Source organism: Delphinus delphis, chromosome 8, assembly GCF_949987515.2.
Source record: "Delphinus delphis chromosome 8, mDelDel1.2, whole genome shotgun sequence".
Classification (NCBI taxonomy): domain Eukaryota; kingdom Metazoa; phylum Chordata; class Mammalia; order Artiodactyla; family Delphinidae; genus Delphinus; species Delphinus delphis.
Window position 1 is genome coordinate 64380301 of NC_082690.1, and position 136151 is coordinate 64516451.

A 136151-nucleotide genomic window follows, 5' to 3' on the forward strand; every position below is an offset into this window, starting at 1 on the left:
AGTTCTCTGGATGCCCCAGTCTTCTTTCTCCACCTCATCCTTTCTGATCTACTCAGCCCTTTCCCAGGCCACAGCAGTCCAGGAGAACAAATGGAGTCATGCACAGCATCAATATGATGGTTTCCTTGGATCATGTCTCCAGTGGTTACAGCAGGACACACAGAAGTTCTTCTGAGCATACCCTGGGAATGTCTCATGTGAGCCCTCTCCTTTACCATGTGCATTGCCAGGGTGCTCCCTCCTACTCCTACTCAAGCCCCCTTTAGTAAGATTTTCTGCCCCCTGCTACTTGTAAAGCCACATAAGTATACTTGCTGGCTCCCACCATGGTAACAACAATGTATGAGGCCAGAATTACATCTTTCTGTTCTTAGAGATGCTGGTATCAGCAATAGCTGACAAGTTACTGGAGACTGTAAAATAACAAAGCAACACAAGGTTTAGTACCAAAGCAGGGAGAATTTTTAAAGTTTCTTTCAGAAGGGTGCTAAATCAGTATTCTTGGTTTCCCAGTGTCTTATATCTTACAATACCTAAGGGAAATAGTTCCTCCATTCTGACTGCTAAGATTTTCAAATAAATGAAAAACTATACTACTTGTATTCATCTTTATTTTTACCAATATAGTATTTTTTTTTTTTTTGGCCGCATCACACGGAACTTCCCCGACCAGGGATCAGACCTGTGTGCCCTGCAGTGGAAGCACGGAGTCTTAACCACTGAACCACCAGGGAAGTCCCCAGTATAGTGCATTTAAAGATATCAAATGGTACTTCACAGTTGACCCTACCCCAGCACTCTACATTCTGAATTTCTGCTCCCCAGAGACAACTTCTTTCTTATCTTTTAAGATAAATCTCTTCTGGGATTTTCTCCCTATTTCTTAATAGCATGCTTATACTCTAGTTCTTGATTTTTCAGTCTGGGCTATTATCTTACTTCTTGCTATAGGAAATAAGCTATGTACTTACACTCCAATGTCCTCTCATAAACACATGTATTATTTCTCCATCCTCCATCCCTCAATATATCTATATCATCTTACTTAGGTAAATCACTATTCCTTACATTATTATAACTGTGTATGTATTTATTCACGGTTGAATAAATTAGCATAATATGATTTCATTTCCTTTTTTTGACCGAAGTTAGCCATTGCCTCTTTTTCCATGTTTCTTAGCATTCAAGTATCTATAATTAATTTATCCCAAACTCTCAATACTTTCAAACACATCAGGTAGCCTATCAGTTTAGTTATTTTTTTTTTAAATTGAAGACAACCCTCCAGGGCTTCATCATCCTCCTTCATTCTGGACTAGTTATTCTTTGAGCCCACTACACAGGTTTTGCCCTAGAATAATTGAATAATTTTATCATTTCTTCCCCATTTCTACCTCTTTTTGTTTTTCTGAAAGGCTTCTATCTTCCAACTCTTCTTTTGAATTTTCACATTTCTGTTATCCTGTTTTAAATTTACTACTTTCTTGACTGCCCTGCCCCCTTTTAAATAGCAATCTGTTCCATCTGGGAATACAGCATCTTATTTCTCTGATGATATTTCTAATGTTATGAGTTTTTCAGTCTTTGTTCCGTGGCTGTGTTTTGTTTTTTTTTTTTCTGTTAGAAGCTTTTTTTATGGCCACACCATGAAGCTTGCAGGATCTTAGTTCCCCGACCAGGGATTGAACCCAGGCCACGGCAGTGAAAACACAGAGTCCTAACCACTGGACAGCCAGGGAATTCTCAGAAGCTTTCCTTAAATGTCTGGAGATCCTTGGCTATCTATTCACATGTAAGAGTTAGGCATTAGAAAACTGACTGGAAGCTCTGTGTACATAGACAGGGCTTGTGATTAGTAGAACACACTGCGGTATTTTTCAAACTTCTGGTTGCAAACCCATTAGTGGTTTGTGAAATCAATTTAATCACTTGCTACGAACTTTTTTTCCCAAAAGACAGAATAGAAAATACTATGTCAGAATATATCACACATAAAAAGGAAATTGTTTTGTGAAACTTTGGTTTCATATACACACACATACACACATATACATCATATGTACATATTATGTACTGGGTCAAGTCCATAAAATGGGGATTTCTTATTGTGGGTGTTTTCTCGAAGAAGTTTGAAAAAAATACCACTTAGGGCACTCAAGATCAACTGCCAAGATGCATAGTTTCTTTCTCTTGGAAGGAGAGGTAAGTTTCTCTAGAGAAAAATTCTCTAGACTCCTACCTGCTGGTCTGGTAGCCAATGTTCAATCAAGCATTTGTTGAGCACTTACTACATGCTAAACACTCTTCTAGGTACTTGGTATACAGCAGGGTGTAAAACAGATAAAACTTTCTGCCCTCCTGAAACTAACATTCTAGTCGGGGAGACAATAAACACAGTAAGTTATACAATATTTTGGTTTTGTGCTATGGTAACACAGCAACAGAAGGGAAAGCTGAATTCATGCATAGAGATGCTGGTAAGAGGTTAGATGTGGTAGGAGTGGTGAATGTTCTGATTATTTCATGAATGAAGTAGAAAGCAAGGCCATCATCTGGCAGTATTAGAAGGCAGTATTAGAGACTTGAGAAGAAAAGAGAAGGTGTGAAATAACTTAGGAACACAGCCCAGCAAACTAGAGCCTGTGGCCAAATCCTGTTTTTGTACAGTCTGCTAGGTAACGATAATTTTTATACTTTTAAATGGTTGTGGAAAAAAACCTAAAGATGAATACTAAATTGCGACACATAAAAATTACATAAAATTCAAATTTTATGAGTTGTATGGCAATATGTAAGGCAATGCTTATATATTGCCTTTGGCTACTTTTTTGTTACAATGGCAGAGTATAGTAGTCGTGAAAGAGACTGTATGACCTGAAAAGCCTAAAATACTTACTATCCGGCCCTTTGCAGAAAAAGGTTGCAGACCCCTGATCTAGAATAAAAAGGTGAATGACTAGGGAAATATGATTGTTGGGCAGTGTTAAGGGCCTGGGAGTTATGGACATGAGTTTAAAATGAGACCAGTCAGCATGGTTGCTGCATAGGGGTAGGCAAAGAGCTGGCTCTGACTGGAATTGTGGTTTTGCAAAGTGAGTGTGACAAAAAGAGAAGGTAAACTGAGTTAAAAGTATATGCAAGTGAATCATTATATCCATTGACCCAGGGATTTAAGTTGCTTATGAAGAGAGGAGAGAAACTCAGGTTAGGGACAATGAAAGGTGATAATCAAGGGAGTGTTGCAATCAAGTTGCTAGCAGATATCTGGAAGACAGAGCTGGTGGTCAGACAGTCAGATACATGAGCCTGAGATCATGAAACGGTTATAGGTTTTGGTAATAACAAGATCTAAGGTATGACCATTGGAGTAAATGGCAGGGAAAGGTAAAGGATAAAATCAGTGGAAGACTGTTTATTCAAGGAACCAATATGTCAGGGAGTTGAAAGGATCATCCATTTATGTAATTAAATTACGAAGAATTAAATCTGGAGTAGTGTTGTGGGGAGTGAAATGAGCCAAGAGCTAAACTTATTGAAAACTGAGGCGGAATGACCCAGGGGCTTGTAGATTTTGTAGATGATAGCAACAATGAAGGGACAGAATTGATACAATTTGATGGCATGAGGCTCAAAGCTGGGGGGTTTTAAGGGAAAGCAGAGGGAGAAATGTCTGCAAGAAGTAATAAGAAGCAAGGAGACCATCTACCCCATCTCTAGGACCAGTAATAGAACTGTGGGAGAAAAAACCACCTTGAGAGAGCTGCAGTGAAAGCACTGTCCTAAGAGAACAGCCACATTTCAGGGTTCTGGGATCCAAGTCAGCTTAAGAGGTATCTGACGCTTCAGAATGCTGAACCTTAAGTCCCCATTTTCAGTAGGATGCCTCCTCTCAGCTACCAGTTGTTCCTGGTGGCTCCAACTAGTTCAGTTTCTCCAGGGGATAAACAAATTAACAAATGAATGACTAAGGGGTGAGGATCTCAGGTCTAATTTACTTTATAGTCTTTCGAGTAATCATCTTGTTTTTAGTGGCTAATGGAGTCTTTGGTGATGTGTATTTTACCACCATGAAACAGAGCAAATTAAAATTATTATGAGATGTATAAGTCAAATATGAGTTATACAGTATGGTTTGTTAATTTAGGTCTACTTCAGTATTCGTGCCCCTTATTTGATTATCAACGTAGGCTGATGCTGAGCTTCCCACCCATTTTCCCTTCCCTTTAATTGTCACTCTTTTCAAGTCCTGGCCTTCCTCCTAGCCTTTACCTGCTGATACTGAGCCTTTATATCTGAAATTCTACTCTCCATGGGGCATACCAGTTGGATTCTCCTCTCTGGCTACCCTTCCTCAGACCTTAGGACAGACCCCCTTCATACAGCCCTGTGACTGAACTGATCTTTATGAAATCTATTCACTTTAATGTACTTTCTATTCTCCAACCGGTTCCTATCTACCACAGAGAAACTGTTATGAACTCAGACACGTGGGGGATAGTTTCTGTAGAACCTTCAAAACAGAGTAGTTGACTCCTCATATGGGCAGCCCAGAAACAATGAAATTCTCATGTCCTTACCCATTTTCAAAATAAGTAAGATGAGAACCACTATAGCAGCCCCCCAAGTACAAGGGCATCCAGTATATCCAAGGAGTTCAGAATTTCACAACAGAATCCCAAGATATCCCATATTAGTTTGCCAAATGATGAAAGCAAAGTTAAATTCCCGTTATCCAGGCTCACAGCACAGGAGATTAATATGTCTCCACTCCCTTTGTCCTCGAAGTCTCTCCTCTGGCAAACACAAGTATCTCTACTAGATCAGCCACACCCCATCTCCCCAGCTTATTTCTCCTGTTCAAGGGTTTGAGTACGTCAGCACTGGAGTATGTGGGTCCCCTGAAGAGTTAGGTTTTCTGTATTAGTTACACGCTGGAAGGCTACTCTGCCTCCAGTAAAAACAATGCCAGGATTGAATTCCCCTCTCTGATTTTGGTGGCTGGGGTTTGCTGGTTAGGGGCATAGGTCCAGGAAAGAGTGTGATAAAGGTGCTGAAAAGAAAGAACAGGGCTTGTAGTCATCAGGCTGCTAGAACCTTGGGACAAGTCACTACCTAAAAGCAGGTAAAGACCCAGCTTTTTCTCCATTCTGGTCAGGCATCTGGCAGCCCCAGTCTTCTGAAACATACCACAACCCTTGAATAAAAAGGTCTCTGAGAAAATAGATGTCACAATGCCCACATGCTTGACACCATGTGAGAAACAGCTGCCAGTAGGTCACTGACCAGACAAGCAAGCATAAAATAAGATAGTAGCATAGTTTAGGATGCACTGATAATGGAAGGAAGAAGTAGCGGCTAACAGAGGAGTCCAAGCTATAACACACAGACTAGTACGTCTCTGCTTTCTGATTTCTTGAGAACAGTAGCCTGCAACTCTTCAAAGCTGCATAAAAAGCTCATAATTTCAGTCCAAATTAATGAGTCTATGTTTGTAGTGATGGCAATGAGTCAAAAATAAACTACATTTGATTCACAATCCCATTTAATAAATATGTCCTAGAATCAAAGAATTTTGGCATTAGAAATGACTTTGGAAGTCTCCTTATCTAACCTTCCACCCAATGCAGAAATCTCTCTCCAATACTGCTAGGAAATGATCTCCCACCTTTCACTCCCAGTGAAAGAGAATTTAGAGACAGTCCATTTAATTGTGCTAAGCAACTGTGTCTTGATACTACTCTGAGCCTTAGCTTTTCCTTCTGCAAAATTGTGAACACTACTACCTTCTTTGTATTAATTAGTATAGTCCCTGGATTAAAGTAGATGCTTCCCTCCAACTGAGTCAGGATATGCCTCTCTGCAACCTCCACCTATTGGAAATGCTTGCTTTCTGGTGCCAGAAAGAACACTTTCCACATGACAACTCTGAAGACCATAATGAGGTTACCATTGCCCTTTTCTGGATGCTCCACAGATTATATACACATCCCTGTCTTACAAATGACATCTCCTACACACAGAGTCCTTGATACTTCTACATAGAGAATGCGCAATCAACTAAACACCAATATCATCTTCACAGGAATTTCTGTTAGTCCAAGTTCTCCCCCACTATGCAAGTGCAATAGATTTTTTAAAAATGGAAGTCAGAATATATTTTTTAAACTCTGTTAAAACAATTTTGTTGGCTTCATTCTATTAAGGTGATTATGAATCTTGATTCTGTTGCTCATTGCTTGTTTGTTTTTGTTTTTTTTTCTGTACGCGGGCCTCTCACCGTTGTGGCCTCTCCCGTTGCGGGGCACAGGCTCCAGACGCACAGGCTCAGCGGCCATGGCTCACGGGCCCAGCCGCTCCGCGGCATGTGGGATCTTCCCAGACTGGGGCACGAACCCGCATCCCCCGCATCGGCAGGCGGACTCTCAACCACTACGCCATCAGGGAAGCTCTGTTGCTCATTGTTTAAGAGTCAGATTGGTTAAGTCTTTTTACATTTATTATATTTAGAATAAATGGACAAAAGCAAGACAGAAAACCTTTTGAGGTGGAATGATAATATCATCTGAGTAGTGGTAGAAACATAATTCTAGATTGTGATAACCACTGTCATAGGTATAGAATGTTTCTTGTTGACTAATAACTACACTGTTTAAATACTAAAAATATTAACACTTAAAAGGTAAGTTTCTATCATCTGTAAAATGCAGTTATTTGCAACATCATTTAGACCTTAACTTTAACTATATATTAAGGTTCATTCAACCCTTCCCCTTCCCAAACCTCTTATTTGTTTGAACCAAATAAATATTTCCTTTCTAAATAAATAAATATATTTATAAAAAGTAAATTCGTAAACAAAATTTCTAGAAGTAAATGTTCTCTCACACACTGGGGATCCACCATAAAAGATTGTTCTCACAAACAGTTAAATCTTTGAGGGACTACCATAAGCCAACCACTTTACACAGGTTATCTCATTTGATACTGTGAAGTAAGTACTATTATCACTTCTGTTTTGTAGATTACAAAGCCAAGCTCACAGAGGTTCACTAATTTGCCCAAGGACATACAGCCAGTAAGAGGGAGCAAAAGGGCTAGTAGCAATGGAGGAAATGAGGACCACAAAGCCTTGTGTTCAGAAGATCCTTTAAGAGAAACACAGATGCAGCTGGGCTATGCCTGTGCTCCGCCATCTTCCAGGGGACCTGACACAAAGATTTTGTCAGACAAGCACACAGAGGGGAAGATTTCACTTTATTGTTACATTAATCTCACAAATAAACTCAACACAGTCACGAACACTGAGCAGATAAAGTGCCAATGCAGAGGCCTGGCAACAGAAGGAGGGAGGAATCCAGTTCGTCTCCTCCATGTGCCCAGCCTGGAAAGATATTTCTATTATACAAGAGTAAGGGCAGCTGACATACCAAGCAACCCATCTATAGACACTTTGAGCTAAGGAATAGAAAATCTTAACAGGTGGGGTCTGTGCAGGGCAAGGAAATAGAAAAGTCAGAAAACATTTTTTCCTCAAATAAGTCAGGCACAGAAATACCAAACGACAAAGACAATATTTTTCAAACTCCCTGTATTTTATTTGGACATCTAATAAGGAATGAGAGGGATACAGTTCTACAGGGTTACTTCTTACTACCACCTGTCTTCAGAACGGTGACCTGAGTAGACACTCTCTTCCCACACCCTCAATCAGAGGTACCAGAGAGAATTTTCTAGGATTCTGGGAAGAAATGACCTTCCCTGCTTAGCTAGCCAGCCTCAGAAAAGTGGACCAGTGCTTCCTCATGAATATCAAGGAGATATGGGCTATCAGAGTAATCAACCTGGAAGCATTTAAAGAAAATTAATGAAGCTCAAGACTTCCTATAATTATCTTTAGACAACTTTAGGTACCTCTATCAAGCCTGAGGTTTAAAGCACAATTATTCGGTTAGTGAATTCAAATGGTCTGACTGCATGGAGTGAGATTATGATACCATAAGCTCAGATCACCCCAACTGTCTCTATTCCAAAACTGGGATGTCACTGACTGATTTTCAGAGGCCAGAAAGATCACTAAAGGCCACCTGATCAACCCCCTGATGCTATATAATCCTGAACTCCAAGGGTCAAAATCAGTGGCATCTTTCTAGCACCTGAGAATTCCTGGCCTCACTTGGTCCACAGGGAATCTAAATAAGGATAAACCAGGCCAAGGAACTTCTAACATGCCTCACTTGTGGCCAAGAATCAAGGCTCAGAGTGGAACTTTCAACTAGGGAAAAGGTGAAGTATTTCAACTCAGTCCTAGGATGAGAAGCAGGCCAAAGTGGTTCCATGATAGGTAAGGGAGCAGAGTGGAGAGGCCTCAATGGAAAGGTGCAGGTGCCCCCATGTAAGAAAATGGGGGTAGTTTGAGGGGGCACTGAAGGCTGGTAACATGGGATCACCTCTGCTGAGCTTCAGATGTGGCCTCTCCTACTGTGGCTGTGCTTAGTTTTCCATCTTGCTTTCTCTGTAGAGGCTGATAAGAAGGGCCTGGGGGCGACGCAGTGACAACTGGCTACAGTATGGCTGCCTAGCTGTTCAAATGGGGGTCACGTCACCAAGTTCCTAGTCTTTAGGGAGCTTCTGAAAAGCTGAAAACAGAGTTCCAAAAAACTGTTTGATAAAGACAGTAGCTTAACGCTAGACAAGATTGTTGGTGGGATCTGGCAAAGTTTGAAGTAGGATCATTAAATACTCGAGGAACTGCTGCTATGAACCAAGGGTAGACTTGGGAATCTCTTAAAGGGACACCCACAGCTGGCTATTTTTCTGACTTCTCTGAGCACATCTCTGACCAAACTGAAGGGGAGATTCCATTACAGGTATCTATGTGCCCAACTGACACCCCAACAGAAAGGCTTCAAGAAACCCCATGACCTTTTTGAGAGGGGTCAGGAAATACTGAGGAGTCAGAAAAAATTGTTGTGAACTCTTGGGCAGGCTCCTGCCCTGCCTCTTTCCTTATTCCAGGACAGAACTGAAGAGCTTCCCAACCATCAATTCCCTGCCAGGAAGTTTCATTCCTCGCCCCCATCCCAGAAATGTTTCCCTAGGTAGGCTTTCCCACCAACTGATTCTATCCTTCTATTTTGGACCTGCTCTGGGTTTTTTCATCTCCTTTCCCCACTCCTGTTCCCAGCTACTTGAGTCTGATGCAGACAAATAACAGGCTAGACAGAAACACTGACTGGATCTTGGGGTTATCAACACCTGACAATGATGCCCAGATTATTTACTGAAGCCTTCAATTCCATCTCAGAGAGTGGTTAATGTTTTTCTGTCTGTGAGTCCTTCCTCCTCCTACCCTCCAAGACGTTCAAGGTGAGAAGCCACCTCATTCATCTTTATACCCATGGCTTTTAGGCACCAAGATAAGCACCTAAATGTGACAGTCTGGGTCAGGGGACTTCTAGTGGGCTTAGCACACAGGAGGGAGGGCTTCCCAGATCCTCTGGCATCCATCCCCAAAGCATAGCCTTCCCCTACCCTGCCTTTTTACAAATCCTCACCTCTTCATCCTCCTCTCGAGGCTTGACGCAACAAATGAGAATGAACATGGCCTTGGCCTTGGCTTGTCAGCTCTGAATTCTAGGTCCCCTCTGCCACCAACTCAGTATATGAGCTTAGACAATTCAATTGACTCTCCAGACCTTTAAATGAAAGGGTTGGACTAGATGATTTCTCTGGGCTCTTTCAGATTAATTCATACTTGAGAAATCAATGAAAGAATTAGAAGAAATTCGAATTCTGAGCCATAGGTACCCTGTATCTCTTTGAAATAGCTGAAAGGAGGTAAAGGTCAGATTCCTGTTCATTATACACTTTAACTACAGGAAAAGAAGCAAGTGTATCTATGGAGAAATAGAACCTAGCAGCCCCTATACTTGACTAATAAAAGCAATTTCCTTGAAGAAGCAGAGAAATAGGCCACAAGTGGGACCTGGCAGTGTCAAAAAGGTCTATAAATTAAGTGATCAAAGGAGTAAAAAACAACGGCTATAACCAGACAAGATCTCTAAGCACAGACTAAAGTCTAGAGAGGTCTGGGTGGGAAGGACCCCCTGGAGCTTCTATTAGAGGGGAGGACTTGGTCCAAAGCAAGTTGCTACTGCATTTGGTTCAAACCCAGTTTTCTTAATCTGTCAACCTGGTATGTGTGCACACGTGCAGACATGCTGCAGGCTGTAGTTATGCTTCTGAAGTGCTGAAATGAGAAAGAAATAAAAGAAATGATACCAAATTCAAAGAAGTTAGACTGAACGCAAGTACAATTTTAGTTTAAAAGCTACTCATCTTCCCCACCACTCTATGCAGTATCATCACTGCTCATTCTGAAATGTGGGCTATAGTTTTGTGGGATTGTGAACTCTGGGGGTGAGGAGGGGTATACTTGTGGAATGATTGATGGTCAAAAGCAGGATACAACCCAATATCCTGTGTGAGAACCCCTCCAGTTAATGACCAATGGATTTTACTTGACCACACCCATTTGGGCACTCACTTGTCTTCATTCAAGGAAACTGTCTCCTCAAAAGGGATTTCTTGCTTGTCTGTCTTCCCCATGATCAGCCGGTGCTTATCCAAGTTTATGATGCACTGAAAACAAAGAAGAATCACTGGTTACCCTCAATGATCCCACTATGGGGTCTCCATGTAAGAGGACCCTTGCCTCAGAGAAGAAGTACCAATGGGAATATAGAATCAATCCTACCTTCAGGGATCGGAGAGTCTGGAGACCAAGGGACAAGTTTTTCTCATTGTCCTCTAATAAAAAAAATTAAGATTTAACCATTTTCATGTTGGTTTAGAAGTCAGCCTTATCACCATTAGGTTCTATGCAACCTGACCTCCCTTCCTTCCTTCCTTCCATCCATCCAATAAACATCTGTTGAGCATTTATTATATTAAGTAATTTTCCCAAATCATTATAGTTAAAAAGTGATAGAGTCAAGATTCAAACTGAAGTCTTTTTAACTCGAAAGGACAAAGGCCTTTGGACAAAAATCAGGAACTTAGAGTACTCTCTAGAATAGAGTACATGAGGGAAAGTATAGGAGTTGGTGGGAAATTATGAAGGGATTTATGGCAAAGGAGTAAGAGGATCTTGCCCTCTACCTCCAACTAGCCCACAGAAAGCTCTCAGGGGCACACAGAAATGTTTGTTTTCTTACCCCTTGAATTTTTTTATTCTCTGAGTGATTCTCAATATGTCTTGAATGTAGCTCAAGGCCCATCTGGTACTTCAGAAGGCAAAAACTGGGACAAGATTTATAGTACAAAAAAGTGGAAACCTGGGATTTTGAAGAAGTCAATATTTACAGGCATAAAATCCCATGAGGGTTTGGTGGAAGGAGGGAGAGGGTTTAACTTAGGGGTCCATAGGTCCAGTCCCCCATTCTACTCACCAACCACGGCTGCTGGGCAGTCCAGATGGAGGGAGCCCAGAGTGATCACTAGGTGCTCAATCTGGCCCACTACTTTCAGATGTCGGGGTAGAGAAAGCTTCTCTCCTTCATGCTTGTGAGATCTGACATGCTCCTTGAGTCTGCACCAGAGAGGAAATAACAGAATCCCCTTGGCAGAAGTTTCTGGTGGAATCTGGCAATGCCTACCTTCTGACACACAGCTGGAATTTTCCAGAGATTTCCTGGGTTAATTTACCAAAAAAAAATGCTAGTCTACAATTCTTGTTTCAGCACTTTATCCTAAACATGCCAGGAGATATAAAAAACTAAAGATTCAGCTCCTATTCTCAAAAAGCTATGTCACTATCTGCACTGGTGGAATATGAGAGTTGACACACTCAGAGAATCCTTTTCTGCATCTCAACATCCCCACCTATGTGCAAGGCAATTTAGTTAACATATCCTTTTATCCATCTGTGGGTAACAGATCTCAGAGAGGGCAGGTAAATCCTAATTTTAGAAGATGCTTTGTTCAGTGTCTAATTTTCTCTTTGTCTATTTCAGTCTATCCTCATCATTTAGTCTGAGGCCATAAGGATGGTGGAGGCAGGTACTTATTTGTTAAGTGCATTGATAGTGGCATCAGCAAGGCATATTGCGGAGAAAGTCCTAATTAATTTAACTTGTCTGTCTAGGGGAGGAAGGAAAGAACAGCACCAAGGTTTCACACAGTTATGTAAGCTGATTGGAACAGCTAGCACCGAGCTATTATGAGTTGGTGGATAAATACTTAATTACGGACTTTCTGTGCCAAAACTTCTGCTTTACTCCATTTCCTCTCTTTTGGTGTTATAGCCCATCCAAAAGAAAAATAATTGCAATTTTACAGATGGTTATTAATTCCTCTGGAATCATGGCAGTCTTCTGCCTAATTATGCACCAGGACATTATTAGTCTTTCTGGAAACATCATGTTGCACTACAGCTCATCTCTTCACCCCATAAAAATGCTCAGGATTCTTCTCATAGGAGCACTTGTGTCCTTGGACTCCACCCCCACCCCACCCCGTCCACCGCCCTAAACAGCAATGCACAAAACCCATAGAGCCAGCTTCAAAGAGTCACAGTTGTGGTGAGGGGTGAGGAGAAGGTAGAAATGAGAAGGAACAGAACATGTGGCAGAGGTCACTGATTATACAAATCAAGACTTGTGCAAGCCCTGCCTAATAGGGATATTTTGAAAGTAGCTTAAAATGGGCCATTACATCTACCCTAGTGATTGTTTCAATACAGAGATTTAGGCTGGGGAATGCTCTGTTGTACTTAGGGCTAGAGAAGTGGAAAAGGATATTGGGTTGATCCTCCCAATCCTGGGCTAGACCTCAGGGCCCATCTGGTACTTTGGAGGAAAGAGAAGGAAGAAGAAAGGAAATAAAAGTACAGATTGAGTGAAAAGGAGGAAAGATACAAAATGGCTTTCTCTGACTAAAAAAGAGGGAGAACCCAATTCCAGCTGTTAGAGAACTAAAGATATTCAATATATGAGGTGTCTGCCTCACACCCAGGCCCCAGCAGGGGCAGCAGTAAGAGCTGATTTTACCTGTTATTTGCAGAGAGGAAAGGTACTCATCACCCCTGTGATGGTTCAGGCCCAACAGCAATAGCAGCTCTATTCCACGGTCTGACTGATACTTCTTGGGACAGGCAGTGTGGCCTCCAGAAGGACCCCAAGTAAGCTAAGGCCAACCACATCCCTGATTTTACTTCTCTCGGGTACACCACCAGGGCAGATCCTTCTAACTTGTTGTCTGGGCAGGGCACAAATCAGGATCAGGGCATGGCACGCAATGAGCCAAGGATTTCATACTTTCTCATTCCGGAGCCCAAAGGTCTTTGCTCAAAACTTAATTGGTGGGAGTTAATGGAAAGCCTGGACTTCAAAATAAATTCAAGCAAAGAGTGTATTAGCATCTGACTTCCAGCACAAGTGACTACTTACCCCAGTCTGTCCACACAGGCTGAAGAGATGAGATTATATTGACAGCCTGTGTCAACCAAGGCTTTCACATCCTTTCCAGCACACTGTAGAGAGGAAACATACTGTTCAATAGGAGCCAGAGAAGCAAAAGGGAAGGGAGATCCAAAGAGCAAGCAGCAGGTGTCATATGAAAGGCAGGGTTGGGGAGCATCCTCACAATTATGGGTTGGTAGTGTCCCATCTTTATCCATTGCTGAGTCTCCTTTGAGGGGTTCTTTTTCCTGCGGAAGCTAGAGCTTACAGAGGATCCCAAAGGACTTTGGGTATTTCATTCTATACACCAAGTGGCTCTTAATTGTGTGTGTGTGTGTGTGTGTGTGTGTGTGTGTGTGTGTGTGTGTGTGTATCACATACTCCTTTGCAAATCTGACGAAACATTTAGTCCTTTTCCCCATAACGATGCACATGCATACAAATTACTGCATATATTTCCAGTGTTGCATTGAGTGCCCCCCTTAAAACTCATTTATGAATTCCATGATAAGACCCACATTCTATACAATTTGGAGGAGAGGTCCCCATTATTGGGATAATGGGCCCAAATCCTGTTCTCCAGAAAACGTGGAAAAGCTATTCTCAGAACATTACCTGGCAAGAAACCAAAATCATGTCATCAACCTCAGACTTCTTTAGCCCCTCAGACTTGGCATGATTGAGTTTGTTGGTCTTGGAGGCCCAAGGGACACGACTGCTTCGGAGCTTTGACAGGTTGGTTTCCATGAGGCGCCTCTGCAGAATGTTATGAGGTTGCTTGAGGAACAGAAAGCAGAGGCTTCTTAATGACAGGTCATTTCCCCCCTTCTCTCATTGTCCCCCAGGTGCTGCAGAAATAATGAAGGAGCTGCCCATAACTGAGCTCTACCTTTGCTTCTTATTTATCCTTCCTTCAAGTAGGGACTTCATGGGTATTATCAGAGCAGGAACTATAAACCAATTTGCAGTAGGCAACCCTGAGTGAATGAAAGAGCAATGTGGGACCCTGGGAAGCGTGGACAGGGCTAATAGTCCATGGCTAAAGAGAACTAAGGGACCCTTGTGATTTGTACTACGTGGGCTTGCTGCTTTCCCTTACCTTACAAGGCCATTTCAGGAGGAAAGTGGCCATAGTCTATGTGGAATAAATGTATCTTTCCAGGGGACTTATAGAAAGGGCAGCTAATTCTCACAGGCCAAAGAAACCTTCTTAGCGCTGGTTTTCAGGAGTTCTGTGTACTTCTGTTTCAAGTCTCACTCCCTCACAGTATTATCCTTTGGACCCAAATACATGTGCCTTGATGACGTGGCTCTCCTGTGGGCTGAGTTATCCATGGGTGGATGAGGTAGGAAGACAGGGATTCATACCTGCTGAATAACCCTCTTAGAAGACACACTTTAGAACCTGGCAGAACCCAGAGGAATCATCCTTACTGTTATTCTCTGGACCTCAAGGAGCATAAGGCTCCTCCTGCCATGTGCTTGTCATCCATTCCCGCTCTCTTCAATGGGCCAAAAGTGGAGTGTAAAAGGGACAGAAACTGACCAAGAAGCAGGGGACTTAATTAGACCTTATATCTGTGCCAGGATACCTAAGGTTAGGAAGAAGAATGAGGAATATGAAATCAAGTCTGCTCTTTAATAGAGCTTAGGAGAGTTACTAGGGCAGATATATCTGTGCTCTACTGTTTCTACTCAAAGTGGCCTCCAGAAGGTGTAAGCCACCTCCTAAAGTCATTTGACCTGAGAAATTTCTATACAAAAGCATATTATTCCTAGTTTACAATAATATTGAAAATCCCTCAAAGGATGGAGTCTAACCCCAAGTTTCCATGTGACACATACTAGATGGCATTCCAATTCTAGGGGGGGAAGAGAGTTACTCCTAGAAGCCCAGAGCCTAGAACCTTCCCCAGGAAGTGGGTAGAAGTGCAGGAGGTCTTCATTTCCACCATATTACAGATTTCTGAGGAAGAATGGAGTCAGAGCCATGACTCGCTGGTGAGGCGAAGAAATGGATTCCCAAAATACACTGACTCTTGGCAAGGCATATTTTAAATTAGTATTCTTGGTAAAAGGAGAGAGAGGGGCATTTAAAAGAAAATGAGAGCTTCTTAATTTGACAAGGAGCTGGAGGAAGTGCTAACTCTGATTTCCTGATTGGACCCTGGGAGAATGCTTTGCTCCTCAAAAGAAACAGAAATTCTTCATTCTTATCTCTCTCACTAATAAGTCTAGATTCATACTAAAGCAGGTGTTTGTTTCTGTCAGGTCCATGCTTAGCATGACCAACTCAGATAAGCTGGATTTGTAGAACTGAAGACTGGAAGGGACTTCAAAGTCCATCTAAACAAAGCCCTCATAACCTAAAGTTCGAGGCTTTCCTTCTACAGTGGTCTTGCCCAACACCACTTTACCTGGTTATTCTGAATCTTGAGAGGAGTCTAATCATCACTGGACAGATCAGGCAAACGAGGAAGGTTCTGAAATCGTTTTCCTTGAAGTCATCTCTCTTTGAATTTTCCTACTCTACCCTTTCTCCACAGGCTATACACATACTCAAAGTTCTCACACACTGGGAAGAAAACACCTCCACAAACCCTCAGACCCTGCCTCCTCAGTGCCACGTCCTAACCACAACCCTGCCTTAAACGGTCTTAAAAAAAGGTCGAAATCACTAGTCAATTTCCTGATATCCTATATTTTCTTCACTGAAATCACTTCTGATCCCACAACACCAATAACGATCTCCTAATTTCCAAATCTGACAGACATATTTCAGCCTTCATTTTACTTGACTTCTCTAGGGTGTTTGGCCCTGCTGACTATTCCTTTATTTAGTAACCCAAAAAAGGTTCAAACGTAATACATCTTCAATATAAAATATTCAAATGTCACTGAAGTATATACAATTAAAAAGGGAAAGCCTCGGGCTTCCCTGGTGGCGCAGTGGTTGAGAGTCCACCTGCCGATGCAGGGGACACGGGTTCGTGCCCCAGTACGGGAAGATCCCACACACCGCGGAGCAGCTGGGCCCGTGAGCCATGGCCGCTGAGCCTGCACATCCGGAGCCTGTGCTCCGCAACGGGAGAGGCCACAACAGTGAGAGGCCCGCGTACCGCAAAAAAAAAAAAAGGGAAAGCCTCTGCAACCCTTCAAACCTTCTCAGTTCTACTCCCTACAAAGAACAACCATTAAATTTAGAAGTACATCCTTTCAAAAATTTTAATACATCTACAAACATAAATAAAAACAGGATCATACTATAACACTCTTCTAAATTTTTAATTTTTGTTTAATATATGAAAGGCATTTTTCTATGTCAGTACATACAATTCTTTTCATTCACTTTTATAACTACAAGTCTTCATAGTATAGTTCAGGAGTTGAAAATTCACAGCCAATTAACTCATATGAACCTCAGAGATGCTCTTCTGTAGCCATTTAATTATGCCCTTATGTTTGTTTGTTTAAAATTTTTTTTTTTGGCCGCACCACATGGCATATGGGCTCTTAGTTCCCTGACCAAGGATCAAACCTGCACCCTCTGCACCGGAAGTGTGGAGTCTTAACCACTGGACCACCAGGGAAGTCCCTGCCCTCATGTTTTAAATGACAATGTAACTGCACATTTACCTTTGCTCCCAACGAAAATTTCACTAAAATCATAGTCAAGGAACAAGAAAGGCCTAAAACTATAAGAACAAAGAGAATAGTAAAGTAAGCAACAACAATAACAAAAGAAGAGATTTTGACAAAATTTTGGAATCTAAATAGCAGACGAAAAACTGGTAACTGACCTAGACTAGAGAAAGCTAAGTGCTTCACACCATTTTACTTCATGGAACACTGGAGTGGCAGAGACTGCCAGTTACTAATTAAAATCCATGATCTCCTCTTCTTTCTGGAAAGATACCTAGATTATGTTTCCCAGCCTTCCTTGTAGTTAGGCAAGGCCATATGACTGAGTTTGGCAAACAGAATGTGAGTAGAAGTGACACATACCACTTCTAGGCCTGGCCTGTAAACCTCTCCTGTGTACACTCCTCCATATTCTTTTCCTCTTCTGACGGGCTGGAATGGAGATGACCCTTAGGGTAACCTACCTGGAGGTAACGTGTTGAAGACAGAAGAGCCACTCACTGTCAGCCTGGGTCACTAAATGACTACATGGAAGAGGGCTGTCTTGTTGACCTTCCCACTAGAACTCTTACCTAAGAAAAAATAAACTATTATATTTGAACTAGTTTATACTTGGGGGTCTAGCTGTAAAAGCAGTTTTCCTACTTAAACTAAAACCCTGGAAAAGCTGAGGAATTAGAGGTATTAGAACCTCTACAATTGGAGGGTATGATTAGGGTTGGAAAGAGATTAGTATAAAGCCTGCATAAGACTCCTATGCATAAGACTCCTTCCCAGTTGATCCAGACAACTGGGAAGAATGCCAAAACTTTATTCTTTTTGTAAGAGTAAATCAAAAGACTCTGGCTGGTTGACAGTTTGGCTAGGCTTAGGACAGATTCCTTCAACAGCTAAGAATGAGAGTGGAGTGCCATACTATACCAGAACTGAAGAATATGAGTTGAAGGGCTCACATGGAGCCTTGCATAATGAAAGATACAAGACCCAAACCAAGATTTCACATCATTAAGAATCTTTGGAATATCATGGATGACAAAGATTCCAAAAGTTTCCAAAGAGAAAAAGATGATTTCAAATACAAAGGATTAGGAACCAGAATTACATAGGACTATTCAGTGGTAATAATGGAAGCTAAAAGACAATGGAATAATACTTTTAACAAATCTGACAGCACATAATTTCTAAACCTAGCCAAGCTATCAATTAAGACTCAGGAAAGTTATTTCCCAAGAATCCTTAAGCAGCTTCTGAAGGATATACTCCACCAAAGCGAGGGAAACCAACAAACAAAGAAAAAAGCATAGGATCCAAGAAATAGAGTATACAATAGAGAAGAGAAACAAGAGAAATTCTGAAAACGGTGTTGAAGAAAAAGTCCAGGATATTGGTTGTGTAGTGGGCCGTGAGAGCAACCAGTCCAAAATGAAATGCGAGGATAGAGCACTCCAGGAAGGATGTCTCCAAGAAAAAAAAAAAAAACACCTGCTAGATCATCTGCAGTTTTAAGGTACTTGGAGGAGATTTAAATTTTAGATAGAAAATTAAACAAAGGGAAAAAACTAGGCAATTATTAATTTTGATAAAAATAAATATTTGTATGAGAAAGAAACATAATTATGGTATAGTATTTGACTCAGCTGTGAATAATATGAATATAGTCATAATAATGTAAGCAGTAAATGCTGATTTGACCCAAGATAGCTATTTAATTGTTACTAATATATTACAATATTAATATAGTAGGAGAGGGGACATGATGGGAAGGTATAAGAGAATTAAGGAACAGTTTAAATTTTTTTTAAGTTTTAAATTATATACATGTGCTTTTTGATAAAAAGTAAATTTTAAAAATATACCCTATACATTAAGAAAGCATACAGCCACAAGAAAAGCCAACTTATGATGGCTTAAATGGAGGTGTATTTTTTTCTCACATAACAAGAAGACTGGAGGTAGGCAGCTGCTGGCATTAATTCAGCAGCTTAACAATTTCAGGGCTACTGTTTCTGTAATTCTCTTGGATATTCCCTCATGGTCATATGATGGGTGCCCCAGCTCCAGGCATTACATCCACATCTAAGGAAGGAGGAAGGAACTCTGTGCCATCTATCCTTTTTATCAGGAAAGCAAAAGCTTTCCCAGAAGTTCCCTCAGCAGTCTTCTGCCTATATCTTCTTGGTCAGAATTCCCACAGCCACTTCTAACTGCAAGGGGGTCTGGGTGTATTTAGCTTCTGCGTAGAGGAGTCAGGTAGATAGAAAAGGGCTGAAAATGGGTGATGATTTAGCCAACTAACAGTGTTTGCCAAATCATGCAAAAACTGAAGTGTGTGTACATGTGTGCACACACACATACACGCACACACCAACAATGTAACTTAGGCAGATGTAATGTCAGGTTACCCTATAACCAACCACCTTAGCACCTATTTTTTTTACATCTGCCCTACTTTCTGCATTTTTTTTTTTTTTTGCGGTACGCGGGCCTCTCACTGTTGTGGCCTCTCCCATTGCGGAGCGCAGGCTCCGGACGCGCAGGCTCCGGACGCGCAGGCTCAGCAGCCATGGCTCACGGGCCCAGCCACTCCGCGGCATGTGGGATCTTCCCGCACCGGGGCACGAACCCGTGTCCCCTGCAACGGCAGGCGGCCTCTCAACCACTGCGCCACCGGGGAAGCCCCGCTTTCTGCATTTTAAAATAGCACATCATCTATAGACCTATGAGTCTGTGGTACAAACATACTTCAGTTTATTTAACTACTAATGGACATGTAGATTATTTCTACATGTTTGCCATTAGAAACAATGTTTCAATAAACTCAACATTCCATTTTTTTGAAACTCTCCTCCACTGGCTTCTAAAACCACTTTTCTGTCTATTCTGCATCTGTCTCATTTATTGGCTCCTTTGCCTCTGCTCATTTCCTAAATGTTAGTGTTCCTTGTTGCTCTATCTTAGGTCCCTTTCTCACTCTACAAAACCTTTTAGGGCAATCTTATCTGCTTTCATTGTATAAATTAGTACCCTTATGATGATGACTCCATCTCATGCCCAGCCCTCACTTCTGAGTTTCAGACCCATAGAACCAACTGCCTCTTTGAACTTCTCCACTTAGACACCCCACAGGCACTTTCAAACTTAACTTGTCCCACTGATCTTTCCCACAAAACTTGTACTTTCTCCAGTATTCTCCGTCTTGGTGAGTGAAATTCTGCCTCTTTAACACCTTGTAGTTTCCTCTCCATTTCTGCTGTTATTGCTAAGTTCAAATAATCTCCTAAAACATTATGTTCATGGTCTCCTTCCCCTACAGTGGCTCCCTTGCCAGCTGTATCAAACACAAAATACTCAATTTAGCATTTAAGATCTTCCACTAATTCATCCTCCTTGCCAGTCTTATCTTTAATCCTCCATGAAGGCGTTCTACTTTAGCAAAAGGACCACTTATCACATACTACCTTGGGCAAATCACTAATCTCTCTAAGCATTACTTTTCTCTCAGTCTCACCTTCTTCATCAGTAATAAAAGAGGTTTGAGCTCCAAAGTCCTGTTCTATTTTAACATTCTGGATTATTCCCTTTACACCAATCTGGTAAAATGGCATCACTACACGCCCATCCATTCTTGATTCTTTTCTTTTCCTAAACTTCCATCCCAAGTATAGATAGTCCCCAATGTACAATGGTTCAACTTATGATTTTTCGACTTTGTGACGGTGCTAAAGTAATACACATTCAGTAAAAACTGTACTTCGAATTCTGATCCTTTCCCAGGCTGGTGATACGCAGCACAACACTCTCTCATGATGCTGGCAGAGGCAGCAAGCTGCAGCTCCCAGTTAGCCTCATGATCATGAGGGCAAACGACTGATACACTTACAACTATTCTGTACTCATACAACCATTCTGTTTTTTCACTTTCTATATGGTATTCAATAAATTAGATGAGATATTCAACACTTTATTATAAAATAGGCTTTGTGTCAGATGATTTTGCTCAACTGCAGGGTAATGTTAAGTGTTCTGAGCACTTTTAAGGTAGGCTAGGCTGAAATACGATGTTCAGTAGGTTAGGTATATTAAATGCATTTTCAACTTAACAATATTTTCACCTTACAGTGTGTTTATCAGGATGTAACTCCGTCATAGGTCGAGGAAGATCTGTACTGTTGCTACTTCCTCCAAAACTTTTCTGGTATCGATCTACTTCTCCTCATCTTTACTACTTCCAATCTAATACAAGCCACCATCATCTCTTATCTGTGCTACAACAGCCTCCTAACTTGTCTTCCACCTCTTCCTTCACCCTTCTCCAAATCATTCTCTACACAGCAGCCAGAGTAAGCTTTTAAAAATGTAAGTGAGATAATACATTCCCTTACTCAAAAGCCCTTCAGTGGGGCTTCCCTGGTGGCACTGTGGTTCAGAGTCCGCCTGCCGATGCAGTCCGCCTGTGCTCTGCAACGGGAAAGGCCACAACAGTGAGAGGCCCACGTACCACAAAAAAAAAAAAAAAAAAAAAGCCCTTCAATGGCTTCTCATTGTTCTTCAGACAAAATTCAAACTTCCTACCACGGTCTAGGGCTCTGTGCCATCTGGTCCCTGTCTATCTTTCCAACCTCCACATACATACCATATACACACCACTCTACCCTTTATTCATCCACACCTCCTTGCTCAAAAACTCTTTCCCATTCTAATGCCCTTGCACCTGCCATTCCCTCTGCCTGAAATGTTTTCCTCTAATATTTCAAATAGGTAGCTTGATCTCATCTTTCAATTCTCAGCTCAAACATCACTTCCTCCAAAACATCTTCTCTGACCATACTATTTAAAGTAGGCACTCCACTTCTTTAGTTACTAACATATCCCACTATTCCTTTCAGAGTAATTATAAGTCCAGAATTATTTTGCTTTTCTAGTTGTTTATTATTTCACTCCCCCACTAGAGTGTTAATTTCACAAGGGCAAGGACCTTCATTGTCTTGATCACAGCTATATCCCAGCTCTTAGCATAATACCAAATGAATAAATCTCTACCCTTTACTTCTTCAAAAAGCCTTTCTTGATTAATATCATCCAGTTCTTTCCTTCAGAATCCCTTCAGTACTCATAAATTACATAGTTTGTACTACTTGCATTCCCATTCCTTGACTGTTGCTTTGTAAATATGCTTAAGTGGTTTGTTTTTGTTTATTGAAATATTGCCTTTCCAAGGGCTATCTTCTACTTTCCAGGTGTACTTCAAGATACACAGTATTAGTTAGATAGGTGCTGCAGGTACTCTGGTGGCCTTTTGGACATAGCTATGTCATCTTCCTGACATGGATCCTGCTTTATGCTTTAGCTCAACAAGGCAACACTAAGCAGTCACAGGTTCTCTACTGTTCCTGCAGTGTGGCTGCTAAACCCTAACCAGCATTTAGGCATCTAAATCCTAAGCAGGCAAACTCAAATGTGCTGCCTTTATCACCATCGGGAGCTTCTGAAAGAAATGGGCACAGTGGGCAATGCTGTATTCCAGGTAGACAGAGCTGAGGTTCCTCAATCTAGGAGCCAGTCTGATTAAATATCTCTTCTAACCAGGCTATAAAGTGGGAAGAAAAGTGAGGTGAGAGGAAACAGGCTATACTGCAGGATACCACAGAATCATGATTTGAGCAAGAACTTCTAAGGCCACCTTTTCAATCCCTTTACCTACGCTGTACTGAATCCAGACAGAATCAAACTAATGGATTTCTGTGGTCCACAGAATGGGTCAGACTGGAAAATAGGAGAAATTATAGAAGTCTGCTTTCTTTGTAGCATTTACTCTCAGAGGAGAAACCCAAGGTTTCTAGCTTCCAATAGAACTACAACTAGAACCACTTAGAAATAGGGGTCAGCAAATATGGCCCACAGTCCAAACCCAGCCTGCTGCCCATTTCTGTAAATAAAGTTTCATAAGAACACAATCAGCCCCATTTGTATTGCCTATGGCTGTTTTGCATTACAACAGCACAATTGAGTAGTTGAGACAGAGACTGGCCTGCAAAGCCAAAAACAATTAACTATCTGATCCGTTACAGAAAAAGTTTGCCAACCCTTGACTTAGAGTATTGTTTAAACTATATATGCTTTGGGGTCAGACAGAGCTCAGTTCAAGTTAGTAACCACCTTGCAGAGCTTTTGAGGATGAAATGAGATGGTTTGTACGAAGCATTTAATACCATGTCAGGTATAAAGTAAGCACTTAAATTTTAATAATTATATGTATGTGTACATATGTATTTTAAATTCTCATGCTCGGCTTAAAATTGAAGCTGATTACCATTCACTTTTTTTTTCTTAAAAGGGCATGAAATCATCTTACTCCACTTTTGTCCTCATGTACAGTTTGTAGACAGACATGGGCTCCTGACTGACTCTCACTTCAAGCCCAATATACATGTCTCTGTCTGGTCTTGGAAGTCTAAAAGGGCACTAATATCTGTGCCTTCTCTTCTTTATTTACTAGCTGAATATACAACACGTGACCCTTTCATCACCATAGGATCATAGACAGATTGTCCTTAGGTTTACTGCTGCTCAAAAGCACATGGAATCTACCTAAGGCAGTCTTGTCACACTGCCCCAGGACTTCTGTGTTCTCTCTGCCTTTACCTTATGACCCAATAGACATGTTATTTCAAAGAGAACAGCCTTATTCCTGATTGTTACCTGCTGGTGTGAGATGGTGGCTTCTCAACCGCCCATGGCAGACTGCATTTTTGTTACAAAGGACTCACACAACTGCAGGGACTTCAACCAGATAACCTGTAAAGTTCTTCTTACTCTGAGGTTCTATAGGGCACACTCGAAGCAGCCCCCTCTCCATATAATCTCATAGTCAGTTGACTCACCAGGGAATGATGAAACTCTAGTCAGATGTTGGTCACCATCACTATTGTCACACCAGACCAGAGTAATCACTGCTTCCACTGAACTCCTCTAGCGCTTATTGACTATAATATCTTGACAACTACCATAGGCTTCCTGGTGGTATTATTTACATTTTCATGGAACTATCTATTCAACATCTACAATTGAATAGCTAATAGACATCCCAAACTTAACTTCTTCAAGAATCAAATTCCTGATTTTTTTTTTTTTTTTTTTTTTTTTTGCGGTACGTGGGCCTCTCACTGTTGTGGCCTCTCCTGTTGCGAAGCACAGGCTCCGGACGCGCAGGCTCCGTGGCCATGGCTCACAGGCCCAGCCACTCCGCGGCATGGGGGATCTTCCCGGACCGGGGCACGAACCCATGTCCCCTGCATCGGCAGGCAGACTCTCAACCACTGTGCCACCAGGGAGGCCCCCTGATTCTTATTCCCTATCCCTAACCCACTCCTCTTGTATTCTTAGCCATCTCAGTAAATGAGAAACTTTATTCTTCCAATTGCTAGATCAAAAACCTTGAGGTCATTCTTGGCTACTCTTTCTTTCAGATCTTTAATCCAATCTCTCAACTAAACTTGTCAGCTCTGTCTTCAAAATAACCTGAGAGTCTGATCTTTTCTTGTCCCCTTAACTGCTAGCACACTGCTCTGAGCCACCATCATCTTTCACCTGGATTACTATCTAACAGCTCCTAACCAGTCTCCCTGCTTCTACTTTTGCCCTCTATAGTGAAATCCACACAGTAGTCTACTTTGTGAAATAAGTCATGTCGTGTCACCCCTCTGCATAAAATTTTCCACCAGTTTCCCATATCAGATTAAAAGTCAAATATCTGTACAATGATCTATAAGGCCCTAAGTAGTTTGGCCTCCCACCATCTCTCTGATGTTATCTCCTATCGCCCTCCTGTTGCTTACTTTGCTCTGGCCACAATGGCCTTCTTACAGTTTTTTAATCACATCAAGCACACTGACAATTCAGGCCTTTGCACTTGCTGTTCCTTCTGCCTAGAACATTCTTCTCCAAGATATTTTGCTCTCTCATTTCCTTCAATATCTCGTATAATGTAATGTTATCAGACAGGCCTTCCCTGACCACCCTAGATAAAATAACAGGGCTCTACTCCATCCTACCCTGGCCATTATACTCCCTATTCCCTTATCCTGGTTTATTTTCTCCATAGCACTGATTACACCCTGATATATTATATATTTACTTGATTTATTTTCTGCCTTCTCCCCCCCACCACAAGAACGTAAGTTTTATGAGGGCAGGAACTCCGTTTTGGTTCACTACTATATCTTCAATACCTAGATCATGCCTGACATGTAATAAGTGTTCAATAAATATTTGGGGAATAAATTAATTAATCAGTCCTATCCTTCCCCCTAATCTATAAACTCATTGTACAGGTAAACTTTGCTGTCTTCTTCTTTGTGATCCTAGCACCTAGCATTGTGTCCTGAACATAGCAAGTGTTCAAAGAATGTTTGCTGTAATTAGGATTCGATCATGGCTCTGGAAATCTTCAGTTTGCACTAGATCCTGATGTTATACTGGTATTTCATGCTCCTCTTCTAAGACTCCCAAGTTCTCTGGTCCAAAATCTATAGCATTATGGATGTCTTGTGGCATTATGAATAACTTATCTACAGGATACCACCCAGGGCTGCCCTCATTGACAGAAATTCTGATCAGGTAGATCAGATACTAGGAGTACAGGGCTAGTCATTTCATGGTCAGTTGGCTTTGCTGTGTTACACCATCCTTCCCCCAGCCTTCTCCTAATTCTAGTGAGTTTTGCTAAAGCATTTGGCTAGAAGCAGAATCAATCATAAATAGGAAAGCAAAACTGTCTTTCTATTGCTGAATAAGTAAGGATATAGCCTGATGGTCAGTAATATTATCATATAGGAAAGACAGCATAATATCCCATGATATGACTGTTTTTAAAAATTAAAAAGTCCTTACCTCAATGAGAAGAACATTTATGAACCTGGTAGCTAAAACAAAAGAAATTAGAATACGCAAAACTCCAAGAGTGATTTTTTTCTCTACCCTCATCAACTTAAAAAATAATAATAAATGAAATAAAATATTACTCATATCTCTGATTTTGATTCTTAATCTAATACACAAAAAAGAGCACAAGATAAAAGGACAAACAAAATAAGACAGCCAGACATAAGAAATAAAATTAATTTCCACAGTAGACTTTGTAGCAGCCAACTACTCACAAACAGGAAAAGGGCAAAGGCACCTCCCTAGGGTCAAGAGAACAAGAACACATTTCACTGCCCATGGATGCTCTTTGCCAATCCAAAAAAAGTTGGCAGGCTGGATTCAAATAGTGAATGTTATAGAAACAGCATGGTAAAAGGTAGATGATTCAGAAAACTCAGCAGTATGATTCTAATATAGGTCACTAGTATGAGGAAAACAACCCACAATCTTCTCACTGGCACAAACCCCAGAATCAATGAAAACTAATTTGTCCTTTCCCCGCTATCTCCCTCTGATGCCATCCCTTCCCTTTTCTTGTCCCTCTTTTATTGAGTTTGTACTATAGATTTATACAGTCAATTTTTGTATCCTCAAAAATTTCACTTTGGTGAGAGAACACTGAGTCAGCACTGGTCTATACTACCAGATCTATCCATATATATATCCATATATATGAAGTGATATAGTACTTCTAAGGTTATTTCTAAGATTATCCTGATCCAGCAGCATAAGTTCCAAGAAAGCTTAAGCATGCCACGTCACCCCAGTACTCAGAGCTCTCCTAGCCCTACCTCAGTCTGCCTTGGCATCTGTGACCTGTTCTAGCTCTTCTGTGCAATCACTTGCACATTACAGGTGTGAGAACAGTGAGAGAGGGACATCAACTCATGGCAGTGGGGGGAGGCAGGGGAGAGAAATTGTGAACCGTGGTTCAGGGTCTCACAATAAACTGCTGTGTGTCACATCCACAGCAATAACCTGCTTCTTGAGGAAGCTTCTTCCTTCCAGCCTAGTGCCTATGTTCTATGCTATCAGCTCCTGTGTGGCTCAACTAAGACAGACTGGAGTCAGAAAAGCAGATGGAGTTCTTCCTACACAGGATGAAGCAGTATAAAGAATGCTAGGCAGAAGAATGGAGAGGCAGTTCCTCAGGGCTAGGAAACTCCTTGACATCCCAGGACAACCAAATGTCAATCATATCTTAAATCCAGCATGAAGGGGAAAAAAATGCCACATTGTACTTATTTTCCTATTACTGTTTATTGGCTGAGGCTTCCAGGAACTAGGATTATTGTGACAGGAACTAGGATTATTGTGGTCTGAAGGTAAGAAGACTTGAACCTGATTTGCTAAATGAATCTAGACTGTAGTAAAGTGAAAGGAGGGAAGAAAGACAGTTATCGCTTTTCTAGGAATACATTTCAGTCACTCACCACTCTGAGTTAGCATGAATCAGATTAACTATCCTGTGGCTTGTGCAGGTAAAATACCTTCTAAAAAACAGAGCAAGATAATTGAGTAGACATCCCCTGTACAATAAATAACTAAAAATAATTCTCTATCACAATGGGGGAGGGCAAATCTGATCTTGGGATCTATGTGCCATTAGAGTTGATTAAAACAAGAAGAAGAAGAAGTAGATTCAGCAGCTCTGCCCTCCATACCCATCTTGTGGTGGGAAATGGCAATTTCAGTGGCCCAGGCTGACACCCCGCTTCCCTGACAAATTAAACATTCCAAAAGCTCAAAAAAATACTGGAAAAATTAAACAGAGCATCTACTTCATTTAAGACATTTAAGTAATGCTTCATAAATTATTGCCTAGATGAATAAAGTGATTGTGAAATTCAAGAAAACAAGTTAAACTACAAGAAAATTCCAGATAAAACTACAAAGCTAAACATCAATTTGGTCCAGTGACTTAAAATATAAGAGTCAGATACAGTTCTTTAAACTAGTAACCCTTAGGCCCCCATAGGATCCCTCCTATAGATAGAGAACAGTACGGTCTTTGAACTCAGACCTCCAGTCCTGGAGTTTCTCCTTCTTAATGCCAAGAACAACCCTGCTAGAAAAAAAGACTGCGCCAGCCCCAGCTCCAGCTCCACACATCAGCCGGTGGAGCAGCTGGGGCAGCCTGGCCTCCTCCCTCTATCCACTCTTTGGGGGTGGAGTAGCAGGAGAGGAAGATGATGAAGAGAGGTTTGGGGCTCAGGAAACCTTCAAGGTCCACACTGTTTCTCTCCCCGCCCCCCGCCCTCCTGTTGGAAGGTCAAAGGTAGGTGAGACCAAAATCAAACGGAGAAGTAGATTTTGCATAGAGGGGAAATGGATTCAACAAAAGTCAAGTGTATCTGGATGTGGTGACTGCCCAGAAAGCCCCCTTCCCACTTCGTTCTCTCCTTCTCACACCACTTAGGAGTCACCTCTGTCTGGGTCACGGGCCCGGCCAAGCAGCCTGGGAGGCAGCGGGAGCTACCCTGGCTGCGAGGCTCAAGCCCCAAGCAATCAAACTCGGTACTGCGAAAAATGGGAGGGAAAGGGGACCTGAGGGCAAGAAGGCAGGGCTGGGTCTCTTCTGCTCCAGAGGAGAGACACGAAGGGAGGAAGCTGCGCTGAAGGGAGGGCGAGCTGGAAAAGCTACGACGGAATCCCGAGAGAAACTAAAGCAGGGGAATGCTGGATGGAGAGGAATCCGAAACAGAGCAATAGCGAGACAGCCGACAGCGGCCGGCGGCCGGCGGGGGCCCGGCCGCTGACTCAGTGAAAGCTGCAAAGGGCGGACCCCGGGAGACCTCACAGCGCGATGGTGACTGGCCGCCGCGCGCGGGGACCCCGAGGCGGGCGCGGCCGCGGGGGCTCACCGTGTCCTTGGACGAGCCCAGCTTCTTGAGGCCGTCCAAGGGCAGCAGGTCGGCCGAGTCCTTGTGGATGAACTGCACGGCCTGCTTCATCCGGCGCTGCTGCCGCAGCGACGCCCCCTCCCGCCTGTCCGTCTCCTTGCGGCCGCCCTCGGTGAGGAGTCCTGAGTAAAACATCGCTGAGGCGCCCGCGGCCCAGCGTCCCGGTCGCTCCCGGAGCCCCGGCAGCCCTCAGCCTCGAGCTTCTCCAGCGCCGCGAGAACCGCGCGCCGCCCTTTTTATAGCCGAGCGTGACGTCACTGGGAGCAGCCAGTGTACACGCGGGGGGCGGGGCCGCCCCAGCCTGCGCGCTGCTTCCCAGAGTCCCGGGCCGCTGCCCACACCCGCACCACCCCACTGGGGCACGGGGCGGGAGAGGAGGAGTGGCGCTGGCGAGACTGACTCTGAGCGCCAAGGTCTACCGCGGCAGCTTTACCCAACCGGTCCCTCGCGTTGTGGGTGCCCCGCATCCCCTGGACCGAGATGAAGTGTGGGGAGGCCAACGCAGGAGCGGCCTCTCCCACGGCAGCCGCCGCCACCTCCTGGTCCCCGCTCACCTGTCCACGCCGTGGCCGACCCCGGGATCACCGACAGCCGGGCCATGCCCCGAGTCCTGTCTCCTGCGCCGCTGCTCGGCTTCACCAGTTCCCACTTTCGCGCCCCTCCTGGAGCCCTAGCGCCCAAAGCCCCGGCTCCCGAGGACCGGCGGCGCACTCCGAAGTTGGATTGCTAGGGATTTCTCCAACTTCAGATCGGTCCCCACCCACCAGGCCCACGTGATTGGGGAGGGGGCAGCCCCTGCGGGCCGGCCGGAATCTGCCTTCCGGGGACCCTCCCTCCTCCCTGCTCCCTCTGCCCGCGGGCCCAGGACCCGCACATCCGAGCCAGGGAAGCAGAGCTTGGTGGATGCCTGCGGGTCACCCTGGGGCTGAGGAGTGGCAAGGGTCCCCGCCTCCGCACGACTGCACACGAGTGCGAGCCCTACACCTGCTCTTCGGAACACCCGGCAGAAAAGCACGTTTTTCTCAGCCAACACTCGGGCTCTCTCCAGCATGACTCCGGGAGCAACTGGAACCCGGTTTTCTTTGTGAATCTGTCATACTCTCAAGCCATTCCAATCGGGCCTTCAGGCATCCTGGGTCCTGGCCTCGACGTTGTGACTTAGTACAAACCACGTTTTCCACTCTAGAAACTAACACCACTGCACTCTCCCACCCCATTTCACAGGAGCAGGCATGAAATAGAAAGATCTGCTCCCTGAAGAGAACCAACAAAAGTAAGAATAACGACATTTACTGAGCCTTTACCATGCACCAGGCACCAGAATAAATACTTAAAATGCAGTCTTTCATTGAATCATGGCAATAACTTATGAGATAGTATCATTATTCCCATTTTACAGGCGAATGCCTGAGACCTCCTAACTGGTCTCCTGAATGTGCCTTGGTTCCCTTCCAATCCATTGTTCCCTGCTGCCAGAATAATCTTTTCAAACTACAAATGTGATCATCTCACCTCCCTGCTTAGAGCACCACAAAAGTCTTCCTATTGCTCTCAAAAGACCCATATTCTTGCATGGTCTGCCCCACACCTGCATCTCCACTCTGTACTTCAGCCTCATGAGCTTTCTTTCCTCCAGTTCCTTGGAGAAGCCATTCTCCCTCCAAATGGCTGACCTTTGAATATCCTGTTCCCTCTGTGTGGAATGTCCCCTCCAAACCTGTGTAGTAAACAGACCTCAATTCCACTGTCATGTCTTTAGGAAAGCCTTCTCTAACCTCCCAGAGGGAGTGAGTTCTTCCTAATTATAAACTACGCATCTCTCCTGGATGTTCCACTTTTTTTGGTGGTAGTGGTGGGGGCGTTATTGGTTGTTTGGTTAATATTTATTTCCTTAATTAACTGTAAGCTCCAAGAAGGCAACTGAGTCCATTTTTTGCTTACCATTGAATCCCTAGCTCACAGAAGGCACTCAGTAAATACTAGTATAAGTACAGCAAGAAGTTAAGGTCTTATCTGAGGAAAGCAAGAGGTAGAGCTGGGATTTTAACCTCAGACTGTCTGCCCCCAGAACCTGTGCTGGACTTCCCAGACCTAGAAGGGCTGGGTTTGACCTTGCTTCTTTCCCTCAGTTCCTGCCTTCAGCACTTGTCCTAGATTCAGAGCTCACATATTCCTGTGGGGAGATAAATCCAGAAGGTCAGAAGGCTGCTCACCTGGCTTCAAGGAAGCCCCAGGGATTCCTTGTCCCCCAGCACACATTGAGCGCGCAGCCACCTGGAGGGGGGCAAAGGGGGGTGGGGGTGGGATTGCAGCTCACCTTCCAGTTCCCTGGCACACTTCCAGCAGTGAACAACAGTGGCTGCCCTGGGCCCTTCTGTCCTGTCGCCTGGATCCCTGCCTAGTCACTCCTCCAGGCCTGAGTCGCCCAGGGAATGGTAAAAGACAGCCTTGCCTTGTCTCTCTAGGATAGGTGCCTCTGAGCTCAGCAAAACATCAGGACAGGTCCAAAAGTGAGGGCCCCTGGGGCTCCGGCCAGGACAGCTACTTTCCTCTGAGAGGAAGCCAGGCAGGCAGATTCCAACTCCCCATCCGCAGGCAGCTCAGCTCAGTCTTGCAGCCTTTTTGTTGGGGATGGCCCGACAGAAGAAAGGGGCTTCTTTCATAGTGAGATTCCCCCGACACCCCTACCCAGAAAACCAGGAGCTGAATGTCTCTGATTGAACTGGAATTTGTCCATATCAAGTGTTATGGGAAAATAAATAGAGCCTTGGCTGGAGCTGAGAGTCTTTTTGTGAATGCAGAGCTCTTTGTTATAGTGGGATTTGTGTTCTGCAATTGGATCTATGGCCCCAACACCTACTGGTCCCCTCATCTCTCAGAGATCTTCCTCAGCCAGACTGATACCATCACTGCTCTTAAGCATGGGGCAAGGTATGAGGCCAACCCCACTCCCTGTAAACACCCTATGAGTTTCTGCAGACTGCAGACCTCTGGGCAGTTTATCCCGTTTGACCAAATGACTTTGAGCAAGTCACTTCCTACCTCTAAGCCTCAGTTTCCACATCTGTAAAATGGATGCAGCAAGATTGCTTATAAAATTGGGCTTTGTAAACTCTGGAAGGCTGTACCAAGGAAAGGTCATTATTAATTCTCCATATAGCCAACCTCCCCTGCCCCACTGACCCATCTAGAAAAAACTATAATATAGTTGTGAAAAGCACAGGTTTTGGAGTTTGATACACTAGGTTTGAATCCCTGCTCTTCTACTTACTAGCTATGCAACTAGTAAGCTACTAAGTTACTTTGCCACTCTGAGTTTTAGCTCCTCATCTAGAAAATGATGCTAGTAATGTATCTACCTCTCAGGGCTGCTGTGAAGATTAAATGAAATAATAATACACATAGCACATTGTGGCATGTAGTAAGGGCTCAGCAGAAGGTAGCTACCGTAATTACCTGGGACAGTCTCAGGATTGCTGAGCCTCAGAATGGGCCCTGGCCTATGCTTCCTCCAAGCCTCCCTACAGACCTGAGCATCTCACCCCCTCCTTGGAACCAAGGCCTCCTGGGGTAGCAGCTGGCCTCCTCTCTTCCTCTCTGTGGTGTCTCTGGATTCTGAATTTACCATGTGAAGTAAATTCTGCTTTAAATTCTGTTTTAAATTCTGTTCTAAAATCCTAACATCCTGCCTTGGCTGTTATAGAGGGTATGTCCTGGAAAATTATGCTAGATAAGCTGATGCTGCTTCAGTTAGGATTTTATTCATGTTGTTCTTATTATAAGTCACAGGAAACCCAGTTGAAAATTTCCTAAGCAAAAATGAAAACTTTTTCCTCCTGAAACTAACACAATATTGTAAATCAACTATACCTCAATTTTTTTTAAGAAAAGGAAAACTGTCCCCTTAATTTAAAAGTGCAGGGGTTTCAGGCATGGCTGAATCCAGGGGCTCAAACAACATTAACACTGTCTTTCAACTCTGAGCTGATGCCACTGTAGGCCGGCTCTTCTAGTGTGATGGCTGTCAGCAGCTCCAGGCTTATAATCTGTTCACCTAGAAACTCTCTTTTGGGTCTTCAGGTAACAGGGAGACCTTTGAGAATGGTCTACAGGATGAGTGCTGGGGGTGAGAGTCCAGAAAAGTAGATGAGAAGATCAGAGGAGAAAGAGGAAATAGTCAAGGAACTTTCATCCCCCTGCCCTTGCTACCCATGCATATTTTGCTCTGACTTTGCCCTTGGGCACACACTGGAAGTAATGGCCACTGCCCGGCTCACCCTTCACTCACCATCTCCATCCTTGTAGTTGCAGAGTCCCCTTCTTCCTCTGGTGCCCTTAGTACCACTCCAAATCCCTCTGGCAGGAAGATTCTTCAAACAGCTGTCCCCTGCAGGTGTTGTATGTCTACCAGGATCTCTGGCTACACGTTGCCCCCAAGTTGACACCCAGCCCTGAAGACTGTCGACTTTGGCAGGTTAACGCAAAGACAAGCGTTACTTCTGTCTTCTTCCTTCAGGGTAATTGCCAGTGTCACCATAGCCTCATAAAACAAGACTGATGGCAGCCCCGCTGGTGTTTTCCAAAGTTGGCTGGGTCTTTTGGATCCATTCCTGTCAGCAGTGATTTTGTTTCATTTCCTGGCATGAGAACAGGATGTAATCTCAAATAAGATAGCAAAAGAGGACAGAAAAGTGGGGGGGAAATCTCAGTATCTCAAAAGCGAGAATGTCTGGTGGAAAGAGGCTTGGCACTGAATCCCGGCTCTGCTCCTTGCTTGCTGTGGGACCATGGCCAAGTTTCTGCAGATCTCTGAGCCTCAGTTTATCCATCTGGCCAGGCTCTGTGTGGTTTAAATAGGATAACATGTAAAGCAAAGGGCCTGGCACAAAGTGAGCCCTCGATAAATAAGAGCCCTGTTCCTCTTTCCTTCCTCTGTCCAACATAGGTAGAGAACCTGGAGAAAGGGCGAGAACAGAGGCCAGGGGAGAGCTCTACCGTCTGGAAACAGACCTGTGAAGATGGCAAGCTTCTGAGAATGCGGCACAGCCTTGGCTTGGCAGGCTGGCTCCAAATCCCTTTCTGTCACACCCAGCCAGAGGTAAGAGGGCTTGCAGGGCAGCTCAGCGCACCTGGTTACCTCTGTCTACCTCAGGAGCACAGAGGCCTCCACTGCCTTCCCCCAAAAGAACTAAGCATGTGGCTTGTGTGTGACAGTGACAGGTCAGTGGCCCTCACTGGGCAAGCTCTGGCTTGTGGGCAATGGCAGCAGAGAGGCCAAGGGCTCTGTGCTTGGGCGTGCAGACATCTACACACCACACACACTCACACTCACACAGCATTCACTGACCTATTTTCACACAGCTCTGTACTGCCTGGGGAGATAAGTCCTTGTGATTATTTTTAAAGGTTTTATTTGGAAACAATTTCAAACTTACCAAAGTTTGCAAAAATAAAAGCAATAAAAGAACACCTGTATATTCTTTAACCAGATCATTAACATTTTACTGCGTTGGCTATATCATTTGCTTTCCCTCAACACAAACACACAACAAACACACCCAAGCAAAACACTTTTTCTAAACTATTTGAGGATAAGCTACATACATTATGACCCTTTACCACTAAGATTTCATTATATATTTCCTGGGAATAGGAATTTTTCTCGTATATAACACTGCAGATATAAACCTCATAAATTTTCATTGATACAATACTTTTATTTATTATTCTTCGTGTTTCAGTTTTGTCAATTGACCTAATAAAGTTCTTCATGACATATTCCTCTAGTACAGGATCCAGGCTAGGGTCAGGGGTTGTATTTGTCAGGTCTCTTTCTTTTTCTTTTTTTTTATAGATTGTTTTAATTATTTATTTTTGGCTGTGTTGGGTCTTTGTTGCTGCGCGCAGGCTTTCTCTAGTTGCGGCAAGCGGGGGCTACTCTTCGTGGCCGTGAGTCGGCTTCTCATTGCCGTGGCTTCTCTTGTTGCGGAGCACGGGCTCTAGGCGCTCGGGCTTCAGTAGTTGTGTGCGTGGGCTCAATAGCTGAGGTTCGCGGGCTCTAGAGCACAGGCTCAGTAGCTGTGGTGCACAGGCTTAGTTGCTCCACGGCATGTGGGATCTTCCTGGACCAGGGATCAAACCCGTGTCCCCTGCATTGACGGGTGGATTCTTAACCACTGTGCCACCAGGGAAGTCCCCTGTCATGTCTCTTTAGCCTCGTTTAATCTGGAACATGTCCACAGTTTGCTTTGTCTTTTATGACACTGACATTTTTGAAGAATACAGCACTCCATCTTTTTATTAAATAACTGTTTTTTTAAATAAATATGAGCAATTTTATTCTAGAATACCATCTTTTAGGATATGGGGGGATGACATTCTGGGTACCAATAATTCTATTACTTAGGGTCGCTTCAAAAAAGAGATGCTATTCTTTATTTATTTATTTATTTATTTTTATAGTCAGCCATCTTTTTTGAATCTTTTTTTTTTGAATTTTATTTTATTTATTTTTTTATACAGCAGGTTCTTATTAGTTAGCCATTTTATACATATTAGTGTATATATGTCAGTCCCAATCACCTAATTCATCACACACACACCCTCACCCCGCCACTTTCCCCCCTTGGTGTCCATATGTTTGTTCTCTACATCTGTGTCTCTATTTCTGCCCTGCAAACTGGTTCATCTGTACCATTTTTCTAGGTTCCACATATATGTGTTAATGTACGATATTTGTTTTTCTCTTACCTCACACTGTATGACAGTCTCTAGATCCATCCACATCTCTACAAATTACCCAATTTCACTCCTTTTTATGGCTGAGTAATATTCCATTGTATATATGTACCACATCTTCTTTATCCATTCGCCTGTCAATGGGCATTTAGGTTGCTTCCATGTCCTGGCTATTGTAAATAGTGCTACAATGAACATTGGGGTGCATGCGTCTTTTTGAATTGTGGTTTTCTCTGGGTATACGCCCAGTAGTGGGATTGCTGGATCATATGGTAATTCTATTTTTAGATTTTTAAGGAAGCTCCATACTGTTCTCCATAGTGGCTTTATCAGTTTACATTCCCACCAACAGTGAAAGAGGGTTCCCTTTGCTCCACACCCTCTCCAGCATTTACTGTTTGTAGATTTTCTGATGATGCCCATTCTGACTGGTGTGAGGTGATACCTCATTGTAGTTTTGATTTGCATTTCTCTAATAACTAGTGATGTTGAGCAGCTTTTCAAGTGCTTCTTGGCCATCTGTATGTCCTCTTTGGAGAAATATCTATTTAGGTCTTCTGCCCATTTTTTGATTGGGTTGTTTGTTTTTTTAATATTGCGCTGCATGAGTTGTTTATATATTTTGGAGATTAATTCTTTGTCCGTTGATTCGTTTGCAAATATTTTCTCCCATTCTGAGGGTTGTCTTTTCATCTTGTTTGTAGTTTCCTTTGCTTTGCAAAGGCTTTTAAGTTTCATTAGGTCCCATTTGTTTATTTTTGTTTTTCTTTCCATTACTCTAGGAGGTGGATCAAAAAGGATCTTGTGGGCTTCCCTGGTAGTGCAGTGGTTGAGAGTCTGCCTGCCGATGCAGGGGACACGGGTTCGTGCCCCGGTCCGGGAAGATCCCACATGCCGCGGAGCAGCTAGGCCCGTGAGCCATGGCCGCTGGGCCTGCGTGTCTGGAGCCTGTGCTCTGCAACGGGAGAGGCCACAACAGTGAGAGGCCCGTGTACCGCAAAAAAAAAAAAAGATCTTGCTTTATTTCCCACTGACCAAAACTTTAAGTGTTTCATGGAATAAATAAATAAATGTTCTACACTAAGAAAAAAAAATCTTGCTGTGATTTATGTCAAAGAGTGTTCTTCCTATGTTTTCCTCTAAGAGTTTTATAGTGTCCAGTCTTACATTTAGGTCTCTAATCCATTTTGAGTTTATTTTTGTGTATGGTGTTAGGAAGTGTTCTAATTTCATTCTTTTACATGCAGCTGTCCAGTTTTCCCAGCACCACTTATTGAAGAGGCTGTCTTTTCTCCATTGTATATCCTTGCCTCCTTTGTCATAGATTAGTTGACCATAGGTACGTGGGTTTATCGCTGGGCTTTCTATCCTGTTCCATTGATCTATATTTCTGTTTTTGTGCCAGTACCATATTGTCTTGATTACTGTAGCTTTGTAGTATGGTCTGAAGTCAGGGAGTCTGATTCCTCCAGCTCCGTTTTTCTTTCTCAAGACTGCTTTGGCTATTCAGGGTCTTTTGTGTCTCCATACAAATTTTAAGATTTTTTGTTCTAGTTCTGTAGAAAATGCCATTGGTAATTTGATAGGGATTGCATTGAATCTGTAGATTGCTTTTGGTAGTATAGTCATTTACACAATATTGATTCTTCCAATCCAAGAACATGGTATATCTCTCCGTCTGTTTGTATCATCTTTAATTTCTTTCATCAGTGTCTTATAGTTTTTTACATACAGGTCTTTTGTCTCCCTAGGTAGATTTATTCCTAGGTATTTTATTCTCTTTGTTGCAATGGTAAATGGGCATGTTTCCTTAATTTCTCTCTCAAATTTTTCATCATTAGTGTATAGGAATGCAAGAGAATTCTGTGCATTAATTTTGTATCCTGCTACTTTACCAAATTCATTGATTAGCTCTAGTAGTTTTCTGGTGGCACATTTAGGATTCTCTATGTATAGTATCATGTCATCTGCAAACAGTGACAGTTTTACTTCTTCTTTTCCAATTTGTATTCCTTTTATTTCTTTTTCTTCTCTGATTGCCGTAGCTAGGACTTCCAAAACTATGTCGAATAATAGTGGCAAGAGTGGACATCCTTGTCTTCCTCCTGATCTTAGAGGAAATGCTTTCAGTTTTTCACCACTGAGAATGATGTTTGCTGTGGGTTTGTCGTATATGGCCTTTATTATGTTGAGGTAGGTTCCCTCTATGCCTACTTTCTGGAGAGTTTTTATCATAAATGGGTGTTGGATTTTGTCAAAAGAATTTTCTGCATCTACTGAGATGATCATATGGTTTTTTTTTTTTTGATCATATGGTTTTTATTCTTCAATTTCTTAATATGGTTTATCACATTGATTGATTGGCATATATTGAAGAATCCTTGCATCCCTGGGATAAATCCCACATGATCATGGTGTATGATCCTTTTAATGTGTTGCTGGATGCTGTTTGTTAGTATCCTGTTGAGGATTTTTGCATCTATATTCATCAGTGATATTGCTCTGTAATTTTCTTTTTTTGTAGTATCTTTGTCTGGTTTTGGTATCAGGGTGATGATGGCCTCATAGAATAAGTTTGGGAGTGTTCCTTCCTCTGCAATTTTTGGAAGAGTTTGAGAACAATGGGTGTTAGCTCTTCTCTAAATGTTTGATAGAATTCACCTGCGAAGCCATCTGGTCCTGGGCTTTTGTTTGTTGGAAGATCTTTAATCACAGTTTCAACTTCGTTACTTGTGATTGGTCTGTTCATATTTTGTATTTCTTCCTGGTTCAGTCTTGGAAGGTTTTAACTTTCTAAGAATTTGTCCATTTCTTCCAGGTTGTCCATTTTATTGGCATAGAGTTGCTTGCAGTAGTCTCTTAGGACATGTAACTTCTTCTTTTCCATTTCTAATTTTTAAATAACTGTTTCACTGAGACATAATTCATATACCATACAATTTACCGCTTAAAGTGTAGAATTCAATGTTTTTTAATATATTCACAGAGCTGGGCAACCATCACTACAATCAATTTTAGAACATATTGATCATCCCAAAAGAAACTATGTACCCATTTCTTTTGGGCAGTCATTCCCCATTTCCTCCTAAACTCTCCAGCCCTAGGCAAGCTGTCATCTACAGGTTCTGTCTCTATGGATTTGTTACATTTCATATAACTAGAATTGTACAATATATTTTCTTTTGTGACTGGCTGCTTTCACTTAGCATGTTTTCAAGGTTCATCTATGTTATAGCATGCATCAGTATTTCATTTTTTTATGTCAAATATTACTCCATTTTATGGATTTCTCACATTTCGTTTATCCTTTCAACAAATGATGGACATTTAAGTTGTTTCCACCTTTTGGCTATCATGACTGATGCTGCTGTGCACTTTTGTGTATGTGTTTTTGTATGGACTTACGTTTTCATTTCTCTTGGAGTGGAATTGCTGGGTTACATGGTAATTCTATGTTTAAACTGTTGAAGAACTAACAAACTGTTTTCCAGAGTGGCTGCACCATTTTACATCCCTACCAGCAATGTATGAGGCTTCCAACGTCTCCGCATCGTCACCTACACTTGTCCCTTTGATTATAGCCATCCTATAATGGGTGGGTGTAAAATGATGTCTCATTGTGGTTTTGATTTGCATTTCCCTGATGACTAAAGATGTTGAGCATCTTTTTCATGTGCTTATTGGCCATTTGTTTATCTTCTTTAGAAAAATATCTATTCAGATCATTTTCTCACTTCTAAACTGAGTTATCTATTATTGGGTTGTAAGAGTTTTAATATATTCTAGCTATAAGTCTCTCATCAGATATATGATTTGCAAATTTTTTCCCCATTCTATGGGCTGCCTTTTCACTTTCTTGATGGTGTCCTTTGAAACACAAAAGTTTTTAATTTCGTTGGTGTGAAAGTTATTTCTCTTCCCTTTTAAAAAATGGAATATTTCTCATTTTGTGTTTATCCAGTTTTCTTGTATTGGGATTGAGGTTATTCATTCTTGGTCTGAGTACTGTGTAGGTGATGTTATGTTCCTCTCAGGGTATCACATCTGGAGCCACATGTTGTCCATCTGTCTTCTATTGAAGATGCTAATTTTGATCATCTCATCAAGGTATTGCTTGATTTCTTTACTGTACAATTACTGGCTTTGTTTTTTTCCTCTCCCATTCATATTCTTTAAAAAAGCACTGGTAGTTCTTTTCCCAATGGTGTAACAAAATTCTTTAATAAAACTTATAAAAATGAATATTTAAGAATAGTTTTTTCAGCTTGAATTGTTTTCCTTTTCCACTCCCAAAGAAAATACAAAATTACCAGCACCCACATATACACTCAAAACTATAGTGATATTCTCTACACAGAACTACTTTAGAGTTTAAATGCATGTAATACTTTTGCAAGTATTGCGAGTTTGGTATGTTTTGAAAAGAGTAATTTAATTTTGGGGTGTCAGGAAATGGGTTTTGTCAAAGTCCATTGCCGGCAATGAGCAGGCCTAATAATACTGGCACAGAGCATTAACTGTACATCTTATTAACAGTGAGGTGAATAACTTTGAATAAGTTTTAGAGAAATAAAAAAATAACTGGGATTGGAAGTTTGGGATTGGCATGTATACATTACTATATTTAAAATAGATAACCAATAAGGACCTACAGTATAGCACAGGGAACTCTGCTCAATACTCTGTAATAACCTAAATGGGAAAAGAATCTGAAAAGAATACATACATGTATATGTATAACTGAGAAAAAAAGAAGAAAAGAAAAGAATTTTCAAGTTTATCAGTTACGCTGCAGTGACGCAATGAAGACGTGCTTTTTGGTTCTGCCACATGTTGTTTGAAGGTGGGCAGGAGGCACCACTCTACTCCATCCTCAATATGGAAAAGAGAGTGTGGTGAAGCACATGCTGTTTTCTCAAAATGTCAATCTAGAAGGGACCCAAGTCTCTCTTGGGTGACCAAGAGTGACACACATTTCATTGCCCAAAATGAGTCCCATGGACACATTCAATTTTTTTTTTTTTTTTTTTTTTTTAGTTGTGCAGCATGCTGGATCTTAGTTCCCCGACCAGGTATCAAACCCATGCCCCCTGCAGTGGAAGCACAGAGTCTTAACCACTGGACCACCAGGGAAGTCCCTGAATGCATTCAGTTTCAAACTCCATGAAAGTGCAATAGCATGGCAGGATCGATGTGGAATACTTGTGAAAAAACATACATCTTCTATTGAATATAAAAATGTTGAAATATATGAAAAAATAAATGTCAGTGATATAAGCGATCCATGAGGAATGTCAAAAAAAAATAAACTCAGGATAGACTCTCAAGCAGGTATTTCACATACCATAAAGATCGCTTCAAACTAAGGAAAACCATAACAGAATAAAATTTTGTCTTAAGTTAAAAAAAAAAAAAAAAGGATGAAATTCTCTCTTTTCAGACTGTCTACACTCCACTAGCACATTTCACTTTGAGTTCTGTGCTCTCTGAGGCACATGATGGTCAGACCCACCTTGGCCAGGCCTATGTCCTCCTCTCTCATTAGGGACTTTGTCCCACTGACCACAAGCCTCATGCAAATTACTCATTTTTGGAACCTGAATTCACACCCTGACAAAGTGAGTGTGTTCATCGGCCTTACTTGCCTACGGCCCTGGGCACTGCTTCTCTGGGGTCAAAGGTTGGACTTCGTCATGCTGGAAACATCAAACCTGAGATGAGCAGCTCTGAAGAATGTGTGATTCTGAGCTCAGCAAGGAGATGTACTGCCATCTTCATACATCAGAGGCTGAGGACTGAAAATAAGGAAAGATGATGGATTGACAGGTCTCTGTATATGGGTGCTGTTTCTGATCTGAGAGAGATAGTCTTAGGAGATTGGAAGAACACATTTCTCCTTTCCAGCTCAGGAGAATAAGGGTTTTCAGAAGGTCCTGTGGAAGAACCCTAGTCAGGCATTATGGCCTTTCATTCCTACTTCAAGCTCCAATTCTTCTGGTTCTAGAACAAACACATCCTACTAGAAAGCCTGAAACTAAAGGATTCTCTATTTCAGTGAAATGGGAGAAACTAGCAGAGTACGAACCCATTTTTTAAGTGTATCTTGGATTTAACTTCTCTAGTCTGAAGTGGTGGAAGATGATAATGATGATGATAGTTAACATTTATTGAGCCCACACTACATTCCAGGTAGTTTTCTAAGAGTTTTCCATTTGTGAATGCATTTATTCTCACAACAACCCTATCCAGTAAGTACTATCTTTTTCTTTATTTACTATATGAGGAAACTGAGGCACAGAGAGGTCAAGTAACTTGTGCAAGGTCACACAGCTATTAAGTGGCAGAGCTGGGATACAAATCCAGGTACTGCAGAGGACATAATGGGAGTCTTGGAGAAAATGAACATTATGAAACATAAATCTTTGAGAAATCTTTCACTAAGATAAACAGAAAGAATGCATTCTCAGAAAAGTACATTAGGAATACTGAATGGGGGAATATTGGGTGAGTCATGCTGCTTGAGTCCCCTTAGTTCCTCGTTGGAAATCCCAAGTGAGGGTTTACCAAGCCTCTTATAGTTGCACCCACATCACTCAAAACTTCAGCTTTGGTGCCTGATGTGGCTGCTAAAAGCTGCCTTCCTCAAGCCAAGTCACCTGGACCTAACATTGGGATTCTGAGCACATATTTTTCCTTTGCCACCATTACCATCTGGCTATATTGTCCACAGTTTTATGCAATGGACAGGCATCATTTACTGCAGCTGCACTGGCACTGTGTAACGATGACCAGTTTGTGGTCATGCACAGTGAGTTACACACAAGGCTGCAGAGGGCTGAGCCCAGCAGGCCCGGCCAGGGTTCACCACAAGCTCACACTCTTTACCACCACACTCTTCTGCTGGCCATGACTGTGTCAGTCACACATTGCTGGGTCTATCCTCCCTGGGGCATTGGTTCCATTTTCTGCTCAGAAACTATTAATTATTTTTCAACCACAAAGTGTATAATAAGGCAAAGATAGCACCAAAGCTCAGATTTGAGGTAGGTTTTCTATTTCTGCTTTTTGCGCTGCACAAGGAAAAGACAGAAAACTCCAAACTATGCCTCAAAGTTATCCTTCAATCCTAGGTAGGATAAAATATAAGATCATAAGACAGTCCAAGTCAGTGGGGTGTGTAAGCTCTTTAAACGACACGTGGTGAAAATCACACAAGATTACAATTTGGGACTGATTGTTCCCCTGCATTCTTTTTTTTAAAATTTATTTTTGGCTGTCTTGGGTCTTCGTTGCTGTGTGTGGGCTTTCTATAGTTGCCACGAGTGGGATCTACTCTTTTGTTGCGGTGCATGGGCTTCTCATTGCGGTGGCTTCTCTTGTTGTGGAGCACGGGCTCTAGGTGCGCAGGCTTCAGTAGCTGTGGCTGGCAGGCTCTAGAGCACAGGCTCAATAGTTGTGGCACACAGGCTTAGTTGCTCCGCGGCATGTGGGATCTTCCTGGACCAGGGCTCGAACCTGTGTCCCCTGCATTGGCAGGCAGATTCTTAACCACTGCACCACCAGGGAAGCCCCCCCTGCCCCCCCTCATTCTTTCAAGTCCTTTTTCCTCCTGTCTCAGGAATATGTATCCAGCCTAGCATGGTGCCGAGACCATAACAATGAATAAATGAATGTGGGGTGTGTGTGTGTGTGTGTGTGTGTGTGTGTGTGTGTGTGTGTGTGTGTGTGTCTTTGGACATGGATGTGATTCAGAGAATTGTTGATAGTTTGAAAGGACCTAAAGATCAATGACTTCTCACCTGGTCATTAGTCATTAGGCCAGGCAGAGGGAAGGAAAAGACCTAAACAGATACATTCCGAGGGCTGTTTGAAGCAACATGCAATCAGTTGTCAAACCACAGCCCTAGTCCCCAACATCCCATTGGTAACATTTTGTCTTGAATTATGAGCATTTAAGCTCCAAGGTTACTTAAGCTCCAAGGCCGTGGGATGACTGAAACACAGGTGGATTCCATTTACAACCACTAGGTGGCATCTGTTCTAGGAATTGCAAAATGGCTTGTTCACAAGCTGGAGCTTTCGTCATGCTGGCCTGAGCCAAACTGTCAAGTTCCTGCTGGGTGGGCAGAGGAACTTGCCAGGGCCAGTGCTGCCAGGCTTGGTTTAAGGAGCCAGTGCCCTGGGAGGGGGCTGGATTCATGATTCCAATGATGAGCTCACCCTATCTAGAGTAGCCGCTCCCTCCCACCACCTCCTCATACTCTTATCTTTTCACCCTTTTTAACTTTCTTTATAGCAGTTATCACACTTGACTTTACTATATGTTCGTTTATTTTCTGTCTCCCTCCACTAGAATCTAAACTCCACAAGAGCATTTTGCTCATTATAGGATCACCGGTTCCTCAATACCTAGCACTTGGTAAGCCCTCAGTAAACATGTTGTATAAATGAATGAATGAGCAAACACGTTAACAAAGAATTATTAGTAACTAAGGTCTGTAGTCCATTCCCCTAATGAGATACTCTGAAAACCAAGCAATGCTGAGTTATGATCATTTTTTATAGTAGGTGGGTTTAATTTGTATCGCTTTTATTCAGCTAGAGCAACCTGCCTGTGAATGAGTGGTTTCACTTTCTAAATCTGTTTCAATCCTGTGTTCCCTGGAAAGTGATCCCTGCTGAGTAGGTATGTCTTTATAGCTGTCAATCACAGGAGCAGCCTCGCTGGGCCATCAAGCCCCAGATGTTGGTCTCCTGTAGGCGGATCAGGACTGCCTGAACGGAGAAGGAAGCATGTTACCACAAATATCCAGGACACCCCTGAGCTGGGTTCACAAGCCCCTGGAGTAGATGACACAGGGAGGAAGCCTCTCCGAGGCTTCTAATTTCCTGTGGTTGGGCTCCTAGTGGCAACACCCAGGACCTGGATTTGGAGGCAGCTGATGGCTTGCCTAGCAAGAAGGCCACAGGTAACAAGGCTCCCTTGACTTGGTGAGGAACTGCTTTACTCCAGCCTCACCTAATCCACGTGCCTCCCAAATACTGACTAAGAGTAATGTAGACTTGGGTAAGGCTCCTGGGATCCATCCTCCCGCGTGAAAAGAAGCAGATATACTGACAGCCCCAGTAAGAGGCATGTCTTCTGAGTTAAGGAGGAGATCGAGGTGTGCAGGAGGGAGCCCAGGGTTTCCCGGTGCACAGGCCCACTGGCTGCAGTGGTCTGCAGTGGTGGGCAGCATGCAGCAGCCCTGGTGCCTCTTCCTGCAAAGATCCACAATTCCTTGCTCTGTGCGGTGCAGCTGCTGCCTTTCCCAAGTTTCCACATGACAATTATAAAATCACCTGCAAACCTAAATCCAGTGAGTGCCTACAGATGACACACTCAACAGCTCAGAGAATGATTCAGAGGAAGCAATCTTCCAAAGTGAAGATAATCATCCGTTAGTGTGAAAAGGCAAGCACTCTTTTATTAGCATTGGAAGCTCAAGGGAAACGTGGCTGAAGCCATAAAAGCAGCACTTCAGTAAATGGCTCAAGAACAATATCCACAGCTGGAGGGAAGGACATGTACAGATTCCTCTCCCACTCAGAGTTCTACCACAAAACTTGTTCTCGCGGAAGGAAGGCAAAGCTCAGCTCTGACCTCTTCCTGTTTACTTTATCAACAGCTCCCCCAGAGTTCAGAGTTGACTGGTCTTCTTTTATCTACCTACTTTTCCCAGGTGACCTCAACCCGTCTCATTCTTTATTCTGTGACATTAAAATTAATATTCCAGCCCTGAGCGCTCCTGGGACTTCATAGAACCAGTTGCCTATTTGAAATCTTTATTTGGATACTAATAGTCATGTCATACTTAGAATGGCCAAAATTAAACTCTTGATCTTCTCTTCTTTTCCAGTGTCTTATCATTGCATAAGAAAGCACCCAAAGCCTAATGACTAAAACAACAATAATCATTGATTTTGCTCACAAGTCTGTCATTTTGGTACGGCTCAACGGGGACTGCTCAGTGAAGCATCAGCTGGAGAATCCATTTCTAAGGTTAGCTGGCAAGTTTTGCTAGCTGTCACCTGGGAGTCAGCTGGGTTGTGGGGAGGTGGGGAGGTGGGGAGGGCTTGGTTTCTCTTCACGAGCTGCTATGGCTTCCTCAAGGCATGGTGACTGAAGTCCCAGTGAGTTTCCCAAGGAGACGAAGTGGAAATTGCCAGTATCTTAAGTCCTGGGCCCAGGAACTAGTAAAATGTTACTTCTGCCATATAAGATTGGTTAATCAGTCACAGATCCCAGGTTCAAGGGGAGGGGCAAAAGGCCCCCAACTTTGCATGGAAGGAGCATCAAAGAATTTGTAGACAGGTTTTTAGATTGTCACATGTCCCAAACCTGCTCCTCCTGCAGTCTTCTCCATCTACCAGTTATTCAGACAACTAGGGGTCACCTTCAGTTGCTGTCCTTCCCTTCCCCTTCCACCCAATCACCAGCAAGTTCTGGTGACTCTCTCCCAAAACATGTCCAGAATCCTTCTGTTCTCTCCTCTCCACTACTCCCGCCTTACCCAGACAACCTCATCTCTCACTGGATGGCTGCTTGGTTGGTTGCAGTAGTTTGTTAACTGTTCTCTGCCTCCGTGCCTGCTTTCTAAAACCTATTCTTCATACAGTAACCACAGCTATCTTTTAAAAACAGAAATCAGGTCACCTCACTCTTCTGTTTAAACCCCCTCCAAAAGCTGCACGACATATTTAGAATTAAACCCACAACCCTCATTCTGAATTCCAAAGCCCAGTGTGCGCTGGCCCCTGTCCAGTTCCCTGGCCTCATCTCATACCACTTGCCTTCTCACTAGTCTATGATCCACACACACGCTTGTTGCTGCCTGATAGCCTTTGCACCTGGCTTTCCTCTATCTGGAATGTTCTTCCCCTGATTTGTCCAAGGCTGGTTCCTTCTTGCCATTTATTTTTCAGTTGAAATACCGTTTACCTAGAGAAACCGCCGCAATTCTCAAACCTAAAGAAGCCACACCATCATCTGTTATATTAACCTATTTTAATTTTCAACATAGCACTTACTACTAGTTGATACTTTCCGTGTTGATTTGTTCATTGTCTCCTCCCTCTAAAATGTAAACTCTAAAATGACAAGACCTTGTCTGTCCTGTCACTGTGCATCCCTAGGACCTAGAACAGTGCCTGGCAAAGAGCAGATGTTTGGTAACTATTTACTGATTTAACAGGTAGCAACAGTAGCCCCTGCCATCCAGTCTTCCAACAGGACCACAGAGTCTCTCAGAGTGGTTGATGGGTATAGAGAGGAAGCTTCAGGAGGGCTTCAGTGGCTCATGCATGGCCCAGCTCCTGAAGGATGCTTCACAGAGACCAGGTTTATGCAGCCTCCTTCCAACCCCCAGTGTACTGCCATCCCTAGCCTTCTTGTGAAACCAGCAATACAGAATCAGACAGTCCTAAGGACAAAGTTACTAACATGCTTGGACGGGGTGGCGCAGTTCTGCTGCCATCGGTCAGGTCATTAACTCACATTGTATTACATTTGAATTTTCATCTTAGGGTCAGACTCAGAAATGTAAGCCAAGTTCCGGCATCACCAATTCCAAGTACTTGTATTAATGATTATTTTTTAAAACGAAGATGCTCAAATTTTTGAAGAGAGACTTAGAAATGGGTATTTAGGACCATCCAAATAAATTTTTTGAAGTTTGATTGGGCTTTTAAAAACTCAATGTTATTAATAGGTTAAAAAACAAAACATTGAGGTCAAAAGAGAATTCAACAATAAATGAAATAATCTTTGTTTTCTTCAAAAATGTTTGTTAATCTTTTTTTTCTTTTGGTACTTTGGTGTAGAGAATTGATTGTGTGCAGAGTTAGTTTGCTACTGAAATAAAACACTATGGGTTGTGTGTAGTCAGCCCATTCATTAGGGAAATGGCAGCTTGTTTGATAGAAGTCTTTTTTATTCACTGTAATGAGATTTTTGCCTATAGATTTCAATTTTTAAAAATTCAATAATATTGAAAAATCAAATTCCTGTGGGAGAAAGTGACTGTGAGGTCCCACTGTGCCGAGAGAAAATGAGATGATTCTGCGGTACTAAGAGGCCGGGATTTGTGTGCTTCCGGCAGTGGGTGACCATTAAGGGCCTGAGACCACCCTGAGCCGTGCAGCCCGTGCCCCTGGACCCCAGTCAGGCTCTGAACTTGGCGAGGGGAAGGAAGGCAAACATGACAGGCTGGTCTGTACCACGTCGCACCTGGACCTCGCACGCCCTGTGCTGGGAAGCCCACGGAGGAAGGAGAACCCTTGGCGGTATTGACTCGGGGCGTGTGAAATCTCCTTTTCATGATGGATGGATTCTCATCCATCGAGGAGATCACATCCTATCTGAACTCTCCAGGCTCTACTGCAGCACCCAGAAGAGTGCTGCCCTGAGGGCACAGCTGAAGGTGTAAGACAAGCACTGTGCATTTGCTCTGAGGTGGAAACTGGCAACAGGGAAGGCCATCGATAGGTCTACATTACGATGTCTGTGGAAGTGCTTAGTTTCTACCTTTTTATTTCTAATTCTTTCTGCTGTAAGTAATTTCTAGTGATCACTGCTTAGGACTCAAGCTTCTGGGATCAAACTTAAGTCACACAGGCTGGAGAAGGCTGTGGAGTCACCAAGTCCTCCCAGGTCCCGGGTGGGTAGATGATGCCTGGAGGACTCTCCCTCCCTCCCTCCCCCCTTTCCTGCTCTGCCTGGTCGGAGCCGACACCTGAATGCAGAGGGCTCCCTTAGGGAGGACTATGCTGGAAGAAGCTGAAGTCTCAGACAAGGCAGCCCCCTCAAGGAGGAGTGAGGACCAAGAAGGACACGTGCATCTCACCTGAGCTGACTGAAGTCCCGCTCAGCCCGCCCTTGACATATCCAAGACATGTGCCCACAGCAATGAGAAGCGAGTAAGACTCAAAGCCGTTCTCAGTCCACATCCACAATGCTGGGAAAGAAAAACCAAGTTCAATTTACCAAAATATCTGTATTATCTATAAAAATTGAACTCTAACCAGGCACTGCTACTAGAGGCAGCGTTATCCGGCTATGCTGGCTGCAGAAGCAGATCGCTGTGTTCCACCAGCCCACAGCCCAATGCTGTGCTGAGTGGCACGTGGGCAGGCTCATTTGTAAGGTCTCAGAAACCTGGACACTTTGGAACGGAGCAATCGGATGAAGGATCTTGGAAACATTTCCCGGGACTCCTGGGCTGTGTACTTGAAATAGTTCTGGGGGTGGGCCAGAACGTCAAACAGAGCCTTGATCAGTTTCTTATCCTGAAAAGAACAGAATTTTGTTACTGGGCCAAAATATTTTAACATTATGACATTTTGCCAATGGAACTATAATGTCCCACTGTTAGGCGGTAGTTTGATCAGCTGAAAAACGCTTTGTGAAAATTGTCTCCTCTGATTTTTATCTTTTTTAGTCCCAATTTTTGTTTCCTAAGTATCTATAAAGAGCACATATTACTTTTATTTTAAAAATTTAATGTGTAAAAAATTGTTTTTCTAAACCATGTGGTAACTTTGGAATTTGGGGAATATTTGTAGCGTTAGTGATATGGCCAGTGTTTATTTATACTTATAAGTATCTAAAATTTGGTGGACTTCAGGCTGGAAGGATGAGCAAGGAGCCAAGAATCCTCAACTATTTGGAGAATGAACATGGAAACATGAGTTGCCGCTGGCTTGGATTTCTGATAAACAAGTTTCCCTCTGCTCCTCCACACATTTCCAAACTAAAAAATACTACTTTATTTGACAACACTAAAAATGGCCCCTTGAGTTTTTTTTAAAAAAAACCTAAGTCTGGTGAAGATATAAAACTGACCTCAGCCCAGAGTAGGCTCAGTGTCTGAAAGGTAGCAAGAGGAAACCCTTCCTCGGTGGCGCCTGGCGAGCCCTGGGGGTGACTGCCATGGCCACCTCGGGTGCATACTCACCTTCAGTATTTCCTGATGGTTCTCTGACGCGTAGAGCCTGCCATCTCGAACTATGTCTTCAATGAGTTCCTGGTAGTCCTCTGTTTGAATAAAGGACATATTTTGCATTTGTATGCTTTAGTTCTTTCCAGGCTGACTCTTTCATTTTTCAAATAAGGTTCTGAGAAATGCCCCTTCTGTAGCTGCCATCAGAACAATGACCTCTCTGATACTAAGAAGGCAATCAGAGAGAACTTCCACAGACTCACCCGCTACCTCCTCTCACCCACCAGCATCTGCATCCATCTCTCCTGTTCCTCCCTCAGATGAACCTCTGTATATCCAGCCAAGACCCATCCCTCCACTTTGCTTACCAGCTCCATGTTCTCTCACCAAATCAAGGACGTTGTTCCACTAATTCTGCCCTTCCTTTCCTACGTGATGAAATTTTCTCTCTGCTGGTCTTTCACACCAGCATGCAAACATGCTGTTGTGTCTCCAATGTTTTTTAAAAAAACCCTCTCTAGACCTCATTTCTCCCTCCAGCTTCCATCCCACGTCTCCGCTCCCCTTTGTAGCAAAACTCCTTGAAAGAATTGTCAGCACTCACTATCTCCAATTCGATTCCTTTCTTTCTCTCTCACACCCATTCCAGTCGACTCTGGCCCCCAGCACTCCTCCAAAACTGCTTGTTGGGGTCACCAGTGACCCTCATGCTGCTCAACTCTTAGTCCTCACCTTCCTTGATGCATTCAAAGTCTAGCCTATTTCCTACAGTCATAATTCAAATCAAGCATATGCAAAACACAATCTTTTTTAAATTCCAGGCAGAGAAGAATGCCTCTTTGTATGCATATTATGTGCAACAAATCCAAACAAATCATAAGAACATCACTGGAACTGTGTGGGAGAAAAAGTGTCTCCTGCTCAAGTGATGGGAAATGGAAATTCATAGGATAATACTCATAATTACTAATTTAATACATGTACAATATCGCTGGTCCTCTCTTCCTGTGGTCTCTTTCTTCTTATCCTTTCATTTTCGTGAATACAAAATCTATAAAATATGAATGAGGGTACGTTTTCTTTTTTTTTAATCTTGAGTTCCTCTACTGCAGAGTCTCTACCTCAGAGAATTAGCTCCTTTTGATGAGGAGTTCACCATTAGGAACACTTGTCACTGTTCTAGAGAGCTGTTTGCCACTATCCCAAATGCTTCCAAACCACCATCTTTTAAAGAAATCTTTCCTCTGCTTTTAAGAACTACAGTGTTGGGCTTCCCAGTGTCAGGCACAGTGGTTAAGAATCCGCCTGCCAATGCAGGAGACATGAGTTCCAGCCCTGGTCCGGGACGATCCCACATGCTGTGGAGCAACTAAGCCTGTGTGCCACAACTGCTGAGCCAGCACTCTAGAGCCCGCGAGCCACAACTACTGAGCCCGCATGCCACAGCTACTGAAGCCCGTGCGCCTAGAGCCCGTGCTCCGCAACAAGAGAAGCCACCGCAATGAGAAGCCTGCTCACCACAACGAAGAGTAGCCCCGGCTCACCGCAACTAGAGAAAAGCCCGCATGCAGCAACGAAGACCCAGTGTAGCCAAAACTAACTAACTAAATTTATTAAAAAAAAAAGAACTACTGTGTCTCCTCACTTGCTCCAACTGTCATGAGAAAAGCGCTCCAGTGTTGTAGGTAAGAACTCAGGAGTCCCAAAGACCCCTGCAACTTTGTCCTGCTGTGCTCTCAGGCAGTTACTTAAATCTCTAAGCCAGAGTGGCCGCATCTGTAACATCAGGAGAGTCGTGTCCACTGCATGGGTGGCTGTGAGGAACGTGCCGTGTCAAGGGCACTTGGCATATGCCTGGTCCTCATAAGTTCAGCACATGTTAGCCGCAGCTACGGTGCTCCCTGCTCTCCAGGCCAGTGGGCTAGTCTGTAGCAGCCTCAGCTGCCCCTTCTCAATGTGACTGCTATTCTTCTGGGCTTGGAACCAGATATCAAAACTGTCTGAAATATAGGTTGAAAGAAAAAATTAAATAGGCTCTGGTGAAGAGCTAAAAGGTTTCTGCACGGCCAAAACAGCAGTTTTCAACTATTTTCTGCCGTGACAGACACAATTTTTTTTTTAAATTGGGGTATTGTTGTTTAACAATGTTGTGTTAGTTTCTACTGTACAGCAAAGTGGAGTTCCCTGTGCTATACAGCAGGTTCTCATTAGTTATCTATGTTATACATATTAGTGTATATATGTCAATTCCAATCTCCCAGTTCATCCCACCTGCACTCTCTCTTCTCCCCTTGGTGTCCATACATTTCAGACACACTCTTGTGGGCCTAACCAGGGTTATATGTCATTTCCCCTGGTTCAAGCTACAACCCTTTGTTTGAATTAAAGAAAAAAATCAAGACGTTTTCATGTGTCACAGAGTTGAGAACAGCCTGACCGAAATGTGTGAACTTTGGTGACATTTGTTCTGGAGTCTCTGTGGCTTTTTGGCTCCTTCCTGATCCTAGATGGGGGAGGTTGTAGGCTGGCTGCCTTTGGGGAGATAAGATGCTCTGAATCCCAGCAGAGCCACCTGGGAGCCATGTGTGTCCACCTAGGAGTCTGATACTAAGGGCCCTTGTCTTAGTGTTTGACATGGTTTCAGGCACCAGGATGATGATTCTAGAGTTTGTCACATGTTAGAAATAAACTATGTGAAGTGTTTTTAGGAACTCAATAGAATATCGTCTTTTCAAAACACCTACTTTTCACACCTGTCTGCCTAAAAACCTTCAGTGGCTCCCTTTAAGATTAGGTCCACCCTTCTGAGCTTGGCACTCGAGACTCTTCATAGCCTAACCCCACCTGCTTCTAATCTCATCTCTCACTGCTGAGCCCCATGCACCCTACCAACTGGCAAAATCATTAGCCCCCAACATGCCAGGTACTCCATCCTTTGGCCTATGTCATTCTCTTTTCCTGAGTGTTCTTCCTCCCATTTATAAGAAAACTTACGTATTCTTTCAAGACCCAAATCTCTTGAGACTTTGCTCTATTCTTTCCAAAAACCCATGCAAAATGAATGGCTGCCCCTTTTTCTGTCTCACACAGAGCCTTGTACATGCCCCGTTGTAGCATCTATGACACCATATTCTTTTTTGTATCTCTGTCACTAACCATGTTGTCTCCAGCACCTCACCCAATACCTGGCATACTAGATGCTCATTAAATATTTGTGGCATGGATGAATGAATAAGTTCACGATGAACAGATAACTCTTCCCTGCTAGGTTATGAGGTCTTCCAGGACAAGGTCCAGTTCATTTTGTGTTCCTAGTCAATGTTTGTCACCGAAGTCTCAGAGCTTGCTAGGGCCCCAGGGCTCACACAGGCCACCCCTTCGTTTAACGAGAAGAAAATGAAACCAGGGAAGTCATCTAACTTGCCCAAAGTTACACAGCAAGTTAGTGGCAGAGACAAGACCAGAACTCAGGTCTTTTTCCTCATTCCCTGGGATTCTATATAAAAAAAGCTGCAATTGCAGTAAGTTAATACTTAATGAGTATTTACTATGTGCCACACACTGCACCAAGTCCCTTATGGATCATCCTATTGAACTCTCACATTAAGTCTAACGACTATCCTTATTTACACACTGAGAAAATGAAGCTAGAGATGGTAAGTAACATCCACAAAGTTGCAGAAGAGATTAAACCCAACCTGGCTGACGCCATCGCCCATGTTCTGACCCACAAAACTATGCTCACGTTCATTTACTTTCTAAAACATCTGTTCATCCTTGTAGTCAGTATCCCCAAATGCCTGTTTAAACCTTGGCACCTGTGAGTCAGCGATGTCCTTTCTCCGTATCCTGCCTGCCTTTCTGAGCATGCGTGCTTGTCAGCAGTCTACCAGCTGGCCCAGGAGTTGATTCTGTTCAGAGCAGAGAACCCTCTTACACGTGCTGCAGCCTGGGCTTCACAGTGCTTACCATCGTACGTCACATACGGGACCTGGAACCCTCTGGCGCTGTTCCCTTCATTGGACTTAAACTGAATCCACAGCTTCTTGGATCTAGAGGTGAAGGCGATGGGGCGTTCGTAGGTCTGGCAGGTTTCATACGTTGTCACAGAATTGGACGAAGCTGCCAAGGGAAGTTGGAGGGGACGGGGGTCAAGACTCATCACTGAGCCTGCAGATAATGAACACTCATCTTTTCAAATACTCACACCACAAAACAAGTTATGTACAAGGGCTCTTCAGGACCAGCTGAGTCCTCGTAAGGGCCACAGTCGTGACTGTGGGCCCCAGGGAAGGCTAACTGCAAGGCCCATGGCTGGCAAACGGCAGCAGCCCAGGCTGCAGCACTCACTGTAGGAGCTGAGGTCAGGGCTCTCACATTGCAGGGCCAACCTGCTGCAACCTGGTAATAATCTCCGCCATTCACTGCATGGTTCCTTAGACCAGGCAGTGTGCTCTGCACTTTATAGACTTTTATCTCACTTAGCCCCCACCCCCCAAAACCAGAGGAAGTTGGTGCAGTGGTTATCTCATTTACGGAGAAATTAATTACTTGCCCAGGGTCACACAGCCAGTATGTGGAAAGATCAGGATTCAAACCCACACCTGACTCCAGACATTGTAACCACTGATAAGAATGGCGAATACTTAAGTAGTATGCGTCATTATTATTCTAAGTGCTTTACAAATAAAAATGCATTTATTCCTCATGATAACCCTATGAGGTAGCAACTATTATTATCCCCATTTTAACAGATGAGCACTCTGAGGCACAGAAAGTTCCCGAACGTATTCCCAAGATCATAGAACTAGTAAGAGGTGGAGCTGGCATTCAGATCCAGGCAGAGCCCCCTCATGACACTGCCTCTAAGCTGCGTTGGTGACAGTATCCTTTTATGGACACTGGGTCATGCATCAGGATGGGAGGCGGGTCCCTCCTGGCTGGACCACGCCCTTTGTCTTGGTCAGTCCCTAAGCCATGAGTTGCTTCCCAGGGTGAGGCAAGTGTCTGGGGTCCTGAAGCTAGCCCTGCATGAGCTTCACTGACACTCTGTGTCCTTGTGGAAGAGGGTTCCCAATGAGCACAGAGGGAACACTGACCTTCAGGATCGCTTCCTCTAGGCTTCAACAGGAGGCCTCAACCTGTGGTTTTTGTCTAAATTTTGTTTTCTTGGCAAACTCTAGAAACTCATGTCCCATCTCTGTTCTAATACGAGGTGGCATTCTAGGCCTGCTTCTCCCCTTTAAAGCCAGGCATAACCAACAAGGACCTACTGTTTAGCACAGGGAACTATACTCAATACTATGTAATAACCTATAAGAGAAAAAAATCTGAAAAAGAATATATATACATATATATATACACACACACATATATATGACTGAATCGCTGTGCTGTACACCTGAAACTTACATGATATTGTAAATGAACTATACTTCCATAAAAAATGTTTTAAATAATAAAGCCAGGCAGCGTGCCATCAGGCTTTCCAGCTGGCCTCAGAAGGGGAGAGGAGCAGACAGGTGAGACGCACCAGTTTTCCGCATCACCAGGTAGTCTCCACAGTCATCCTCTATGGGCAGGAAGATCTCAGGGACCACAATCAAGATGCGGCGCTTGGGGGGTGGGTTGATGGTCCAGGTACATTCTGTGTTGGCAGGGTAATTGCCTGGGTAGTTTGGGGATTCGATGTATCCAGTGAAATCACCTAGCTCCCCTCCACATCTTCTGTCTGGAAGAGGAAATGCCATGAGTTACCAAGGCACAGCACAGCTGTCATAATGTCATGGTCAAAAAATAATAATAACAATGATGTCATGGCCAGCCCCCGCTTGGCTGAGGAGAACCCTATTGCCCCCGGAAATGACATCATCGCAGGAATGAGTCTGCCCTGTAGTGCCCACAGCCCCCACTGGGAGCCCGACTACATTAACTTCCCACACAGAGCCCACCCCTCTGGGTTCCCAGGGCATCATTTTCTCATTAACTTGAAGGCATTCAAGGTCAGGGACAGGTGTTTGTGAAACAAAAGGATAACTTTAGTTTTTACTGTTTTGTTTACAAAGTCCAAGTGCCAGGAGAATGCATGGCACAGAACTTGTAGGTCTGTCAAAATAGGGAGAATAGAGCTTACTGCTCAGCAAAGGATATTTGACCCTTTCCTAGAGATCTTTGATGAAGACATGACAGCCATACTCTTTCACTTTTCTCTCTGGTCAAGACCATGTTTTATTTTTAAGTGGGGAAGAGAATGCCATTCAGCTATCAGTCAGTATAGGGCATGCTGGATACTCACCTCTGGCACCAAAGGCAAGGAGCATACACACTTGTGCATACACACACACACACACACACACCACCTCAGCCACACTTCACTCACTGAATCTCCATTCATCCAACAAATATTCTTGCCCTAAAGGAGCTTAATGTTGAAAACTGTCAGGTGAACCTGTTCAAGAGAAGATGTTGAAGGATTACCTTTGGCCTCTCTAGTTGTAACTGGGATTTATTATTCCCAGTAGGAAAAAAACACACAAAAAAACAAAAAAAGAGCCTTTTGTTCCTGGAAGAGAAGAGGGAGAGGAGAGAGTCATGGAGTCAAGAAAACTGCCTCCGAGCCTGACCGGCTACCTGAGGAACTGTGCCATGCAGCTCCAAGGACCAGGGGTGGGAAGGCAAGGAAACATTTCATCTTGACGGGGAAAAGAATCTTCTTACACTGTGAACTTCCCAAGTGTAATCTACCAACAGACTAGGATATTATGAGCAGCAGTAAGCTTCTTGTTAAGGCACGGGGAGGGGGAAGGGTAAGCTGGGACGAAGTGAGAGCGTCACATGGACTTATATATACTACCAAATGTAAAATAGATAGCTGGTGGGAAGCAGCCTCATAACACAGGGAGATGAGCTCGGTGCTTTGTGACCACCTAGAGGGGTGGGATAGGGAAGGTGGGAGGGAGGCACAAGAGGGAGGAGATATGGGGATATATGTATATGTATAGCTGACTCACTTTGTTATAAAGCAGACACTAACACACCATTGCAAGGCAATTATACTCCAATAAAGATGTTAAAAAATTTTTTTAATTTAACAAAAAAGAGACTAGACAGCTACTTGTGAGGATGTTGTTAAAAGGGCTTCGTTGGGATAGAGAGAAAACCAGATAAGCTTCCAGTCATAAATTCAAGTGATTCACTGCCCCCTTCAATCCCCTACTCTTCCAGTTTGGGGAGGCCTCTTGCTCCACTACATTGCTGAACCAGCTGAGGTTGTCAGCTGGCCTTTACTAGAGAATTTTACACAATAGTTAAAAACAAAGAAGCAAACAAACCAAGTCCAAATAGCAAGTCCTTGAATGATTTACCTCCCCATTCCTACAGAATACAAACTAAGCTCCCTAGTCTGGCAGTCAAGACTGTCAATGAAAAAACGCTGGGCTTCCCTGGTGGCGCAGTGGTTAAGAATCCACCTGCCAATGCAGGGGACACAGGTTCGAGCCCTGGTCCAGGAAGATCCCACATGCCGCAGAGCAACTAAGCCCGTGCGCCACAACTACTGAGCCTGCGCTCTAGAGCCCACAAGCCACAACTACTGAGCCCATGCACTGCATCTACTGAAGCCCCCGTGCTCTAGAGCCCGTGCTCCGCAACAAGAGAAGCCACCACAATGAGAAGCCCACACACTGCAACGAAGAGTAGCCCCCACTCACCTCAACTAGAGAAAGCCCGCGCACAGCAACGAAGACGTAACACAGCCAAAAATAATAAATAAATAAAAATAAGTAAAATTTAAAAAAAGAAAAAACGTTGCCTGCCATGTCAGTAAACAAAGGATGTTGCGACCATCAAGCCATCACACCGCAGCCACCCCAAATGATGCACCCTGAGGAGACTCAGGATGAGAAAGCACAGGATGCTGGCCCCAGATAGCTGAGGTGCAGGTCAAAGGAACGATTTCAGTGAGCCCAGACTCTTGTATCTTCCCTTACACAGAAAAGCGCTAACTTCCTTACCTTGAGATATTGGGTCTTGTTTAATTAACAGTAATCTTGATGTTCCGACTACCTGGTCTTTGTTGCAAAAACTCATATATATCCTGGTTCCTCCCCTTCCTCTTTGGAGCAGTCCCTCAGAGCTATCAGAGAGGCTGTGTCCCGGGCTTAAGTTCTCAGTTTTGTGAGCCGAATAAAACATAACTCTCAACTTTTAGGTTGTGCTTTTTTTTTTTTTCAGTCAACAAGGCTTCCTTTCTTGGTCTGCTTCAGACTCCCTGCAGCACATTCCATGATCAGGTCCAGGGGTCTCTTCCCATAAAGCCTTTCACCTTTCTGAGTCTGTGCTTCCTCCCAGCTGCTCTCTTGGGCGTGAAGTTCTTTCTCCCACTCTCCCCCAACTCTCCCCATCAAAACCTTTCCTCGTCTCTCCAGACAGAGCGAGTAGCTCTTTCCTCTGCAGTCCCGCAGCCTGTGCTGCTGCAGGGCCAGGTACTGATTCTGCTTGCATTGCCTGGCACATAACAGGTCCTCAAACAGTGCTTGTTGAACAGGGCTGAACTGACATTTTACCCTTGGGAGTAAATTACAGCAAGTACAGCCTGTGAATGTGCCTGGAGAAGTAGCCTGCACCAATACAGGTGAGTGCCTGCAGGTCCAGCACTGAGCTGCAGAGCCCTGAGGAGGGCTAACAACGGCTCCGCGGTCCTGAATGAACCAGGGACCCCTGCCAACCCGCACCCCCTAGGTGGACCCAGGTGCTTGCCCTCTTAATCAAGGACTGTGAAAAGCCTTAGAGAGAGACCTACTTTTACACTGGGTTATGTTTGTGGAGCCATCAAAGTCAGTCGTGGTATTTCCTGGGCAGGAAACACAATTATTCTTTCCAAATTCTGGCTGGTATGTTCCTGCTGGGCAGCGAATACATCGGTGAGTGGTGGTGTTGTAGAAATGTCCAGGTGAACATTGAACTGTAGGGGTGGGGGAAGGTGGAGAGAACAAAAAGAAAAAAAAAGACTTATTTTCATCAGATGTAACACGAAAGCTTTTGCAGTTTGGGACAGAAATGTCTATGCCCAAATAAGTACTGCTTTCCTACTACTCTGGGGCTAATCAACATTTAATTCCCTAAATAGCCAGCTTGGGTGCGACTTGTGACTCATGACACTGAGAAAAACACAAAGGGAACGAGGTATGGGTGTATCTTCTGAGTTCATTGTCCGTGATGTCGTCGGGCGTGAATGCTCACAGCTCTGTCTTCATGCACAGCGGGCCTGGGAGCCTGGAGGGGCGCAGAGCTGACCCTGGGCTTGGGGCTGGGCTCCTGCAGAAGGCAGCGGGGTGAGGCTCTGGAGAAGGCGTAGGGCCTGTTCTGGAGTGGGGAACTCTAGGGAAGGGTGAGGAGCTAGAGGAGGCCTGGAAGCAAGGAGCAGAGGGAGTCTGTGGACTAAACCTGCCCATCTCCCCGGCTGTCTTGCCGTCAGCCCCGTTCGAAGGGGAGGACCATATCTAGGGAGTTCCTGTGCTCCCTGCACATCCAGCAGGGACGAATGGCCGTGGGGACCTGTCCTCCCTGCCACTGGGGCCCACACAGGGCACCTCGGCCGAGCTTGACTGGGGCTTTACCACGGTTCTCAAAAGGGGAAATTCAATTCCGGGAAGAGGCAAGCTGCCAAGTCCTCACCTCTGGTTTCACAGTCCTGGAAGGAAGTGGCTCCCAGGTGTTTGGTGAGGAGGCCTCCTCCACAGGGAAAGCAGGAAGTACGGCCAGCTTCAGGCTGGAATGTGCCCAGGGCACAGAGCTGGCAGGGTGCAAAGCCATCCGCGGAATATTCACCAGGTTGGCACAGACCTGGGGGGATCAATGACCTTAGGTGAGCAAGGCCCCTGGGCAGAGCCTTTCCCATCTCTCTGCAGATGAGATCAGAGAGATGTGGTCAGGCCTGTCACCCCATGCGGACCTCAGCTCCCACCTCAGCGAGAGAAACTTTGTCCAGCCCTGCTGCGGACACTGACGAGGTAGCATGTGGGTGCTGATGTTTACACACAGGGCTACACAGCACAGCGCAAAGATGGAGACAAGTGTGGACCCTTCTGGATTACGGAGCAGGCATGGCTAGGCTGCAGGCTTAGGACTACCCAGGGCCCAGGCAGCTGCTGCAGTGCAGGAGCCCCTAGAGAGAGGGTTCTCTGCCTGCAGTCCATGTGCTAATTCGACCCAGAAGTACACCCTCACCCAGCTGATTACATCCTAGTGATATAAAGACTCTTCTGGTCACAGAAGAGTCTCCCCTTTTTACCAATTATATTTACTAAGTTACATCTCCTTATGCTAAGGTGTGTCCTGGCCTCCCTCAATTAGTGTACTAAATGCAACCAATCCAATCCACATTGACAGAGGGACCCAGAGGCGTTTATTTACTTTAAACACCGTACTTTATTATATTTTTTAAGTTTATGACAAGTATCACAGCCATAAACAAAAGGATTGCTAAAAGCACACATCCCTTAGGAACTGGCCTGGCATCGGCAAGATGCTATAAAAATCTGCCGTCTCTTATATTCCTAATCATCTCTCCTCTATTAATTTTCATGGTTTTCTTTCTACCCATAAGGTACAGATATAATGGCGTTTAACAAACACACCTGAGGGAGGAGTCTGGCGTCTGTCAGACCTGGCTGCTGATTCCAAATCCTCCACTCTTTGGCTGTGTGACCTTGAATGAGTCTCTTTAACCTCATAAAGTTTTTGTAGTGATATAATAACCATATGAACAACTCATGGAATTATTCATGAATGCCTGCATGATGCCTGGTATAGGCAAGTATACAATAAGCGTTAGCAATTATTATTATTATTACTAATATTCTGATGTACTATAAATATATCTTATTAAGGTCACACACAAGTGTGAACAGATGCCCTGAAGTACCTCCTTATCAACCTTGCCGTTAGTCCCAGGATTTCATAACAGGCCAAAGTATGCTAGGAGTCACACCGTCAGTCTGAGGATCTGATTTTTAAACCAGAAAAGGTCCTGCACTTGAGTTTGAAGTCATTTAGGTGGGAACTAAATCTGGCTCTGGGAATCACTAGAAGGAGAGGCAGGGCTGCCAGAGCTCCGGCGCACTCTGCCGTGGACATCACCTACAAATCGCCACATCAAATCACACCTTCCCTTTGAGCCCACAGAGTGTCAGTACAGCTGGCCCTTCTCCTGTTTAATAAAGACATTTACTAGCAAAGTAAACAGGAAAGAAGCCCACAGAACCTAAGTAAGCATGGCTCCAGGGTTAACATTTTATAAGAGACAATTAAAAACTCTTCAGAAGAATCACGGACATAGAGAACAGACTGGTGGTTGCCAAGGGGGAAGGGGGTCGGGGGAGGGGTGGAGCAGGAGTGCAGGGTTAGCAGATGTAGGCTAGTATATATGGAATGGATAAACAACAAGGTCCTATTGTACAGCACAGGGAACTATATTCAATATCCTGTGATAAACCATAACGGAAAAGAATATTTTAAAAAAGAATGTATATACATGTATAACTGAGCTGTACAGCAATAATTAACACAACATTATAAATCAACTATACTTCAATTAGAAAACAAATAAAAACTAAAAATGCAACACACACGCACAAACTCTTCACAGAGTTTTAACAAAATAACCAGATGGATACTTTTTTTAAAAAAATTAATAAGCTCTGACTTTGAGACCAAAGCTAGAAAAAGAATCAGCGCTACTTCCTCCATTTTTGGACACTTTCAGGTAGTCCCTACACACTGGGAGATCACTCAGGTCTCAGGGGATATTTATTTACAGTGATTAAACATGCAATTGCAACATTTACACATTTTTTTCCTGTCAGTGTATTCTATCAGATCTTCATTCATTTGTTCAGCATGTGTCAGGCATTGAGCTAGGTACTGGAGAGCCAATGATGAGCCCAATACGGTCCCTGATGGTAGGAATTCCATGGCGCAGTACGCATTGTCTGCACTGAAATGCACTTATGCCTTCTGCTAAACAATACAGGAGATTGGAAGAGTAAGAAGGGACAGAGGGCATTCTCACCTCCACATTCAGATGCATTCCAAGCTTCTGGAGTCTCCAGGGCCCCAGGATTTTCTGGTCTTGGGCATGGTTCGCATGTGATTTGCCCTTCCTCATTTTGGAAGGTTCCATTTGGACATAAAATGCAGCGTTCTTGTACTCCATCGTAGTATGTTCCAGCCCTGCAACTGACTAGCCAAAGGGGGAAATGATCTTGTCAGTGAGGGCACAGAGGCCAAGGAAGGATGACGTGAGTGCTAGAGATGGAGGTAAACAGATGGCACTGACCCCACACTCCCCCATACAAACCCCCTGAATACAGAAGGTGTGCCACCTCTGGGTTCCCTGTGTACACCTCTCTGCCATGGTCTCTGTCACCCACTGTTAGAGGCATTTACAGGTCCTCTCTCCCTAGACCATGAGCTCCTCGGGGGCAGGGATCACAGTGGTCCTAATTATTTTTGAACACAAGCACTGATGACATTCCCTACTTCACAGGAGGAGTATAAAAGTGAAAATCATTCACTGAACACAGGACTGGTGCTAGAAGAATAGAGAGGAGGGGGCTATTAATTCTGGCTTGTGGCATCCTGGAAGGCTTCCTAGAGGAGGCCACATTTGTGTCAGGCCTTGAAGGATGAGTAGGAGCTCCCCAGATAGGACGAGCGGCAGGTTGTAAAGATTCACGCCTGACATGGGAGGAAAGGGAAAAAAGGAAGGTTGGGGATAGACTGAAAAAGTCCTTGAATGCCAGGCCTTTGGATTTTATCCTGCAGGTAAAGGAACCATTGAAAGGAGAAGAATACGACCAGAAGCTGTGTTTTAAAAAGCCCACTCTCTGTTGGCTGTGGGGAGGGTGATCTCAAGGGTCTTACAGATGACCTCTGCAAAACAGCATGCTTCATATTTGTAATAAAATTGATACATGACAAAGAGCAAAGCCTAGTAAATGTCTCCTGAAAGAATAAACTACAAGGAAATTAATAAACTATGCTTTTGATTATATTTTGGTGTTCTTAGTTAAACATGGGCTCATATCTTATTTTAGGATATGAATATAAATATACTGAAGTGGGTTCCCTAGTATAATATTTAAAGAACATCATCATAACCACCAAAGCAGGCTTTCTGATGGCTGACGTTTGTTGAGTACGTACCATCTACTAGATACTGTGCCACGAGCTTTACACACTTTATCTCATTTAGTTCTGGAAACACCCAAAGGAGCTGGGCGCTATGATTAGCTCCATTTCACAGAAACAGAGACTTAGGGACATTAAATAATTTGGCCAAGGTCCCACAGCTAATCTGTGAAATACACCTACAATGAGATCAAGAGCTTTGAGTTTAAAGAGGAAAAAGGTCATTGAATAAAAGTGCCGACTGAATCACAATTCCAGACTTTGCCAAGGATTCTCTATGGGGCATTAAGGGAGTCTGACTGGAATAAAACACATTTTCTTTTATACCTAAGCTGCTAAGAAATAGAAAACAAAATATCACATGATAAAATTAGCTATTATAGCTCTTGAATGTGTGTAAGGGGGAATACTGGTTTTCATCCTACCCTACAAATGCAATTTGCATATGTACTTTTAGGGTTAAACATGGCAAAGTTCTCTATTACCAGTAATAAAAATGTCTTTTCATTATTTACCCCATAATTTAAAGAAAACTGAGGCTTTTTAAAAAAATCATAGTAAGATGAAACATGCCACATTTCAAATATTATTTTTACAATTAAATGATATCAGTCAAAGTCTACTCTAAAATCTAAATCTTAATATTTTTTTATATTGTTTGGATTTTCTTTTACAATATTCACATATCATTTTTAATTCATTTAATGACATTTTTTAAAAAATTAAAAGTGAACCAAACTCTTGGCAAACGACATTATCGTGGGTATGATGCACAGAGCTCTGGCAGACAGAGCCTATAATTCCAGACTTAGTCTCTAAATGCAGCCCTACAGGATAATGGTTTCCATAATTACTCTGGTTTCAGCTCACCTCCTATGAAAAGCTGGGCTGAATTATGTAGTAGGAATTCATGGCTTTTTATCCTGTGTTCCACCTGACTATCCCAGCGCCTATAGCAGGCCAGTAAATGAGAGCCTAACCCCTTCATGGCTCTAACAAGCCAGCTGTCATGAAGACTGGCAGCAAGAAAATAAAACCAAGGCTGTTAGGAGCTCCTCTCCCAAGCCATGTCCATCTTGGGAACAGCTGTTTTCATAACACTCATTCACCTAAAGGGACAGTGCCCATACGATGGCAAAGATTCCAACAGCCCCATGAATCATAACTTAGAGTCGGATCAGTCTGGTCTGTTTTATCACTGTTCCTCTGGCAGAAAACGATCCCCTTCATATAGGTGGACAAGAATGGACCTGGTTCTCTCTGCGAAGAGTAACTGGACGGACTCCCGCTGCTCTGGTTGTCCACTCCTTCTTAGAACTATTGAAACCCCGCAAAGCCTTTTCAAGGTTACGTTTTGTGAAGCCTCAAGATATCCCACATCTGTTGCAATTTCTCAAGTGAGCAAAGGACTGAGAAATGCCCCTTGGGCTGCCCTGCAGAAAAGAGGGCACCAGTTCTTTTTTCTCACAGTGAAAGGCCTGCTCCACATAAACAAGCTCATCTTGTCACTCACAGTTTCCATCTTCCTTCCAGAAAGAAAGACGTACAGAAATAATCCATGGCAAGCACCTTCCAGATTAATTTGTTCCTTTCACAAGGTAAAAATGGGCTAAACACTAAAAAGCTATTCTGAAATGTCATGAAGAGACTCCTGAAAACAGCTCTTTGCAAATCTGCTAAAGATCTGACCTAAAGAGACCTCAATGCCAGTTCCAGTTGCTTCTCTTTTCTCCTTGAGCAGCCAGCTTGTTTTGCTGCCCCAGACAAAGGAGTCAATTGCCCCCAGAACACTTTGCGATCACAGCAAAGCTTTTGTGTGTCTTCAGTGACCATTAAAATCCCATTCTCAAATCCCGCACAGCTGTTTTCTCTCCCCTTCAAAAAAAGAAAGCCTTTCTGATGCAAAAGGGAGAGACCAGTGGGGACCAGGATTAATGGTGACAAAGAGACCTGAAGGCTGGCCCTCTTTTCAATACCACGGCCTTTGAGTATTTCAGGCTATGGACAAACACTATGGTTTCTCTGTGGCTAAGATGGTGAACCTAATAAAAGGGGTCACTCTCCAGCATCTGACTGTTTTCTTAAGAATCACGCCTTGCCTTCTGAAGGAGAGCCACAGGCAGCCCACGTGGATTCCCAGGGTCTCCTGGAGCTGCTGCTTTGTCACGGCTCAGAGGCAATGGCGCTCGAGGCAGTGCTGTGGCCTCAGGATCCTGGTTTGAACTCCTTTTAAATGAGTGTTTCAGGATAACAGGAGAGAGCACTCCCTTGGGCTGAGAGGTTGATTTGTCATGTCTGTCCAGGTTTTTGGTGTGTGCTCAGTTTGCTATTTGAAAACATTCTTAGAGTTGAGGCAGAGAGATGAGCCGGACTTGACGCCTTCCTTGCTGAGTTTCCCCAGTGCGTGCTGTTTTCTTCATGCCTAGTTAATGGGACTGAGATTTCACTTCCTCTAGAGTGCCTCTTTTGCCCTCAATTTAAATATTTCCCCAAAGATTTGCCCTTGGCCCTCTTTTCTCTTAGTGTTGGCGGCAACTATCCTTGGGATTTCATCTGTTGTTCCTGTGAAGATTCATCTACTCATTTATTCAGTTAAATACTTAGCACTGATTATGTGCAGAGTACTGTTCTGGGGGCTGGAGATACAGCAGAGGAGACAGACAGGGCCCTGCCCTAACGGGGTTCTCATTCTAGTGGAGAATATGAACGATAAATGAGCAAACAAATAAATACATAGTAGAATGCTAACTAGAGGTAAGTGCAATGAAGAAAAGTAAAACGGGCAGAGAGGGTAAGGCAAAGAGTGGTGGGGATGGAGTTTGCATGAATGCTATTTTCGAAGAGTAGCCAGGAAAGGCCTCTCTGAGCAGACGGCAGAGTGAAATGAGAGAAACAGCCTTGTGATGGTATTGCCTAACAGCAAAAGAGCCAATGTAGCAGGAACATAGTGAAAGGGACTGGGTGATAGGATATGGACTCTAAAAGCAAGCAAGGGCCAGCTTACGGAGGTTCTTGAAGGTCATGGTAAGGAAATTAGACCTTACTCAAAGTGTGTTGGAGGTTTCAAATGGGGCAGTGAAATGATCTGACTTATGTTTCTAGAAGATCTTCTAGCTACCGTGTGGAGAACAGCCTGAAGACAGGCAAGGCTAAGGAGAACAATTCAGAGCCCATAGCAATAGACTGGCAGGAGATGGTGGTGGTTTGGAACAGAGTGGTAATAACAGAGGAAGAGAAAACTAGTTAGGCTCAGGATATAATGTAAAGGCAGATCTGACAGGATTTGCTAATGGATTCAGTAAGGAGCATGACAGAGCAAGAGAGGCCAAAAAGACTGAGGCTTTCAACTTGAGCAACTGGGCAAACAGGGATGCCAGTTACGGAGATGAGGGATGAAGGAGATGAGGGAGAAGTGGGTTTTATTTTGGAGGGAGAGAGGAGAATAAAATGTTTTGTTTAGACATGTCAAGTTTAAGATATTTTTTGGCCACGCAAGTGTTGGTGTTGAGAAGGCTATGGACAGTTATACCTGTGGTCTCCAAGGTAGAATGCTACACCTCAGGGGTATCATTTACATTTACAAAATGATCCAGAGTGTGAGCAAAGCATTTTCACATCTATGTGTATTAATTTTTATCTAAAAAATAAGACGTAAAGAAAGGTTCACTGGTTTAGCAATTAAACCAGATTTACCATGGTGATCATTTTGAAATGTACAGAAATATCAAATCACTGTGTCACATACCAGGAACTAATGTAGTGTTGTATATCAATTATATTTCAAAAACAAACAAACAAACAAACTCACAGAAAAAGAGATCAGATTTGTGGTTACCAGAGCTGCACAGGGCTTGGGGGTGGGAGAAAGGGAGATTGGATAAAGGCGGTCAAAAAATACAAACGTCCAGGTATAAGATAAATAAGTACTAGGGATGCAATGTATAACATGATAAATATAATTGACACTGCTGTATGTTACATATGAAAATTGTTAAAAGAGTAAATCCTAAGAGTTCTCATCACAAGGAGAAACATTTTTTTTCTATTTCTTCAATGTTGTATCTATACGAGATGATGGAGGTTCACTGAACTTACTGTGGTCATCATCTCATGATACATGTAAGTCAAATCATTATGTTGTACATCTTAAACTTATACAGTACTGTCTGTCCATTATATCTCAATAAAACTGAAAGAAAAATCATTTTTTTTAAAGTTCTTCTGTTTAAAAGAAAAAAAGATTAGGGACTACTCTGGTGGTCCAGTGGTTGAGAATCCGCTTTCCAATGCAGGGGATGAGGGTTCAATCCCTGGTGGGGGAACTAAGATTCCACATGCTGCGGTGCTACTGAGCCCACACGCCACACCAGAGAGAAACCCACGCGCCGCAATGAAGAGCCTGCGCACAGCAACAAAAGATCCCGTGTGCCTCAACTAAGACCCGATGCAGCCCAAAAAAAAATTAGTCCCTTAGTCAGTCCACATCTCCACAAGTCAGAGACACGTGTGAAGACACAAGGTCCCCGAGAAAGAGACCTGTGGGTGGGGAGGTACTGACTGACTCACTTCTTTTCAGTGTCTCGAGAAGAATTTCAGTTGTGCCTCATTGAATAGATTTCCTGATTAAAATGATCTAGTTTCAACCAACTGAACCATCACAAAGTAGAAAGCAGCTTTAAACAATTCCTGTAGAAATCCTGGGCCCATGATGCAGAACCAGTGATGCAAGTGCAGGTGAACCACAGGGAAGTGCAGGGCTGACACAGCTTGTTCTCCTGGTACTAGCTCTTGTCAAACCACATCACGGGATAGAAACAGTGACAATTTAATCAGATCTGACAAGAGTTAAGCCAAAACACTAGTAATGAACAAAAAGACTATTTGAAAAATGATTTACAACCACTACTGTTCACAATGAACCTTACCAAGTTGTCAATACGGTCCCTCAGAGACTAGCCAGCTATTTGAAATTTTGTTTATGTAAACTGTATCTCATTCTTCTACTTGTTATGTTGTACACAATATATTAGCCAATAGTAAGAGTATATAATTTTAAAATAAGTAAACATTCACAAATTCAAAAGTATTTCACTGTGTGTGTGTATATGTGTGATCAAAAATGTTCAGCACCTCTAGAACAGAGAAGTCCATGATTCAGACAGAGGTTAGAGCTGGAGAGGGCAGTTTGGGAGTCACTAGCATGTGGTGGTATTTAAAGCTATGGCGCTGGATGAGGTCACCGAGGAGAGTGTGAAGATAGGCGAGGGGCATGGAGGACTGAGCCCTGAGATCCCTGATGTTTAGAGATAAGAAATTAGGGGAGAACCAGTATGGAAAATGAAAAGGGAGCAGCTGGTGAAGCAGAAGAAGAACCGGAGGTGTGTGGTGTGTGAAACCCATGACAAGAGTTTCCAGGAGGCAGGAGTGATCAGCAGAGTCTGAGGGACAGCTGGAAACTGGATTTGGTAATGTGGAAGTTGCTAGAAATCTTGGGAAAAGCAGTTTCAGTGGAGAGGTTGGGAATGAAAACCAGATTGGCTAGAGTGGAGGAGAAAATGGTCGGTGAGGTAGTAAAGACAGCAAATTTGGACAAGTCCTTCAAGGAGTTTTGCTTTACAAGGGGGTCAAAGAAAGAAGGCAGGATCTGGAGAGAAGCAGGAAGTCAAAGGAGGATTTGTGTGGGTTTTAAGACGGGAGGTAGGTTTGCGTGCTGTTTGAAATGATCCAGTAGAGAAGGAGAATTCTGAGATGGGGGTCGGTGGGGACAACAGCAGGAGTATCGTTTTTGAGATGATGAGAGGGAATGGGCTCCAGAGCCCCAGTGCAGGAGTTACCCTTAGGAAGGAGCGTGGGCTGTTCATCCATTTCAGCAGCAGGCGAGTCAGAGCATGTATGGACAGACGCAGGATAGAAGGGTCAGTCCGCACATGGAGAGGTGCAGTCGTTTTCCTAGACTCCCACCTGCCCATGGACATTTCTGCCTAGGAGTCTTGTTGCAACTCAAATTCAACTTTCCCAAGGGGAATGCTTCTCTCTTCCCTTCCCAAGCCTTCCTACCCCTCTGGCTTTACTCTCTTTCTAAACAGCACCTCTATATTCCCAGTCACCAACGCTCCAAACCACAGTTATCCCAGACGTCTCTCCTCCCTGCTGCAGCATCCTACAGTTGTGTCCCTTTTGTCCATCCCCTATGCTTCATCCCCATGGCACTAGTGTCCTTTGCTCCTCACCATCTCGTATCTAGATTACTCCAATAACCTTCCAATGATTTCTCTTGCCTGTGTTCCTCTCGGCCTCAGCTCTGTTATTACATGCTGCCATCAGATTCACCTTCCTAGGGGCTTCTGGTGGCGCAGTGGTTACGAATCTGCCTGCCAATGCAGGGGACATGGGTTCAAGCCCTGGCCAGGGAGGATCCCACATGCCGTGGAGCAACTAAGCCTGTGCGCCACAACTACTGAGCCTGCGCTCTAGAGCCTGCCTGCCACAACTACTGAAGCCCATGCGCCTAGAGGCCGTGCTCCGCAACAAGAGAAGCCACTGCAATGAGAAGCCCGCGCACCGCAACAAAGAGGAGCCCCCTCTCGCCGCAGCTAGAGAAAGCCCGCACAAAGCAATGAAGACCCAACGCAGCAAAAAAAAATTTTTTTTAATTAAAAAAAAAAAAAGATTCACCTTCCTAAAGTGCTTCTCTGACTGCTTCACTCCCTGGCTCAAAAACCTCCTTGACTTGCCTCCCTACAGTTCTCAAACTCAGGCTTTAGTCCCCTTTTCTGTATCTGAGTTTTCATTCTTTCTCATGCCCTCTCAAGAGCCCATTTTTTTCTGCTTTTCCTATAAATCTTTTCTGATTATTTCTTCCCCAGTGATCACATTCATCTAGCCATTCAACCAACCCACAGGCTTTTTCTCAGTGCCTCCTGCATATGAAACAGGGCTGGGTGAGATGAGGGACATATGGGAAGCAAGTGCAGGATCAGAGGCCAAGTCAGAAACCTCTGAGCTCACCCCAACTCTTTCCTCGTCTCAGTCCCCAACCCAATTTATCATCAAATGCTGCTCACGTTTCCTCCTAAATATTTCTCTAATCCACTGCTTCTATTCTACTCCATCTAGTGCCTTCATGTTCTCAATCTCTCTTATGCAAAGCATTCAGAAGCTCCCAGATCGGTTTTTCTGCCTCCAGTCCTGACCCCCAATTCAGTTAGATCTTTCTAGAATGTAAATATGACCTTATGCTCCCTGATTAAAGCCTCTAATGACACCTGTCACCTAGAGATAAAGTCAAGGCTCCTTAGCAACATATTCAAGGTCTCTCATGACTTGGCCATGTTTTGCCCACTAGCCTAGCTGCTCACTGCATCCTACCTTCCACTCCAGGGTTAGTAATACTGAAATGCCAATAATGCCCTGTGTACATCTTGCTCAACCTCACTACCTAAGGCTGTTCCTCTGCCTGAATGCTCCTCCCCATTTATGCTTCATCTGTGCACCCTTCAAAACTCACTTAGGCTTTCTCTCTTTGGGGAAGGCTTCTCTGACTCTTCCCTGGGAGGGTTACGACTTGAGGGATGCTGTCATATTTATTCAGACCTCCTCAGCACCCACCACAGAGCTGGCCCATGCAGGGCACTCCATACGAGTGCGGCATGAGTAAGATAATCACAGGGCACAGGCTATATGTGGGAGATGTGAGAGCATTCAATTTGAGATGGTTAGGAACATAGGCTCTTGAGTCAGATCTGAATGAGAATCCTGGCTCTGCCACTGACTTGCTGCGTGACATTGGGAAAACTGCTTACCTTCTTATGCCTTAGTTTCCTTATCTGTAAAAAGGGCATGATGCAGAATGACTTGTGATGAGACTAAATGAGATGAGACATGTAAAGTACTTAGCACAGGGCTGAACACATTAAGGGCTCAATACATGTCAACATTTTATTAAATTATGTTTTTTAAATTAAAAGCGTTTCCTACCAAGTCCATGTGCTAAATATTGGTCTAATATTGGTCTATATTGCTAATATACACTTTATATTTTCCTTGATTTAAAACAGAAAAGAAATTTGCTGCCTGTTCAGTTCCAAATAATTTCTCAATTTTGAAAACTTAAGAAGAAAATGCCTGGCTCCTTCCTGCCTCAGGCCCTTTGCACTTGCTGCTATCCCCTCCATCAGAGCACCCCCTGCCTCTATCAGAGTTTTGCATGGCCAGCTCCTCCTTCTCAATTAGGTCTTAGCTCAAACGTCACCTGCTCTGACGGTCTCCCTTGAACACCCTGTAGGGACTAGTAATCTCTCCTCCCCTCTGACCCATTCTGTTTTATTATCTTCAATAACAATTATAATTTCTGAAATTATCTTTCTCTTTACTTTTTTATTGTCCATCTCCTTCCATTAGAATGTGAACTTCATAAAAGCAGGCTTCTCACCCATTATGTTCTCACTGCTTCAACCTAAGTTCATAGAGTGGCACAGAGTGGGATCTCAATAAATTCTGTTTTAATTAAGTTTTTTCAACTACTGCAGAGGAACACTACTACTATTAAAAGTTGAATTAAACTTTCCTAGTCTCTCAAGAACCCAGGCACTAGGATACTTCCCAGTTTGCCAGTTGCCTGGATTGTGTCTTTTTAAAATTTCAACAAGTTTTCAAAATAATCAAATACAAAAATTTATACTTTAGGGCTTCCCTGGTGGCGCAGTGGTTGAGAGTCCACCTGCCGATGCAGGGGACACAGGTTCGTGCCCTGGTCCAGGAGGATCCCACATGTCGCGGAGCGGCTGGGCCCGTGAGCCATGGCCGCTGAGCCTGTGCGTCTGGAGCCTGTGCTCCACAGCAGGAGAGGCCGCGTACCGCAAAAAAAAAAAAAAATTTATACTTTAGCAAGTATACTCCTTAAATAATGTATCCTTTATGAAAGGATAAACAGCTATGAAAGAAAAATAGAAATCCATTTCATCATTAATTTTTTCTTTTCTTTCTTCTTCTATATATGAAGGACTTTATGAATTACTGTGAGCTTAAGGAATTTGTTCCTTGGAGAATATAATAGCTATTTTTCTTTTTTGCCATCTTGCTAAAATTGATCACAGATGGTACAAAGGTCACCTGCAGAGCAGGCTGTCCCCAAAGTCCTTAAATGTCAAATTAATGAGACTTTACTGTATAAAAATGACTATAAGAAAGAAAATGTTTGGTCAGAAGTGACTATGTTCTTTGATATAACTTGGGACTTTAAATTTTATTTTTTAAAAATCATATTGGAAAACCAAAAAATTCAATGGAAAAATTGGCAAAGCATAAGGATATTCTCAGAAGAAGAAATCTAAATCGCCACAGACATATGAAGGCATGCTCAGTCTTACTAATAATCAAAGAAAAACAAGTTAAAATGACTATTATTTTTACTTATCAGATTTGCAAAAATTTAAAAGATCAGTAGGGCTTCCCTGGTGGTGCAGTGGTTAAGAATCTGCCTGCCAATGCAGGGGACACGAGTTTGAGCCCTGGTTTGGGAAGATCCCACATGCCGCAGAGCAACTGGGCCCATGCACCACAACTACTGAGCCTGTGCTCTAGAGCCCGCGAGCCACAACTACTGAGCCCACATGCCACAACTACTGAAGCCCGCCCGCCTAGAGCCCGTGCTCCACCACAAGAGAAGGCACAGCAATGAGAAACATGCACACTGCAACGAAGAGCAACCCCCGCTCGCTGCGACTGACAGAAAGCCCGTGCACAGCAACGAAGACCCAACGCAACCAAAAATAAATTAAATTAAATTTAAAAAAGAAAAAGATCAGTAATATATAATCCATGTTAGCCATGAGGCAGGGCAAAAAACACTCATATACAATGTTGGAGGGAGTATATATTAGTATGTTTTTTGGAGGGTAATTTAGCAGCATCTATTCAGTTTTAAATATGCATGTCCTTTGATCTGCAATTAGACATCTGCACGTCTATCCTTCAGAAATACTGGACATGTGCACAAAAAGAAAATTCACTGCAGCGTTATTTGTAACAGAAAAATCAGGAATAACTTGATTAAATGTCCACCAATAGGAGTATGGCTAATAAACACTGGTGTCTTAAAACAAATATAGATTAGGAAGCTTTAAAAGAAGTATGGTAGCTCCTCTGGTAGCATGGAAAGATGTCCATGATCTACCCTGTAGTTAAAAACAATACACAGCACTATTAAAACTGCATTGATATATTTTTTGGTTTTTTTCACACATAAACAAACCTACAGCCTATTTTCAATACAGCAGCCAAAGTTATCCTTTTGAAACGTTAAGTCAGAACCTTGTTACCTCTTCACTCAAATCCCTTCATTGGCTTTTCTCTCACTCAGATTCAGCGACCTCACCAGGATTTCCACTCCCCACATGATCTGGCCCTCTGCTACTGCTCTTACTTTCTTCCTCTGCCCTCCCTCCCTCAGCTCTCATCATCTTGGCCTTCTCTCCAGCCCTCAGGGGTTTTGTACTTGCTGTTGCCTTTGGCTGGGACTCTTTCCCCCAGATCTCCCCATAGCTGGTTCCTCCCATCCTTCACATCTCTGCCCAAATGACACTTTCCAATGACCACTGTCCCTGAACACAGTCCATGTTTTGGGGGAGTACACTGCTCCTCACCCCTCCCCTTGCCAAAATAGAATCTTCTATTCTACTTCTCTGCTTACCTGTTCGTCACCCCCTTACCACCATTTGCTACAGGATATATTTCCTTCTTTATTGGTTTGTGGTATGTCTCCCTCCTCCAGAAATGTAAACTCAATGAGGGCTGAGATTTTTGCTCTTTTGTCTCATTATTGGATTCCCAGCACCTAGAATAGTATCTGGCACACAGTAGGTGCTCAATAAATATTTATTGAATGAGTCAATAAAATTTCATTTTTATACATGCATAAAAACAGATGTGGAAAGATACACAGCAAACTATTGACAGTGATTATTTCTGGGGAGTGGGATTGGGACCTGATGGGAAAGTTTCCATCCTAACTGTGTACATTTCTGTATCATTTGGAATATGCACCACTTAGGTAATTAAAAACTAAATAAAAAATATTTTAAAGGAAAAACATAATGGTTCCATCTCTCCTTCCAAGTGACTCAAAGCAGTCTTTGGGCTCTTTTCTAGAAACACAAAACAATTTCTAAAAAGAACTACCCTAGGTTTGTCTCCACTGCATGTGCCATCAGAGCTCAGAAAATACCAGTAAGCCTGCTTTTTATGATGTTCTAACACCATTAAATAGATCAGGAATATAAGACACACACACACACACACACACACACACACACACACACACACACACACACACACACACACACACACACAAAGACACCATGGTTTGCCCATGCCAGGAGTCTGCTGGGTAAAAACCCTTTCTAACTAACACACCTGACTCCTCTTTACACCCACTTCCTCCCTCCAGCAGGAGAAAGGAGTTTCACTGGTAGTTCCTTGTGCTGTTTCTTTGACATGGTAAAATCTTTAACACTGCTGTCAGGCAGGGTGAACCTGATGTTGTGGACTACAAAATTCATCCAGTGCTAGAGGGAGCTCTTGAGACAGGATACATGGCCTCCCTTAGAAGCAAATCCAACTTAACTCAGCGTGATAAGCATCTCAGGGACACGTTCACACACACAACAGCTACACAAACCTTGTACTGAGTGTCTTTCACCAGCTGTCATGGTCATGAGGCCTCTGTTAAGTAACTCCTAATCCTCCCCCTGAGGCCTCTATTCCCCAGAAGCATCCCCATGGTAGTACTAATAATACTCTCACTGGGAGTTGTTCCACAGGGCCCTTGACACTAGCTTTTCCTGAACTCTTAACTGACCCATAAACCTCCCTGGTGAGACTGCAGGGCCTCTTCCCACAGGACAGAAGCTGGGGGAAGGGGTGCAATTCAGCTCTGAGAGGCCAGAAGGAGGCTGGCCCGCCTATCCTGACAGTTTCTGCAACTCACCCTGGAAAGCAGGGCGGCAACAGCCAACTCTCATCACCATTTTGGTATGGAAACTGGAACTCTTAGAATTTTCAGTGAGAACCAACCAACCAGCTGGGTTGTTCTTACCTTTTTTTTTTTTTTTTTAGGAGAGTCAGCTGGAATAAAAGTCAAGACTATCTGAGAACCAGCCCCTGGTGGACAGTTACACTGATTTTACACATGATTTTCACTATGTTTTGGCAAAGCAACAGAGTTGGGCTGTGGACCTATTGCTGACAATTCTTCTGAACAAGTGCCTCTGGGCTCAGCTTTGCTTCTTCAGAAACACTGGTTTATCACTCCTTAGCTCAAGCATCATTTCTCAGGCCTCATGATTCCAATGACACTTCAGAAAGGACACCAATTTACTCTGGAGGGGTCTGGTTATCGAAATTCACCTTTCTTGGGACCAGAGCACAGGCTTTGGAGTGGGACCATCCATGGGACCTTGAGCAAGAGCACTTATCCCTCTGAGCTCCAGTTTGCTCATCTGTAAAATGGAGATAATACCTACCTGGTAAGATTACTGGAAGGACTGAATGAGGTCATGCAGATATAATGCTTAGTGTTATGCTTGTGACAGATGAGGATTCAACAAATGGTTACAGTATTACTGTAAAGAGAGACCCTAATTTCCCCCCATCTAAGACTTTTTAGGTAGAATCTCTCATAATTGCCCAGAACAGTCTCTCACAACAAACAAATCTCAAGACTGACCACCTTGGAACGTCTTGCCCAGATTCCTCTTGCCTGGAACTTCATCAGAGGAATAGAATTGATATTGCTCAAGTTTAATTCTGATACATGCACACACGTGCATACATACACACACCACCACCACCACCACCACCACCACCACCATACACTGGAACTGACACTACTAGAAAGCTTGGGCCATAGCTCGGGGATCTCATAAGGCAGCTGAGCGACCCCCAGCCTTGCCTCTGCACAAAACTATGGACAGGAGTTTGTTCATTGCCACCATGTGTCACACCAGAGGGATGATAGGGGAACTGTGATAGTGGAGTGTCGAGAAGGCTCATGGATGCCTTATACTTGCAGTCCTGCCCCAGCTGGGGGACTACAGTGCTTTGAAGACCACGGTCCCTCAGATCCTTAAGGGGCAACACTCCCTCTTCTCATCAACCCTGCCTCTTCCATTCTGTCCCTCAACCCAACAGAGAGTTAATAAGTGCCAGGCACTATGCCAGGTGCTGGGGGGCTCCTGATCCTGTAGGCAAGGCCAACACCCACATGTAGTTCTTAAATGAGCGTGGGTGTCCCAGGTGTTCTCTGGAAGAAGCCTGGGGAGAAAGGATGGGACAGACTTGCTTTTGGTTACCCTTAGTGTTTTTGGAGCTCAAGATAGTTCTGTTAGCAAGAATGTCCCGGCCAGCAGGCCACTCACCACATTGGTTTCCTACATGGCCCTGACCCACTCCACAGGACTCCGCCCAGTGTTCAGATGTTTGGGGAGACTTTTTAGCCACTTCGAGGTCCACGCCTGAGAGCTGGAGGTGAAACTGCTCCCTGTGGGCAGCCTTCCGGAGCGTGCGGATGGCCTTCCGGAGCCGCTTCTCTGTTCGCTTTATGATGCAGCTCGGATCACAAGAGGCTGAAGAAACGAGAGGGACAGCAGTGGAGGGGTCAGGCTGCAGCATGTGAGCATGTCCAGACCAACTGCAGGACCCACAAACACCCACAGCTCCCTGTGCACAGCATGGGGAGAGGCTTGGAGCTGGGCACCTAGCAGGCTGGGCAGCATTCAATTCAAACAGAAATTTGTTGACCAAAATGGTAGCTTTGGGTTTTGATGAAGCAGATAAAATCATCAGGTTCCAAAACAATTCAGTTTAGTTTGGGGGTGAAAAAAAACAGGAGATACTTCAGTGGTTGCACTATTTCCGGCCACCCCCCCACCCCCGGCAAGAATGATGAAAAGTGAAAGGCAAAGAAATAAGGAGCAAGCCGTAAGAAGTCTGGCACCACAGACTGTTTTCAAACCAACCTGTCACCTCCTTTTGGTTAGTTTCAAGCTCAAACTCAACAGTGATAAACATTTCCTTAGGGGTGCTCGGTCGTCCGGGGGCTCCCGGGACTTGCTTGCCAGAGCTGCATGTAAGGTTTGCGTAGCGGAAGCTCTCTTTTACTGAGCTGTGCTTCTCTGTATGAAGAAACAAAATTATCGGAAGCCAAATCCTGGCAAAGCACTCAGCTGAACATTCGCTACAACTCTGTAAACATTTCATTAGAACAACTCTCAAGGGACTAGATGATTAACTCCATATGCCAAGACGCTGCAAGCCCTCAGCTTGCAGCACGATGACACTTTAATCCTGAAGAACCAGTATTGCCACCTATATAACTTTACAATTTAGCTCTTGAAACTTATTTTCATGAATAAATGCTGGATGTTTCCGACTGACCGGCCACATCTGCGGAAGATGGGGACCAAAGATCGTCTTGCATTCCTGACTGGTAATTTGTTAAGGTGCGTTCATGTTCTCACAGTTGGTTTCTTTAAAGCTGGACTATGATGTCTCAAGCAGGGGCTGAGGGGCTTCAAGTAAGGAACGAGCACAGGAGTAGCAAGGAAATTAACTCCTGCTTTCAGGCAAACTGACCTTGGAGTAATTCCAACCCGAAGGGAAAGCTGGAAAGCACGTCAACAATGATGGCTCAGTTTGAAATAACCAGGAGCAATAAATGGCACAAAGAATCAACAGAACCAAACAATATCATGAAGGCACGTAGGAGGGGAGTGAAAGTGTTATGTAAGGCAGGGCTTTGTGCATCCTCATTCCTGACTTTGGCCATCACTCCTCCCTCCATGGCTTCCAGTGAATCTTTTAACTAATGATTGTTAACCAGAACCAAAGAGCAGGTCCACATACCATCCACACAATTAACTAATCTTACTTTATTGAACTGAAGAATTATCTGTATCGTGTTCTCTAACATTATAAGGATGTTCAAATCAGCAGGTCATCAGGACCAAAGGAAGGAGAAGGCAAATTAATTTTTCCCTAAAGATCTATCTTACCCTTTCAAAAGGCTAACTTCACATCTCAAACTGAACAGATGCTCATTCTGAACCTGTTTTCCTTTCCATTTTTCCATATCTATTTTTTAAACTTTTTATTTTGAAATAAGCTTAGACGTTATAGAAAAGTTGCTAAGAGAGTACTCAGAGTTCCCATATACTCTGCACCCAGTGTCCCCTAATGTTAACATCCTACATTTACACGTATCTTTATCAAAACTAAGAAATTAACATTAGTACAATACCATTAAGTGAACTAAAGACCAAATCTTTTTTTTTTTTTTTTTTTTGCAGTACGCGGACCTCTCACTGTTGTGGCCTCTCCCTTTGTGGAGCACAGGCTCCGGACACACAGGCTCGGCAGCCATGGCTCACGGGCCCAGCTGCTCCGCGGCATGTGGGATCCTCCCGGACCGGGGCACGAACCTGTGTCCCCTGCATCAGCAGGCAGACTCTCTACCACTGTGCCACCAGGGAAGCCCCCAAATCTATTTTTAAATAATGCTTTCCCCTCTGATTAAAAGTATAAATGCTCACTGTGGGGAATTTGGAAAATGCACGACAAAAATTAAAATCACTCATCATCCTTCCACCCACATATAACCCACTAATAAGGACATGGTGAGTTTTCTTTGTTTTTCTTCTATTCACGCTTTTTCTTATACAATTTAGGTCATATTAGATATACACAATGTTACTCTCTCTTTTTCCATCTTAGCATTATAATAAGAACATTTTCTAATGTCATTAAACATTCTTTGAAAACCCATAATTAATAGCTGCATAATGTTCCATCAAATGGAGGTGCCCAAATTAATCTTGGTTAGTTACTTAAAATAGGCACTCATATGTGACTAGAGTGATTTTGCATGTATTTGTTTGTACAGTTTATTTGAGGGTAGATTGGGGAAAGAACCCTCCCTAATACATGACTCCTGATTTTTTTTTCTAAAATTATTCTATGAAATAATACTGGAAATGTGAGCTGGGGAAGAAAGAGGAATGTTGGATTCTGCTCTTTTCATAAGGCCAGGTCTACTTGGAGAGTATTTGTTCTGCTGAAGCCAAATGGCATCACTGCCTCCAAAAACTAAATCCAGCAGGAAAGCTGGATATTACATCTTTGTTCATCAAAGGTTACCCTTTCTGAGCCAAACCTTTTTTTCATTTCTTTGGATTCGGATTTTGGATTATTTTAAGGAAACTCTAAGGTCTAGAAAATTTAACCCAGTATGATCACAAGGTACTAATGCATCTTAAGCCCTCATTGATTCCTATTAACTCACAGCTTTCCCCAGAGCTTCACTCTTTGTACCCTGCAAAGGAAACCCTGAAGAATAACTCCAGAAGCATACGGAGGTGCCAAGTGAGGCTCTTCTTCATCTCGTGAAGAGAGTCCACAGAGATTCTGAACTGTTCGATCCCATCTGAATGGCTCGGCTCATTACAGGCCCCTTTCCCACAATGCAGGCAAGCTCCCTGCACCAGCCATCTGATTCCATACCTGGTAGTACTGGTCGCAGACCCTCGGGAAACAGATCAGCCTTTTTCAAACTACACTTGCCTTCATTTAGCTTAAAGGTTACACTTGTCCTGACGGTGGCGACATCTTCAGAAAGAAACAAGTGAGAGATGTTACCTTCAGAGGCAAAGGAATGGAAACACCAGTGGGTAATGGAGAGCTGTCCATTGCTGGAAGTACACCCTGAGCCCCTCTCTTATGCTGAGACCAAGAAAGTTTGGGATTGGGGAGCGCCCGTTCCCTTGGACTGGGGGCACCAGGAGCCTCCTAAGAGTTACACTTATCGCTCCATCTGAGATGAATCCAGGGCTCAAACATAACAAAGGAAGGGCCCAAAACAGCCTCAACGGTGAGATGAAAAATGAGGTCATTTCTGTGCCTTTCCAAGAAGGAAGGCCAGAATCCCCCAGTTCAAATTTGAGCAAGACAGCTGAGGGAAATGGAAGGGCAGATTCTCCTAAATAAGCCTGTCCTGGGAGGACAGGGCTGAGGGAGCCACCATTCCAGACAAGGATGGCACTCACTAAACGTGGCTAGGATTTTCAGGGTCTGTGAGGGAGCAAGCCCTACTTTGAGGGTCTCATATGGAAAATTCTGTTCTCCTTCCATGGTCAGTCTTAATCATGTGAGGCTCTGGAGCCAATGACCAGGATTCAAATTCCAGCCCTTCGACTTGTGATGAGAACTTGAGCAAGGTACTTAGTCTCCCTAAGCCTCAGTCTTCTCATCTGTAAAATAGACATAATTACAGTCCTTACGTTACCGGGCTGCTGTGAGGATTAATGAGATAATGCAAAACAAAAAGTGTTTAGCCTACTGTCTGGTACATAGTAAGAACTGAATAACTGTTAACTATTTGCTTGCTCACCTTAGGGTGGCCTTAATCTCCAAGTGATCATCACTACGAGTTTTGGTGAAACAGACTGTGAAGTCCCCTCTGGCTGGGTCCAAACATCAGACAAGACGGGCAGTGAAGGATAATGCTTAAGACTCTGGACCCAAACTGCCTGGTCAATATCCTGGCTCCACTATTTCCTATCTGAGTCGCTCTGGATATGTTATTTCACCTCTCTGAACCTCAGTTTCTTCATCTGGTTAATGAGGATAACAGTAAAATTGCCCCAGAGGGCTGTAGTGTGGATTAAATCAGCTAATACATGTAACACAGTGGCTGGCATGTTTTAACTGCTCCATCAATTCACACGAGCTGTTATTATCATGCTTTGCATCTCTATCTTTGCTTATATACATAATATGGACATCAAGAACCATTTCCTTATTCAGATGTTCACATGACATCATCACAGATGCTTGTCTAAATCTGGGAGGACAAGGCCTCTTAAAAGCTTTAAATGTCCTTCTTTGTCTTTTGATAAAGGGTTTGGGCCCCTGTCCCTGGTCAGAATCCTTGCTCCCCTTGTCATGTCCCTGTCTCCACTGATGCCATGTGCCCCAAGCCCACATTTCCTGCCAAGCCTCTGAGGTGCTCTATGGTACAGGGAGCTGGGAAGACCTGCGTCTCCTGGTCCTAGAGCTACGTGGGCCTCTGCCCAATATGATGACCCACCAGGGCTGCATGGAGCCTTCCAGCACACAATGGACACTCAGTAAGTGTCTGTTATGTGGCGAGTCAGATCGCAGGCACCACGGCTACAGGTAAGAACATCCTGTAACGTGCTTGCGGCATCAAAGAGATTAGGAGAAAAGAAAACAAAGCCAACGCCCAAGAACAGTATCCCACAAATGAAGCCCATTGAACACCGTGAGCCCCAGAGACAACACGCAGGTTTGGTAATTACCCCCAAAAGCAGAGTCATTTGATTTTTGCTGTTTGCTCCTGAGAGGAGAGGAAGAGCCGCAGGTGACAGAATAGGCCTCTTGCAGTCCTGACAGACAGAATGTGGATCGTCAGCAGGTAAGCAAGGTTACAGTCTCTCCCGGTGGCAGCTCAAGTCACCCGCAACCCCACTCCACATGAACCACTAGAAAAGCCCCCAGAATACAGGGTCTCAGAGCATGGGCCTCCAGTGGTCAGGGGGCAGCTGGTCAAAGACCTGGAAGCCCTTTGAAGCCATCTAACACCTGAAGGCCAGGAAGGCCTGGCCCTGGCATGAGGACCTGCCCCAGGGCCTGGGACCCACTCACCTGAAGAGAGGTGAATGCCAGAGAGACATCTGAGGAAGCACCTGTCTCCTCCACCACTCTTACCACACTGCAGGGACACGTGGGGTGATACGCTAGTGGGCAGGACCCCCTCCACTTCTAGACAGGACAAAATACAGACACTTACAGAGAGAGAAGGTGTGACAAGGACGGCTGAGTCCCATGCTCAAAGGCCCCAAGAAGGGAAGGTAGTGCCGACACCCAGCACATAACACGGACACCATGTTTATTTCCCCCAGGGTAAAGGAGTGCCTTGTACTCTATTCTTTTCATGCAGAAAAGCAACCAGGAAAACAGAAGTGAGTTCCAACCTACGCAGAAGCACAGAAGGAAACCCCCAAGGGCCTGCAAAGTATCTCCTGTTTTTGAAGGATTTAAAGAACGGCTGCTGCAGCTCGGGGGAGGAGAATGCAGTGGAGGACTGGTCAGCCGCACTCCGGGTCCAGTGGGACCAGGGGGACGTGGGAGAGTGCTGCTGGGCCAGCGGTGAGCCCGCGCACTGAGCCCGAGCCTCGGCGCCTCTTACCCACACAGTCTTTTTTATTCCAGTGGAGCTTGTGCGCAGAGTGGCACCGGCATTCGTAGCTGCCCACGGTGTTCACGCAGACCTGCTGACAGCCTCCGTTGTTGACGCTGCACTCATTCGTGTCTGTGGAGCAAAACGCTCTCCTGTCACAGCAGCCATTTGCTGACCTGGCTGACACGATCCCTCCATCAAGGAAGGAGCAGGAGGTGAGTCACACGGCTGAAGCTCACTGAACTAAGGGAAGGTGCTGACGGCCTTCAGAATGTGCACTTGGCACGAGCTGACCCACTCCCCACTCAGTGGCCTTCCTGGCACAAGCCTCACCAGCATGGACTCAAGTTCCATTCTTGACCAAACATTTCCGCCAGTAAGGACACTCAGAAGGGGGTCACACTCTATTTTCAGGTGTCAAATTCAGACACTGCACAGGCTTCCAGTTTAAAACTCCACCATCCTCCTGGGCTACATCCCAAGAGAGACAGAGAGAATTAGGACTCCCCACTTGGCGGTTCATATAGTTGGGATATAGATAAGAAAAATGACTTGCACTAATCCCCATCAACTTGAGACTGAGTCCCGGTCAGAAGGTGACTCCAACTAAAACCCAAATACACGTCTATATTCAGGGAATATTTCCTCGGGGTTTCTTGATGGACTGGAAGGGCATGTGTTCAGCCATGCCAGGGATGTGTTGAAAAGGAGAAGAAAAACAACACTATCTACAGCAAATCACTACTATCCATTCTTCTTAAGGACACAGGAAACAAGGATTGGGCAGGAAGTACTAAAGCCAGTGGTTCCCACATCCTCAGATCCCCAAAATCACCTTGAAGCCCTAGACTTTTAGAATAAGAATCTGTATTCTCAAAGATTGCTGAATGAATCTGATGATTAGAGACAGCAGAGTGATGCCAAATCTGACTTAAGCCATAGTTTACTTAGCTGTAAGGTCATGAGACATCAGAACATGTTGCTGCAAGGGCTCAGAGCAGGGAGACAGAGTCCATGGTCCCACTTCCAGCTCAGAGACCTGCACAAAGACCAGCTCAAAGAGCTCAAACCAAGCTCCGCAGCCAGTTCCTATGCAGAGCAGAGCTGTGGAATCAGTTGGCGCACTGCCAAGCCTCTCCGAGGGCCATGACTTTACTATCTTGGGAAGTTCCAGCGGACAGGGCACCAGCTCCTGAGAGACCCACCCACTGTCTGAGTACAACTGTATCAATAAAGTCCATAAAGAATTCACAACTGCAAGAGCTCAGCTCTTCTCTCTACTCCATTTCACACGTGACGAGTTAAAGGGATCAATGTGGGACGATTTCCCATAGCAGCTGCTTCCCGCGAGTCGATGGACTCCCTACTACTGTATAGGGCCTGGTATGTCCGGTTCAGCCCCCAAGGTAGAAAAACTGGCCCTGATCTGGGGAAACCTTAGGAATAAGTCCCAGCCTCATCCGACTCTAGAGGGATTCCACTCACCTCCACAGTGGGTAAAGCCATAGAGGGTGTACCCTTTGTTGCAAGCACATGCAAACGTGCCAGGGTGGTTGATGCAGCTGTGGTCACAGGTCCTATCCAAAGAGCATTCATCCACATCTGTAATTGTCAAAGGGAGAGGGGAGCTGAAACCAACTCTGAGGGACAGTGGAGAGAAGAATACACTTATAAGAACACCAGTTGCTGACCAATAACAAAAACAACAAAGTGAAAATTATCTATCAGTTCTCCCGGCTCACTTGTGTTAAACAAAGTGTTGAGCAGCCCACAATAAGTATACTCACAGCCAGGACCCTTATTTCCAAATTCTGTTGCACACTGCACTTGCCTAAAAGCTCGGTTGGTCTCTCTCACCCATGCTTATCTGCAGGGCTGAATAATTTAAAATATTTAAATGAAGTCAAATGAGATAACATAACCAAAAGGGGTTTGTAAACTATTAGGGTGCTGCCTGTGCATTATTACTGTTCTATTACTAATTGGTAAAGGAGCAATAGTAATTTTATAAGCTATGGCCAATTAAAAGGAGAAAACACTTGAGCCGGAGAGAAATCTAGCTCCTATCTCTTTTGGGTCTTGCCAGAATTCATCTTCTGGCCCCAGGAGGCCAGTTGATCCAGGGTTTTAATGCCCTCTGCACTAAAAGAATGCATTAACATTAACATCCTCAGTAATTTTCTATTGCAGACACTGAAATGTGGTGCTTAAGCACCAAACAGGATCCTCTTGGCCAATCCCTTGGCTTTGTTCCTCCCCCATGGTTCAGTCCCAGTTCCTCCCCCATGGTTCCGTTCCAGTTCCTCCCCATGGTTCCCTCCCTTCCCGGTTCAGCATGAAGGCATCCTTGGCTGCAGTTGAGGTCATGGAAACTAGCCTCAGGAGGCTGCATTTGTCAGTCTAATCATCTCTTCTTCCCTGGTCTGGTTCTTACATCTTTCCTGTACACTAGAATCTCAGTGCTTCACTTCCTCAACTCTTTGGAAGATTTTAACAGAGTTATGACTTGTATCTCCAAATGGATAAACCAGGACTCAGTGGAAGCCAACTAGACCATTGCTAGATCCCTTTTCAACACCAAACGTGCCACAAGAAACTATGTTAACAAAAAACAAACATTTGGAAGGGACTGGAGGAATGAAAAACATGAAATAAAAGAGGGCAAAATCTTACAAAACCTCTTCATCCGTAACTTTTCCCAGAAGTCCTGACAATTTCTTTAGTAAGTTTGTTCTGTGTAAATATTTGTTCTACCAAGACTGATCAGTGAAAAATGAGAAAAAGTCCACTTCTTCTGTAGTAATTGATATCATTCTATGAATTCTTTTATTAATATCAGCCAGTTACCGAGAAAGTGGGCTCATTCAGTAGCTGACTTTGGCTGCTCACAACAGGCTTTTGCTTTGTCAAAAATAAGCAGATCACTTTCTAATTCCTTTTTAATGTGTTGACACAGCTTAAATAGTATTTCTTGCTCTATACATTATGAAACATTATGTGGAACGGCAAATTTTCCTTCCAAGTCAAACAGAAGAAAACTGTGCAGTAGTCATCTAGAGTGAACTCGCTGAATTTAAAGGGGTGTGAAGTGTCTGACAAATTACATACCAAGAAGAAAAAAACAAGAGAGAAACCTAATTCACACCATAAGATTATAGAAAGGTAATGTTGCATCTTTATTATATGAAGTGAAATCAGATATTATTTTCTGATTTTGATTTAATTCTGGGATTTCTAACAAAATAAGTTAGGCTGTTCTTATTCTCAGCAATGGATCAGAAATAAATGACAGCACATCTTTCCTGAGAGTTTCTTTCTATATATCAGTGGGGCATAAAATGTGCTCAGCTGAAAATATAAATGATGCCCCCAACCCAAAACAGCTTATCACTGTGCAAAACACTTATTAATATCAACAACTGCTACCCAGAGAAGTTCCCTTGCTGCGCCCCTTATATGGGAAGGATGTGTCTGAGAAGGGGTCTGAAATCCTGCCCAAGAACTGCCCAGCCTTTCCTCAACTTAATCCCCTCCCTCCCTCACCCCTACCCTTTCCCCAAACACCAAAGGCTGGTCATTCAAACAAGGCCTATAAGGAAGGGACCAACTGGTTGACCCCAACTTTTTGCTGAGAAAAGGTATGTTAACTAAATCAACAACTTTTTGTCACCAAATTTTGTTAGAAAATCCATAACATTAAAGGGAATTTTAGAAAGGGAAAATTATTCATAATTTCAACACCCTAATGCAACCCTGCTTGCATTCTGTGATCCATTCCATTTCTAGCAGCGAGCTCCGCTGTAATCACACCACATGGGTTCACTGAGGTGTTCTCTAATCATTAACAGCTTAATTTCCAAAATATACCTGTGAGCTACCTCAGTGTTTCTATTTTACTTAACAGATGAAATAAGTGAAGCACAGGGTGGAGGTTGGATTAATGACTCCGTAGAGAAGCCCAGCGAGCCAGTCTCTGCCCGAGCAGGGTTTCGTCTTCTCCGATCCAACCAGTGGGCATTACACAGCACAGCTAGCTATGTTTCAGGACATACCTTGGCAAGACTTCTCATCTGTTAATAATTTAAATCCCTTTCTGCAGCTGCAGTCAAAACTGCCCACGGTGTTTTTGCAGAAATGATCGCAACCTCCATTGCGCGTCTGGCACTCATCAATATCTGTAACAGTCAAGCATCGGCAAATCAGACAGCGATACTTGCCTCGTTATCCACAAATCCCTGAAGTGCTATTGTGTGTGCTTCATTATTCTCTGAAACAAAACAGACCCATAAAAGCATTTAAGGATGTTTGCTGATGTTTTTAAACTTACACATGTTCTCTTGTCTGGCTTAACCCATTTTGAAAGACAAGTGCCTGGTCCCCTGGAGAACTCTGACTTACACTGCCCCTCCCTTGACTAGCATTAAGGAAACAAGCTATGGGAAAGAACGGTGATGTCCTATTATATTCTCATCCTTGCACAAGTCTCTCAAGATAAGATGGCTTCCTTTCCTATACTTCCCATTCCAGTTTAATGATTAAAGTTATAAGGAACTAGAATATTTGTTTTGGCAAATCACACCACGATCAAATAGCCTCAATGCTTTTAAGTGATTTCTGACACTCAATTAATTTTATCTTTTCTCAGTTTCAACTGGTAACTGGTTATCTACTTTTTTATCACGTTAAAGAACTAAGCCTTTGTACTCGGGCCCATGAAATACTAGGTCATCGGGGTCTCTATTCATCAGTACAAGTTAATCGTACAGTTATTCATTGTTCTCTGGATAACAATCTTGGCTGTTATTTATATAATAATCTCTAGACTGTTATTTATGATATGATGATATTATCTCCTGCAAAAGAATGTTCCCTTGAACAACTGCTTTCTTCTAATAAGGCCACTGCCTGAAATGGATCATTTGATGTTTGTAGAAGCTGACCTTCTCAACAGTTAGTGAAATTAAGCTGGTTCTAATTAAGCTTACTCAGTTACAACCTTCTACTAGCCCAGGGAAGAAAAGCTTCCTTTTGATCAATATGAATCATAAGCAAATCTGGAGTCGCTCAGGAGGTGTGGAGGGGAAGAGCTTTACTCCCACACATTAGCCGCATGGAGAGGGACAGGCTACCTTTACAGGTCTTCCCATCCAACTGGAGACTGAATCCGACGGGACAACTGCAATGAACACCTGTCGAAGTATCCTTACAGGTGCGATCACAGCCTCCGTTGTTGACAGCACATGTTTCTGCCAAGGAGGTAAGAAAAAGGCAGTTAGCTTCCTAAAGAAGTGCCCACACAGCTGGGAAGAAAGGGGTATTGGTGCAGTGTTAATACTTGACAAAAATTCATGAAAGTCAGGAAGCGTGTGGGGTCCTCATGGTCATATCCCAAGCCGCTGCCACCCGCAGGTGAGTTAGAGGGATAACACGGGCAGCTCCTCCCTGCACCCATCTAAATAAGTGACATCTCCCGAGGAAGCCTGACAGGGTGAGAGAGGGGGAAAGATGCCTCTGCCAACCTGCTGAGCCTTTTCAGTGGCAGATTTGAAGCCACTAAAAGTTCCTGTTGATCAACAGCCAGTGACCTGCAAGTATGACCACATCTAGCAGCCTAGCTGTGAATGCAGAACACAGCAAAGGGGGATGTTCCTTCCTTTATCCTGAACCTTCTCTATTCACCATGTGTAATGGGCAAAGCAAGAGAGGGTAAACGTTGCCCACGCCACCCATTCCCTTGCCGCAGACCAATGACTTCCTCCTGGCAACTGCCAAGTAACTCAGATTAGAAGTTTACCTTTCCTTGAAAGGAGAAAGACCGGTCATAGTTACATGAAAAAGCAGCCGCAGTTGTTAAATCATATCTATAGAGATGAAGAATAACAAGCTAATGGCCTTCTATTTCTGTATATTATGCATGAATTCCAAGTAATACACAAATGCTATTCAACATTCATTCAACGGTTAGCACTTAGGCATCCAGAAACTGATTTTACATCCATAGCTACCTCTGTAAAGCCTTGGGGGCAGGGGGGGGGGCAGTAAACTTAATTCTGATTAAATATGACAGATAGAACATGTATGTTTATCTCTGTTTCCTCACCAAAACTCATTAAAATGAGAGTAAATAAATTTTTTAAAGTATAAATCCTTAAGGAAAAATAAAAGACAATAGATGAAAGATGTCAAATCTTCTGGAAGTGGCATGTCAATGGAGGAACAGTAACTGGCATAGCAGAAAGTTAAACCCTAGCAGTGGGGCTTCCCTGGTGGTGCAGTGGTTAAGAATCTGCCTGCCAATGCTGGGGACACGGATTTGAACCCTGGTCTGGGAAGATCCCACATGCCGCGGAGCAACTATGCCCGTGTGCCACAACTACCGAGCCTGAGATCTAGAGCCCGCGAGCCACAACTACTGAGCCCATGTGCCACAACTGCTGAAGCCCACGCACTCTAGAGCCCATGCTCCACAGCAAGAGAAGCCACTGCAACAAGTAGCCTGAGCACCACAACAAAGAGTAGCTCCTGCTTGCCACAACTAGAGAAAGCCTGCACGCAGCAACAAAGACCCAACATAGCCAAAAATAAATAAAAATAAAATAATTAAATTTATTTTTTAAAAAAAACCTAGCAGTCTGCAGAGTGATGCCAAGTGGTAAGCTCATCTGAGCCACAGAATCCCAGAGAGGCTCAGGAACTGGAGGTACTAAAGTTAGTCTAGAGGCAGAGGTGAGGACGGAGTTAAAAATAGGAAGATTGATTGAGAGCCTGTATAACAGATAGGCTCCCAGATCCCCATCTTAATTCCACAGCCCACAGCACATCCCTATTTGGACTAAAGCAGATAAATTTCTTCTCTGGAAAAGGGCACCAGTAACAGCAGAGGAGGTGCTGTCAGGTGAAAGTCTATACTGTGAAAAGAGAGATCTCAAACTTTCACCCCCTCTGCACTCCAGTTCCCAGGACACTGGCAGCCAAGTCTAAATCCCCTCAGCAGGAGACTGAAGGATTCCTCTCCAGCCAAACTGACCGGCCCAAGGGAAAAGACCTATAGATTCTGGCATTTGAAGATCTCCAAATGAAATGATTAAGCCACTGCCTAGTCAACCAAGCATAAAGCCCACCAGCTGATAGAATATCCAACTGGCTTTTCAATATTCCACTATTAAATAAGAAAAGTCAGCCAAGGATCACCAGACATTTCAGGAAAGCCTCTAGTATGAAATAAATACACCAAATCAAACAAACAAGGGAAAAGGAACCTGAGGGAAGCAAAGATAATACAGGGAACAACAGAGAAGTTAGAAAATCTTATCATTAATTTCCTCAGGGAGGTAAGAAAAGCATCCATGAAATAAGAACAGGTTCCTACAACAAAAGACCAAAGTAAAATTCTTAAAAAATTAAAATATGAAAGCTGAAATTTAAAAAGAACCCTATAGAAGGATTAGAAGAAAAAAATGAAAGATCTCCTAGAAAGTAGAACAAAAATATCAAGAAGAGAAAAAAGAAGAAAATTTGAGGAGCAATCCAGGAATTACAACAGCCAGCTAATAGGAGTCCCGGAGAGAAAGAGAAAAGTGAAGAAAGTTATCAAAAGAAAAATTTCTCGGAACCAGGGGATGCGAATGTCCCTCTTGAAAAGGCCTACTCAGTGCTCAGAATAACAAGTGGGACAAATCCCACAGTGTGGACATCGTTGTGAAATTTCAGATCACCAGGGACAAAAGGAGACCCTGAGAACATCCAGAGAGAAGCTCTCGTAGGTTCCATACAAAGAATCAAGACTAAAAGTGACTTAGACTTCTTGAAAGAACACTGAATGCTCAAAACGATAGAGCGCTATTTAAAACTCTGATGGAATATTTTTCCCAACTTTGAATTCTATCCTGAGGCAAATTCTCAAGAAAGGGTGAAGGGAGACTATAAAGGCATTTTCAGGTATGCAAAGTTTTTAAAAAATCTATATCTACCCATGTAAACTAACAAAAGAGAAGACATGGGATCCACCAAAACAGGAGCATGGGGAAGGGAATTCCCAGGCTGTGGCTCAGGGATAGGCCAGGATGACAGAGGTGCAGCTGGCCCAGGATTCAGGCCCTGCTAGAGCAGGGTGGAAGCCTCAGAAGGGACTTTTTAAGAAGAAAATAGAATTGATAAGTTATCTGCTGTATCTGAACATATTGTAAAGGTTTTAGAGCTCCACCAGAAATTTGCAAAAAAAATTGGTAAGAGGTACTAAGAAAACTAAGCAAACAAAGAAAACATAATCATAGCACATTACATGACTCAGGGGTGAATCATATTTAGATATTCATAATATGTAAATTGTGAAACTATATTAAGGATATGGGGGAAGGGGACAGAAGGGAGATATAACTTATTCTTCTGTGGTAGGAAGTCAAAAGCTAATATCTAAAACTGACACATCAAGGGAATTCCCCGGCGGTCCGGTGATTAAGACTCCGCACTCTCATTGTCGAGGGCACGGGTTCAATCCCTGGTCGGGGAACTAAGATCCAACAAGCCGTGCGGTTCGGCCAAGAAAAACAAAAACAAAACAAAACAAATAAAACCTGACACATCAAGAAATAACTGTAGGACTTCCCTGGTGGTGCAGTGGTTAAGAATCTGCCTGCCAATGCAGGGGACACAGGTTCGAGCCCTGGTCTGGGAAGATCCCACATGCCGCAGAGCAACTAAGCCCGTGTGCCACAACTACTGAGTCTGCACTCTAGAGCCTGTGAGCCACAACTACTGAGCCCGTGTGCCACAACTACAGAAGCCCGTGTGCCTAGAGCCTGTGCTCTGCAACAAGAGAAGCCACCGCAACGAGAAGCCTGCACACCGCAACGAAGAGCAGCCCCCACTCGCTGCAACTAGAGAAAAATCCGCACACAGCAACGAAGACCCAACGCAGCCAAAAATAAATAAATAAATTTATAAAAAAAGAAATAACTGTATACACTTCCCTTTTCAGAAACATGTGGGAGGGGGAGTCAGGAGAAGAAGAAACAACTAGAATTGAAAATTGTGGCCCCTGGCAAATGGCTAGTTAGGAGACAGGGAAATGATATATTGCTTTACAAGCTTAATAGTGCTAATTAAGTTTTTAAGGTTTTTATATTATTCATATGCACTATTTTAAGGCAATTAAAAATAATAATTTTAATAGGGCAGAAAAGAGCTCAGAAATGTCACCTGCCTGGTAACCAATGGCTGCTTAATATCTTACCTGACTATTAAATCCAGAAGCTATCGAAAGATCAGTTTTGTTGAGGCCAGGCTGAGCTTTCTCCAGAATAATAACGTCAAATGATCTGATGCCCACCCTCACAGCCACCGCTGAACGTCTGCAGTCACCTCCAGCTCCAGCAGACCGGCTGCCAGACCTTCCTGTGTCCCCCAGCCAAGTGCCACTCTTCTCCATTCATCTCTTCTGCCATTAACATGGGCTGAGTCCAAAATAGAAGACTCAGTGGACAAAAACCCAGCCAAATTGCCATATGCCAAATAGGGGCTGCCCAAAATGCCTCTCTCGTCACAGTTACTCAGAGGGTGGGTGGTCTGACATGCACTGACCACCCACTAAGTCCCAGACAGCGGACTCTGGGCACTTTTGCATATTATTGTCTTAACTGAGCTTCCTGATAACCCTAAGAGGTCAACTGTATTACATCCATTTTAGAGGAAGACCAGGACACAGCGGCTCGGGACAGTTTGCCCAAGTCTCAGCGCAAGTCTCAGCAGCGTTATGACGCTAACCCAGTTATTCTGATGGCTGGGCCGGCGCTCTTCCCACAATACCAGGGGTCCTGGATGGTGACTAAGCAATAGCAGTGAGTGGAGAGCAGACACACCCTGGCTGGACAGGAGCTGCTGACTCTAATTCAGCTGGTCTGAGGGCACATGGGCCCCAGGCTCAGGCCTGATGCAGTAAGTTGGGGAGGGAAAGGGACAACGTCACTGGCGGGGGAGGGTGGATGAGGCGCCTACCCATGAGTAGCCGCCGTTTCACCCGTTTATCCCCATCTGCCATGGATGTGGCATTGCTCTCCATCACCTCCAGGGCAGCGTCCTCTCGCTCTGCAAGAGATGCAAACAGCACAGTTCTCAGACTAAATGAGTCAGATTGTTCATCCCCTGCACAACCACTTCAGTGGAAATCCCAGACATGAGAACAATGTGAGAAATGTGACTCTGTTCATTCAATAAAAATATGTTGTAATGAGGCTCTGTGTTAAATGGCCTCAGAGCCTTAATAGACATTAAATATGGAAAAGACTTTTTAATTCTACTGTACTAACCAGAGACCTTGGGGAACGCAAGCTTCAGATTCACTCCAGAACCCTCAGTCCAGGACAAAGAGAATCTTGGATTGGGGAACATCTGAAATGGAGCTAGCAAAGGACACGCCATGAAGGGCAGGACAGGCAGGCATCCCACCAGAAATATGCAACCCTGGCTCCTGCTGATGGCAAAGGCCACCTGTCATCATGAACAGCTAGCTTTAACTTTGCGTTGCCCTGGCCTTTTGGGATGTGCTGTTCCGATCTTCAGAATACCAGCTTCAGGAGCAGCCTAATCCAGGAGAGGAAAAAGGGCTTTCCAAGGTCTCACAGGGAGAAAGGGGCCCCCGGTCCAGGCCTAGACTACTTCCACGGCCACATGTGAGGCAGCATGGGACATGCTTGAGGGCATGTGCACTGGAAACACCCTGCCTCTAGTACTAAACAATATTAATCGTTAGGGTTAGGGCTGGGGTGGGGCGAGCAGGCTGGGGAAGACCCTAACCCAGTGTTGGGGTCACCATTCACCAAGGCAGCTCCTTCCATCCGTGTGCATCTTGTACTGGGGATGGCAGCTACACTCTGGGCCTGCAGCAGTGTCCTCACAGGAGTGATGGCATCCGCCGTTTCCATGGTTACAGGTCACTGAGAGGAAAAAGAATCAAACCATAAAGCACGGAGGTTTCCACAACTGGGACTGTACTTGCTCCCGAAGAACTCTGATTTTCATTCAGGAAGTATTCGAGCACCTAGCATGTGCTAGGAATTGTGCATAAAAGAGAGAACCTTGACTCAGACCACGTCCCTGTCTATATCAACAGGTAGTCACGATATGACTTGTAGAAATGATTAATGACAGATTTAGAGCAACGTTATACAGAAAGATAGACATGGGAAGGTCAGGGGAGATTTTTCACTATTTAAAGGAAATTATACCAAAAGATTCCAAACTAGTGCTTTGCTCTATCACGAGAAGTACTAGGGCATTTGGAAATGCTATAACACTTAATATCTGGAACAGATAATATTTAATTTGTATGTATATGTTAGGCTTTCTCTCATCAGATTCCATGTGGATTAGTTAAAAGGGAGGGTAATCAGAGGAAATGATGACTCTTTGCACACAGTTAATGCAACATTAACCAATAATTACAAAGCTTATGTATGAACACATTGATGGCAAGCCAAGGGGGAAAAAAAAAACAACTACAAAACTATCTATTCATCAAACTCAACAGTGGTTACCTCTGGCAAAGGAAATGGCAAAGGAAAAGGGGGAAATGTTATATGTTTCTTTGGACTGTTTGAATTCTTACACAACCATTTTTAATTTTCTAATTTAAAAGAACTAAAAACATATTTGCACTGTGAGAAAAAACTGTTCTGTGACTATAGCTGTGTAAAAATTGTGTACGCATATCAACAACAAAATAGGAATAGGAAAAAGCAAAACAACTGATTGTGTGGTGGAATTCTGGATTCTTTCTTTATTATATCCTCAAGTTTTATAATATCTGAATATAATCTTATAATATTATTTGAGCAGTGATACCTTCAAAACGTTTTAAGTTTTTAAAAGTAAGTTTTCAGGTATTCTACTGGCTCCCAAAAAGCTGTAAAATGCTGAGTCTCACTCCACAGGTGGCTCTCCTGTGAAGACCTGGGTCCTCCTTTTGAAGACAGCTGGAGCCAGCCCCACTTTTAGGGGCCCTGTGAGGCTGTCAGAACCTGTTGTTGGTGACGGTGGCATCAGCCCTGGTTTGTCAGGCTTTGAGGTTGCACTCTGGTTTGCGATGGAGACAACAGAGAGGAGTCTCTCACCGACAAAACTGCCTCTCCTTCTCTTAACCACTGAGGTCTGCTCACTGTAAACAACCATCCCCAGCAAACTGCAGGCGTCTTCTAGAGGGTCCATGACTTTGGGAAGAGTTCCTACAGGGAAACCCTCCGTGTCTCCTCTGGCGTAAATAGTGGTTTAGAAGCACCTTTAATGGCTGGTTGTTTCCTATTATCCATTGGAGCTATTATTGTGTTTCCTCATTGTGTGGCAGCTGCGTCTGGACTGTGTACACCATTCATTGACTCATCCATTAAACAAATGTGGATTGAGCACATCCAGGGGAAGACTGAGAGGCAAAAATAAGACAAGATCCCTGACTTGGTGGGGCTCGTAGTTGGGGAGACAGACACATAAATTCAACTCCAGATTCAACCCAATCGTGTGGTTGAATCAAACACACGATTCAACCCCAGAGTGCCACGTGCTATCATCAAGGAATAAACAGCGCTATGGGAGCCAAAATACAAACTGGCTGCCTTGTCCGAGGCCATCGGGGAAGGCTTCCGACGTTATGTATCATGGTGACCAGGAGCACAAGCCTTACAGTTAGGCAGGCCTACGTGTGAATCCTACATTTGCCACTTACTTCCTGTGTGACCCTGTAGCTTTACCTTCTCCACGATTTTCTCCACTTAGCTCATCAGGTGGTGACTGTAAGAATTAAATGCAACGTGGCACCTCTTTAGACAAGGCTTTGCACATAATAAATGCTCCCCCAAAGTAGCTATTATCTTTATCATGATTAGAAGTTAGGCAGGATATGAAAAATTGAGTGAGAATTCACCAAGCTAGGAAGGAAGGAAGGCTTAGAAAAGCCTTGGAGGCATGAAAGAATGGGGGCTTTCTCCAAAAGCCAGGAGTCTGGTGTCTAGAGAAAGGAGGCTGACGAGGCTTGTATAAGAAGCAGGCACCAGGTACCAAAGAGCTGCCAGATGAGGAAATTTGACTCTATTCTATGGGAACAGAGAGACCTGGCCCCCAACATTCACACTCCTTACTCCTGAGTGCTATTTCCTTCCGACTGGTTCTTTTAGAAAACATCATTTCCCTTCCCTACAGGAGATTACCCTCAATATCTCACGTGACTGCCTTCCCTGATGTTTCTGATGCTGGGCTGCACAAGACAACCTCTGGGGTAGGATGGTTCCCAGCACAGCTGTGTGCCAGTCTGTACTTACAGGTGCAGTCTCTCTGGTTCTTGGCCAGCTCAAAACCAGGCCTGCACTCGCAGGCAACGCTGCCCCTCGGGGCCTCCTTGCAGATGTGACTACAGCCGTGATTCTTATTCATGCAGCTCAGACCCTCTGCAAAACAGCAGCACGCAGCCAGTGACCAGGTTGCAACAGAATCCTGACCCCGGGAGTGAGGCAAGGGTCTGGGGGGTGGGCCACAGACCTGCCTGCCTGGGTGTCCATCAGTCCCATGTTTTAAAAGAATACATCACTCAAATCAAGCCAGGTCAACAGAGATATGAAAACTTTCTTATGTCACCCAAGAGATAGGATGTTTCAATTCCCCAAAAGAGGCAGGAGCTCTCCCAATACACTGAAAAGAAAGTACCCACCAGGAGGGAATTCCCTGGTGGTCCAGTGGGTAGGACTCTGAGCTTTCACTGCCGAGGGCCCGGGTTGAGTCCCTGGTCGGGAAACTAAGATCCCGCATGGCATGGCCAAAAAAAAATTTAAAAAAATAAAGCAAGAAAGTACCCACCAGGAGCTCTCTGTTAGGTGTGGAATCAGAACCTGTGGACCCCAGGAACATGTCCTCAGACTCTTATCTCTGCCATGTTGTTACCCATGCTGATCAAGAATACAAACAGAAAAGGAGAACCTCTCTACAAAAATCTGAAGATAGACTGATGAAGATTCCCAACCTTTTCACATACTCTTGAAGATGACTTTCAGAAAATTTCAACCCTCCACTCTACCCCCACCAAATCCACACTTTGAAGGTGACTGAGACTACTGTATCTCAGCATCACCCCATGGACACCTGCCCAGGGACCTCTCTTATGTGACCACCTTCAGTTAGTCCCTGGGCCCTCCCTCAGTGGGCTTGGAACACAACAGCAGAGAGAACAGAGAGAGACCTCATATATGTGGTTTCCTTTAGCTGCTGTAAAATCCTTCTCAGGTATACTGTAATTTTCATTAGGCCCGATCTTGTGGTAACTGTGGTAGGAAACAGGGTTATTTTCCTGGATGGTTTAACATGCATCTAAATGACGGGGTCATAGAAAAGTAGACACCTGTGTGGTTTGCCACCATCAGGCCTCTTCTCAGTACCAATCCTTTAGGGGGCTCTGCCGCCTCCCAGCACTCTGAAGGAACTGTTATCAAACCCAAGAGTAATCTCAAAACCTCTCCTTGGTTTGTACAACATTAATAAGTGCGTCTTCATGGGATGCTTCTTTGCATTTGTGCAATGTTAACTCTAAAACATCTTTAAGAGTAGGGATTTTGTTATTGATTCTCCACTAACAAGACATTTTCTAATACTGGAAGTGGCACTATTTTAACTGAGTACAAAAAGCTTTCATTCAGCTTCGCTAGGATCCAATACTGTTCCGTATTGTGCCCCTAAAACCTTAGCCAATTGGTTCTAATGAAGTCAAAAGTCATTTCTCTCCAGTTCTCACCATGGGGTCGTTGATCTGTGCTTAACTGGAATGATTGTTTTAATACAAACAGATGTCATTCCTATTCCAAAAGACAGAACAACAGTTAATACATCCCATATTCTCTTAAAACTATCTTGTTTTTTATCTGACAGTTACAAGCTGTTTGAACTCCACCACTCAATCTGCTGGAAGTTGCTGGGATTCATTCACCCGTGCCAAGGGCTGCTGTCAATTAACACAGAAAGAAGCTTGCACGGGGTCAGTGGAAAGCTCTCTTTGCTCTGGCTGGTGACTTCTGAAGGCGTTATTTGCTCCCAGTAATAAGATGGCACAAAAGGTAAGAGCTGCCTCCAGAAGCAGTGTCCTGTTCCCCTAGGAAGGCCCAGCAAGCATTACCTTTGTTCTTGGATCAGCAGAACATTTGAAGTAATAGGGCCCAGGAGCACCTAAGGGTAAACGTAACAGTGCCCAAGAAAAGGCAGCAGTAACACCTGTGAGGTACACTCCTAAACAGGTCAGCTGCTTCTTCCTCTTCTTCTTTTTCTTTTTCTTTCTGTTTACAGGTCTGTTCAGACATTTGCAAAGTGACCTTTACTGCCTCAGAGCAATCCATTTACACAAGAGATATTTTGTAAGAACTGACTGTGTGCCAGATACCATGGGGATACAAAGAAGTTGCCCCCTGATGTCATATCCTATCAAGCAAGACCTAAAGTTACCAGGAGACATCGGAGGTTTAAATGGCTCTGGAAATGCTAAGGGCTTTTTAAGAGTTGACCCCAAAGCTTTTCACAGTCCCCTGGCTCAAAACAAGGTCACTGCTAGGGGTGGCAGATGGATCTGGTCCAAACTGGGAGGCCCAGCTATGGTTCTGGCTCCCCCAGAAACTGCCCTGGCAGTCCTGTTTCGGGTCGTTAGTTCACCAGGAAGGAAACAGCTCAGAAATGTGAGAAATATCCCATTCTGGTGGTCCCCAGGCTCAGGGTCTCACTGAAGAATATTTCTGGAAACCAAATAGAAGTATGCCTTGCAAATAGGGCAAGAAAAGGGGGAAACAGCCTCTGCTGAGAGCACAGCCTCTTCCTCACTAACCTGACACCTTCCTTACTACTCTAAAAAGGCAGCAGTGCAAACATCTAAAAATACTCTCGGAGCGGACAAAACAAAAAAGGAATGCTCATTTTGAGAGCCTGAGCTCCCATGAATAGGCACAAAGGCAGGCTGGGGTGGTGTGTCTCCCTCTAGCCTACCCTCATTACATGGGTGAAAACACACAGTCTCTTTATCAGAGCTTTGGGGTCTCTAAGGATGAAAAAAACACAATAGCTTGAGTTTCTCTCAGAATCAGCTATTAAGATCCCCTATATTAAAGAACATTTAGTAAATAATTATTAAAAACAACAACAGCTACACTAGAAAATACTAGCTTTACCTTCTAGTGTTTACCTTCTTTCAACCATCTTCAGAGAATCAGCTATGGGTTTTAACATCTATTTTAATACAGTTTCTAAGGGTTTAATGTGCACATCAAGGAGGAAACCCTACAGGAACACTGTTTACAGATGGCTCTATTTGAAGAGTTAAAACCCTAGGATGGAAGGGGGCAGCTGCAGACTGCTCCAATCTGCTGGCTCACGCTGCCGTGAATTTGCCCAGCAATCGGGTTGAAACACAACAGAAAATCACAGAGTGCTTCCAGACCACAACTCAAATTCTTGTATTTTGGTTTATAGCTCCAGACAAATATGCTCATTTTAAATACTCTTCAGGGGTTCTAAGAATGTCTGAATTGTAGAAAATTTAGAAAACACAAATTGCGGAAAGGAGCTGCTCTTGTATTTACTCCTGGTGTGAGGAGCCCGTGTCTGTAATCAGTCTGGGGGGCTTGGAGCCTTGTCCAGTCTGGGACAGGAGAAAGGGGCTGAGCCACTGCTCTGGAAGAGCGAGGGTAAGAGGTGGTCTTAATCACCGAGAGTGGCTTCGTGAGTGGTGGGACCCGTACGGGGGGTGTTCAAGCCCTGGCTTGACCTACAGGGCGCCACCCCCCTCCCCACCGCCTGAAGAGAAAGCCAGAGTGACTTTCCAGGAAGCAGCTTTGAGCAACCAAAAGGGAGAGGCCCTGAGATCCAGATCATTCGTGCTGCTGGCATCTTAGTTCAGCCTCTGACCAGAGGCAGAGCTCACCCAAGAGTCCAGAGAACCCCCGGCAGGAAAGTGAAAATGAAACCTAACTGCTACTTAATCAAGGGCCACACATCTGCATGGGATAAGAGATCCACCTGATTAGGGTTGGAGTCTATGACCACCCAGCTTCCACACTGACAATGAGCAGGCTTGGGTAATAAAAGCATCCGACTCCCCATTTCTCTGACCCTTCTTCTTAGTACCCAGACAGGCCTTCTGGTTAGGGATAAGAAAGGGGCCATCGTTCTTGGAAAATGAGGCAAAAATCATCTTCCACAAAGAAACCCTTGAAAAATCACTAAAACCACCACGATTAAAACAATAAATCTATAAATCTACAAATAGTAGAAGAACTGAAAATCACCACATTCTTAAGTTATGAGGATGAATACGCAGCACATGCCAAAAGGAGTTAATAGTCTAGGATTTGGGGCACTTCCCTTAAAAACAGGCACCGGCAACCTTGGGAGACATAAAGCCAAGAAAATGTGGTTCTCTGGGGACTTCCCTGGTGGCACAGTGGTTAAGAATCCACCTGCCAATGCAGGGGACACAGGTTCGAGCCCTGGTCTGGGAAGATCCCACATGCTGCGGAGCAACTAAGCCCGTGCGCCACAGCTACTGAGCCTGTGCTCTAGAGCCCGCGAGCCACAACTACTGAGCCCGTGAGCCACAACTACTGAGCCCACGAGCCACAACTACTGAAGCCTGTGCACCTAGAGCCCATGTTCCGCAACAAGAGAAGCCACCGCAATGAGAAGCCCGCACACCGCAACAAAGAGTAGCCCCTGCTCACCACAACTAGAGAAAGCCTGTGCGCAGCAACAAAGACCCAATGCAGCCGAAAATAAATAAATAAATAGAATTTTTTTTAAAAATGTGGTTCTTTGGCTTAAGAAAGAGCAGAGAATTAAAAGCACATCACTGAGTTCAAAGTGGCTGATGGGCCACAGGTACTTAATTCCTCTCCCTCCTGAGAATCCACTGAACTAATAGAAGAATAAAGTAGGTATAAACTCAACGCAGAGAGAACGAGCCATCAGAGGAGAAGAATTTTCTGCAAATTTATGGAGGAATGGTAAATGACAACATGGGTGAAGAAAACCATAGTATAGAGACCCCTAGTCTGGGGAGGGGGTTCACCTGCCCCCTGGAATCCCAGAAGCTCAGAGTTCAAAAACGCAAAACACAGGGAATGCCGGGTCTTGCTGAAAACAGGGCAATTCACTGAGTCTCCCAAGGAAGGCTCCAGCCCCTCCTTCCCCAAAAAACGTGCTGTGGTTTCCAGCACCTTTCTGAAAAACTGGGCAGATCATCCATTGCATTTCTAGTCATGTTTGAAATGTACTCCATTTAGAGATTAGAATCAGAGAATGTGAGAGTTTGAAGAGACCTCAGAGCTCACCCAGTCCAACCCACTTTTTTAGCAGGGTGAGAAAGGTGCAGCTAAAATAACCTGCCCACTTGTCCTCAGGCCTCCAGGCTTTCTAAACTCCGTGCTTCCCTCTAGAGCCTTTGAGGATGGGGGTGGGGGATTCTCAGATGTGACCCTGCCCCCTGCCCCCAGCCGAGCAGAGCTACCTTCTGAGCGGTGAATGCACGTGTGCTGATTGTCACTCAGGAAAAAGCCCTCCTTGCAGCGGCACTCGTAGCTTCCCATGACGTTGACACAGGTGTGCTGGCAGCCGCCATTGTTCTCCAGGCACTCGTCCACATCTGGAGGGGGAGAAGGCTTAGCCTTTGCTTTTGTGACTGCTTCACACACCGCCCCACCCACCACCACCCTGCCCCGGCAGCCCAGGGGCTCCTGCTAAGCAGAGACGAGGTCTCTCGTCAGGTCCTTGCATCACAGAAGCTCTCAGAACTGAAGTCAGTGGGGCCGCAGGTAATTAACCCAGCCCTCATGGGTCTAGAGCTCCCTTAAACAGGCCCTCCACCTGGACACCTGGATAATCAGTTCAGTAAGTATTTATTGAACACCTTCTCTTTCCTAAGCACAGTGCTAGAGGAGACAATAAAACACAGATGCGTAAGATCAAATTCCTTTGCCCTGGAGCATCTCCTTCAGCAGAGGGAAAGAGACAACTGTACAAGTAATTGTGAGATAAGGTAAATGGTGGTACAAAGGAAAGAAGTCACCTCTGGTTGTGGGTATCGGGATGGGTTTTATGGAAAAGCTGATGAAGGTATGAGCTCTGCAGTGTTTCTTCAATTTTAAATCAGGAGAAGGGATTCTAGGCAAAAGAAAGGGTGTGAGCATAGTACGAAGGCTGGGAGACACAGAGCATGTTCAGATAACACAGTGTTATTCAATTGGGCTGAAGCACAGTACATGCAGGGAAGTTACAGGAGACAGAGCTGGGAAGATAGACTGGGTCACACTGCAGAGGACCTTGAATAGCAAAGAAGTTCCTGCTTCATTTGAGAGGCAACTGGGAACCCCTGGAGCAGGGTGACATGGTCAGCCCCTCGTGTTGGGAAGGATAAGGCAGCAGCTGAGGGAAGGACACAGGGAAGGGGAAGAATTGAAAGCCTGGAAGTCCAGCTTCACACGTTTGCCTGAAATAGCCATGGCTGGCGCTAGTAGGGGACCGGACCTGGGGCCTGGCAGTGCGGATGCCTAGGATGGAAGAAATAGAAGGGGACTGTGGATAAGCTGCCATGTGGACATGGGGTGAGGTGGCTGAGAAACATGGGGAAGACCAGTGCTGGGTACAGAATTGGGTGTGGAGATGTGGTTGGTCCCCAGCAGGGCAGGGAGGTAGTAAGTGTGAGATGCTGACATTCAGGGCTAGCTCCAACAGGCTGTGGGAAGCCTGAGCCTGGTGTAAAGACAGCTTTGAAAACCACTTACTTGTGGTGTCCAGCAGGGAGGGAGGGAGCCTTGCCCCAGTGCTATGCCCCCAGGGCGAGGTTAGGGGACCTTCCTTCCACTGTGTCACATACTACCTTGTGCGCGGCTCCATCAATACACTTACCACCGTGCATTTTCAAAATCTTTTTTTTTTAAATTGTACCTTTTGACTCCTCAACATCTTTTACTTATGCATCTCCACTAGACTGCAAACTCCTTGAGGACAGATTTTTTTTAAATTTAGCATAGCCCTGGAACCTGCAGGCACATATTAACTCTTCAATGCATGAACAAACAAGCAGGAGAGCACAGCATCACCAGAGTTAAAGAAGAGGAAACTTCTAGAAAAATCTCAGACATGACAGAAGCTCAAGGAGAAGGCTGATGTAAAAGCAATTTATTTTCTCTAGCCCTGACGTCCCACGTACCTGTCACTGGCTCCTGGGGGCATCCGTAACAAGCACATTCACACTTAGATATCTGTTATCTGGTTTCAAGCTTCAGATTTTACAGTCATCCGTCCTCCCACACTACCCAGCAGATGCCTTGCTAAACTGATGGGACTTAAGCCATCCCCTGAAGCCTAACAGACTTGCCCTTCTCTGTGCCAAAGGGTGAAGGGAGCACATTCCAGAGGGTGAGATGTGCTGGATCACACCTGGCCCCGCTGTTCCACAGCGAGGCCTGGGGTGAGCAGGAGAGATGTTTCCCTGAACACCAAATCCTGGCCTGGTTCTAAGTAAAGGTGTGCTCCCCTCTGAGCTGCACCGCCCCATCCCGTGTTTAACCCACTATTCCTTTTCGCCAAAGCAATTAGAAATGAATCAAGTTGGGTGACGCACTCTGACTGAATTAATACAAAAGTTCACGTGTACAAATGTGTATCACTAGGCTGGTGAGTTTCTGCAGAATGTAAAACAGTGTTTTACAACCCTGTCTGCATGTTAGAACCCTGATGTCCGGACCCCACCTCCTAAGACACTGATCTAACTAGCCTTGGATGAGACCTGGACAGTGGTGTCATTTTAAACTTCTCAAGTGATGCCAGTGTGCTACAGGACCTAGTAGCTATGTTGTGCTCCCAGACATTCAATAAATAGAAGCTGAATTCAGGTGGGCTGAGCTGTGTGGAAGAGCTGCATTTTGTGTTTCAGGCTCACAGGCACCCAGGATCTCCGAGCACTCTGGGTCGAGTGCCAGAGCTAAGTGGTGTTTGTACTCTGCATATCCTGGCTAATATATCGGCGGCTAATTGTGCGGTCAGGGGGCGGGGGAGAGGTAAGGGTCATCCCAAAGAACACAGGAAACTGTCCCTCCTAAAAAATTTAGGCCCTGAGCTCCTTTCCTGTCACAAAATGCTTCTGCTCTTTCAAGTCCAAATGGCAGCTACGTCTCTATGTGTGCTGGTCCTGCTGTTCTCAATGTACCACTGTATTTTCTCATGCCTTCCTTTTCATAGAATCCTCAGCCCCTTCAGATATACTCGGTGGATATACTCAGGGTTTTTCTCCAAGGCAGACCCTTGCTACCAAACCCACAAAGAGACCCCAAAGAGGGGAAACGGAGATACTCTGCTGAAATACCTGTGTTAGCAGCCAGGCCAGGAAGGACTTGGGGCCTCAGGCCTTTACTCCAAACCACCCCCACCCAAGCTGGCCCAGGTCCTTAACTCTTGGAAGTGTCCACTTTTTGTTCTTAGGAAGCTCATACTTCCTCCAAGCTGTGGGTTTGGGCACAACTGTGATGACTGGGTCTTCCATCAAATACAAATCCTCAAAATGCCATTGGCTAATCAAAGGGAAATGAGTGATTTCCCCTAGAAAGTGGTTTAAAAAAAAAAAACCACACTGTATGCTTCTCAACAAATTACACACTAAAAGTGATTTTTTTTTCTAAAGTTTTTAATTAATCTCAATTTATTGATGCTCTCAGGATTGTCTCTCTAATGTGTCTTTTTGTGGTGCTAATGGCCTAGAAAGTCTGCAGAGGGGTTAGTGACTCCCCAGCCCTCAATCAATTCTTCCTGATAGCTGCAGGCTTAGAAGGCCAAGCGGTCTGACCAGTGCTTGACCTCTCACACAGGGCTCAGACAGGAAGGGACAGAGTCTACATCAGGATGGGGCTCCAGGTGACATGATACAGGTCATATCAGGGCTTAGTCCCAAATACTCTCCTTCCCCAACACGAAAAATACAAGTTCTGCCTGTACTCACTTAGTGACTTTTATGCTGATCTCAAAGCATTTGATCAAGTGGCCATTCCCACTGCACAGCAAGAGAGCATCTGAATAGCTGTCCCCACAGAGCCAGGGCCTGGCTCAAGCTGCTCCTTGGTTAGCCAAGTGGATATAAGTGGGTCAACCACATGAAGGATCATCAGTGTCAAAGGAATCTGATGGCATCTGGGTCCCATGTCCTCCTGTACCACTGCTAACACCAGTCTTAAAGTGCAAACAGACCACAAACACTTGCCTTCCAGGTGTGCTGCATCTTCTAAGACCATCCAACATTCAACCCTATCCAACTGCTTGCTAATTTTAAATTCTGTTTTATTCCTGGCATAAGGAACCAATGTAAACAATACTCTTTGCAGTCCCTAACTCACTGAAACTCCAACAGATGTTTCTGGTTTGTGGAATACTAGGAGGATGTTAATGGAAGGTTTCTACTTGAATTTCTCTCTCTTTTAAGAAAAAACAGGAGGGTCTACCTGGCTGAGATCCAAGCACACATGTGGAATCTTCAGGACAAGTAGTTTTACATGATTCTGGAAGAGAGACACTTACCATTGAAGAAATGGTTATGAGTCAAGACCCTTTTAACACAAGACCAAAGATCTTAAAGGTAACAAGTCAATGCCAGAAAATCAATAAGTAGTAATGTCAATGTCCACCCACCTCCTAGGACTAATGGAGGATTTATATTATGAATGATCACATAAAAACTAAAATACTTAACCTGGTTTTCTATCAGCGAGTGTGATTTCTAGGGAGCCAGAAAACAAAGGTCTCTGATCCCATTTCTCTTTTAATGAGTATGTTTTTGTCAAAGAAAAGAAAGGGGTGGAGGTGCCGGAGGGTAGGTAAAGGAGAATTACCGTTGCCAACTGTTTTCCTTACCAAGACAATTATGACCGTCATGAGCCAACATGAAGCCATCAAAACAAGTGCAGCGATAATTGCCGGGAATGTTCAAACAGTCATGGACACAGCCTCCATTGAGTTCATTTTCACATTCATCAATATCTGAGGAGTAAAAGAGAAGTAAACCACACAAGCACTATTTCTTTAGTGTGGAGAAATATGCATTTACCTTTTAATCAGCCATCCCACATCTAGCAATCTCCAACAACAGAAAAATAAATATGCATAAGGTTATTTGCTGCAGCATTTGTAATTACAAAATATTGGAAATGACCTAAATGCCCATGCACAGCAAGCAGTTGAAGAATTAAGGTACATTTACTTGGTGGAATACTATGCAGCTGTTAAAAAGAAACAATGAGCTAGATCTCTACGAACTGATTTGGAGTGATTTCTAGAATATACTAATAAGTAAAAAAAAAATCAAAATGCAAAAGAGTATCTGTAGTATGTTATCTTCATGTAAAAAATAAGGAGGTACACGCACACACACACACACGAAATTCCAGCACGCTCTTTTTGCAGAACTTGACAAGCTTATCTTACAATTTATATGGAAATGCAAAAGACTCAGAAGAGGGAAAACAATTTTGAAAAAAGGAGAACAGATTTGGAGGATTTTCACTTACTATAAAGCTACAGTTATCAAGACAGTGTGTGGTAACAGGCATAGAGGCAGACAAACAGATCACTGGAACAGAATCAGAGTCCAGAAATAAACCCTTATATTTATGGTCACTTGATTTTAGACAAAAGTGCTAAGGCAATTTATTGGAAGAAATGATAGTCTTTTTAACAAATGGTGCTGAGACAGTTGGATATCCATATGCAAAAAAGGTTGATTTAGGCCCTTAACTCAGACCATACACAAAAATCACAAAATGCATCAGAGACCTAAATGTAAGAGCTAAAACTAGAAAGCTTTTAAGAGAAAATATAAAACTTTCATGAGAAAATCTTTGAGACCTTGGGTTAGGTAAAGATTTTTTAGATACAACACCAGATACAACACCAAACACACAATCCATAAATCTAAAAATTAATAAATTAGACTTTGTGAAAATTTAAAACTTTTGTACTTCAAAAGGCATTAAGAAAATGAAGAGAAGTCACAAATTGGTAGAAAATATCTGCAAATCACATACCTTATAAAGGGCTTATAAAGAACTCTTACAATTCAATAAGAAGACAAAAAACCCAACTTTAGAATGGGCAAGAGATTTGAATCAACATTTTACCACAGACAGTATACTAATGGCTAATAAGCACATGAAAAAAATGTACATCATTAATTATTTGAGAAATTATAATTATAATCACAATGAGATACCATTTCACACTCCCTAGAACAGTTATAATAAAAAAGACAGACAATGACAAATGTTGACAAGGATGTAGAGAAATGGGAAACCTCATACACTGCTGATGGTAATATGACATAATCACTTTGGAAAGTTCCCTGGCAGTTCGTTAAAAGGTTAAACACAAACTTACCGTATGACCCAGAAATTCTACTCCTAGGTATGTATCAAGAGAAATGCAAAATCATGTCTACACAAAGACTTGCAGGTGAATATCCTTGGCAGCATTTTTATTTATAATAGCCCAAAAGTAGAAACAACCCAAATGTCCATGAAATACTAGTTAACAATAAAAAGGAATGAAATACCAGTACAGGATGCAACATGGATGAACCTCAAAAACATTATGCTAAGTGAAAGAAGCCAAACACAAAAGACCATAATGTATGATTTCATTTATATGAAATGTCCAGAAAAGGCAAATCTACAGAGACAGGAAATAGATTAGTGGTTGCCTGGAACTGGGGCTACGAACAGGGATCTTATTGTGATGAGGAAAATGCTTGAAAACTGTATTATGTGATGACTGCACAACTCAACTAATTTACCCAAAATCATTGATTTGTACACTGACTTAGAATTGGTGAATTTTATGGTATGTAAATTATAACTCAATAAAACAGTTAAAAAGAAAATACATATTTAGCTGCTTATTTGTGCAAAAGAAATACAGGAAGGATAAACCAGAAAGCACAGAGATTGGTGACCCATGGTGTGTGGGAGAAGGGGTGGAAATAAGGAGGAACGGGAACAGGAAAGGAATAGGAGGAAGGAGTCACACTTCTCTGAGTTTTTGAACAGCTGTGACTCTCAGAACCATGGTGATGTTTTACATACACACACATCAACCAGGAAACAAGAGTGAGGGTGACAAGAGGGATTAAAAAATGGAACACAGGGCTTCCCTGGCGGCGCAGTGGTTGAGAGTCCGCCTGCCGATGCAGGGGACACGGGTTCGTGCCCCAGTCCGGGAAGATCCCACATGCCGCGGAGCGCCTGGGCCCGTGAGCCATGGCCGCTGAGCCTGCGCGTCCGGAGCCTGTGCTCTGCAACGGGAGAGGCCACAACAGTGAGAGGCCTGCGTACCGCAAAAAAAAAAAAAAAGGAACACAGAGAGAAACAAATGAACCTAACTGTACTGTAAATGAGTAACACACCACACTGAAGGGGATGGGGAAGAAAAGTACTAGCCTAAGTATGTCTGAAAAATAGCTTGACTGGATGTTATAAGGCCAAATTCAAAAATAGTTGTATACAAATACTGTACCCTAATTATTAAATCCGTTTTACTCCCAGAATTATAGAGTAGTAATTCTGTAAATACTTTATGTGTATACTGGGATTGAACAAATAGGTGCATATATTGCAGATAATGAGAGCCAGGTTTCTCACTGTTGGAGAAAGAAGTTATGAATAAGCCAAGAGGGAGGTTAGAATGAATCCTGTGATACTGTTTTGGAATCTGAAGTATCAGTGTAACTCACTGTTTTTAATATATATATAGAAATGGATACAAGGAATAAATATAGATAAGTGTGTATGTGTGGGTTAGTATACATACATATATTTCCTAGCTCTGTCCACTGAGAGGGCCTAGGAGGAATGACATCCCAGTAACAATGAAAACACCAAGCATCCAGATCTTGGTTTCTATACATCATTTTCCAATAAAAGGAAAACCAGTGCTCCCGGAGAAGTAATTGATTCCAGGGCTGGGGAGGGGAAAATACAGGTTGAGGCTGGAGCATTTTGTGGTACCAGAAAATTAGGAATTTCTCAAAAAAGGATGGAGGCATGTCAACAGGACACAGGAGACCATGTGAAGGAGCTCCCAATGGCTAAAGCTGGAACAACTTGAGCCAAAAATAAATAACCATATAATTAAATAAACACCCGTTGAGTCCATACTGGCATAAATACATAAACACATAAATCAATACATAAATAAATGGGGGAGGAGGGACAGATCTTCCTTACAGAAGAATCCCAATTAATAGACGTGTAAGGAACTAGAGAAATACAAAATTACCGAGAGTCACATATCACAGTAATAATTGTTGCAGGCAAGATCCACAGTTGGATGCTAAAATCAGCATAGGCTAAAAGCATCTGCCCCGATATATATATATATATATATATATATATATATATATATATATACATACACACTGAAAGGGGAAAAAATAGTAACTTTGTAGTGGAGAAACCCAGGATACACCATTTTAACCAGATGATCAAGATTAACATCACCTGTAGTGGGAATGTTGCCATCATGTGCCCCAGATGTGATGCACTGAAAAGCACACAATAGCGCTTCTGTAGCAGCTTTGCCGAAAGCTTCACTTTTGTATTACTACAAATGTGTAACCTCAATTTTATCGAGAGAAGACATAAGACATTCTCTTGTCGCGTCAGTTCCTACCATACTACTTCTTATCATGTGAAAACATAAGGCCAACAAAAGAACTGAACAGTACTCATCAATGTGTCACTGCCATGAAAGACCAGGAAAGACTGAGGAACTGTCACAGATTGGAAGAGACAAAGGAGACAACAGTTAAATGTAATGTGGGACTTTGAGTTGGATTCTGGAAGAAAAAAAATAGAAAAACTGTTAGGGAAAAACTGGTGACATTTGAGTAAGTCTATAGTTTAGTTAATAATATTGTGCCAGTGTTAATTTCCTGGTTTTGATACTGTACTATGGTTATATAAATTGTTAACATTAGGGTAAGATAAGTGACAGACATATGTGAAGAATTCTGCACTAGTTTTGCAAATTTTCTGAAGTCTAAAATTATTTCAAAATAAAAAGTAAAAAAAAAAAAAATACAAAGGCCAAGTCTAGATTCATCCCTGTTAAACCTGATTCAGTTCCTTAAACTGAGAAATAAGGACCATATAATTAATACTGACCACTGAAACATCCCCTCCCCAAAGTCTGGGATATAAGCAAAGATCATTTAGCATAAAACATCATGTACCTAAAGACACTTCTGAAGCACATTATTTTAAAAATACTTATTCAGGGCCCATACTTTCATTTTTCCAACATTTTGGCAGAAGAAATTTGTGGAGGATAAAATTCTGTTCACTCTGAGCAAACCAGTTCCCATCCTTGAACTTAAATAGGGGCAAGTGACTTCAGTGATAATCACAACACAAATGATACCACAGATTGGACCCAAGAGGCTTAAAAACTATTAAGCCAGGAAATACACATAAAAGTTACATCTTTGAATATCTGTATTTTTTAATCTTTGCAATCCCCATTTTCTTTCCTTTTCCTTCCTGGAAGAAAGTTACCATTTCTGGATCCCTGTACCAGAAATCCAAACTAAACAGGGTCATCCTTATTCACTAGGTTTATAAACACTACAAGTATTCAAAAAATCAAATCCTTCTTAACAGGGAGAATATATGCTCTCTGTTAATAGTGATTACCTGGGGATAAATAGGAAGGTCTTTACTTTTCTATTTTACACATTTTTGTATTTTTTGTATTGACTTTCTATAACAATAATCACATATTATTTTAAAACCAATTTAAAGGTAGAAAAGCAGCGATGCCAGTCAATCATTAATTATTTTAAACTAAATAGTAGGCTTTTCACTCTAAACTGTTAGCAATTCAATTTCTTATTTGTGATAAGCCAAACCCAACAGCTAAGAATAACCAAACTTTTGCCACTTGTCATTTAACATTATTTACTAAGTAAGTACTTTATCCAAAAGAAAACTTGGCATGGTTTCTACCCCCAGAGAGCATACAGTGACTGAAGGTCACAGTGAAAAAGTGAACATTTTTTTCCCCAAACAGGGTACCAACATGTGTGAATTCCAGTACTGTTAATAGAATATTTAATATGGTGAGGATGTGGTATGGAGGAACTGGCAGAGAGATGTTTCAGAGACAGTACTCTTTTGGCCTCCCATGATGCAGGGCAGATAGAGAGAGAGATGGCTGTCTGTCTCAGGGAAAATATGAGCCTGAAGAAACAGAAGGGCTTTATGGATGGACCACCAATTCCACTTGCTGCGAACCTGACCAGGAGCACGTCTCCTTTGATGGGAGAGGCAGGAGTTTTGCTCCTCCTGCACAAAGGAGACCATAAATTTATTAGGATTTCTCACCCAACCAAAGAGGGACACTAGGAGGCTGCGTGAACAGCAGAGACGTGGGGTCAGGGACAGAGCTAGAGTGGGGATCTGACTTTTTTTCACCTGCCGGCTAATTGTGTGATCATGCCCACGACCCCTTTCCCGATTCCCCTGAGCCTCAGTGTCCCCATCAGTAACACGAGGGAGAGGATTGGCTCAGAGCTCCCTGAAGAGCCCTGCCAGCTCCAACATGCCACAGTTTCCATGCCCCAAGCAGCCTCTTCCTATGAGAGTCCAGTCTGCAGCTAGTTCTCAATGGCAGAGTTTCTGACACTGAGCTGATCCTCCGTGGCCCAGAACACAAAATGGCAAAGTCCAGACTTCAGCCTCCCAGATCTGGAGCTCTAAGGGCTTAAAATATCCCTCCACACATCTTTCCAGGGCCAACTTGCAGCTCCAAATGAGGCAGGCTCCTGGTGCAGCTCTAAAGCTTGGCAGGTCACAATGCCAAACCACCCGAAGTCAAGGGCAAGATAGAGCCACCAGAACCTCAGGGGAGGGCAGGACTCTGGCACTCAGAGCAAGGATGCTGCCCCAGGGAGGTACAGGATCAGCACAGATCAGCCCTGTTCTGGCAAGCATGGCTCTCCTGATCAACATGGCTGCTGACTTTCTGCCCCCAAACTGAGTGGGACCAAAAGATACTAAAGCAGCGCTTTTCCTTTGCAGAAGCTAGACAAAAGGACATTTCAGAGCCAGATAAAACTGTATGATCAGCTCTCGGAAAGACCTGATGTTCCCTGTTTTTTAAGGATCTGACATGCAATTCAGAGAGTAGGTGATGTGACCCGGGGTGGCGGTGGGAGGGCTGCTGAAGCACTTTTACCAACACAAGCGGCCACGACAAGAACTGAGGAGGTAGGGAGCTTCCCCTGCTGGCCCACCCACTGCTGGTCCCCAAGTCACTTACCCTCACACTGCCTGCCCTCCCCTTGGTAGCCAGGCCTGCAGGAGCACTTGTAGGAGGTGGGTGTGTTCTGACACAGGGCATTGGTGTGGCAGTCGTCTAGCCCCTGGGCACACTCGTCCACATCTGCAAAAGAGCACAGCAGCTCCTGATATGGTGCCCCGAGCCCCGGTGACCTGGCCTTGGCCCCTCTCTAGCATCATCTCCCACCAGCCCATCCCACTCACGCCTCGCCAGCTAAACTGCTTGGGAGCCCCTGGGATGAAGTGGACCATGTCCAGGCCCCTGTTTCCAGGCACAGCCTGTTCCCTCTGACTGGGATACCCTCTCCACTGGCCTTCACGACTCAGCTCAAACCCACCTCCTCTAGGAAGCCTGCCAGGACCCCAGAGTGTAGGTGAGTTGTCCCCCAGGATATGCTCACATATCACATTGTCACTGTTTTCCTGCCTCCCCATCTAGATGGTATCTTGATTACAGACTGGACCTGTGGCCCGGAGGCAAAGCACAGTACCTGGCACATGAGTAGGTGATGGTAAAGGCCTGCTGAAGGAAAGAGCAAGTTGGCAAAAATGCTCTGAAAACCGAGCAGAGTCTGTCAGCTTTCTCAGGGTTTGGGGTATGGGGGGAAAGCTCACCCTGGGCTCTGAGAACACCATCCTGAACCCTCAGACCATGCAGAGAGGTAATGGTGCCTGCCCCCCTTCACCCCTTCACCGCTGCCCACCCTCTCAACCTGGAAACCGGCCTTGGCAGAAGCCTTTCCTTGGCTGATACTCCTTCCAGGATGTTAATTAAAAACAAAAGAGTTTTGAAAGTATTCCAAGTCCAGTTAGTGCACAACGGGTATTCCCAGATTCTCAAGCAGCAGCTGTTCCACAGACAGAAAAATCCCTGGAGCCGACCCTGAAGCCCCCAGGACAGCTTCCCGGCCCCAGAAGAAAGGAGCACGGCTGCCATAACCTCACGCGGCCGGAGCCCTCAGTTTCCCCATCTCCGCAAGGAGACTCCAAAGCCCTGCTCCCCGCTCAGCCCGCGCGAGTCTGCCCAGCAGGCGCTCCCCGAGGATCAGGGCGGGAACTGTCATCAGCCCCGGGTCCGAGGCCGGGCCGCGCACTCAGGCCCTGGGCCTCTGGCCCGCGCGGTGGCAGCGCCTCTGCCTGGCCTGCGGGTGCGGCCCCAGGGGAAGGGGGGCCATGCGGAGCTCCGCAGCCGAGCCCCGGCCCCACTTGCCCCGGGCGCCCCGCGAGGGTCACGGGACCCCTTCTCGTCGCCCTCCCTGCCCGCCGTGCCAGGTGCGCCCCCGCGGCCGGACACTCACCCTCTGGCGGCCCCGTGGCGCGGCCCCAACCGGGCGGGACAGCCGCCGTCAGCAGCAGCGGTAGCAGCAGCGGCAGCAGCGCCCGGGCCGCCCAGGGGCAGCCAAGGCCCGCGACCCCCATGGAAGGCGCGGCGACTGCGGGCAGAGACTGCGGAGCGCGGGCGGCGAGCGCGGCGGCGGCTCCGGGAGGTGTGTGCGGGCGCCCTGCCCGCAGCGCTCTGACACCCCCGGCCCGGCCCCGCCCGGCCCCCGAGCCCCGGCCTCATTTTCACACAGTCCTCCCCGGGCCGCCCCTCCCGGCCCCCTCCCTTCCCCCTCCCGGCCGGGGCGGAGGGGGCGCGGCCGCAGTGGCCGGAGGACGGCTGTCAGCCTAGCGGGGTCGGGCCCGGCGGGCCGCGAGGCCCCCGCCGCGCAGGCCCCCGCCGCAAACCCGCTGCTCCCGCACCGCCGCGGCGCTGCGGCCCGCGGAGAGCCTCGTGCTCCGCCCGTTCGCGGCGTCCTCCAACTTGACCCGGTCCCTCTTGTGAAGACAAACAGCACTTCTAGCCTGAAATACTCGGACACGGGGCACCCAGAAAGTGTCCTGTGTAGCTCAGAGTCCTATAGTCCCCAAACCCCAAAACCACCTATGGGGCTTACCCATCTCTCCACTTAGGAGGGGGAATGTGGATGGAATGAAAGTGATTCCACAGACTTCGGATCCTCAGGAGAACTCAACGGAGAGGGTGAGCCCAGCTTCTCTGCTCACCTCAGCACACACTGTCTACACCCTTCTCCGTTCTGCCCAACCCGGGCCTTCTCTGATCCCCTGCCCCCAAGTCCTGGGAGGAGAGTGGCCCACTTGTCCCCCACTGGGGCACCGCTGAGACTGTCCCTCTGTGGCACAGTGCTGGGCCCATAAGCACAGCACAAAGTGTTCATTTCACTGAAAACCGGTTAAATGTATCTTCAGAGCAGCTTAAAGGTGAAGGAAAAGGGGGCCAGAATGTCAAGGGTGAGCCACCAGGGACAAGACAGCCCAACATGGGCACAGGTGGTATCTACGACCACCTGAACTCATAAACATCAGGTATGGCCAGCTGCAGATACAGGCAGTGCTTGTCACCTGGCCCTCCAAGCAAGACATCCTTATAAGGGAACACACCTGCACAGGGCCTTCCCACACCACCCTAGGCACAGGTGACTGGAGCCAACCACACGCAGCATCAGCATCACTCCAGGAACGAAGGTAGTAGCAATTCTCAGATGCAACAAAACACCATACTCAGGGATTTTAATGTTCATTGTTTGAGCGTCTCTGTATTTATTAAATTTTCTCCTGTGAATATATGCACACATATATGTATGTATGTATGTGTATATATATTCATTCCTTTGATAATCAGAAAAAAATAAACATCACAAAAAATCCACACCGAGCTCATGCACAAAAACATGTCTTCCTAGGGTCCAGCACCCTCTCAGAGCTCCCCACTCTGCACCACTCCTCGGCTGCCCCTGCCCCTCCCGTCCCCACGGCACCCAGGCTGAGACTGCCTCTTTGGGTCTTCATTCCTAGTGTTGCTGTCTAATGGAGAATCTGAGAAAATAACTTTTCTGTGGTTGTTTTTCTTCTGACCTTTTCATCCCCAGCAAAGGCAAGCAGGTTGCATCCCTTTTTCTGTCTTTCACCCCTCCCTCCCACTCCCTTTTGTTTGGTGTGGAGAGAGACACTCAGCTATTTCTAGTAATAAGAGTTATTTTTACACATTTGTAAATCTTCACTTAGTGAAACGTTCTCTCCGCCTTTGCCTTTGTGTTCTTAATAGTAGCCATAAATTACTGCCTTCTTTTCTCTCCGCTGCATCAGGCTTCATTGCTTTTGAAATGATCAAAGTTATTTTCTTTTAAAATCCAACTGGAAACTGCCCATTGTGTGGCACAGACCTCGTTAGCTCCAGTCAAAGCATATAAATACATAAAGCTGCCCATTAAACTCTACAGGAGCCTCCTCCAGCCCCTTGTGCCTGGTAAGAAATAAGATGCACTGTTCTTCCCCTCAACTGTTTCCCCAAGTTTATATTTCAGTAAGAATACAAATTAATTATGAGACCCAATGCTTTTTTGTCTAAGAGTATAAGTTTTCCCCGTGTTTCCCGGAAAAGTTTACCACTGGCACAGATCTCCAAAAATGTTCTGAATCCTATTTTGTTTGCCCTAACTTCCATACAACTGTGCTTTCAGCTGGTCGGCTCCCAGATTCCTCGGCAACCTTTCTGACACTTCAGATTAAAGTCAATATGGTTTACAACCAGGAATTTCCATAGGGGAAAGGCTTCAGGGGAAATTTGTGCTCAAATGTCAATGTTTTCAGTGTTCCAATGTCAGGAGGGACTTCATGGGCCCTGAACTAGCTGCCGTCTGCCCTCTATTGTCCCACTGAGGTCCCCACACTGTCCCTGGACTAAGGCTGAAACTCCCTCTCCCCTCCCTCAGGCTGAGAGGCCATGAACCAGACCGGAGGGTAGAGACAGCCCAGCCAGCCCCAGCCACTGGTGTGGGCTGCTGGCACTAAGAAGACTGTGGAAGCGGAAGCTGCGGGTGCTCCTGAACTGCATATGGCTAAGGTAGACTGCATTCACTGGACACCTTTCAGTGCCCATCTTTTTTGACTCTTCAGCAGCCTTTGGAAATTCCTTTTAGAAACTCTCCCTCCCTTGGGTTTTCATGGCAACAGGCAAGCTCCTGATTTTCCAGCCTCTCAGGAAATGCCTTCTCGGTCATCTTCTTGGGATCCTCCTCTTTCAACATCCTCTCCCTGATGGTTCACTCATTCCTTTGTTTCCATAATAGAAATCTCCCTTTAGCTTCAGTTCTGTGTATTGTCTCCAATTGTCTACTGGATACCTCCACCTTGATCTCCCACAGGTCCCTCAGATTCAAGATGTTCAAAACGGAGTTCATCTTCTTCCTCAAACCTGCTCCTTCTCAAGTACTTCCTCTCTTAGAGAGAAGGGCACCACCATTCTGCCAACACCAGGTCAGAGACCTGGCAGTCATCCTAGACTCCATTTTCTCTCTTCCCACCACAGCCAAACCCTCATGTCAACTCGACCTTCTTACCATCTCTCAAAAACATCCTCTTCCTCCATGCAAGCTTCCAAAGCTCAGGCCTCATCATCCCTCACCTGGTCTGCTGCTCCTAGTCGGTGGTTCCTTATCGATTTCCCGGTCTAGAATCTCACCCCGCTTCAGTGCATCTTCCACAGTGGCTGCCAGAGTAAAATGTAAATTTCATCACAACGATCTCAGTCCTCCTCAGGCTAAAGTCCAAACTCCCTTGATATAACCACTCAAGCAAAACATGGCTACCCACTTTTAGGTATATACCCAAGAGAAATGAGTGCATATGTTCACCAAAAGACACATAACAAGAATGTTCATAATGGCTTTATCACACTAACACGAAACTAGAAATAACCCAAATATCCATCAACTAGAGGATACATAAACAAATTGTGGGATATTCATTCAATAGAATACTATAAATGAAAAAATAAAATGAACAATAAAATGAACAAACTCTAATACGCTCAACAACACAGAGGCATCTCATGATTATTATATTGAGTGAAACAAGGCAGATACAAAAGGGTACATATTGTGTACTTCCACTCCTATGAAGGTTAGGAAGAGACAGAACTAATTAATAGTGATAGAGGCCAGAATAGTAGTTCCCTCTGGGGATAGGTATTGACTGGGAAGAAGCATGAAGGAACCTTCTGGAATGCTGGAAATGTTTTAGATCTTGATCTGGGTGGGGATTATATGGATGTATACGTATATAAAAATTCATTGAGATGTTGGCTTACACTTAAAACACTTTATGCACTTTATTGTATCTTTTTACCTCAAAAAGTAAGTTAAAACAAGAACTGCTTAGCCAAAGACGTTTGTGATCTGACTCCCTTCTACATTTCCAGCTTCTCTCCTACTACACCCTTACCCACAAGCTACACTCAGCAACATCGAACTACTTGTACCAGGAATTTGTCACTTACCCCCAGATACATCTTTTCTTTTGCTCACGCTCTTCCCTTTGCCTAGACATGAAGTGGGTCTCAATAAATATTTGAGTAAATGAAGTGCAACATCTTGATTAATAAGTATTACTAACAGAGGGCCAACTGTACATATAAAAACTATCAAATTGTACACCTTAAATATGTATGACTTAACTAAATGTCAATTATAACTCAACAGAGTTGTTTAAAAATAATTAAATTAAATTAAATACATACCATTAAGAATCAACCAGAAATGAATGAGACTAGCTTTCTATTAAAATTACCTCCAGAAAAAAAAAATATATATTACTATACCCCAAGGAAAAAGATGTGTGCTGTGATGTCCCGCAGACAGCAATGAAAGTACTAGAGTCGGCAAGTTAGCAGGTTCTGAGGACTAATGCAGAAAGGAAAACCCATCTGCTCGTGCACACACATTGATTTCTCCTCTATGGATGGCATTCACATCTCCTGGAAAGCTTTTTCAGCACGTCTGAGCTGGATGTGAAGTAGTAAATTTTTCTAGTTGCTTAACCCATCTCCATCTGCTCCTTCCTCCTTCCTACCAGATATTCACCCCTTCCCCAGACAGCCCATGTTCCTAGGAGGGAAGCTGCCCCACCCTCGACTTCAGGCTCTGGAGTTGGATTAAGACAATCAATATCTTTCATTCCATTCCCCCTGCAACAGTCACTGGTTCAGGGGTAAACACTGGTTCACGTGTTAACACTGGTTCACGTGTTCTAATCAGAAGGAATTGCAGTCCCTTTGCTTGAAAGGCTGGAATGGAAGAGTTCTCTTTTCCTGTTGCGATATGGGTGTGATGAATGAGACGCTGTGGCAGCCATCTTGATACCAACCCAAAAAGGGTAAACCAAGAGGAATATTGAAGTCCCACCTGAGCCACGCCCCACCTCGGGACCTCCAGGTATATGTGCCAGTACACTTCCTTAACATTTGAATTGGTTTTGTAAAAATATTTTTATTTTTATTTTTAAAATTGTAGTAATATATATATATAACATAAAATTTACCATTTGAACCATTTTAAAGTATACGCTTTAATGGCATTGAGTACATTTACGTTGTTGTGCAATCAACACTGCCATCTATACCCAGATCTTTTTTCATCTTGCAAAACTGACACAATAATTGTTCATTCTCTCACCCCGCCCCAGCCCCTGGCAACCACCATTCTTTTTGTTTCTATGAATTTGACTACTCTAAGTACCTTATATGAATAGAATCATACACTATTTATGACTGCCTTACTTCATGTACCATAAATTCTTCAGGGTTCATCCATATTGCAGTATGTGTTGGAATTTCCTTCCTCATTTAAGGCTGAATATATGCCACTGTATGTGTATACCACACTTTGCTTATCCATTCGTCTGTCAATGGACACTTGGGTTGCTTCTGCTTTTCGGACATTTTGAATAATACAGCTGTGAGTGTGGGTGTACAAACATCTATCCGTGTCTCTGCTTTCAATTCTTTTTAGTGTATATCCAGAAGTGGAATTGCTGGATCATATGGTATTTCTATTTTTAATTTTTTGAGGAACTGCAGTACTAATGACCACAGCAGCTACACCATTTTACATTCCCACCAGCAATGCACAAGGATTCCAGTTTCTCCACATCCTCACCAAAACTTACTGTTTTGTTTTGTTTTAAACAATAGCCATCTTAATGGATGTTAAGTGGTGGCTCATTGTGGTTTTCTGCATTAAGTTTTCTGTTATTTACAGCCAAAAAAATATTCCTATTCAGCTCCAGATAAGCCTCCATTAGGAAACTTTAGCTGGGTAGCAGGTGATCCTCTGAGTGAGGTGGGAAAAAGAGAGTTGGATGGGGTTGAATCCTCTCAGGAGCCTAAGTAACAAATAACTGTTTATTCACAGAGTTGATGCTATCTTGGTGTAAATGCCAGGACTCTGTCTCTTCAATGGTTCTGAAAACTGCACCAACACTCCTTTTTGCTTACAGAGGATTAAAAATGCTTCCAATAAATTTTTCCTTAAAATGATAATAGTTAATATTTGAATGAATACTAAATGTCAGGCATTATTCTAAGTACTTCATATGCATTAGCTCATTTAATCCTCATAGAAACTCTATGAAGTAGATATCATCATTATCCATATTTTACAGATATAGAAACTGAAGTGAAGAGAGGTTAAGTAACTTGCTAGGAGGGGACAGACCAGGACTTAGTGCCGAGATGTCTGGCATCAGATCCTCCTTCTTAACCACTGCTCCTTGTGGCCCATATGTATGCCAGGTATTGTGCTAGGCACTATGGGAGATACAAAGATGAATGAGAGGCAAACCCTGCCTCAAAGAGCTTACAGTCCAGCAGAAAAGAGACTTAATTAGTATTCATCCTCAGTACCTCCCTCAAAATATAAATATGATAATTCTTGTTTAAAAACCTTTGGTGCTCCCTGGCCTGCATTATCTGTAACATAGGCCAACCTCATGGGCAGGACCAGCTCTTAATTTGCAGAGCCCAGTGCAAAATTAAAATGCAAGGCTCCTTATTCAAAAAGCAAGGGAAGGGGCTTCCCTGGTGGCGCAGTGGTTGAGAGTCCACCTACCGATGCAGGGGATACGGGTTTGTGCCCCAGTCCTGGAAGATCCCACATGCCACAAAGCGGCTGGGCCCGTGAGTCATGGCCGCTGGGCCTGCGTGTCCGGAGCCTGTGCTCTGCAACGGGAGAGGCCACAACAGTGAGAGGCCAGCATACTGCAAAAAAAAAAAAAAAAAGCGAGGGAAAAGTTTCATTAAAGGTACCAAAAATAGTTTTTTCCTTTAACACTATTTTATAGGGGTAATAGTGATATATGAGTAACAACAAACTTACAAAGTACAAAAATAACATTTTAGTATAATTTTATAGAATGCAATAAACAATAATACTTTATTAATGTGATATCTTGATTGATCATCAGATTTTTTTCTGGGTCACTTTTCTGAAAACTCATTTATTAGGTCATTGAATTTATACTTTTGGGATCTTCATTTTCAATCAATATAATTGAAGGGACATCAGTCATCCTTGGCAAATGAAAGGTCACAAATAATTTTTGATAATTTTTAGTTATGAGAAGGATCTTTCTGCTGGTGAAACTATTACTGGATCTGTTAAAAGTATTTTATAGGCTGTAACACACGGGGAAAATTTTTTGATAAATTACTTTGAAACATAAATTTTAGTACATCTAGAGCTGATGATTCTTGCAGAAATTTTCTTCTTAGAAGATTTAACTCTTCATACAAATCAGTTTGGGGTAAGTCTGAATTTAATTTTAAATATAAATTTATACAATGGCATTTCAATGTTTTCCCTGACATTTCCTGTAATTTGTGAACGTCATATAAGAAACCGAAAGTGGCTTCATGATTTGTGTATAATTCAAAACACTTGTTTATGTATTCAAGTGTTCACTGCTGTATCTTCAATTAAAAGGAAAAATTAATTTTAAAATTGTCTCCCGTATTAATAATTGGTTAAGCTGAAGCTTCATATGTAAATAGTGTTCTTTTTCATCTAATGGAATGATTTTTATATTTGGTTTCTATTTCTAAGCCTGTGGACATTTGCCTCACAATGTTGCAGCAGTTTTAAAAACCAGACTCTAAACTCCTCAAAGAATTCTAATAACTCCCTACTATGCTTGATTGCCACGTGCATGTGTTTGCTTGCCTTTGTAATAATTTACCGACAAAGTTTACTGCCTGAGTGTTGGCAATTTCTGTCCCAGTGCTCAGGCCAAAGCAGTTGTGCAGACACCACAGGAACATGCTCTGTGGATGGAGGGGCCACCACGGGTCTCAGTTGTGCCCCCATGCAGAGACCCTCCTCTCTTCTTGCTGCTGCCGCTGCCTCAGCTGCCAGTCTGGGCCCTGTATTAGGATATGAGCTAGTTTTACTATTTTCATAGTAGGGAAGCCATAGATACTATCTAAAGAAATGGAGGATGAAGGACGTCATAGAAGGTTTTAATTATAAAGGTAACTTACAAGAAGAAAATCCAAGATTTCTAAATAGCAGAAGAACCTTGCACACAAAACCGGCTTCAGAAGAGAGAGAAATGATGGAGAACAATTTGTATGGAAAAAATAGAGAAGGTTGTCAAAGAGCTACCCTACCTCTTTATTTTTTTTTTCTTTTTTTTTGCGGTACGCGGGCCTCTCACTGTTGTGGCCTCTCCCGTTGCGGAGCACAGGCTCCGGACACGCAGGCTCAGTGGCCATGGCTCACAGGCCCAGCCGCTCCGCGGCATGTGGGATCTTCCCGGACCGGGGCACGAACCCGTATCCCCTGCATCGGTAGGCGGACTCTCAACCACTGCGCCACCAGGGAAGCCCTACCCTACCTCTTTAAAAAAGCAGCAGGACCAGATAATTTCACAGGAAAACACTATCCAAGAGAAAACTTGAACAAGTAGAAATATAACATGCTCTTGGACAGAAATATGTAACATCATAAAAATGTCAGTTCTCCATAACTTAATTCAAAATTTTAATGTGATCCAATAGGTTTTTAAAAAATATTTATTTATTTATTTGGCTGCGCCAGGTCTTAGTTGTGGCACACAGGATCTTCGTTGTCGCGTGTGGGATTTTTAGTTAGGCATGCGAACTCCTAGTTGTGGCATGTGGGATCTAGTTCCCTGACCAGGGATCGAACCCGGGCCCCCTGCAGTGGGAGCATGGAATCTTAGCCACTCGACCACCAGGGAAATCCCCCAATACACCTTTTTTTAATTAGATAAATTGATTCTAAATTTACATAGACAAAGAAAGGAGCAATAGTGATACAAAGTGTGAAAAAGAAGAGCAATGGCAGGGGAGGTAGATCAGCACTACATATATTAAAAGCTATTATGAAGCCTCAGTAATCAGAACAGTGTAATGCAGACAGATAGGCTAATGGAGTTGAATATAATATCCAGAAGTAGTCACAAAATCATACATAGATACAATATAATAAAGCTGACATCTCAAGTCATTGGAAAAAATATGGACCACTAAATAAACGGTATTGGAACAAATGGGTAGCCACTTAGACAACAATGAAGTTGAATCCATTCCTCATGCCTCACTAAGTTAACTTCAAATGAATAAAAAATTTAACTTTCAGGGAGTTCCCTGGCAGCCTAGTGGTTAGAATTCCAGGCTTTCACTGCCATGGCCTGGGTTCAGTCCCTGGTTGGGGAACCGAGATCCCTCCAGCAAGCTGCATGACCAAAAAAAATTTTTTTAACTTTTTAAAAACCCTCAAGAGTTCTAAAAGAAAAATGAGAAAATACCTTTCATCTTGTAGTAAGGAAAGTCTTTCTGTCACCCCAAATCCAGAAGCCATAAAAGATTAATAAGTTCAACCATACAAAAGAGAATACTTTAGTGTTTAAGAAACATTATAAGTAAAGTCAAAGAATAAATAAATAATAAATTGGGAGAAATGTTTTCATATTAGATTACAAAGGAGTAATCTCTTTCATATGTAAAGGGCCTCTAGATATAAATAAGTAAAGACCAGTTACCCAATAGAAAATGGGGAAAGGACACGAATTAAAAGAAATATAAATTAATCTTAAACATATGAAACAAAAAATCCAAAGTTTAATAACATTTTCATGGCAAGTCTAGGGAAACAGGCATTTCAAACATTAGTGGTGGGAGTGTATATTGACATAAGTTCTACAAAAAGCAGTCTTAAAACATCTATTTAAATTAAATAAATAAACATATTTAATATATGTTGACTCTCACCATGTGCAAAATGACATATGCACAAAGCTATTCATCACAGCATTGTTTGTAGCAGCAAAAGATTAGAAGCAACTAAAATGGTGAAAAACCCCAGGCAGAAATATAAATTATATGACATCCATAAAATAGAATATTACATAGCTATAAAAAGGAAGGAGGAAGCTCTATATGTTCTAATATGAAAAGCTCTCCAAGATATACTTTTAAATTAAAAAAAAAGTACAGAACAATGTGTATGTTCTGCTACATTTTGTGTAAAAAAGAAAAACACAAGAATTTGTATTTTCTTGTATATACATAAAGAATTTCTAGAAAGATATATAAGAAATTAGGAAGATGGCTAGGTAGATGGAGGTCAAGGATGGGAGGGAGGTTTCAGTGATTGTGTCTTTATACTTTTTAGTGGTTGAACCATTTGACTATATTGCCATAGAACGAGGAGGAGGCGGAGGAAGACGAGGAGGACTGGAGTAGAGGTGGTTTTTATTGTCATGACCACCAAAGTACCTTAAAATTGAATGAAGTCTAGATCCCAAACATTTGTGAATATCATGGGGGCTTCCCTGGTGGCGCAGTGGTTGAGAGTCCGCCTGCCGATGCAGGAGACACAGGTTCGTGCCTCGGTCCGGGAAGATCCCACATGCCGCAGAGCGGCTGGGCCCATGAGCCATGGCCGCTGAGCCTGCGCGTCCGGAGCCTGTGCTCCGCAACGGGAGAGGCCACAACAGTGAGAGGCCCGCGTACTGCAAAAAAAAAAAAAAAAGAAAATCATGGAAATTTTCAATATGAGGTTTGTTCATAGTTCATTTTCAGCCACAGAGTGTAAGTGAATTTCTCCTGCTGCCTACAAAATGTTGAGACCTGATTACAGTGAGTTATCATCCTGGACCAATTTAGGCTAAACAGGCAACAGATAACATCTTCTAAATTCTTGTAGCCACATTTTTAAGTATTGCCTAAAGCCTGTGGGAAGAGAATGGGCAACCAAAACACACACACATGCAAATACACACACTTTGGTAAGTCGTTAAAATGATCATATAAGATTACTGATACAGAGATGCTGTAATCCTTTTAAATTAGCTCATATAGCCTATTAATAAGATTATAAGTTAAGATGTGACCTGTGATTCCTTTCAATTATCCATTTTGCAATTTTACTGCAGGTAACTAGCTATGCCCTTTCATTTATTAATGTGTCAACACAAGTCAGTGTGTCAATTATTTATTTCTGAAATATTGTTCATGCCAGTGTTCAATTAAAAAGAAAAGAAAGAGAAAAAGAAAGAAAATAGAGTTCATATATCCTATATCAAAAACTGGGCAGCATATGTAATAGAAGAAGCAGAGACTTTACAATTATGTAAATTCATTTGTAGAAAAAGTAGCCCTTGCTTCCATCCTGCTACCATGACACTAAAGGGATGATGACAAAGCTTCTACAATGAACATACATTACTTTTATAATTAGGAGAAGAATTTTTAAAATGTAAATGTGTATATGCTGAGTGTGTAGGCAGACTTGAATGTTAACTCTGAGCATCTTGGTCAGGTCACGTTAATCTCTCGGAGTCTCAGTTTCCCCATATGTAAACTGAGGGTAATCATACCTGCTTTGCAGGGTTGAGTCGTGGATGTGATGATGTTTGTGAAGTACAGAGCACAGGATCTGGCACATAGTAAAAATGGGCACATAGTAAAAGAGATTCTCATTCCCCACACACCCGGTGGAGGCAGGACCCACGGAAGCCAAGCCCGGCTGGTGCCCTATTTCCTGACTTCCTCTGTTCAGGCTCTTCTACAGCTGTGCCAAAGCACAGGTACTTGCCCTTGCTTGTTGGGAGAAACTTTAATTTAATTAATTATTAATTAATCCATACCCATGGTGTGATTATAATTAGAAAACCTGGGATTTGGGGAGATAAGCTAGCTCTGTCCAGATCCCAGAAGGGTGTTTCCCTACTATTACGTTAGTGAGAAGTTTTCAGTGCAGGAAACTGAAATGGCTCTGAAAGTATATAACAGAAAGAACTAAGCACTTAACAAAATGTTTTGAAGCAGTGAAGGGGTGCACCCTAAGCTGGGCCTTCAGGAACAATTCCCAGACCTAACCTGTCACTACTTCTGCTCAACTGGGGCAAACCTCGAGAACTCTCCAAATAGCTGTGAATTCAGACACCTGAGCTTGAACTCTGTTGTTTAATTATCTACGTAACCTTGAACAAGTTACTTAAACTCTTAAGAATCAAGTGGAGGAGGCTGCCATCACAGCAACTGCTTCTCAATACCTGGAAATTGTTTGTTAGGCTTATCTCCAAAGCCTTGTTCATGAACCAAACAAACAAAACCAGAAGCAGTTGGAAGATAGCTTCTGCCTCGTTCCTACTTTTCAAATCTCACATGAATACATTTCACTGGCAGGATGTAAGTCACATCCAGGATCCTAGCTGCAAGAGAGCCTGCAAATGCTGTTTATGCTGGAGTTTTTTAGCTTGTTAGCTTATGCAGTGCAGAAAGGCATTCTAGAAGGACTTGGAAGTCAGCACTGACTACCAAACAAACAAATCCATCACAGAGAGAGTTATTTAGTTCCCGTGAAATTGGGAATTAATTTCCCTGCCAACACCTATTTGTGCTGCAGAGACTCCAAGAGTAGTCAAGGCTTAAACTCATTGTGCTCATTGGAGAATGTAGTAGACATGTTTTGTTGCCTCTCAAGCGTCCGTCACCCACTATCTCCTGCTAACAATGCATAGATTTTCATTCATTCATTTCATTCAGTAACCACCTCTCCCCTAAGCTACCTGTGTGCTTTGGAAAACCAACCCCAATTCCATCTCCAGGAGTGAGCCCTCATTGTTTTAGATAAATTAGCACATTCCATCCTCTTGGCCATTGTCATTGGTACAAAGGCAAGTCTCTCCCAAAAGAAGTAACTTAAATTTCACATTCCCTCTCCACACAGGATCCAAATAGTGAGAGTATAATTTACAATTTATCTTTTTCAGCTGTAGGTTTCTTTGCTATTGCTTGTTCTTCATCCATTCCTATATCCGTTTCTTTGTCGGCTTGCTCTGTGTCTTCTGTGTGTGTGTGTGTGTGTGTGTGTGTGTGTGTGTGTGTGTGCATATATATATATATATATGAATATAATTTTTTAAATAAATTTATTTTATTTTTGACTGCATTGGGTCTTCATTGCTGTGTGCAGGCTTTCTCTAGTTGCAGTGAGCAGGGGCTGCTCTTCCTTGTGGTGCGCAGGCTTCTCATTGCTGTGGTTTCTCTTGTTGCAGAGCACGGGCTCTAGGCATGCGGCCTCAGTAGTTGTGGCTCGCGGCCTCTACAGCACAGGCTCCGTAGTTGTGGCGCACGGGCTTAGTTGCTCCGTGGCATGTTGGATCTTCCCAGACCAGGGCTCGAACCCGAACCCGTGTCCCCTGCATTGGCAGGCGGATTCTTAACCACTGTGCCACCAGGGAAGCCCCAATATATGAATATAATTTTATTCAGTCTTAAGAAACAAGGAGATCCTGCTATTTGTGATTAACACTGGTGAACCTGGGGGATATTACACTAAATGAAATAAACCAGGAATGAAAGAAAAATACTGCATGATCTCACTTACATGTGGAATCTAAAAAGGTTGAATACATAGAAGCAGAGAGTAGAATGGTGGTTACCAAGGGCAGGGAAGTGGGAGAGATGGGGAGATGTTGGTCAAAGAGTACAAAGTTACAGTTATGTAGGATGAATAAGCCCAGAGATCTAATGTACAGTGTGATGATTATCGTTAATAATATTGTATTATATACTGGAAATTTACTTTAAAATAGATTTCAGGTGCTCTCACCACACACACACAAAACTCAAAGATTTATATTTATCAAAATTCACCATTAACAGAGTAAAGGTAAACCACAGAATGGAAGAAATTATTGCAATATGTATTACCAATAGTCATATCCAGAATATATAAAGAACCATCGCAAGTCAATAAGAAAAAGATAGATAAATCAATGGAAACATGAGGAATAAACTTGAATGGGTACTTCATCCAAAAGAATAGCCAAATAGCCAATATGCTTATGGAAAAGTAATCAATATCATCAGTCATCATGGAAATGCAAATTAAAACCACAATGAGAGAACACTGCACTCCTACCAGAATGGCTAAAAATAAAAAGATTGACGATATCAAGTATTGTGTAGGATGCAGAGCAAGGAGAGCACTCACAACCTGCTGTTGGGAGTAAAAATTGCTACAGCTGTTTTGGAAAAGAACTTGACACATGCTGCCTACCAGCAATTCCTCTCCTACATGTATATACCCAGCAGAAATATATGCACATTTTCACCGAAATACTCTAAAGGAATGTTCTTAGCACCATTATTCACAATAACCCAACACCGGTAGTAGCCCAAATGACCATCAACAGCAAAATGGATAAATAACTTCATACTATACGGTACAGTCATACTATTCCGTAGTTAAAATGAATGAACTTCAGCTATATTTTTTTTAAAAAAGGGATAAATCTCACAAAGTTAATTTTGAACAAAAGAAACCATACACCAAAGAGGACACACAGTATGATTCCATTTGTTTTCAGTTAAAAAATGGGCCAGTAGTTCTCAGCAGCATCGGCAGCACCTGGTAACTTGTTAAAAATGAAAATTCTTAGGCTCCAACATAGAACTACTGAATCAGAAACTCAGAAAGTGATTGCCAGAAATCTGTTTTAACAAATCTTCCAGGTGATTCTGATGCACGCTAAAGCTTGAAAACAACAAAATTGATTTATGGTGTTAGAAGTTAGGATCCTGATGATTTGGGGGGAGGAAGGCAGTGGTGATGAATGGGGCATGAGAGGTAATAATAGGTAATAATAATCATCTATTTTTTGGCCTGGGTTGGAGTCATGCAAGTGTTTCCAGTTTCTGATGAGTCACTGAGCTAAATGCATACTTGTGAGTTGTGCACTTTGCTGTTTACATGTCAGGTTTCATTTTAAAAACTTACTAGAAAAGTGATAGATAATAAAACTGAGGAAATCTTCCAAAAATAAAAACAAAAAGATGGAAAAATGAGTGAGTGGTAAGATGAAGTATAGAACATACAGTGCCTCAATAATAGACATTCCAGAAAAAGAAAACAGAAAAAGGAGAGGAAAACAGCCAAGGAATAATTTACGAAAATTTCCTGGGAATGAAGCCCATGAATTTCCAAATGAATTGAAAGGGCCCCTCAGGTGCCTACAATGGATAAAAGAAAACACATACATGCACACACGTAGGCAAAATTTATCATCAGAGACAGAAAAGATCCCACAAGCTTCCATAAGGTAAAAAAAAGTCTCATACAAAAGGTCAGACATCAGAGTGGTTTTGGACTTCTCAGTAGCAATGCTGGAAGCTAGGAGGCATGAGGCAATGCATTTAAAATGGAGAAAAAGTATTTCCAAGCTAGAAGTCTATCTTTTTCCAAACTAGGAATATGTAAGGGTAGAATAACAACATTTTCATATATGTAAGATCTCAAAAAAATGTATGGCCCATTATTCTACTTTCTATGGATGTTACTGGAAGATATGCTCCACGAAAACAAGAGAATAAACTAAGAAGGAAGACAGCATGGAACACAGGAAAACAGAATATCCAATACAGGGGAGTACAGTGACCAGAACCTTTATACAATGTGATGCCCTGAAGCCCAGGGTGATGGTGAAATGAGAGCCCAGAATGACAGCAGCCCCAGGAGCCACCAGTCCAGCCTGGAGCAGGTCCAAGGGTCCAGGAGAGACTTCTTTAAGAAGACAGGAATGCACTGACTATGTACAAACTAATGCATTGAGAGGAGCTTCTGACAACTGGCCAAGGATCTGGGGTTAAATTAGTGATTAATGGAAGGAAACAAGCACTGAAGGGACCATTCCAAAGTTCCACTCTGGCTCCAGAGCTCCCAGGGCATCGGTCAGGGCTGTGCTTGGCCTGCATGGCAGTCTGACTTCTCTCCCAAATCCTCAGTGCTGTCTGAAACATCCTACACACTAAGATCCATCTCAGAGTTTGCTTTCTGGAAACACCAACCTGCAACACAAGACAACTCCAGAGAAAAGAAAATTTGTGGAGGAAAGGACAAGTCATCATATTTTACTACATCACACAGCAGTCAACAGTGTTCACATAACCATAATAATGTAAACTTTACATGTTGATCTAGCCAAAACTACCATATCATTTTATCGGGAGGACATGAGAATGGGGAGATGTGTCCCGGGAATATAGGAAGAAAGTGAGATGAGTCCTCAGTTTCCATAGCAAGAAATGAAGAAATAATACCTAAGATAAAAAATCAACAAGTAGCAATTCGAGGCAGTTGTTTAGAGGCACAGGAGTAAATACGAAAGTAATTAGCTTAATAGGACGTGAAAGTGATTGCTTCTGCTCCTGAGCAGAGGGAGAATGTGTAAGGGATTGCTATTTTTCATAGCAAGATTTATAGAATTATTTGATTCTTCAAACTATGAGCACGTCTAACTTTCATAAAAACACAGCTAAAATCAAAACATTAAGCCTTGGTAGTGCGATCAGATGGGTCAATTATGGTATCCACATACAAGATATTACACAGCCCCTAGAAATGATGCCAAGATGAATATCTATTGAAAAGGAAGGATGCTCTTAATACCATGTTAAGTGGAAAAAAGCAGAGTTCAAAATGATGTGCACATTAAATCAACTTTTAAAATTAGATACAGAACGATATAAGTGTGTAGAAAAAAGTCTAAAGGTATATACACCAAAATATTTGGAGTTACTCTCTTTACAAAGAGTTACTCTCTTTACATGGTGGGGAGTGGTGGGATTTTTATTTTCCTCCATTTGTTTATCTTGTAGCCCAAGCCATCTCTGTATCCCCCAGTCTTCCAGCCTTGCAGGATCACCCTTTCTTTTAACATTTAAATTAAAATGGCTGAAACCTTCATCTTATATACTAAGGAAAGTATATAGCAAATGTACGTAAGCAAGTATATATATATATATATATGCAAATTCCAATGCTCTCCCCCAACACTGGTGCAAATTTCCAGATGCCTAGTTCTCGTGTTTACTCTGATTTCCTCTTCCTGCCGCCCTCGGTTTCCCTGGCATCCCACTTTCTACAGCTGTTTCCTTCTCTCTATCCTTAGTTAACACAAACATGGAACATTATCCTTTTTCCTTGATTTCTCCAAAGGATGTCTTACATGAGGCACTGCTGAAGGACTACAGCTCTGCATGGCGTGGTAGACAACTTAAAATCAGCGGGAGCATCTCTGTTCCAGTGTGTCCTGGCTGACCCTGCTTCTGGGGGATTCTCACCGGACATTCTTCTTCTCTGACCCCTGCCTCTCACAGAGCGGCTGGGTCCCTTCAGGATACCCTCACTTCTGGTCCAGGACCCCACTCTGGGTCCTTACCTTCCAGCGAACCACCAAATCCTTCAAGTCCTTCATTTTCTTATGCAGAGTGTGAGGTCTCCCTTGTGGAACATGCTTTTTCCAGCAGGAATATCTTGACCTTTCATATCCAAAAGACCACCAAGAACCCTTTAAATAGTCACCTCCTCCAGCTTGAATTAGTAGCCAGAGTCAGTTCTTCCATTTTGTCTTTCCATTACATGTGTAATGGCTGTGCATTTTCTATAATGACTGTATTGCTTTCGTAATTAAATTATTTTCAGTAAGAGCAGTGCCATGGAAGTTAGGAGTTCAGGCCATGAGCAAGTGTAAATGTCAAGTCTTAGGACCCCAGCAACTACCCGCAAGCTCCTGCTCTGTGCCAGGCTGAGGAGATGCTCATTAGGGCAGTGTGGGTTGTGGAGGGCACGGCAGGCCCAGAGTTCCACGGGGCTGCTGAGCCCAGTGTGGTCAGGTCAGCAACAGGACTCCCAGGAGACATGTGGCCAGTGCAGTCAAGGTGAGGACCTTGCCCCAGCTGACCATGACGCCTGCCCCTTTCCTCTCTATCAATGTCATCAGCCCAGGCCTGGCACAGGTGCAGCCCCTTCCCCTGGAAGCCTTCCCTGAGAGCCCCTCTCTCAGAAGCTCTGCTACTTATCAGCTGTGTGGCAAGTTAGTCCACCTCCCTTGTGCCTCAGTTTCCTCACCTGTGAAACAGGGATAATAATATTTGTAAGAATCAAATGAGAGGGACTTCCCTGGTGGTTCAGTGGTGAAGAATCTGCCTACCAATGCAGGGGACGCAGGTTCGAGCACTGGCCCGGGAAGATCCCACATGCCGCGGAGCAACTAAGCCCGGCGCCACAACTACTGAGGCTGCGCTCTAGAGCCCACACGCCACAACTACTGAGCCTGTGTGCTGCAACTACTGAAGCCCGCGAGCCTAGAGCCTGTGCTCCGCAACAAGAGAAACCATCGCAATGAGAATCCCACGCACCGCAACGAAGAGTAGCCCCCGTTCGCGGCAGCCAGAGAAAGCCCACGCGCAACAACAAAGACCCAACGCAGCCAAAAATAGAATTAATTAATTAATTAACTTTAAAAAAAAAAAGGAATCAGATGAGAAATACTTGTAAAGTGGTCCGAATGGTGCTTGGCTCAGAGTTAGTACTCCATAACGTTAGCGATCATCACCATCATGGTCATCGCTATTCTTGTCACCGTGTCCATGGACTTTGCCCTTGACAAAGACAGCACATGGACATGTGTGGAAGGCTGCCTGGGGGAGAGCCCGGTATGATTTATCTCTGTTCTCATCACAGCCAGCAAAGGTACCAACATGGAACTCATGCTCAATGCCTACTTGATTAAAACTTTGGAGAGAAGAAACAGCCCAGCTAAGAAACCACACATGAGCATTACCTGCCCTGAAACCCGTTTTGAGTTCATTTTTGTATGTGGTGCTAGGTAGGAGTCCAACTTTATTCTTTTGCATGTGGATATCTAGTCATCCCAGCACATCTGTTGAAAAAGACTATTCTTTCCCCACTGACTTATTTTGGCACCCTGTCAAAAATCAATTGCCTGGGGACTTCCCTGGTGGTCCAGTGATTAAGACTCCACACTCCTAGTGCAGGGGGCCCAGATTCGATCCCTGGTCAAGGAACTAGATCCCACATGCATGCCGCAACTAAGAGCCCACATGCCGCAACAAGAAGATCCCGCGTGCCGCAACTAACCTGGCACAGCCAAATAAATAAATAAATATTTTTTTAAAAAACCAGTTAAGTGTAAATGTGAGAATTTATTTCTGAATTAAATTCTATTCCAGTGATCTATATGTCTATCCTTACGCCAGTACAACACTGTCTTGATTACTATAGCTTTGCAGTAAGCTTTGAAATCAGGAAATGTGAATCCTCCAACTTTGTTCTTATTTTTCAAGCTTGCTTTGGCTATTTTGGGTCCCTTGAACTTCCACATGAATTTTAGGATTAATTTATCAATTTCTGTGAAGTCACATGGAATTTTGGTAGGAATTGCATTCAACTATAGATCAATTTAGGGAGTATTGCCGTCTCACCAGTATTAAGTCTTCTGATCCATGAACATGCATATCTGTTTATTTACATCTCCTTTAATTTCCTTCAGTGATGTTTGGTAGTTTTCAGAGTATACATAGGTGTTACCCTTTTGTTATAGGTTCCTAAGTATTTTATTTTTTTGATACTATTATAAATTGTTTTATTAATTTAACTTCAGCTTGTTTATTGCTCCTATAGAGAAATACAATTTATTTTTGTATATTGATCTTGTATTCTGAAACCTTGCCAATCTTTCGTTTATTAGTTCTAATAGTTAGTATTTGCTCACAATTGCTTAAGTGCCTAGAACAGTGGCTGGCACATAACTGCGACTCATAAATTTGTTGGATAAATGAATGAAAAAGTGAATGAAAATACTCTCGGTGTTTTAAGGGTCAGGCCAGAAGACTGACCTACTGGACCACCTGTGAACAAGGTCATTCTCTCAGTGTGCAGAGTGGCAGCAGGCCCAGATGGAGCTAAGGGAGTATCTCATCAGCAGAGAAGATGCCAAGATGGTATCTAAAACTTTAAGTTGGAGTCAAATCACAAAAAGCATGACCTGGGTCAGAGCACTTACTTCCTCCAAGATGGGTGTTCTGTTCACAGTGAAAGGAAAATCACCCAAGGCCCCTCACATTTGGAAGAGCACACCATGTACCTGAGATTATTGACCTAGGACAACCAACACCAAGTTATATTTTAGTAAAATTACGTAACTTTAAAGAAAAAGCATTTTGAGTATTTAGCCAAAAAAAAAAAAAAAAAAACACGTGATTTTAAAAAGAAATAAAGTGATCACTATCACTGGACTTTTTGACAGTAATAACTCATGCCAGAGACAGAATAATGTATTTCAGATATCCAAGGAGAGAAAATGTGAGCCAAGATTTAATATCTAGCAAAACTGACCTTCAAGTAAAACATGTAAGAACTCTGGAAATAATATTCCTATGAGTCGTCCCTAAGGAATTTATTAAAGAATAAATAAATAGTGACTGAGTGGGAAAAACAAGAGGTGGCTAGTTTATTGGAGACTTTAAGACACGTGCTCCAGTAGGTGGGTAATAAACCCTATGAAGACTCAGGGACCTGCTACCTCACTGAAGTTTTTAGGTGTCCAGTGGTCGTGGGTGTGCCAGAATATCTCCTTCAAATTAAAAGACCGATTGATGCCTCTTTCATCCTCTACCACAAAGAAGGAAGCTCAGCACCTGGAAGGCCTCTTTGGTCTCTGGAGGTCCCACATTCCACAACTAGGAATTCTTCTCTGGTGACACAGGAAGAGCCAGCTTTGAGTGGGGCCTGGAGCAGAAGAGGGCTCTACAAGAGGTCCAAGCTGCTAAGCAAATAGCCTGTCATTTGGGTCATACGATCCAGCAGACTCTATAGTGTTGGAAGTGTCAATGATGGGTAAAGGAATGATGGGTAAAGATGCAATCTAGAGCAAGCCCCAGGGAAAGAATCACAAAGTAGGCCCCTGGGATTCTGGATCAAAGTCATGCCATCTACAGCAGAGAATTACACACCTTTTGAGAAGCAGCTCCTGGCCCTGGGCCCTGGTTTAGATGAAATGCTTATCCATGAGCTCAAGTGAAAAGACATCAAGAACTTCCGGTTATGAACTGGGTCCTGTCAAGCTGGCCAAGTCATAAAGTCAGGTGCAGCCAGCAGTAGATCATTGTAAGATGGAAATGGTAACCTTGGTTTGCTGGCAGGTCAGCTTGGTATGTGGGTGGAAGCCAAAAAGGACAGTGGCTGCATGACAGTCACATTCAGGAGTTGCCTTGAAAGACAGTGGGAAGCAAGGGAAAATTTTCCCAGTGAGCTGTAGACTGTGACCCTGGTTATGGAAGGAGAGCTGTATACAAGAGGCTGGACACACATTCCTGGCAGTGGCCCGTGGCCTAGCTGGCTAGTCAGGGGACTGGAAGGAAAGGGTCTGGAAGACTAGCGACAAGAAGGTTTGGGGTAGAGGGGTGTGGTTGGACTCTTAGAAGTAGACAGCCAGTATGTCACACATCACCACCCACCAGACAGCATCCACCACAGAAGAGAAGTAAACTAAGTAGATTAAATGACTCAGCCACTTTGTCACTGGCCACCCTGGAACTGGCACAATAAGCACATGAATGGAGTTGGTCACAAGATAGATATGGAGGCTATGCATAGGCCCACCAGCATGGACGCCCATGTACCAAAGCTAATCTAGTTACTGCTGACCCTGAGTGTCCAATCTGCCAGCAAAAGAGACCAAAGCTGAGCCCCAGATATGGCATTATTCCTTGAGGAGACCAACCAGCCACTTGGTGGCAAATCAGCTATGTCAGGCCCCTTGCATCCTGGGAGAGCCTGCAGTTCATCCTCACAAGGATAGAGATCTATTCTGAAAATGTTTGCCTTTCCTGCCCACAGAACCTCAGCTAGCACCAACATCCAGAAGCTTAGAGAGTACCTGATCCTCAGGTATGGAATTACATCCAGCATAGCATTCAACCAGCGCACCACTTCACAGTGAGGCAAGTTAGGGAGTGGGCCCGTGACGTTAGGATCCACTGGTGATTGAGACAGACAGATAGATAGATAGATAGATTTTTTTTTAATTGCACCATCCAGACGCTACCAACCTCAAAGAGCCCTGACATGGCCTACTAAAGGCACAACTGAAGCACTAGCTTCAATAACCTGAGGCAATAATCGTCAAGGGTGGGGTGCCATCCTTCAGGATCCAGTATATTCATTAAATCAGAGACTTTCATGTGCTGCTGCGCCCCTAAGGAAGAATACATGGTTCCAGGAACCAAGGGGCAGAAGAAGGAGTGGCCACACTTACCATCACTTCCAAGGGCCCACTGTGGGACACTGTGCTTCCTGTTTCTGCAGCTCTGGGTTCTGTGGGGTTGGAAGCACTGATCTCCAAAGGGAGCACACTCTTTCCAGGGGACACAGAACTACATTCTTTAGGTCCCGGTGCATTGAACTATAGGCTCCAGCTGCCACCAGGGCACTTTGCATTCCATGTGTCTGAGGACCAGCAGACAAGAAAGGAGTCACCATCTTGGCAGAGATAATTGAGCCTGAAGAGCAGGAGGTGGTAGGGCTGCCTTTATACATAGGGGATGGGTAAAACACACGTGAAACCCAGGGCTTCTTAGAGAAATAGCTGATTCCAAGTTTAGGACAGAAAATGTACAAGAGGAGCTTGGGACATCTTGAAATGCCAGAAAGCAACCACCAGGGTCTTGTCAAACAACTCAGGAGCCAACCAACTTGAAGAGGCTCCCAACAGCCAAGACGGGACAATAAAGACAATAATTGCAATGAAATGAAAGCCATCAGATATGTTTATTCATAAGTTCATAGTAATTTTTTTAAATAGCCACCTTCTGAGGATAGCAGGGAACCAGTCCAATTAATTGTCTTAAAAGTTGAGTAAATAAAAGGAAAGAATTAAGCACTTATCCTGCCTTTCCTATACAAACTCTACTGAGAAATCAAATAGATGAGGGGGCAGCATCTCCTTATAAAATTATTCCATCTAATAAATGAAAACAAAATGATAGATTAGAATATCCCCATGTTGCAACCCCCAGTGAATTACTTACCGGATGTAGGTGTTGAGCATCAGTGACTGCCAACACCAATAAAAGTGAACACCAGTCATGAGGTGCCTCCTGGTAAATAAGCACACACTGCCTAGAGTCTCTTCATCAGAGGGATCCAACCTGAGGCAAATCAGGTCTCTGGATCTAGCTGCTGATTTGCAGGAAGTGCAGAGAGTAAAGGAGCACATTGAACTGCACCCCCAGGGTGAAACTAGCAAAATCCAGGCTGTGGAAAAACTACAGGTCAAACTGCCCAGGTTCCTCAACAGATAAACTGTAAAGAAAAGAAAAGAAAGGGGTAGAGGAAACTCATTAGATTAAGAGAGATGTATCAAGTCTAAAAAAGAAACAAAACAGTAAAACTAAACTATAGTGTGTAGGGATGCACACTTGGGTGATAAAACAATAAAAGAAACTCAAGGAAGTC

The 136151-nt window shown here is 43.8% G+C and overlaps 2 protein-coding genes across 7 annotated transcripts; both read right to left on the reverse strand.

The window, feature by feature from the left end:
• Window positions 1-6539: 6539 nt before the first annotated feature.
• NRIP3 (nuclear receptor interacting protein 3) lies at window positions 6540-29119 on the reverse strand. The gene is made up of 7 exons (XM_060017309.1): window positions 28889-29119; window positions 14076-14237; window positions 13449-13531; window positions 11451-11590; window positions 10757-10809; window positions 10547-10641; window positions 6540-10249 (listed from the first exon to the last, which is right to left on the reverse strand). The coding sequence occupies exons 1-7, from the start codon at window positions 29060-29062 to the stop codon at window positions 10234-10236; spliced, it is 723 nt and encodes a 240-aa protein (XP_059873292.1). The 5' UTR covers window positions 29063-29119; the 3' UTR covers window positions 6540-10233.
• Window positions 29120-41859: 12740 nt separating this feature from the next.
• Window positions 41860-112992, reverse strand: SCUBE2 (signal peptide, CUB domain and EGF like domain containing 2). Of its 6 annotated transcripts, XR_009520392.1 has the most exons (24): window positions 112764-112992; window positions 111446-111568; window positions 104990-105115; window positions 100599-100733; window positions 95392-95517; window positions 92902-93018; window positions 92081-92170; window positions 87217-87333; window positions 86140-86262; window positions 83573-83689; window positions 82097-82219; window positions 81553-81669; window positions 81207-81293; window positions 79390-79494; window positions 76851-77006; window positions 76251-76457; window positions 61715-61885; window positions 59320-59487; window positions 58445-58606; window positions 55178-55375; window positions 53614-53766; window positions 49660-49739; window positions 48550-48991; window positions 41860-43189 (listed from the first exon to the last, which is right to left on the reverse strand). XR_009520392.1 is itself a non-coding variant. In XM_060018459.1 (23 exons), exons 1-23 carry the CDS (start codon window positions 112882-112884, stop codon window positions 48839-48841), a joined length of 3075 nt encoding a protein of 1024 aa, XP_059874442.1. In that variant the 5' UTR covers window positions 112885-112992; the 3' UTR covers window positions 45113-48838. The 6 variants fall into 6 exon arrangements, 5 of the variants coding, with proteins under 5 accessions (XP_059874442.1, XP_059874443.1, XP_059874444.1 ...); XM_060018459.1 differs by lacking the exon at window positions 41860-43189 and having other exon boundaries at window positions 45113-48991; XM_060018460.1 differs by lacking the exons at window positions 41860-43189; window positions 95392-95517 and having other exon boundaries at window positions 45113-48991.
• Window positions 112993-136151: the final 23159 nt, after the last annotated feature.

Excerpts from the sequence above, each read along its gene's own strand:
- NRIP3 (XM_060017309.1), bottom strand. The coding sequence starts at position 29,062 with ATGTTTTACTCAGGACTCCTCACCGAGGGCGGCCGCAAGGAGACGGAC. Across the intron at positions 14,238-28,888 it reads TGGGCTCGTCCAAGGACACG|CAACCTCATAACATTCTGCA; the intron begins GTGAGCCCCCGC and ends CTGTTCCTCAAG. Across the intron at positions 10,810-11,450 it reads CTGCCCAGCAGCCGTGGTTG|AGGACAATGAGAAAAACTTG; the intron begins GTGAGTAGAATG and ends TTTTTTTATTAG.
- SCUBE2 (XM_060018459.1), bottom strand. The coding sequence starts at position 112,884 with ATGGGGGTCGCGGGCCTTGGCTGCCCCTGGGCGGCCCGGGCGCTGCTG. Across the intron at positions 92,171-92,901 it reads GGATGGAAGGAGCTGCCTTG|AGCGAGAGGACGCTGCCCTG; the intron begins GTGAATGGTGAC and ends CATCTCTTGCAG. Across the intron at positions 49,740-53,613 it reads CCCGTATGTGACGTACGATG|AGGACTACCAGGAACTCATT; the intron begins GTAAGCACTGTG and ends TTATTCAAACAG.